This window comes from Mus caroli, unplaced genomic scaffold (assembly GCF_978045245.1).
Source record: "Mus caroli unplaced genomic scaffold, Mus_caroli_1 scaffold_1, whole genome shotgun sequence".
In the NCBI taxonomy this organism is placed as follows: Eukaryota; Metazoa; Chordata; class Mammalia; order Rodentia; family Muridae; genus Mus; species Mus caroli.
The window spans coordinates 189,341,353-189,485,531 of NW_028227256.1; the positions used below are offsets into that span (position 1 = coordinate 189,341,353).

The 144,179-nt window shown below is 43.4% G+C and overlaps 2 protein-coding genes and 1 pseudogene across 5 annotated transcripts; 2 read left to right on the forward strand and 1 right to left on the reverse strand.

The window, feature by feature from the left end:
* Positions 1-25,766: 25,766 nt before the first annotated feature.
* On the reverse strand, positions 25,767-66,364 carry Dtl (denticleless E3 ubiquitin protein ligase adapter). 3 transcript variants are annotated; one of them, XM_021170545.3, is made up of 15 exons: positions 66,197-66,364; positions 61,266-61,391; positions 60,342-60,440; positions 59,181-59,242; positions 58,977-59,097; positions 53,740-53,805; positions 52,027-52,139; positions 48,761-48,834; positions 47,502-47,605; positions 47,156-47,260; positions 44,837-44,949; positions 39,741-39,830; positions 36,563-36,698; positions 29,152-29,984; positions 25,767-27,814 (listed from the first exon to the last, which is right to left on the reverse strand). In XM_021170545.3, the coding sequence occupies exons 1-15, from the start codon at positions 66,246-66,248 to the stop codon at positions 27,716-27,718; spliced, it is 2,193 nt and encodes a 730-aa protein (XP_021026204.1). In that variant the 5' UTR covers positions 66,249-66,364; the 3' UTR covers positions 25,767-27,715. The 3 variants fall into 3 exon arrangements, with proteins under 3 accessions (XP_021026204.1, XP_085700023.1, XP_085700031.1); XM_085843897.1 differs by lacking the exon at positions 66,197-66,364 and adding an exon at positions 65,693-66,074; XM_085843905.1 differs by lacking the exon at positions 66,197-66,364 and adding an exon at positions 65,107-65,205.
* Positions 66,365-66,569: 205 nt separating this feature from the next.
* Positions 66,570-117,931, forward strand: Ints7 (integrator complex subunit 7). 2 transcript variants are annotated; one of them, XM_021161659.3, is made up of 20 exons: positions 66,570-66,798; positions 79,600-79,729; positions 80,368-80,514; positions 83,638-83,775; positions 91,247-91,293; positions 92,964-93,163; positions 93,966-94,088; positions 98,061-98,178; positions 100,395-100,529; positions 101,651-101,748; positions 103,635-103,874; positions 106,192-106,329; positions 107,475-107,681; positions 109,677-109,871; positions 110,301-110,404; positions 111,188-111,256; positions 112,335-112,467; positions 114,299-114,397; positions 115,881-116,066; positions 117,429-117,931. In XM_021161659.3, exons 1-20 carry the CDS (start codon positions 66,705-66,707, stop codon positions 117,729-117,731), a joined length of 2,904 nt encoding a protein of 967 aa, XP_021017318.1. In that variant the 5' UTR covers positions 66,570-66,704; the 3' UTR covers positions 117,732-117,931. The 2 variants fall into 2 exon arrangements, with proteins under 2 accessions (XP_021017318.1, XP_021017321.1); XM_021161662.3 differs by lacking the exons at positions 79,600-79,729; positions 80,368-80,514 and having other exon boundaries at positions 66,638-66,798.
* LOC110310264 (Y-box-binding protein 1 pseudogene) lies at positions 94,200-96,864 on the forward strand (annotated as a pseudogene).
* Positions 117,932-144,179: the final 26,248 nt, after the last annotated feature.

Consider the following 144,179-nt stretch of genomic DNA (forward strand, 5'->3'; position numbering starts at 1 on the left):
AAGAGTGTCCCAGCCTTTGAGCTGCTTAGGGCATATTAAACATAAGGCTCCGTGTGTGTGTGTGTGTGTGTGTGTGTGTGTGTGTGCCTTTCATTCATGAATCCAGAACACTCTAGAAGGTGGCGAGAAGTGTGAGCAGCTGCTGGCGGAGAGTTTAGAGACGATTAGCAATTTACCACATCACTGCTCGAACAAGGCCACACCTCCTAATAGTGCCACTCCTTGGGCCAAGCATATAAAAATCATCATAATATGTGTGTGTGTGTGTATACCAATATATACACATGTCCATATACAAATAAATAATTTCTCTTTTTTAAAAAAAGTCAAGAGACAGTGAGATAAGGCAAGGCTCAGACAGAGAAATTCTAGAACTGGATGCTGACTACCAAGCCTGATACTAATGCGTATAGAAAGAGGAGGAGGAGAAAGAGGAGAAGGAAGTGGAGGGCAGGCTGTGGCGGACCTCCTTCGAGGGTGTCGCACTCGGGTGAGTCCCCTTCTCTTCTCTGATTCGCCGGCTCCTGTGCCCTTGTTTGTGTCTTATGCTTCACTCCGAGTGCCTCTCTTCATTTTACCCTCATGCTGAAGATTTACTAAAATATCCATTCCTAGGCCTTTTCTTCTAAGCCACAGGGACACTAAAGGGCAAAGGTCTCTCTCTGATCTTGACTTCACCCTTTACATATGTAAAGGGAAGGATAATAAAATCTACCCTATGTGACCAAGGAACCACGAAGCTAGCATGAGTCTGGGAGGCGGGAGGACTGAAACCTCCATGGGTTCTAGGTGCCAACTGACTGGGAAGGCTCCCAGCACATGCAAAGTATTTACTTTGAAGACAGGATCCATTCCCTGGGACTCTCTGGGCTCAGTACCACGTTAGGTGGCATGGGACAGCACAGATGAAGACTGGAATCAGGTAACTGTTGGGGCCATTCCTCCCCCAGACGTCTTTAGGGAAGGCTCCTTCCTGCCTCCTGGAGCTACTAGATACTGGGAACTCCATGGGCTGTGGGCTCGACACCCTCAGCTCTGTCCACCTTCCTTTGGACCTGCCTGTTCCTTTAGTAAGACAACAGTCCCCAGGGTTGAGGTCACTCTGTTCCCACATGGCTGTAACTCCATGCCACATGCTACGGTCATGTTTTCAGAGAAATCTATGTTCTGAGGGCATGGGTTTTAAGGGCACAGAGTAGGTTGTGGGGAGCACACTCAGAACACAGAGTATCTGGGAAAACGTGCACCTGTTCTAACTTTAGGATATGCAGTGTTTTCTTGCTTTCCAAGAAGAAATGCTGAGGCAGCAGGGTAGGCAGCAGGGCAGTGTGCTGGAAGGGAAAGCAGATGGTTAATAAATTCAAGAAATCCTTGGCTCATGATGGGTCCTTTGAACTCCATGGCCAGGCCAGTGTGAGAGGTAGCTGCGGATAACACTTGTTCCTGGAGTGTGCTGGTTCCCAAGGAGCCACAGTCCTACCTGTGTGGCTCTGAAGCGGCATTGACCTGATGGGAGCTGGGCTCCACTCTGCCTTCTGTCTGCACATGCTGGATAGGCCCCACTGAAGGAATACCAGTACGATCTTCTCATGCAAGCTTCCACTTTCCTCACAGTGGAACCTTCCAGTTTGCACCCTGACTCAAAGTTAATCACAACTGCAGTCAGTTCTCCAGAGGACTGGGCAGAAGTACACACACCATGCATTCTTCTCAGAGCTTAGAAAAATCCACCCCACACAGGGCCTAGGTCCCTGGAAGCCTATTCTTTGAGGAAGGTGGAGCTGTATCTTCTGTCAGCCCTTGTCACTTCTGCATTTGTGGGTCTTTCTTTGCTTAAAAAAAAAAGTTAAACCAGGTGTGGTGGCACTGGCCTTTAATCTCAACACACTGGAGACAGAGGCAGAGGCAGAGGCAGAGGCAGAGGCAGAGGCAGAGGCAGAGGCGGCAAGGCAGAGGCAGAGGCAGAGGCAGAGGCAGAGGCAGAGGCAGAGGCAGAGAGGCAGAGGCAGAGGCAGAGGCAGAGGCAGAGGCAGAGGCAGAGGCAGAGGCAGAGGCAGAGGCAGAGGCAGAGGCAGAGGCAGAGGCAGAGGCAGAGGCAGAGGCAGAGGCAGAGGCAGAGGCAGAGGCAGAGGCAGAGGCAGGAGGATCTCTGTGAGTTTGAGGCTAGCCTTGTCTACATAGTAAGTTCCAGGATGGCGACATTGAGAAACCCTATCTCAAAAAACCAATAAACCACACACACACACACACACACACACACAAGACTGGGGAGATGACTCACTGGTTAAGAACACTTGCTGCAATCCCACACAGAATAAGCCAAATATGCTCTCACACATTCTTACAACCCAGGGCTTTCAGAATTAGAAACAGGAGACTGACTGTAACTGGCTGCTGGCCTAGCTGAACAACTTCAGCTCCAGGTTCAGGGAGAGACTCTGCTTCAGAGAAGGTGGAGAATGGTAGAAGGCTTCCAACATCCTCTTCTATCATCTGTGAGCTCATGCACGCACATGAATGTTACAATGTTACAAGCTAGGCTCTGTAGAGTGTTCACATAGTCCTAGCTGCCTGGGAGAGGTGAGCCCAGAGTGTGATAAAGGTTTAGGACAGGGTATCAGTAGAACACCTGCTTATTGTGAGTGAAAGACAAGGACTTGATCCACAATACCGCACACACAAAAGCAATGATAATAAGACTTACATAATTGGTGTAAAGGTGAGTATGATTCATGATGACACCACTACTATGTATTCAATTATTGATACATTCTTTTTGTTTTACTCCCCTCCCCTTCCTGACTTGAATAGAAGTTAAAATTAACATCTCTTTTTAATCTCTTTGGGGGAGGAGGCGGAGCTTCCTATACTATCATGGAGGCCGACGAAAGGGTGCAGGGGGGAGGGTTCCACACTATCATGGACCATACCATGTGTGGAAATGTTGGCTCTGGAGAGGAGCCACACTGTTTTAATGCTGTGCCTGTGAGATATTGGAGGAGGGAGGTGAGTGGGTTTGGATCTAGAAGAGATGACTTTAGGGTCAATCCAGTCTGCCCTCATGGGAGTGACTGGCAACCTTTGGAGACTCATAGACATAGGAGTCAGGTTTAAGATGTCATGTTTTCTCTCTCCATAGTTAGAGGCCCTCATTTGTCTTACAGGCCCACTGTCTGTCCAAATAAAAGTGCACGTGTTTGTCAGGGCTCCTGTCCTTCAACTTAAACACCAGGACACCTTGTCATATATGGGGATCAAAAAAAAAAAAAAAATGGAGGCAAGAAGGTTGACCAGTGAGGAAAGTTGAGGGGAGTTCCCTGGCTCCCAACTAAGCAGGGACTCTGGGCCTCGTTTACACCAATACTAATCCTTCTGTCCTGAAGGTCTGGTGGCAATTTTTGTTCTGTGGGGATCATAATTATTGGCAGTTCAGAGAACAAACATTTAGTCTTCCATCTATCCTTGCTCTCATCTGCCTTCTCTTAAGCTAGAAAACTGCTTTGTTTTTAAGAGAGAAAGTGTGTGTGTGTGTGTGTGTGTGTGTGTGTGTGTGTGTGTGTGTGCGTGCGCCATGTGCATATGACTACAGGTTCCAACAGAGGCCAGAAGAGGGTGTCCGATTCCTTGGTACTTGAGTACCAGGAGGTTGTAAACTGCCCAACTCAGGTGCTGGGAACTGAACCTGGAACCTTGTGCAGTACATGCTTTTAGCCCCAGCACCATCTCCAGCTCAAATAGGAAAGTTTTGCCAGTTCTACTGGCTCTAGGGAATATCCTCAGTTATGTTAGACTATCCTCTGGTAGAAGACACGGTCATAGCATCCAGGCTTCCAGATCAATAGACTCAGCCAGCCTTTGATTTAAAAACATTAGAAGGAATGTGTCTGTGCTGAGCATGTGCAAACATGTTCCAGTCAGTATCCTCAGATAGAATCCCACAGCTCTTAACAGAACATCTACCCTGCATCGTCTGTAAGTAGTCTAGAGGTGACTTAGAGCATGTGGCAGGGTGTGCGGACACTGTGTCACACACACTGTATGGGAGGATGCTCTTTGCAGGCACTGCCATGTCATGTACACAGTGAGCACCTGAAGAAGAGTCTAAGGGATCCTACAAGCCGGTTTCTCAAGGATCCCGGTGGACCGCCATGCGTCTTAGACTCTGCATCTCTTACCGTCCTTAGCTGTAGTTTGCGTAAAGCTGTCCTCCTCCAAACTCAAGCGGGAGTTTCATGTCTAAGGCTTTTTGTTAATGGTATTAAGAGGGTGGAAACCAGCCGGGCGTGGTGGCGCACGCCTTTAATCCCAGCACTCGGGAGGCAGAGGCAGGAGGATTTCTGAGTTCGAGGCCAGCCTGGTCTACAAAGTGAGTGCCAGGACAGTCAGGGCTATACAGAGAAACCCTGTCTCAAAAAACCTAAAAAAAAAAAAAAAAAAAAAAGAGGGTGGAAACCTCATATGATTATGGCCTTCAGAAGCTGTAGGGATGTGGTTAGGTCGCTGGGGTGGGGCCCCATAATTGGATCTTGCTGGCTTTATGAGGAAGAATCAGACTAGCAAGACCTCTCTACACTCTTGCCTAGGTGTGGTGAAGCACAAAGGGCTTCGCCAGAGCCTTCAGGATGCTGCTTATGTCTCGTACCTCCAGGACAGTGCACACAAACAAACAAACCTATTTCTTTATTAAGTACCCTGCCTCGGGTATCGAGTTACAGCAATGAAAAGCTGGCTAACACATTTTGGCTCCTATTATTGCTCCATGTGGTTTTAGTGGGAAAGTAGCTATCGACAATCTACAAATAAATGGACATGATCATAGTCCACTAATGCTTGCTTTAAAAAGCAGCAGATGTATACCTGTAACCCAACACCTGGGAGGCTGAGGCAGAAAAATAAGGAATCTCAGGCCAGTCTGGACTATGAGGTAAGATTGTGCCTCAAAACAATAACAAAATGAGGCAGGTAGAAAAACTGATTTGACCTGTGGTAACAGCTTGCCAAACCCAGAGCCACTAACACATCTTTCATTTTCTGATCGCATTCTGTTTGCTTCTCCCAGAACACTCTGGGTGTCTGTTGCACGCTATGTTTTCCTTCTGTTAGACATTATTAGTCCCCTTAACATTAAAGTTCTCCCTTCATTTCTTTAAAATAACGTATTCCATTTTCTTTATTTATGGGGTGGGGCAGAAGCAGAGCTTGGCGACTCTCACTCACAGTGTGGGAGTAAACTAAGGTTGATAGTGTTAGCAGCAGGTGCTCTAACTCTGAGCCGGGTGCTGGCTGACTAGGTGCCTTTAAATGGAGACTAGGGGTTAGTATAGCCCCTAAGGACTGAGCCTCCGGCATTTCACACAGTGATGTGGAGGAGGCATTTTTGTATGTGGGTGAGATGTCCCTGTTTCTGGCAGGCCACACTTGGAATCTGTCTTAGTTAGGGTTTTACTGCTGTGCACAGACACCATGACCAAGGCAACTTTTATAAGGACAACATTTAATTGGGGCTGGTTTACAGACTCAGAGGTTCAGTCCATTATCATCAAGGCAGGAGCATAGCAGCATCCAAGCAGGCATGGTGCAGGCATAGCTGAGGGTTCTACATCATCGTCTGAAGGCTGCTAGCAGAATACTGGCTTCCAGGCAGCTAGGATGAGGCCCACACCCACAGTGACACACCTACTCCAACAAAGCCACACCTCCAAATAGTGTCAATCCCTGGGCCAAGCATATTTAAACTATCACAGAATCCTAGTACTTAAGAGGTTGAGGCACGGGCTGGCGAGATGGCTCAGGTAAGAGCACTGATTGCTCTTCCGAAGGGCCTGAGTTCAAAATTCCAGCAACCACATGGTGGTTCAGAAACACCCAGGAGATCTGACGCCCTCTAGCCAGGCATGGTGGCGCACACCTTTAAATCCCAGCACTCAGGAGGCAGAGGCAGGAGTTCTGAGTTCGAGGCCAGCCTGGTCTACAAAGTGAGTTCCAGGACAGCCAGGGCTATAGAGAAACCTTGTTTAAAAAAAAAAAAAAAAAAAAAAGAGGTTGAGGCACAAGGATCATGGTGAGTTCCAGGCCGTCACAGACTACAGACTGAGGTCCTGTCTCTCTCACACACAAACAAAACACAGAGTCTGTTATCATTTTAGAAAACTCCAAGGCTGACCCTGTGAGAGCCTTACTGTGCTCTTCTTTCTTAGGAAGAATGCCAGTGGCTACATAGCTTAACCCCTTTGGCTGTATCAAATTGCACAAGATGAGGTCTTGGGGGTCCTGTTCTCATTTATCCAAGCTCGCTAGGAAAATCATTGTGTGTGGCATATACATGTGTGTGTATGGATGTTCACGCACCACAGCATGGCTGTGTAGGTCAAAGAGCAACTCTAATGAGCTCTAATGAGTGGAATGAGTTCTCTCCCTCCACATTTACAGTCCAGGGACCACTTTCAGGTCCCCAAGCCTGGGCAGCAATCACCTTTATTAACTGAACCATCTTGTCAGCCCCTCCAGGACAGTTTGTAACCAGCTTTGGTTTTATGTTGTTAACCCACTCATAACTGCTCACTGCTTCTCCACCAGCTGACTGGCTTCCTGATGGCAACCACTACTGAGCTGGCCAAACGCTACAGTGTGTTTGTTAGAGAAGACTGCTGGCTTCTCTGTAGCTTGCTTCTTTGTAGTTGAGCACAGGTTGGTGTCTCTAGGGTTACCTGTGGCCGGTACACCATGTTCAACAGGTGTTGCCAAGAGTGGCAGAACCTATGACAAACCCAGAATACAATGACCACAAGACAAAGCCAATGAGAGATGACAAACGAGGCAGTAAACAGAAGTTCCACTGCTGGTCCCTAAACCCAAGGCCTCACACATGCTTGGCCACACTGCCAGCCAGATGTTGAGTTAACTACAAAGCTGGAGTCTAGCTAAGCCCTTCCCTTCCCGAGTTCCACTAGGCTCTCAGAGCTCCACTCTTGGACACTACAAACTGCCTGATCACCAAACAGGAGCAGGGCATGGAAGAAGAGTAAAATGGACATCTTAGAGATGTAGAGAGGTCCTGTTTAGGCCTCAGAAAACAATTTGAGCCCTGAGTTTGGACTGAGGATTAGGGTGAGGGCAGAGGAGGCCCTTGAAGTCTTAGCAGACCTGTTTGTTGGCACAAGGAGGCAGACTTGGCCCTTGTGGAATAAGGAGACACTCTTTCTAGACTGCTCTCTGCTCACTGTTCTCCGGAAGGACTGACAGGCAGGACAGGGTGTCACGCCTGCTGCTAGGGTGGAGCGTTACCACTCAACCCTGTTTCCCCAAGATTTTGTGATTAAGGGAGGAGATGGGTGGGACGTGGGCTTGGTACTGGGAACGGGCTAGATGGGGGTTTACAGAGGACAGGGTGGAGCTGGGTGGCTCTGGGTAGGACTGCCTGTGGCAGGCAGAGGCAGATCTGGGGAAGGTGTCCCTGCATAAACCAGCCTGTGATCCTGAGGCATGACTAGGCCTCGGAAGATCTAATAATCCATGGAAGATCTCAAACATCCTCAGCTCAGATCTCAGTGTAGCTGTTTGCTCTCTGTGGCTTTGGCAAAATCGGCAAACCAGTTTTGCCCTCTTATAACACAGGTTTAGAAAACTAAGTGAGACATTTGAAATGTAAGTAAAGAAAAATATCTAATTAAAAAAAGAAAAAGGAAAACTAAGTGAGATGACTCCCCCACCTCTTGTTTCTCTGGCTCTTGTCAGTAGTAGCTGGCACCTTAGAGGAGAGCTGTGCCAGGTGGGACCAAGTTGTGGTTGTTCAGGGATGGCTTTCTATGCTATAAAACATCCCTAAAGTGATAGTCCATAGCTGTGCGGCCACACAGATGAGCAGAACCCAACCTGGGTTTGTCATGTATTCATCAATACTCTCCTTATTCCTTTCTCATTCTAAAAAAAATTAAAATATTCCTGCAGGCCCCTGAGCTCGACATCTCTGTACCTCACGGCAGCCTGGGCTCTGGAATCAGGCCACAGTCACTCCAGGCTCAGTTTTCCTTCATCTTCCAGTTTTGAGTCTTGTTGCAAGCCAGATGGACTGAAGTGATGATCTCTCTCTCTCTCTCTCTCTCTCTCTCTCTCACACACACACACACACACACACACATACATACACACACACACACACACCACAGAGGTCTTTGTCTCCCAGGGTGTCCACCTGCCACCTGGGGAGGGGAGGGAGTCTGCAGTGGGCAACTGTGGCTGGTTACACTGTATCTTTTCCAGCCTGTATCAGCTACTTTTCTTATTTCTTTAACAAAAACATCTAACAAAGGTTGCTCACATTCTTCCCTTCCCATACAACCCACAATTCACTCTGGGAATCTATGCGTTTATTAGAATCATTTACAGAGCATGGGTGACTCCATACTAGCCTCTCTGGAAGGTCTGCCCCCAGCATGGACGATGGCTCCTCACCCCCATGAACTTCCTTTCCCTAGGGTTCCCCAGCCCCTCCCTGAGACCCCAAGGCCTCTACAGTTAGGGCAGGACTGGGTACAGTTGGCTGGGGAGAGTTGCTGGATACCCTAAAGAAGGTTCCAGGGTTTTCCCTTGTTCTATGAAGGACTGTTAGCAATGCTAGGATGACCTTTGAAGACTTACGAAGATGATGGGTAATTCACTTGGAGGATGGTACCGAACACCACAAAAGCAATTCAAGGAAGGGTCTGATCTGGCTCACAGGGTGTGGAGACAGTCCATCATGGCATTTGGAAGGCACAGCTCCAGAAGTGTGAGCATGCTGGTCACATTGTATCCATGACCAAGAAGTCGACAAGGAGTTGAGGCTTAGCAAGGTTGCTCCTCTTATTCAGCCCAGGCCCCCAGCACAAAGACTGATGTGTGCTTCCACTACATCTGAGGCTCCAACCTCAATTAACCAGGTCTAGAAACTCCCCACAGATAAGTCCAGATGCATGCCCCCTAAGTGGCTCTAGATCCTGCTGAATTGACAGTTAGATTAACGGTCACAGCACATACAGTATTTCTGTGGTTGTTTTGATGTATTGCAGGATGTAGCTGTCTTCAATGGGGGAGGGGTGGTGTGAACACTTAAATGATAAAATCCCAAAAATTTGTTTGTTACTTTTTTTTTTTTTTTTTTTTTTTTTTTTTTTGGTTTTTTCGAGACAGGGTTTCTCTATAGCCCTGGCTGTCCTGGAACTCACTACAAAGACCAGGCTGGCCTCGAACTCAGAAATCCACCTGCCTCTGCCTCCCGAGTGCTGGGATTTAAAGGCTTGCGCCACCACGCCTGGTTGTTTGTTACTTTTTAAATAAAGTATCTACTAGAGGCCAAGAGCTGTTACGGGAACTGGAGATTACAGCATAATAACTAAAAAGCCAAGGTTCCTGTCCTCAGACAGCTTGCCTTCTGGACGAGGGAGGCAGACAGGGACTGAACCAATTTCCAACTTCTCAGCATTGCCAAAATCCCCTGTGAGCTCTCACCTGGACCACTGTAGCCTTCCTTTCTGTTCTGGACCCGCCCCTTCCCATCTGTTCCTGTCCAATCACATCACCCCTCCAACACACTCCTCTAGTCTGGGGGCTTCTCTTCTGCTGTATTCAGTGTGAAGGAAGAGGCCTTGGAGACACAATAATAAAAAGAGTGGACTTGGTATTTACTGTTCGAGGTTTGGGTCTGAAGAGGTCACCAGAATTTGGTGATAAATAAGGTCATTGAAGATAATATGCTACTCTGTCAGAATACGTAACTTAAAAACAATTTGTGGAGAAGCGAAATTTATTTTGCTCATGGTGAAGCAGGCCTGATGGAGCGGAGCGGATCCCAACTTGGCAGCCAAGAAGCAGAGAGACTGGAGGAAAGATAAGCCTCTCCTCTCCTCAGACTTGTCCTTGGGGCCTCCTTCCTCTAGCTAGGCTCCACCTCTGACAGTTTCCAGAACCTCCCAAAATAGCACCACTGTCTGGGGCCGATCCTTCATCAGTGAGAGTGTGGGACACATTTCATAGTCAAGTCAGAATAGGTGCTCCCAAGGTCTCAGATGGAGGCTGTGGCTAGGACTTTATCTTCCCGTGGAGCAGTCTGTGGATGTGGGCCTCTCCCCAACACCTGGAAGCTCCCTGCAGCTGACTGAACAGTACAGGGAGAGGCCCATCTGCCGGCCTCCTGGGTGTCTTAGTCCCTGGGCGTGGGTCTGAGTGATTTCCACAGTTCTTCACTACAATCGCTGACCATTCCAGGTGTCATTCACAACCAACTGCTTCTGGGACTGGGCTTTGCCCTTCGAAAACTTCCAGAAAGCTAGTGGGATGAACCAGCCAATTTTCTTTCTGTCTCCGTTCCTACATCTAGTTTTGAGATCACATCAGTAATTGTCTCCTTCTTCAAGACCTGTTCGAAGTCCACTCCTCCCTCACTAAAATTTCTACTCTTTCAAGTATCTCATGTGATGGCATGGCACAGACTTTCGTCCCTAAGCTATGAGACACCATGGCCACCTTAGATTGAGCTTCTGTCCTTTCCAATGAGGAGGGGGAGTGTCTGAGATGCCTCAGTGGGTGCCTTGAGTGCCCAAGAATTTTCTGTTGCCCCCACAGTGACACCAGCCTACCACCGACTGACTGATGACTGCAGCTAATTACCTCATCTGAGTGGTGATTCCTTTCCTTAAATCCTGGCCTCTTGGCATGTTGAGCAGACTAGCCCATCGAGCAGACAGCAGCTGCAGTGTGAAGTTTCCTGGCATTAATATACTCCCCCTGATGACAGCATCTTCCTGTCAGAAACCAAGACTTTTAAAGCCCCAGAGACTAAGGTTTTGGGAATGAGAGTACAGATTTCTCCAGCAGGTCATTGGGAAGGGTGGTGCATTGGGCCTCCTTTGGGCTTAGACTGAACCTATTGGGGAGACAATAGCTTACGATGTTTGTTGAGGAATATCTCAACTTTTTCAGGCTATTAACTCCAAGATGGCGCCTCAGTTGCAACTGAAGATGCCCACGTTATCACTCGGAGGCCAGCAGCTCAGGGTGGCATACAGGCTGTGCTGAGCAAGCCACAGCTTCTTGGCTGAAAAGGGAGGGTCCCAGTTTAAGGCAAAGTGTGTTTGGTCTCATGGGAGTGGGGAAAGGCTCTGTAAACCTTTCAGAGTCATGATGCTGGTCATGGTTAAAAAGAAGTAAAAAGAAAGAAAACGCAAATCACAATCCAGATTACCAAGTAAGAATCTGTGTTTTGGTTGGTTGGTTGGTTTTGGCATGTTGAGACAGGGTTTCTCTTTGTATCCCTTGGCTGTCTCGGAACTCACTGTAGATCAGGCTGGCCTTGAACTCAGAGATCCACCTGCATCTGCATCCTGAGTACTGAGATTAAAGGCCTGCATCACCACCGCCTGGCTAAAATCTGTTACTTTAAAGCTAAACAGTTATTTAGGTATCAGCAATGCCTACTATGAAATGTGCAAGGCTTGGTACACATATGTCATGTGGGGACTGGAGAAAGCACTGAATGAGTCAAGTCCTAAGTAAACATGTGTGTTGACAGTGTGTGCAGATAGCCACCGTAGCTTTCTCCCCACAAGACGTTTATGGCCTGAAGACTGCTGCTCCCTAGAGAGGTGTCTCCTACCAAGATTGGATTCAGCTATATACCATAAACCCCGCCTCCTACCTATCTGTACATAATAGTCTCAGCTCCTTGTTCAGCAGTAGGCAAAGCCCTGCCTCTCTGTCCACCTGTATATAATAAACAGTGAGCTTCCTGCACAGTCCAGCTTCTCCATCCGAGAGCCCTGTCCACTCTGTCCCGGTTTCTCCTGAATGGCTGTCCTTTTTTTGTACCCTTGGTGCTCCAGTTTAATGAGTCCCTGGAATCAGGGCGAGGACTCCGCAGCATCATTTAACAGTAGAGTTATCAAATGTTGGACCTCACATAGGCAAAGTACTAAGTGATGCCTCCTCTACAGGAATCACTTAGTAATGGGAAGTTCTGAAAGATGCTTTGTTGCAGGATTTTCCCTGTCCAATTACATTAGTGCAGAGGAGGCCTGTAATTGGATAGGGAAAAGGGAGGCGGAGCTAAAGTTGCAGAGATTGAGAGAGAGAGAGAGAGAGAGAGAGAGAGAGAGACTGGGGGAGAAAGGGAAAGTAAAATGGAGGTCGACGTGATGATATCACAAGGTTTGATTAATTGGGATAAAGCTTTTATCATTATCAATTGGCTCTGAAATTATTGTAGTGGCATCTTGTAAACTGTGAGTTTTATTGATACATAAATTTGATTGGTTAACTACAAGCTTTAAGAGTTTTAATTCTACCGGGTAATTGAGTCATGAGATAGCTGACCATGGGGTGCATGGGTTTTGTGTGGTAGTGAGATGAAAAGGGGGGGTCACCGGTTGCTGGCACTAGAGTGGGAACATGGCCTGGGGGGGTCAGAGAGTTGGCAGGCAGAGAGACCACGCAAGTGAGATCACCTGGCGGGAGCCCTGTGACCCAGTGGTTGTCGGCACTAGCTCGGGAATGTGCCGGTTCGATTTTTTTAATATTTCCCGCAACAATGCTTGTTGGGTAGAGTTGTCGAGTAAATATCACACTGTGCTTTCTCTGTTACAAACCTTGATGGTGAGGTCAACGCAGGTGGAAGGATTGTCTCTTCCCGGCTACACGCTTGTGCTACACTAGAGACTGTAAGAAATAACATTTACATATCTGAACACTGGAAACCCACAAGAACACCAGGCAATAGGGGAGTTTCAGCTCCAGTTTCATTCCACAGGGTCTCTGACTACGCAGCCCCTTGACAATTAGACAGTTATGCCTTGTGTGACATTGTGCAGAGATTCCGTGTGCAGTTTACCCACTTTCCTTCTGTCGCAATGCCTTTTGCAACTAGGGTATATGGCAAGGATGTGTGTACTTGATACAGTACCCTAGCTGCTCAGGTCACCTCTGTTTTATCATGAGAGTGTGTGTGTGTGTGTGTGTGTATACCCACCCAACGTACTCAATAGTTCCACTGCCACACAGTCCCGTTGTTGGCTTGCCCTCCTTTACTCTATAGTCCCTGACAACCACCAATTAATTTCTCATTTTTTAAAATTTTATTGTATTTATTCTATGTATGTGAGTACATTGTAGTTTCCTCAGACACACCAGAGGAGGGCATTGGATCCTATTACAGATGGTTGTGAGCCGCCATGTGGCCCTGTGGTTGCTGGGAATTGAATTCAGGGCCTTTGGAAGAAGAGCCAGTGTTCTTGACTGCTGAGCCATCTCTCCAGTCCCCCAATTTCTCATTTTTAAAATGTCATTTCTCAAACATTTGGTAGATAGTCTGGTGGCATAGCTCAGCCCTTGCACAGCTTGGAAGAGCCCTGGGTTCAAGTCTTAGCACAACAGAGCGACAAACAAGCAGAGAATAGGTTTTTGCTTTTGTTTTGTTTTGTTTTGTTTTGTTTTGTTTTGTTTTGTTTTGTTTTGTTTTGTTTTAACATACAACCCACAACCTCATTGGAATTGCCTTTTCAGGCTGTGTAATTTTTCTGAAAATTCATCCAAATGAAACAGTTGTGTTCATCAACAGCTCATTGGTTAGCGCGAGCTCACTAGTTTGTCTCACATTCACCCACTGAATGACACCTGCCCCGTTTCCAGGTTTGGGGACATTCTGAATCCCTGTGAACATAGGTTTTTTTGGTGTGGGCATTTCTCTGGAACAAATGCCCAAGAGTATATTTGCTGGTACTTAGTAATTGGACATTATATCTATTGAAAAGAATAGGCATATTGTTATTGTGCATTGTGTAAAGATTATCCTTGTGTAATTCAAATGCTGATTTCTCTGTCCCCATCTCTGGTTGCAATCCGGACACGGCACTGTAATGCTTATTCTAAGAATTCCCTTTCAATGTTGTGTAAACATTGCTCCCCATTTATTTCCTGATTTCTCAATAAAAGCTTATCAGCCAATGGCTGAGCAGAAGAGAGAATAGGGCTGGACTTCTGATGGCAGCCAGGAGAGAGAGGGGTGGGAAGAGGGAGGGGGGGGGGAAGAGAGGGGAACACACCTGGAGCAGAGAGAGCCAGATCCACACTAAAATGCAAGGATCTCAGGGATTTTGGCTGGGAGGTAGCCAGATTAGATGATTAAAACAGATTAATAACTGCTCAGCTGTATTGTGTCCTAAATCTTGATTAAATAAACCTTATAGACCCTAGCTCATTTATTTGGGAACTAGTCGGGATTTTTCACATTTAAAATTGCTCTAACAAAAAAGTCCCAAATAGTTCTTCAAAATGGCTGCACGTCAGCGCTCATCCTTGATGTCTGAGTGACTTGCTCTCAAGTCTTCCTGCACGTGTGGCTGCTATGTTATATCATTGTGGCTTCATCTTACATCCCCCACTGCTGATGCTTAACTGCTTCTGTCCTCTTCAACACAACTTCTCCCTGTTTTCTAGCTAGACAGTTTTTAAAGTGTTGGATTTTAAGAGTTCTTTGTATACTTGAGGCAATAATTCTTTGTTAGATACATGCGTTGCCAAGTTGTAGCCTTTCTCTGTGTCTCTCTGTTTCTATCTATCTGTCTCTGTTTCTGTGTGTCTTTGTCTCTCTCTGCCTGTCTCTGTCTCTGTCTCTGTCTCTGTCTCTCTCTCTCTCTCTCTGTCTCTCTCTCTCTCTCTCTGTGGTTTAGTATTCACACACATGAATGTGGAAGCCAGAAACTGATGTCAGGTGTCTTTCTTTATCCCTTTTCTCACTTGGAGACAGGGTTTCTCACTGCACCTGGAACTCACTGAGGGTCTAGAGGCTGGGCAATAAGCTCTGAGATCCTGCTGTCTCTACCTTCCCCAGTGCTGGGATTACAGGTGGATGCCACTACACCTTGCTTTTGAAGAGGGTATTGGGATCTGAACTCAGGTCCTTAAGCTTGCACAGCAAGCACATTACCCCCAAGCCATCTCCTAGCCCTGTAGATTGTCTTTCCACCCTTTATACAGACGAGCCGTCTCAGCTTAACAGTCTACATTCATTGGATTTTCCATTCATGCCTCATCTTTTGGTGTCTTTTCTTTATTCCCAGAACCCAGAGGTTTTTCTCTTTTACTTTTTTTCTGAAAGTTTTATAATTTTGCACTTAACCCATAAGTCCATGAACCATAACAAATGCATGCAAATTAGGCTTTAATTTCAGACCAGGTAAAGTTATTTTTCCAGAGTTGAAAACCCTATTGTACCAGCCGGGCGTGGTGGTGCACGCCTTTAATCCCAGCACTCCGGAGGCAGGCAGGCAGATTTCCAAGTTTGAGGACAGCCTGGTCTACAAAGTGAGTTCCAGGACAGCCAGGGCTATACAGAGAAACCCTGTCTTGAAAAACCAAAAAAAAAAAAAAAAAAAAAGAAAGAAAGAAAGAAAAGAAAACCCTATTGTTAGCAGGGCATAATGGCACTCATGTTTAATCCCAGAACTTGGGAGGCAAAGGCTGGTGGATCTCTGAGTTCAATGTCATCCTGGTCTACAGAGCACAGAGCTAATTCCATGACAGCCTGGGATACACAGGAAAACCATCTCACTTCCCACCCTGCCCCTAAAACAAGCCTAGTGGCTGGCTTTCTTTTGAAAGGGCTGGTGCTATCCTGGGTACTGTTGGTTAAGGGTGTCTGTTTCTGGCTAGGCAGTGGTGACACACACCTTTAACCCCAGCATTTATGAGGCAGAGGCAGGTGGATCTCTGAGTTTGAGGTCAGCCTGGTCTACAGAGCTAACTCCAGGACAGTCAGAGCTACACAAGAAACCCTGTCTAGAAAACGAAAACAAACAAAACACCCCCCACACCCCCTCCCCTGGTTACACACACACACACACACACACACACACACACACACACACACGAGTGTCTGCATCTGGCCGGTTGGACAGCAGAGCTGTGACTGCTGGATGAGTGCTTCTGAATGAGAGCCAGCACCGCAGTGGCCAGTGAGTCAGCCCAGACACCAGCTGCTAATTCATCCTGTCTGCTTAGTGCCATGGCAATGCTTCCTAGTGGATATCACAGAAATGTCTTTACTTCATAACTATGCATTTATGCCCTTCCTGCAGACACCCTGACTTTTGACTTTCTAATTTCTCTGCCAACTCCTTGATCCTATCTGTGAATTTCTCCTTTAAAAATTATTTATGTGTATGTGTGTTTGTCTGTATGAGTTTATGTGTACCACATAAATGTAAGAGCCCACAGAGACCAGAAGAGGACATTGGGTTTACAGGAACTGGAGTTACAGGCAAGTGTGAATCATTGTGTAAGCGCTGGGAATAGAACCTGGATCCTCTGAAAGGAAAGCCACAGTCGGTGCTCTTAACCTCTGAACCATCTCCCTCGCTCCCACTTCTTTAACTCCCTGTGATTTCTCTTTCCTTGTCGATGAATGATAGGCACATGGTGGCTCACATGTCCCTCACCCTGCCTTCCAGGGTCATCTTGAAATGGGTTATAACCAGCATCAGTCCACTTGAGACTTAATCCCATTTGCGGCTGTCTCCTCCTCCTCCTCTCCCAAGGAGCTCTTTCAGGATCCTCAGAGACCATCCACGTTAGCCCCGGTGGCAGGTGAGGGAGAAGCAGTGTAGCTTTGGGTGTCTGGAAGTGTCACTGCTTTTTCCAGTCTAGCCTCAAAGCCGACACTGCATAGCTATGCACTCAGTTGGTGGAAGCCATGATAACTGTGGTTAAAAGAGAATGGAATTCAACTTTGCCTTTAATGTGGGAGAGTAGACTGTGGAAGAGTATGTGAAGTTGGCAGTGCTGAGCCTTCTCTGGAAGAAAGACACCATCTATCACAAGGTCTCTCTATTCTGGCAAGCCAGAACTTTAATGTTTCCAGCCAGAGTTGGGTTCTAAGGGTTTTCAGATTGTTTCCAGTGTTGTTTCTTCGGTGTTTGCTCTCTGGCTGTGTGTGGAGTTTTACCCTGTGTATACACAGCCTGGCACTCAGCCATATGCAATGTGTTACACGGGGCTCTTTCTCCTTTTTGGCATTTTATCTAGAAATTTCCAGATGACCTGGTTTCCCTAAACTCCAGTTTCTTGTTTCTCAAACTCAGCAAGGTTTCCGGTGTGTTTGCATTCTCCATTCTGGGGCTGTTATGTGAGAGTCACCTCCACAGCTGCATGCTCACGCCATCTGGCTCCTCCCCGGGGCTCACTTCTCTGTGCTGCCTCTTGTACAATATTTGAAAATCTCTGCTTGGTCTCCTTGACTCTCTCTCACAGCTGCTTATGAGAGAGTGAGTTCTGTATCTGTTATTCCTTTGTTGATAGAAGCAGAGCTGGACTTGTGGAGGTGGCCCAGAAGAATCTGATTATGAACTGGATTTGGTCTGTGACAAAGAGAAATACATTGGAGACTTGACTAAGTGTTTGGCCTGAAATTTGGAAGGTGGCATTACTATTAACCAAGACTAGATCAGCTTTTTATTAAATTTAATTAATTAAGGTTTTTTTTTGTTTGTTTGTTTGTTTTTGTTTTTTGTTTTTTGAGACAGGGTTTTGAGACAGGCTGTCTTGGAACTCACTTTGTAGACCAGGCTGGCCTCGAACTCAGAAATCCGCCTGCCTCTGCCTCTTGAGTGCTGGGATTAAAGGCATGCACCACCACGCCCAACTAATTAAGTATTTTTTGAGATGGAGTTTTTTTTTGTGTGTGTGTGTAATAGCCTTGGGTGTCCTACAACTAACTTTGTAGACCAGGTTGGTCTTGAACTTACAGAGATCTGCCTGCCTCTGCCTTCCAGTGCTGGGATTAAAGGCACCACCACCACACCTGGCTTTTATTTATTTTTAATTTTTTAGGTTTTTTTGTGGATCAGCTTTATAAAGGTTTAATTTTAAACATGTTAAATTGGAGAGGTCTGCTGAATGCCCAGATGGACATGCTAACATTGATGTTGGATACATAAGCCAGGAGTTCAGTTTAGAAGTCAGATTACAAACACAAAATTCAAAAGTTGTCTGGGCATAGATGGTGCATGGAGCCCAAGGCCTATTTAAGATTACTAAGCAGAAGAGAGATGCTGAAGAAATCTCAAATTGTGTCATTCCCCATCCAACCATTCTATCTGTGTAATCAGCCTACACTGGCACTGATCTCTGCTGGCCTGTCACTTCCCATAGCCATCTGGATCTAGGCTGACTCAGAAATTTCTTTAACCAGCAAACAGCCACAGAATCTTCTGGAATCACTTAAGTTTCACCTGGCTCCAGCAGATGGGCTCTTCTGCCAAAACACAGGACGGGAATAAGACAAATGGCCTATAACTTCTGGAGTGAGCTGTACCTTGGCCAGAACCCCTTGGCAGCCCATGGTGTTGCTCATGCAGGGGACTGAGAAGAGGAAAGACCAAACCTATTGCCCTGGGCCAAATGAGTCATGCTCTTTGATTCTGATACTACCCTTGGCAATGTTACTCTGGTTGCCCCCACATGATTTTTCAAAAGATCAAGTGTACATTCCAGACATCCCTAGTTTCCCTATGGAAATTAGTGATTTGACCATAACTACTAATATTAGCATATTTAAAAATTACATGCATGAGCCAGGCATGGTGGCGTTTGTCTTTAATGCCAGCACTTGGGAGGCATGGGCAGGCAGATCTCTGAGTTCCAGGCCAGCCTGGTCTACAAAGTGAGTTTTAGGATAACCTGGGCTGTTATAGAGACAGTCTTTCTAAAAAACAAAAACAAAATCTCGCTTACATATTTTGTGTGTGTGTGTGTGTTTGCGTTGGGTGTGTGTGTGTGTGTGCAGTAGCTCTTTCCTCACCATATGAACCCTGGGGCTTGAAGTCAGATTTTCAGAGTTGGAGGTAAGCACCCTTACCCTCTGAACTACCTCACCAGCCTTATTAGCATTGTTCAGTTACATGCAAGAACTGTTACACAAATATTCCTCATGAAGCTGTTAATAAAAGTTAAAATATTAAAAGCTACCTACACACCAGTGGTCAGGGTTGACTAGTAGGTTATGGTATATTTATAATGGGTACTCACTAAAATAATTCTGTAGCTTGAGGGAGGCTTTGGGATATCTATTTGATAAATACATGAACATTTTGATGGTCGGTTAAGTACTTAGGGAGCTACAAGTATGGACAGACTTGGGGGCTTCTTGTGGTGAGCTCCAAGAATGACAAAGTGAAGGATAAGCCTGGGCAAGGGTGGCCAGGGGGACAGGATCGAAAGTCACAGAAGACACTGAAGATCTTATCACCAAGAAAGGAATGGCCATTCAGGCATTCAGTAGTGTCAAACGCTGACGACTGAGGACTATTGGATGACTGACCTCACAATCCAGATGACCATTACAAGACCAGTCTCAGGAGAGCACCCACCAGTGCCAGGGTGCTGAGGGCTGAGTGGGTGGGAGAGCATAGCCAGGAAGCTGGGGAACAATTTTGAGTAGTCAGAGTGAACAGAGATCAAGAAAGGCAAACACGTGGAAAAAAATGTATGTTCACAATTTGTGTGTGTGTGTGAAGGTAGTGTCTTTAAAGAACCACTAGGTGAATCCAATAAAGGGGGCGGGGGAGCAAAAGGGACTCTGCAGAGGTGGGCTTGTACAAGATGGGAGGGGATGGTTTGAAAATGGAATTGGTCTCAACTTGACTGTTTCCGCTGCAGTAGGAAGCCAGTATCAAGTGGGCGGGTTTAAGCTTTTGGGAACACAGGGAAAACTCACAAAGGCTGACTCTCTGTGGAGAGTGAGGGGGGTGGAAGGATCAGAGATCTTACAGAGTGGAGGGTGGAGTCTGCTCTAGACAGCTGGTACATGGAGCAGAGATGTGAAAATTTCTGTCACGAAGGATCCCCTCTGGCTAGAGGTGAGGCTTTCTCCAGGCGCCTGGTTGCCTGGGTGCAGGCAGGAAGCAGGTGATTGGCTTCATCTCAGGAGGGGAAGTGTTAAGCCACCAGGAGTGACTGAAGCGTCTCTTCTCTGCTCAAAGGTCTGGGTCAATGAGAATAAACGAGCTGGGTTCTTCTGGGGAGGCAGAGACAGGGAACAGTGGGGAAAGGGGGCTTTTCTGTCTCCACTAAGCAGGCCATTGAGCTTTGTCATGAAGTACATTTCCCATGGGGCCCAGTTCACACACGCCATCCACCCCTGAAGGCTTGTTAGAAGTGGTCCTTTCTAGCCCATGGGAGGTTTTTTTTTTTTTTTTTTTTTTTTTGGTTTTTCGAGACAGGGTTTCTCTGTGTAGCCCTGGCTGTCCTGGCACTCACTTTGTAGACCAGGCTGGCCTCGAACTCAGAAATCCGCCTGCCTCTGCCTCCCGAGTGCTGGGATTAAAGGCGTGCGCCACCATGGGAGGTTTTTACACAGGGATACTTCTTGTTTCATACTCTGCCTATTGCTTAGGAGTACCTAGGAGTAGCAGGGGCTGGGACATGGAGCAAGGTCACGGTTAAGGTCAAGTGAGGACAAAGCCTCCTTCTCTGACAATTCCATCTCACTTGATACTCCAGGGCCAACACTGTCCAGGAAGCAAGTCTCACTTTGCTCTGGCCCTTGGCTTCTGTGAAACTCAAGAGCGTGATATAGATACCCATTTCATTCAGCTCCTAGCTTTTTATCCAAGGAGGACAATCAGGGCCACCAAACTACATCCATGAGTGACATTCCTAAACTGGCAGCTGGCCCCATGCTGGTGCAGGAAGGGGAGCTCCTGCTGCCCAAGGGAGTGAGAGTGGAACTCTAAATAGAAGGCTTTGGGGGATGCACCATTTCCAAAAGCACACATCAGACACACCAGGACCCACAGGAGTAGTGTCTGAACTACTAGTAAGTTATTTTATAGACCTATTTAATTAAATCCTACAATGTTGCTTTTCAGTAATTCTTAGAAGGGTTGGAGGTGTAGTGTGGTGGCATGTGCAAGGCCCTGGATCCTTTAATCCCAAGCAACATGAGGGCAAGGGAGCATGAGAACTTCAAATCATCCTTGGAAAATTATGTATGTGCATTTTGGAGGAGGTGGGAGGTGCCGAATGACCCTCTGTGACATGGTATGTTTGCCAGCTCCATGTCAACAGCAAGGCCAGAGGCTTGAGTCTGTTTCATCAAGGATTACCTGGGATGCACTGCTAGAGGAAAAGGTCTGCTCTGTAGAATTTACCTTTAGACTTTAAAAGTAAGGAACACTGTTGATAGGAGTGGGAAAAGGCTCAGTCTATGACATTTACATCCAAATCCATGTCTTGGTTCAAACCGGGGGAAGGGGCCAGATAGCAAGACTGCTGGACAACAGACAAGAGGATGCCACATTCTGTATGGTCCTGTAAATTGGTAACCGGCACCTGAAGTATCCTGGAGGCATGGGATTGTTGGAACCACAGTGCTACATTTGTCATGGATAGTATTTTGGCACTCATGTGAATGGTAATAAATCTGACTGGCACCAGAAATAACCTGGTGAAAGATGTCATCACCGTGGGAGCAACAGCCTAACCACTGACGTGCAGCTAGCACGTCAGTCTTCTGTATGGGGTAAAGTAGGTGCTCCCATGGCAAGGGGTGCGCTCTACCCTTTACTCTGCTCAAGCTCTCAACAGAACTAGAGAACAGAACTGAACCAGCTCTGCAGGGCTGCTCTTACTTCCTTGAAAAGGTGGTTTCAATAGGGGAGCAGAGCTGGAGGCTGAGTGAGGAAAGGGACAGAGTGTGCTGTGTGAGCAGCTCGGGGCTTGGGGATGTCTTGATATAAATATGTAGTTTACAGCCTTTCCCGACTATGGGCAGCAGATAATTTAGTGACCACCTGCTGTAGATGGCAACCTCATAGAAACATCAGAGGATTACTGCTAAAGCATTATGTCTATCAAATGTGGGCAAGAACTCCTGCCCTTCTTGCCAAATAAGAATAATGGATAAGAGTAACTGTATTCGCTATTGTGCACCAGGCAACATCTTAAAAACACCATGTTTAAGAACCAGATAAACCAACTTTATAGACAGGAAATTGCCCAGAGCCAACAGGGTTTAGAGTCAAAGCTAGGAAGTGATCATTTTTATATAAAACATAAAAACATGTAGAATATAAGCATTTGTTAGCTTTCTGTTGTGACAAAATACTTTGGGTAAGTCAACACTTCACAAGATTTGTGGTTTGACTCAGTTTCAGGTTTCAGCCATGGTCACCTGGCCCACTTTTGTGCCAGTGGTAGCCAGGAAACAGAAGACAGGAAAGATCTGGGTTCGGAATGTCCCCTTCAAGGCCGTATTCCCTATCCATCTAACTTCTTCCCACCAGGCTTGCCCTCTAACGGTTCCATCACCTCAATAGTACCATAGGCTAGCATCTTAGCCTTGACCATCAAGGTCTACCAGGGGAGATTTTGGATCCAAGAACTACAGGCATTGTAAACAGGAGGGGAACTGAATTCTAAACTTTTATAGGGAAGCGACTGGTCCTTGACACAAACAGGTTCACTCAAAGGGTTTGGCAATCTGATCTTTCTCTCGAGTGCTGCCTTCGGGTCATGGAGCATCACCAATAATGTATTTAACTTCGGTAGTAACTGACAGCCCAGTGCCTCACCCAGGACTTGGACCCAGGTAGTGACTACTAGGGGCAGGTGAAATGGAATGTCTACCAATCAAGGGCATTTTGCAGTGCACCACTGCTATTCCCGAGTCTACAGAATGTCAGGACAGAAAAGGACGTGTGGCAGATGGAAGAAAGCAGAGGGAAATGGAGCTCAAGAGGAACAGCCCTGTACCCTTGAACTCCTTCCCTGGCACAGTGGAGAAGGGCAATGAGCTTTGAAACCGTACAAACCTCCTCAGGAAAACAGCACTCCTCGGCTGTGTCGATGCTTGCTGTACGTACACTCATAAAAGTAAAATGTGAGTTTTAACCCGTATGTATAGAGAGAGCATACACGTATACATTTTTTTCCATGTGAGTATGCACATGTGTGTATAGAAGCATAAGGCTGACATCAAGACTCTTCCTCCATCATTCTCTACCATATTCTGAGACAGGGTCTCTCCTTTGAACCTAGGACTTCCTCTTCCTGGACCTGGATTATAGTAGGGCTGCCACATCCAGCAATTTTGTGGGTTCTGAACTCTGGTCCTCATGCTTGAAGCACTTGATCCACTTAACAGAGACCTCTTCACAGCCAGGTAATTTTTTTTTTCCCCCGAGACAGGGTTTCTCTGTATAGCCCTGGCTGTCCTGGAACTCACTTTGTAGACCAGGCTGGCCTCGAACTCAGAAATCCGCCTGCCTCTGCCTCCTGAGTGCTGGGATTAAAGGTGTGCGCCACCACACCCGGCAAAATTCTTTTTCTTTTCTTTCTTTCTTTTTTTTTTTTATGGTTTTTCAAGACAGGGTTTCTGTGTAGACCTGGCTGTCCTCAAACTCTCTTTGCAGTCCAGGCTGTCCTTGAACTCAGAAACCCGCCTGGCTCTGCCTCCCAAGTGCTGGGATTAAAGGCGTACGCCACCATGCCCGGCCAGGTAATTTTTTTTTTAAAGGCAGAGTTTATCCATAACATTCCTTAGTAATAACCCCATACACACTCTAGTTTGTGTTCAAATGTAGGCCCACATAAAAACAATTTTTAGACAACAAAATGGCTATTCTAAAGTCCTAATAAAGCATTCAATTTACTTCAAGTTTAACAAAATGTGTTCAGCTTGCTTGTAACTTTTAACTAATATCTAGAGGGCCAGCAAATGAAGAATTTCCCATTATTTCAGGACTTAACAAGCTAACTGGCTAGTCTGAAATATGGCATGGGTTCCCATGGAGCCCCGTGAGCCAGTGAGATGGCTGCACTGAGCCCTTCTGAGGACTGCCAGAAGTTTAACTCTAGCTTCCTAGGACACTATCCCAGGCTCCCTCTCCACATTCGCTGTGAGACTACTTGGCCTTTCCTTTGAGAGCAGTATTGAAGGAAGTCTCTCTTGGGATTAGGAAAAGCACAAAAACAGCCCTAAGAGCATCAGTGTATTATGATAGGCTTTCAACAGGCACATTGACTAGACATGTGATCTCTAAAAGAACATGGCCATAGGCTGAAATTTTTGTAAAAAAAAAAATTGTGTGGGAAAGGAATATGCATATCAAAGGAGAGCATATGATGGTGGGAGGACAGTTTGTGGGAACCCTCTCATAGGTCCCATCTCACACACACACAAAGTAAATACGCTTCGAATCCATAGTGCTAGTGCAGGGTTTTTTTTTTTCGTTTTGCAGGTTGTTGTTTCTTTGTTTTTGAGGTAGGGTTTCTCTGCGCAGCCTGGCTGTCCTAGAACTTACTTTGTAGATCAGACCGACCTCCAACTCAAAGTTCTGAGGACCCCTGCCTCCTGCACGCTGGGATTAAAGATGTGTGCCACCACCGCCCACTTTAGTGCAGTTTTAATAAGGCAAAGGGAAGAGGTTGTTGGCTGACCCCTTAACACAAAGGCAGCTACAAAGTTTTATGTGCAGCCCACATCGAGAGACATTTTAAGAGAATTATTCAACTCAACAAGGGCTTTGAAATAACCAAAAGAAACATATTTATTTGCATAGCCACACTGCTTGAAACATATCTAAAAAGAAAAGTTTGGGATCAAAGTACTGACACTTTTACCAAGTGTTATAGACACTGTTCTATTGCCATGAAGAGAAACAATGATCAAGTCTTTTTTTTTTTTAATAAAAGAAAGCATTTTATTGGGAGGTGGGAGGCTTGCTTAGTTTCAGAGGTTTAGTCAATTATCATGGAAGGAAGCACTGCAGCATACACTGGCAGATGTCATGCTGGGAAGGCCACGGAAAGCAAACTTCCTAAAGAGGGCCTGCAGTTTTGCACGGCTTCGATGGGTGAATCCTGGACAGGTGCAGCCCCAGATGTCCCATTCTAAAGTGCTACTTGCTGCTGCTGTGTCTTCTTGTGTTTGTCATCACTGTATTCCTCACTTTTCTGACAGGTTGTGACTGTCAAAGACCCTTTCCACATATAGTCTGTTTTGATTGATTACTGGACATTAGCCCACATTTTACAGAGCAGATTCTGTGCAGAATCAATATGAAGATATACTTTCTTGAATTAATGTTTGTTTGGATGAGTTAATGATTTTATAGAATTCTTGATTTGGTTCAAGTAATTGATCTATTGCTTTGAACTTATAGAATGAAACATTGCTTTGAACAATATCCTGCTGTAACTCCCTTGCATATCATTTTGTCTATGAGGTATTTTTTTTTAAATAGATAACTTTTGTCTGAGAAGTTATATAAAGGCAAGAAAAAAATTAAGTGACCGCTGTGGCCCTGCTCCATTTACCAAATGAATGTATGTGCGCATATATATATATATATATATATATATATATATATGTATGTATGTATGTATATGTATATATGTTGTGTGTGTGTACACACTTGTGAAACTAAACTGGTGGTCAGACCCGTTTTGTGTGTGTATTTAGGATTTCCCCTCTTTTCTTTTGTTTCTTGCTGGCTTCCTAAGAGTTAATTAAGAGTTTAAGTTTTTTTTTTTTTCTTCTAATCCCCTGATGCTATCAGCAGGAATTGCCAGAAGCCACCAGCTCTGCCTCCAAAAGAGCAACAGGGCCCAAATTACCGGGAGCTATCAGCTTTTGGTCCATCCATTTTCTTGTTCCACCTCAGTTTACCTGGATGTCAAAGCTAGGCTTTGACAATATATGGAGCTGGAACAGTAGCTGAGAGCTACATCCACAGGCCAAGGGGTAGGGGCTGGAGGGTAGAAAGGAGACTGGGGCTGGTATGGGCTTTTGAATCCTGAAAGCTCACCCCCAGTAACACACTCTTCCACAAAGGCCACACCTATTTTTTTTTTTATTATCCTTTCAAACATTTCCACTTCCTAGTGACCAATCATTCAAATATACGAGACTACGGGCCATTCTTATTCAAAGCAGCACAGCAAGTAACCCAAACCACCTTAAACATTTGAGGTTTGATGAAGTAAGACGTTTATTAGAACCTCTTTCAGTTTGAACTAGATTATACCTTTGGAAACAACACATTTTACTCTACAAGCAAGCAAAAGGGACTCTTAAGATTACTTCCTTTTATGTAGATTGCTTTCAGGTCACTGTAAAAAAAAAAAAAAACGTAGGAAAGGACATCAGACAAGGTAAAAGGCTGATTATTCAGGGTCAGCTCAAGGTCACACGGCAGGGATAATTACTACTCTGTTACACATGACCTTTGACACCCATTTGTGGTACTAAGTTTTCCAAGCAGAGCCTGAAGTTTCTGACAGCCACTCACCCCAGCTTCACTTGGCAGTGCAGCCAGACACAGATCATCTGCTTTACTGACCACCACTGGCTTTCAAAGCAGCAGATATTTAACATTATTGGCAGTTCTACATCATTAAAAATTCCTTCCTACTGCCCACTACTCAAAAAGCTAACATCACTGCAGACTCCCCAGCACTCAGCGAAAGCTGCTGCATATGTGTGTGGTTTGACTGTAATAACTACAGAAACCCAACACTTATTATTTAACCTTCTTAGTTTGGTTTGTTTTATAAGCTTAACTTACAATCTCAAAGGACTTAAAGTTTTTAATAAAATATTTAAAAATCACGAGAATTGAAATAAAGTTTAGCTAGCCCCCAGAGATTTGAATGAGACAAACTCTTTCCTAACTATAAGGGAACGCCTTTCTCAAACATAAAGTTTCTTTCTAAGAGTCTGCAAAGGGAGATATGCTCATTTCATGAGGACCAACATGTAGCATTTAAGGGAAAGAAAAGTTACAGTATTTCAAATACAATTTAGAGTCAACAGACACAACCTCTGCACTAACTGTCTAGATAAAGTGCTGTTTATTTTTTGCTTACCAATATACTAGACAGCTGGTGCCTTTTGTTTAAAAAAAAAAGGCTTATTTTCCAGGTTCTAGATTTTTTTTTAAAGCAATATCAACTTTTATAAGTAAGAAATTACTTTATCTTAAAAATCTAATGACATTTTTTAAAGTCACAGACCCTAGAGAACTGCTCTGGTCTCACTGTATACTGATTTTATAAAACATCTCTCAAGAAAGTGCCTTTCTCCCCATGAGTGATGCTGGTTTGTAATAGAAATCTGGTTAAAAGAAAAGAAAAGATCTCCACAGCTTTCAAAAACCCAGCTTTCTGTTGTTTCCTCCTACATTCTCCAAAGAGTTGACATTTATACCGTAAATGAAGACAATATGAATGTACTAAGTGAATATCACATTTTTATACAGTTTGAGAAACACACACACACACAAAAATATAGTGAACAAATGATATATTTCAAATAAGCTCACGCTTGCTTAAGGCATCTTCTGCAGAGGATATCTTCAGACGGCCTTCACAGATGGGCCCTGTGTTGGACTAGCACTCTCCACTGTCCACAGAAGCACTCCTTGATTTCTGCATCCACGAGCTGGACGTGATGATCACAGACTGCTAGAGTAGACTACAGAGGACAAGCTGCCCCGGGACCTGGAGACAGCACTCACCTCAGGCAGTAGCTGTGTCTATACACAGTGGGGCCTGACTAGGTCTGCTAAAGAGTAGAAGGACTTTTTCCAAAATGAAAAGATGACCATTTTCTTAAAGACCAGAATTTTAAAGCCTTTTTTTTTAAAAAAAATCTTTGTAGACCTAAGTTCAATGAACTTCAGATTAGCATCTATAATTCAGTTGAGTGTTCAGGACTGCAGAAGTCATCTTGAGTCTTTCTACGAAAGTACGTACATATCTTCCTCATGGAGCTGGGAGTAATGGTGACCTAGAAGAAAACGTAGTTAGCGACACCCCAAGTTAAAGTTCCAAGTCCCCACAGCAAGTGTCTAGGTTAAAACTCCTATTTTCTTGAGCGAATCAAAATCAGCCCCTCAACTGATAAGTGCAAAAACAGCACTTTCTTCATTTTCTTCCAAAAAAGGAACATTTTCCTGATAAATATTAGTTGTATAGTGGCACATTCCCACAATCTCAGCACCTGGGAGGCTGAGGCAGCAAGGTCCTGAGTTCAAAGCCAGTCTGGGATACATAGTGAGAGCTTGTAAGTCAACAACACGTAAAAGCACCAAAACCAAAACACAACAACAAAACCCCAAACTCAAAAAACTAGATCAGCACACTGGTCTCAAAGCTTTTTATGATTTATATTATCAGTGAAAAGTAATCATGGGGGTCAGGAAAAGACAGATGGGAGCCCCAGGGACACTGATGACAAATTTTTGGCTAGGAACACAGAACATTCCTACTATTGAGAAAAAGAAACTGTGTCATTTTCTGTACCAAAATTTTGGTTTGGCTTGCAGAGTAAATAGCCTTTATATCTATCTTTTGTTTCCTTTCCCAGAAGCACAGGCCAGGTTAAGGATGTTAAGTGAGGCAGGACACTCACCACATTAGTACTAGTCTAAAGATAGCTTCTGCCCCTAATTGGATTGGGGTCCTTTCCATCTTCCTTTTAAACTCAGAACAAGAACCTTGTGAGCCCCAGGAACTGAATGCCCCTCCCCATAACTTCACACCGAGTAACAGCAGCTCTGCGTTGCTCTGCTGGTGTGCATGGCTTACCCAATGCTCAGCTGTCTTTACCATTCTAAGGCTTTACAAAGCTCACTTACCATAATTAAATGTCCTGTCAGTCATTGAAATGTGAACCTTAGAAATAAGTGTTCAGAATATTGCTATATGTAAGATAATCATAAACTTGAGAAAAAGCCAACAAATAAAAATAAATTAAAAAATCAAGGATTCTGTAATTTAATTGCTTTGAAATATCTAAGTTTCATTTTGCTCAGAAAATGCAATTACAAGCTAAAAAAAAATCTACTTATGGATGTTGGCAAGTTTCCCAAGAATAAAGTTTACCTAAAAAAAAAAAAAAAAAACCATACTGTCTACCAGGAGAGATATTTTTGAATCGACACTCTGGATGGTGAGAGGAAGGCTTTAGTGAGTCAAGCAGTAAGTAATACTGAAGAATGTGAGCAGACAAAAGGATTAATGGAGTAACAGGGCAAAGTTATTAACCTGGTTCCCAGACAATCTTCAGAACTGCATCTAGTCCCCTTCAAATAGGACATGTGTCCTCCCACATTGTAAGCTTACCGGGCCTGGTGACGTCTTCCCACTTTGTCTCCTGGAACTGGGCGTCTGGGATGATGGACTTCTTGGGGATGAATTTTCTGCCTTGCGTTTGGCTGCTATGGCCAACAACCAGTTCTTATTCTCTGGGGAGCTATTCTCTTTGCCCACCATCTCAGATCCTTCTCCACAAGGTCTCAAAGGAAGAGGCAGTGGTCCACAGCCTTCAGAAGCATAAGGACTGACAGGAGAAGGAGGTTCTGAGATGCTTGTGCCAGCACCTTCAGTCTTGCTTGATTTGGTTGGACCCTCGGAGTCTTGGCTAAGGACTTCCTGGGTGCCGGAAAGGCAGCACAGATCCAAATGAAGACTTTCCACTTGGCCGTCAAGCTCAGTGACACAGTTGCAACTCTTCACACACTTTTGTTTCACACTCTCCAGACAGCTTGAGTCGAGACGCCTCTTCACTCTATTTCTAGATTCAGAGCAAGCATCTGCCTGTGATGACTTCTGGCTCACAGGAATAAGAGCTTTTCTTGGAGACGAGATCTTTGTCTCAGAAGCAGGTGGAGTGACAGGTGGTGATGAGGAAGGTGTTCGGGTCACCCAGTTTCTAAGCGACATCTTGAAAGATGAGAGTGGCTTGGGAGACACAGAAGAGACGGAGCCTCTTCTGCTGACTGGAGAACGGGTCGTGGCAGGAGTGGTTTTGACTGAGAATGTGGGGGTACTTGAAGGAAGAGGGAGGTCTCCTGCACAGCTTGGAGTACAAGCTGCTGATGAAGGAGAGGAGATGGATGGACTGCTCTTGGCTCTGGGAGCTTTGGCAGGAGTACTCTGGCTACTTGGTACCGTTACTGAAAATGAAGAAGAGCATGAAAATCAGAAAGAATGATGTAATAAAGTCCTTGATATTTTTCTTGAAATCAAGGGGCATATCTAACATCATCATCTAAGGGTTGGTTTGTCAGTAAATAGATAGCTAAAATCATTCCATTTCTACCATTCCCCCCCTAGCACTTTTCCTCTTCCGTGTCTAACTGCCAGTTTCCTAAGCCCCTGATGTAAAACATATACTTGGCAAAGCCTGGGAAAGATAAAACTTCTAAAGCACAAGTAAACCCCCCACAGTCTCCACGTGCGGATGACACAAAGCACACCACAAACTGGCTATAAAAACGAGATCAAAAGGCACATGGTGTTTCACCATACGGTTGTACTTTTTATCCTATGAATTTGGGGATAAATGTGACATTGTAACATACGCACATATTGTAAAATGATTAAATAGATTTATGATATAATCTATCACCTCATAATAAGATTAATATTTAAAAATTTTCCATGTTCCTACTTGTATGCACACAAAACTTTATAACCTTCAAATAATACCTCCCACTTGTTGATCTGCCCTCCTTTTTTCGAGACAGGGTTTCTCTGTATAGCCCTGGCTGTCCTGGAACTCAGAAATCCTCCTGCCTGCCTCGCAAGTGCTGGGATTAAAGGTGTGCACCACCACACAATCAGTTCTCCTTTTAAAAAAAAAAAAAGAAAAAGAAAAAGAAAAAAAGAGCCATATCTTGCAGCTTACTAGAGCTTGTAACTCCTACACTAGGGAATCTGATACTTCTTGTCTGCACAGGCAACTGCACTCAGGGGACATATACTCACATACATACAATAAAATAATTCTTTAAAACAAAACAAGGGGGCTGGAGAGATGGCTCAGCGGGTAAGAGCACAGACTGCTCTTCCAAAGGTCCTGAGTTCAAATCCCAGCAACCACATGGTGGCTCAAAACCATCCGTAATGAGATCTGACTCTCTCTTCTGGGGTGTCTGAAGACAGTAACAGTGTATTTACATATAATTAGTAAGTAAAAAACTTTTGCCCGGCAGTGGTGGCACACGTCTTTAATCCCAGCACTTGGGAGGCAGAGGCAGATGGATTTCTGAGTTCAAGGCCAGCCTGGTCTACAGAATGAGTTCTAGGACAGCCAGGACTATACAGAGAAACCCTGCTTCAAAACAAAACAAAACAAAACAAAACAAAAAAACAAGACAAGTTTCTCATATCTTTATGGAGGAGGAAGAAAAGGAGGAATAGATGACAACAATGGCTTCTTCCTAACTCCAGTCTGGGTTCTACACAGACGAAATATGCAGTATTATTTCCTTTCTGTGCCTGGCTTTCTTAATAGCTGAACAATCCAGGTATGATGGAATATACCTAGATTCTCAGAACTTACAGGCTGAGGCAGAAGGATCATGAGTTAAAGGCCAGTTAGGGTTACACAGTAAAATCCTGTTTCAAAAAAAAATCTGATCCCTCCCTCCAATCTAAACTTCCTCACTACCATTTATACACAACTGTCTTTATTCTCTTGTGATCACAGTTAATGCTGATTCTGCTCCGTGGATGGTATGCATAACCTGCAGTGACTATGTGAGTGAGTGCAGGGGTCTCTTCCACATACTGAGGATTCCTCTGGATATGTACCCAAAAGTGTGATTGCTGGATCATATGGGAGCTCTATTTTTAATTTTTTTTTTGATTTTTAATATTTTTATTGCATATTTTCCTCAATTACATTTCCAATGCTATCCCTAAAGTCCCCCATAGCGCCCCCCACTTCCCTACCCACCCATTCCCATTCTTTTGGCCCTGGCATTCCCCTATATTGGGGCATATAAAGTTTGCAAGTCCAATGGGCCTCTCTTTCCAATGATGGCCGACTAGGCCATCTTTCGATACATATGCAGCTAGAGACAAGAGCTCCGGGGTTCTGGTTAGTACATCATGTTGTTCCAACAATAGGGTTGCAGATCCCTTTAGCTCCTTGGGTACTTTCTCTAGCTTCTCCATTGGGAGCCCTGTGATACATATTTTTAATTTTTTTAAAAAAGAAATTGCTGTCCCATTTTCCCAAAACAGTAGAAATAATTTATAGGAGTACTGATCGTATGCATCCTCACCCACACCTATTATCCTTTTTGTTAATTTGTTTTGGGACAGGGTTTACCATGTTCTCGACTGACCTTAAATTACATATTTCCTTAACCTTCTGGGACCACAGGGAGTTCAACACCAAGCCTTGTAACAGCTGAGGTGACTTGTGTCATTGTGGTCTGAATTTATATCTTCCTGTTGGCTAGTAGCATTTAACATTTTTTAACATGCTTTTTAAAAGGCCTTCTGACAAATGTTTACTATTATCATTTTGCTCATTTAAAATTTTCTAGCCTAAAACATTTTTAACATGAGATTCTATCTTTTACTTTTATCACCAACACGTCTCACGTGAATGCTGGTTCCACTGATAATTCTGGCAGTACACTAAGGAACAGATGCAATATAACCTTTAACATGCATCATAGCGCACTTTAACAGGAATGCAGGTTATTAGTGGTACCTTAGTCCTAATGAAGTGACACTGCTGCTCTTGTAAACCTTTGAAGGCCTCAGGTTCTCCAACGCAAATGCATAGACCCAGAACTTGGCACAATCACTCAGTACTTGCCTTGGGCTCAACCATTCACACGACTTACCTTGTCACATCTGTGAAGTGAAACATCTTATCCTTACAGAAGTGATCCCACTGAGGTTTATCAGCCTTCCTGCTTAGTTTACAAATGGCTACTAATTTTCACAAGTCGAAGAATGCCAAAGAACATTCAGAATTAAGTGCCTGCTCTTTGGAAAGCAAATCAAGCTTGTGGACGGGTCTGTGTCCTTACCCCACACATGACAAATATTTCCTGGGAATTCTTACAAAGCTTATGCTTCTGCCCTCATAAACTCCAACAGCCAATACTGAATTTTTCACTATTTTTTGAGCTTTCCAAATTAAATAACAAGAAAAAAAAATCACTGATTCATTCTCAGTCAGTCTTTTTGATAATTATTAAATTTCATTTACTTAAAAAGTAAATTTAATGGACTGATAGAAAATGTAATCTGAGAAGAAAAGATGGCTGGGGTAGGGAGTTAGGAGTACTGGCTGGTTTTCTAGGGTACCTAGATTCAGCTTCAAGTATCCACATCTGTTAACTTCAGTCCCAGAGGCTCCAACTCCCCTCTTCTGGCCTCTTCATATATACACGCAGGTAAAGTACTCATTAAAAAAAAAAAAACACAAAAAACAAAACGACCCCCCCCAAAAACCCCTATTTTTAAAAAAGACATGTAATAGATCTCTCTCAGCAAAAATAAAGTTTTACAGAGCCAATCTTAGTGTATTATTCTGTCCTCACTATTTCATCAGTCTTGTCTTGAATCAAAGTTCTTAGTGCTTAGACTTGTCTAAAGTGAGTTTGTTCTTCCAGTAAAGTCACAGCTGGCAACGTCACTGTCCTAAGCTGCTATGAAAAGGACGTTAGTCACGGGCATCACACATCTCCTCTGGCTTTGATTACGGTAACTGGCTATAGCAGGAATGAAGAAGGGGTCATTGGATGTACTGCTCAGTTCAGGTCGATAATCACGTCCTCCATTTAAACAACCCATATGTGTATTTGCACAGAAGTCCTGAAATACTACATGTCTAGCAACATACCAAGTTCCAATAAGGCTTTTGGGTAAAGAATAAATGGGATAAAGAATAGTTGTTATCAAGTTTTTGATACTCAAAAGCCACATGCTGCAAGTATCTAATAAAGGTTAACAGAAACACGATACTGGAGAGCAGAGGAGAGACTGGAAGATGGTTAAGAAATTGGGTAATTTCGGGGCTGGTGAGATGGCTCAGTGGGTAAGAGCACCCGACTGCTCTTCCGAAGGTCCAGAGTTCAAATCCCAGCAACCACATGGTGGCTCACAACCATCCGTAACGAGATCTGGCGCCCTCTTCTGGAGTGTCTGAAGACAGCTACAGTGTACTTACATATAATAAATAAATAAATAAATAAATCAAAAAAAAAAAAAAAAAAAAAGAAACAGGTTACTTTGTTAAAAAAAAAGAAATTGGGTAATTTCTTCTTTAGGATGTTATGATATGGGGTCAAAGAGAAGAGTTTGTGAACACTAAAGGTTAGCAAAACTTTGGTAAAATTAAAATTTTGTCTTTAAGTACTAACCTAGTTATAAAACCATGAAATCCTACAGCATAGAGTCCCAGCAGCACAAAGGAAGAGTCTTCTTCAATAACACCCCCATTTCATGTGTATGCTGTGCATGTCATCATTTACCATGATTAGTTATTAGCACATGCAAATATATGCAAATAGTTAAAAACCCAACCAAGCACTAAGGATCATGTTGTCCACACATACATATTGTGTCCTTGCTCTTCCTTTTCAATATAACTGGTTTTTAGGACCCAGCTGCTATGCCCCCTCTAACTGTGTCACGTCATTGCCTATTCACTTAAAGACCCACTATTTTCTATTTCACTTGAGAATGTCAGTCTTACAAACCATTTGTGACGTCTGATTACATGTGGCCAACTAAGCTACTGTTCTAAAGCCCTTTTCCTTTCTTTCTCTCTCTGGTGGTAGAGATCAAACACAGGGCTTTATGTAAACTGGACAAAGTAGACAAAAAGCTCTAGCACACATGGAGCTATATGCTTGTCCTGCAAACAAACCCCCACTCTAGAGTGCACTACTATTCAACCTGCAGCTTCTTTATATTCAAAGGATAGCCGCCATTTGGCCCCAACCCTTCAGCATACTACTTTAGGATCCTGCAACAGGACACTACTCACTGCTTCTCTCAACAGGCTGCACATTATCATACCCGTCTCAGTTTATGTGTATTTTTGGCCCCTTCCTTGCAAGGCAAAAATCGCTATGTTTCAATGATCCGGTAACACTAACCTCGTATTCATAGACTTTTTCCAAAACAGCTCCCCTTTCACAGAAGACATGGTTTCTCAAGCCCTTCACTAATATAGCCAGAACAAAGATTTGTAGTACAGTTATCATATAATTTTTGCACCTGCTTCCTAAGCTTGATAGTGAGACCAGAGGAAGGAGATGAGGACTTTGTGTTTAGTAAGAATTATTGAACAATGTGAAACTTCATGGCTGTTAATGGTAAGGTGCCCTAAGAAACGGACAGTAATTATCCTGCTGTCTAATCAAATGACAACAAACACTTGAGCTTCAACAAGTCAGAGTTCTGTATCTTCGAAATTAGAATAATCAGCCTGTCATTTAATGCCCAGACCAGAGCATCTCAATCTTGGCTGTACAACAGACTTACCTAGAACTTTATCAAACTACAACAGTTGACCTCCACTCAAGACTTACAAACTCCTTGAGTGGCAAAGTATAATTAATAGAGCAGGTGCTGGCTGGAAAAGCAGGTCAAAGGAAGAGGGTTATACCTTGCAGTTAGTGTTAAGAAAGCCAGAAAACAGCATGCCTTTAATCCCATCACTTGGGAGGCAGAGACAGGCAGGCAGATCTCTGAGTTTGAGGCCAGCCTGGTCTACAGAGTGAGTTCCAGGACAGCCAGGGCTACACAGAGAAATCCTGTCTTGAAAACACCAAAAAAAAAAAAAAAAAAAGAAAGGCAGTATAGTTAATAGCAGACAATCTGTTATGGAAGTTGGCTTATAGTGTGCAAAGGCTGATGTGCTAGAGAGAAGGTCAGGCTAGCCTCAAACTCACTCTTCCTGAGTACTGGGATTAAAGGGATGTGTGTGCTGCCACACAGAGGCTTTGAAGATTTCGGTTATACACAAACTTCGTTTTCTGCTACTACTGCTTTCCTGCTGTCCCTCACTGCTTTAGTGCTAAGGACACTGAGGCAGAGGAGACATGCCAGTGCTCCCCTGCTGCAGCACCTTACCCTTGCCATGCTGTATCTGGAATAGTCTTCCAAATAGCCACACGGCTCACCAAGTACTTCACTTACTCAAGTCAATGAGGCCCCTCTATCATAGAAACATTTGACAGCAATTTCCATTCTTTTCTCTCACTTATGCTACTAAGCAGTTCCTGTTATTTCATGTGTTTATATCTGAGATTTGAGTCTTCTGGTCATTGCCAATCAAAACTAAGAGTACCTAGTACATGACAGTCCATAAATATGTGTTGGCTAAATATATTACTGTGCTTTCCATAGATAAACAGAGTTGTGATCTGGATAATTCTCTTCTAAGAAATGCCGAGGGCTAGAGAGATGGCTCAGCAGCTAAAAACACTGACTGCTTTCTCAGAGGTCCTGAGTTCAATTCCCAGCAACCACATGTTGACTCAAAACCATCTGTAACGGGATCCGGTGTGTCTGAAGACAGCAACAGTGTACTCACATACATAAAATAAATAAATCTTGAAGGGAAAAAAAAGCCAAAATGATGCTTTTCTTTAAAAATATTACAAAACAAGAGCAAACCTAGGCTCCCATAGTACACAGTAGGACTCAACTAACGAGAGAAAGAAACCACCACCACCACCAAAAATCCTTGGAGAATGCATGCTATCCTTACCGGGGCAGGCTTTCACTTCTTTTTTCTTCTGAGAGGTCCAACCCACTATGGAATGTTTATCACCTCCTGGTTTCTCCTCTAGGCCTCTATTCAAGCGCCAGATTTTTAGTGTATTATCATCAGAGCAGGTTGCAATCTAAGAACCAGGAAGAGAATGTGAATGAAGTCTCAAATAAAGTTTCATAACAAACAAACAAACAAACAAACAAAAGATGTTAGCTAAGGGCTCATGAGTAGCGACTAGTTTTCTCTGCTGTAACATAAAACAGATGACATCTGAAAGATCACCTACTTCTCTACCCCTTGTGTTTCAGAATCATTCTAGATTTCCAATGATACAAACGTTGGTTTCTTGCATGCACACGTATAGCAACGGAGAACAGAAAAGTGCATCAGACTCAATGGGAATGAAGTTAGAGTCGTCATGTGGGTGCTGGGAACTAAGTCTGGGTCCTCTGCAACAAGAGCAGAGGGCTCTCTCTCCAGCACGCCATTCTCTCCTCAGCCATTTATACTTACAGACTCATTTCTTTTTGCTCTCCAAAGAAGATGGGCAACTCACATCTCTAACTTTTTATGTAATGTTATGTATCTATGGTTTCCTTTTATGAAATGATCAATCAACACATATCAATTCTCTAAGTTTCTTCTAAATTCTGTATGCTTAATCTTATGGCTAAAGCAACGAGAACATTTCCCAGATGAGACATAGCTTGTGCCTCCAGCAGTCCACAACAAGTGCAAAAGAGCTGCTCTTCGAAGACTCAGAGATGCTCTTTCAGATAGGTAAAGGAGCAATCTGGAAAAACAAAAGTTCACTATTCTCAAAGAAGTTAAAAATAACCTTTGCCCCTTTAAAAATATCCGACCATTCCTGATCTTGGTCCCAAGCCTTTTATGGCAGAGAAAGCCCAGCCTGAAGAGCTAGAGGCAAATGGCCACTAATGCCAGAGCTGTTCCCCAGCATTTGTTTATACAATTTCTCTATTTCAGTCACTAAACAGAAAGGAAAAAAGAACACACGTTCTTTTAACTTGTGGCCCCCAAGAGACTGGCAACATTTTCCTTCCCTTACTGGGAGGCCAAAAGACACATATTTACTCAACAAAAAATGTTTGGAACTCCACAATTGCTCTATAGTGACAATAATTATATTTACGGACACCTGCTTCTTTACATTCTTTTATCTTATTTAAAAACCCTTTAAAGCGGGGCACAGTGGTGTATACCTGTAATCCAAGCACCTGTAAGGCTAGGGCAGGAAGACAGTGAGTTTGGAGCTCTGAGCTAGACAGCAGCAAAATATTCTCTCTCAAAACCAAAATTCTACAAAACATTTTTTTTTTTGGGTCCAAAGTATCATGATGAAATGGAAAAGCTGGAATTCAAACTACGGCTTCTATTCTAGAATTTAAGGCTTAAAAGACAAACTCAACTTCCCCAATTCTAAGCTTTTGAAAAAAATTACTTTAAGGAAGTTTTAAAAGGAGTGGTCACTCGATGAGTGTAGTTAATCTTGCTTGACATTTCTGAAGTTTTTTTTCCCATAGGAAATACAATAGTTGGAAATAGTTGGTATAATGAAATAAATAATTAAAAGTGGTTTAACTTAGTAAGTTCACAATGGGCTGACAACCCAAAAGCAAGGCATTTTATTAGGTATTACATAGTCTTAGAGAGGAAACGCCACGAGAATGGCTACTACAGTAACGAGTTTAAGAAAGGTCTGTCTGAACAAGGAACTGCTGTAAGTACATCAAAGCGTCATAATGAAGCCTGTTCTTGTGCATACTTGTAACAGCAAGACAAACAAACCCTAGGAAAAATCCACAGCAGTTCTGAAACTGCTAACAGGCTGCCAGTGCCATGGGTCTGCAAGATTAGAAAACTGAAGTCAAAACCAAGACAAGCAATAAAGCTTCCTGTATGTAAACACAGCTTTTACTTCTGGTCTTTTTACATTTTAAGCTGTGTGGCTACTAGTCTTCTGACCTGCTTTGTGTAGTTTAGCACAGGCCCTGTTAAAACTTGACAGTAACCACTTTGTCAGTTATGTGTGAAAAGTCACATCACTTTGTAGCAAATAGCCAGCTGTTACTGTTAATGTATGCTAGTAATATGTAAAAAGGGCAAAAACTAACTTTCAACTTATTGACTCTCTTCACATCTTCATTTACTGCTCTGAGCTGTGGAGAGGGTTTTATGTCTGTGTGAGTACTATGCATGGGCACACTGAGGCCAGAGGGAGGGTGGGTATGTCTCTCCTATAGCTCCTGAGACAGGACAGGGCTTCCCACTAAATCAGAAGTTCATGACCACTCCAGCTACGCAGACTAGCTGTCCATCAAGCTCCCGGAATGTTCTAATTCCCAATGACAAAATATAGGCACGTGCAACTACCCAGCTTTTAAAATTGATGGAGATTTGAACTCAGGTCCTTATGATTACACAGCAAGTGTTTTTACCCATGGAGCCATCCTCCAGCCACTTACTAGTTTTTCATCTTAGATTTGGTTTAAATATATTTTTTATTTTTATTTATTTATTTTTTTTGGTTTTGAGAGACAGGGTTTCTCTGTGTAGTCCTGGCTGTCCTGGCACTCACTTTGTAGACCAGGCTGGCCTCGAACTCAGAAATCCGCCTGCCTCTGCCTCCCGAGTGCTGGGATTAAAGGCGTGCGCCACCACGCCCGGCTTAAATATATTTTTTAAAATCTATATATTTTTAATTGCATGTGTCTCAAAGTTTAGCAGGTACACAACATGGAGGCCAGATGTGCTGGATCCCCCTGGAGCTGGAGTTATGGGCAGCTGGCTATGAGGCTCCTGATGTTGATGCTAGGAACCAAACTCAGGTCGACCTCTTAAAGAACAGTGTTTGCTCTTAACACCTCTCTAGACCTTCACTTCAGATTTTAAGATTTATCTTCAGTTCAAAATTTCATCTCCTATTTAAGAAAAGGAAGAGCTCAGTGGATTAGAAACGAAGCACATAGTGATTTTCCTATTGGTAAGAAAGGCCAGGAGAAAGTGTGTGCTGTGACTCACACAGGAAATCGCTCTGGATGCGTTTACATGTCTAAACATCAAAGTCTGGATCATTTGAAATAATCTGTGGGAAAACATGCAAATCTGGGATCTACTTTTTAAAATCAGTTATGAAGACTCATCTACAAACCTTGGTGAAGTCTGATGGACACCAGCACACAGACGTGACCTCTTGAGAATGACCCAGGAGCACAGTAGGAGGATGCCATGGCATGGAAACCTAGGCAAACCAGAGAGAGCAGTCAGAATGGTGCTTGCTCCTGCATAGAGGCCAGAGCCTCCCTCCCCGCCTCCGTCCTAGGCTTTAGGGTTGTTAGTAAAGCCCAACAGTCAGAGGTAAGACTCTGAGTTCAAACAGCAGCAGCTCTTATTTAAATTAAAATGCAGTTTTGGCACTGTCCCTCAGCCACTGAGCGCTGAAGTTCAGTTCCAGGTACTGCTCTTCAACCCAGTCCTGCTTTACACAGTAGTCACATCCAGATCCTCTATAGTCAGCCACCTCCAGGACCATGGGAATCCTGAAGGACCTGTAATGGGCAACGAGCCCTTTTAGGATACGAAAAAAGGTTTAATTTTTCTGTTTAAAGCAAGACACACTGACTATGACTAAAACCCCAAGCATCATCCTTTCATTTGGATAAACCTCCAATCTGAAGGAAGGGACATGAGCTACAATTTATATTTTTTCATTCAAACTTTTTCTTATTATTGGATACTTTCAGTGATAGGTAGTACTTGATAGCATTGTACAGTCAATTCTTTCCAAAGTTATCAATGTATTTTAAAGCACACAGGAACCCCAGCATATAGAGTACAAGCTTACTCTGTTACTAGTAGATGTGTTTGAAAAGCAAGGTGCATGGTGAACACATTCTCTATTTTCCTGAGGCTCTGAATCATGGATCATTTGCATGAAGGAGGCAACTTTGGAAAGAATACCTGTGACAATGACTAAGTCAGCTGAACAGAGTCTTCAGATTGTAGCTAAGATAACCGACACTGGTCTATAAGGTTATTCAACTCAATCATTACCACTCTTGTCTCTGCTATGAGACAAATGCACAATGATTAAAACCACACAAACAAAGAATATACTCTAATTTGCCTTGTTAAATTAAAAGTTAAATGTATTAACAGATACATAGATCATTCCTACAATGCTATAGACTATAAGTCATTCTTTCACAGAAAAAATACTCCTTATAAAGGACATTAAAGGATGGTTTCAGCCAGGAATTCTTCCTCTCTATTTGTGATGATCCTAGTCCATTAGGTTTCTCTTTACCCAAGACTCAAAAGCAGGGGAAATCTTCACACCTGTGCAAGCATCTCTGGTAAAACACTTCATATCATTCTAGGACCCTGTTCAGTCCTTAGTGTCTAAGTTAAGGTTTACCTAGGAGAACCTAACTACAGACACAAAATAGTAAACGTTTAAGAAAAACCAAGTGCCTGCCAACAGAAAGTACCCAGTTCTGAACTTTTCTACAGGCTTAAAGAAAAAAAGACCCCTATAAAAACTCATAGAGCGGGCTGGCAGGATGGCTCAGTGGGTAAGAGCACTGACTGCTCTTCCAAAGGTTCTGAGTTCAAATCCCAACAACCACATGGTGGCTCACAACCACCCATAATGAGATCTGACTCCCTCTTCTGGTTTGTCTGAAGCCAGCTACAGTGTACTTATATATAATAATATATAAATCTTTAAAAAATAAAAATAAACCATCATGTAAACATTTAAAAAAAAAAACTCATAGAGCAAGGAACCAGCATTAATAGCAGTAAAGTTAGCATTTATTCACTGAATTCATAAACCAGGTACTTTATATAGGATCAAGAAATAGGTAGAAGGTACTTTAAAAAAATGTGTAATTAAGTATCACATGACCTATCTTTTTTTTTTTTTTTTTTGGTTTTTCGAGACAGGGTTTCTCTGTGCAGTCCTGGCTGTCCTGGAACTCACTCTGTAGACCAGGCTGGCCTCGAACTCAGAAATCCACCTGCCTCTGACAGGCATGCACCACCACTGCCTGGCCTCACACGACCTATTCTTAAATGTACTAGGAGCAATAAAAATACGTTCCAGCAAAAACATACAAATGGTGACAGCAGAATTTTAATAACAGAGTAAAACAATCAAGTGGTAAGCAGATAAAAAGTATGTTTTGCCTATAAAATAGAACATTCTTTACCTTAGAAGTACTGAAGTAATGTGAAACTTGCCCAAACCCGGAGAACATAGTAAATGAAAGTCAGACACAAAATGCCATATTTTATGTGATATTATTTATATAAAATATCTCAAATAGGCAAACATCCATGGGGAAATCCGCCTGCCTCTGCCTCCCGAGTGCTGGGATTAAAGGCGTGTGCCACCACGCCTGGCTTGCTCAGGTCTATCTTACAGCACTTTAAGAGTACTTTAAACAGGATTAATTTTTCTCATGAATCTCAAATGGCTTTGAATTGATTTTTCCAATTAAGTTTAACATAAATTTATTATAAAAACCATTACTATAATTATTTGATTTCATGTCTTCCCTTTTGAGTAGGAAGGAAACTAATTTAAAGTTAGAACAAAACAAAACAGAAAACCATCTAAATACCATGGGGTAGTCAACAGAGAAACAGTCCTCTCACACACACTATTTTCTATAGAATGTTAAAAACACAAGGAATCACAGAGCTAAAATTCTGAGGGACCTCTTAAAGTAAATGACTCTCACCTTTAGACCTCAGACAGCACTTTGAGAACTTAAGCATACAGGGAAAAAAATCCATCAGCACTTTTCCTCAAAAAAAATCTCCTTACTATGGCCAATTGGAAACCAAGTCTGATCTTTATTTTGCCATGAGATCATTGACACATCCTAAAGTGTCAGCTCAGTGTCCTGCCAGTCAGCGGGAGAACGGCCATGCCAAATGCGTTTATTTATAGCCACTTCAATACTATTCAGTGGCTGTATCAGAAACAGGTGTGGGGGAAGAGAGTGGGACAAGGAGTAGGAAATTAAAAAGTGGAATGTTCAATGTTTGTCTTATTAGAATGTTGGGCCTTAGTATCAGAGTCCACAGATTTAGTCCATTTCCATTTAGGCCATTCTCTTTTGCCTGAAGATATAAACTCTTTTCTTTTGTTCTTTCATTATGCAAGAGCTTTAGTATAGATCCCCAGTGGTGGGGACACTCAGCATTCAAGGAATCCTGTTTAAACTCCTCCTTCCTTTAATAATGGAAAAGAGAAAATGAGCCATCTCACTGGGCAAATTCAAGTTTAGGAGCAGCAAGCTTGCCAAGATCTCAAATATCAGGGCCTGCACACTGAGCTATGTGAAGACAGGCAGAACATCCTGTCTGAACCATGCCATTCATTGGTGATGTGGAACCAAACCTGGGAATTTAGTAAGGGTCACCCATATATGTGGTGGTCACAAGATTTCTAATGGGCTAGAAACTCCAACAAATACTTAGTGCGCACCACCTCAATTCTCACTAACCAAATACAACATTTAAAAAGGGATCCCGTGGTAGAGAAATTTAAAGAATCAGCAAGAAAATGTTTATGTATATGTTTACATATATAATTATAATTAAATAATTTACCTAAATGGCTTAAAACAATGGTTGGCATATGTGTATTTTTGCTTGAATATTTTAATCTAGTATTTATGTATGGAATTGGCCATTTTATTATGTTATATGATACATCTAAATTTTCAGTTCCTGGTTTTCTTACAAGAAAGAAACCTCAAATGACAGACGTGTAGAATGAATGAAATTCTGTAACTAACTTGGGAGGTTAGAAAAATAAATTCAGTAAGACAGTGAGGGAAGAAACAAAATACAAAGAGCAAAACTTTGAAACTCAAAATTTGAAATGTAAGAGAAGCATTTGTATTAGTAATATAAGTAGACAGTATAAAACTCCAGGAAGAGTAAAGAAAGCAGGTAAGAGGCCTTCTGTAAGATGGGAGTCTCAGATATACACTAATTCATTGCAACTCCAATAGCAAAGATTCATGTTAAGGAACACAACCAACACAACTGCTTGGCCAGACTGGCATCCCTATCTGGTGACTACTGGGAGACTGTCACTAGACGATGTCCGTGGGGACCATGTCATTCTTGCAACTCCTTCTGCACTTCCCCCAGGACTTTTTTCTGTGGCAGAATCTTCCCTAATGAATAGAGATTTCAGGGGACCAATCACTGGGTGAGGAATAGGCAGGACTTGTAGAGTGGAAGAGGGGAAGCAGGAGAGGAAAGTTGGCCAGTAAGCTGGAGATGATGAGGCCAAACTGTAGCTGGGCTGGGCTGTGGGGTTGCCTCCCGTTTATCTGATGGGATCTGCTACTTGAGGATGTAACTTAGAATGGCTCACTAATTAGGAGTCTAGATGCTGAGTTACCTGTTGATTCTGAACTAAGTTTGTGTGGTGTTTTCCTTCATGTGGCAACTCAACTGGGTTCCAGAGAGAAAGGTACAGTGGCAAAGCGTGGATTTGCAAGAAGCACACCTCAAAAGGCTGTGGGAATTTGGAAGCGTGGGGCTGTCATGGTAGCGACCCACAAGTGGGAACTTGGCGAGCTGGGTGGAGCGATTTCAGAACTCTGAGTCAGAGAACCATGAGATGGTACTTTTTTTTAATATCTTTCCACTAACATCATTTAAGTTTCTTGGCTTATGGCAGTTGCTTTAGAATATGGGTATGTAAAAATATGGATTTTAAGAAGCATATATTCACTTACTAAACAGTAATGGAGAATCTATAAAATAAGGAAATATTAAACAATGCTATTAATTGTATTAAAATACCTGTTAATACCCTGAAGGCTAGATATTGCTATAAGAAAAAAATAAGGAAAAATTATAGCAACAGTTGTGAGCAACTGTTTACATGAAACTGACAGATACCTAAGGAAGAGTCTGATAATATGGAACAGAAGGGGCAGTGTACGTAATTTCCAAGAAGCAACAGCATCGGAGGTTCTGACCACTTTAAGAATTCTCCATCTCCTGACAACTTGTCCAGCAGGACTCCTACAGAATGCCCCACCCCTGGCAACTTTTCTTTTTGGTCCATGGCATTCATTATTTATAAAAGGAAGTGCCCAGCAAAGTGACCTTGTAAACATTTGATGTAAAAAGTAAGTAGTGTGTGCTTGTGCTATACAAACCTCACACTAGATCACAGCTTTCTATTTGTGTAGGGATGTAACAACTCACCTTCCAAATGTAGGCAGCTTCATCACTTGAACCACTGATTAAAAACTGGTCATCCGGACTAAGACTTGATTTTACATAAAAGGTAGAGTTCTGGTGTCCATTGAAGACAGCCACTGCCAGGGAGAAAAACCGAATTACTTGGCTACTATCATTTCCAGTATTCCAATGAATGCACACACAAAACATACAAGTGTTATTACTGTCTCAACTTATGTTACCAAGTGCCAAGACAGAACAAAATAAAACATAGATTAAAAATAAGGTTTGTATTCGTAACTGAACATAACATAAACTTGCTATGGAATTGACCAAATGTCATATGACAATGTCATGAAAAAGAATGCAGGATGCCTAATCCTATCTTATCCTATAGGACTTTCTCCACTGATCTTACCACCGAGACTGTGAGCTTCGAGGGTATGTCTCACTTTTTCTAGACTGTAGTACTTTAAACAGAATAAAGCCTCAAATATTTGTTGCATGAAAAAGGTAGAAATAAGTGGAAAGAATCATTTGAATTCTGGCTGACATGCCGAAATTTATTATTTTTATTTTTATTATTATTACTATTGGCATTTTAAGACAGGATTTCTCTGTGTAGCCCTGGATGTCCTGGAACTCAGAGATACACCTGGATTTTTTTTTTTTTTAAATCTAACTCTTTAACAGGCTGAGTGATAGATGGACCCAGAGGGGCATAATATATGCTCATCTGTAAACTGCTTCATCAGGGTTAGGTTTCTTACTAGATAATCCATACTATTTAAAAAACACACTGGGAGAAAAAAATACTTTGTATTTATACCTTTCAAATAAAAATAAGACCAAAAATTGGTTCTAGAGTTAAGAGCATTGACTGTTTTTCTAGAGGCCCCGGGTTCAATTCCCAGCACCTACACTATGGCTCAATAATAGCCTTTAACTGTACACACAGATACAACACTCAACAACAACAAAACCCCTCCCTCACTATGATAAAGACCTGCAAAATAGAAGTTCCTTCATTCTGAGCACTGCTTCAAAGCTATTTATCTTTTGCATTGAACTATGAACAGAAAATTATAAATTGAATTTCCTACTAACCATATTTTGTTTTGTTTTGTTTTTCAAGACAGAGTTTCTCTGTGTAGTCTTGGCTGTCCTGCACTCTGTAGACCAGACTGGCCTTGAACTCAAAAGATTTGCCTGCCTCTGCTTATCAAGGGCTGGGATTAAAGGTGTGGGCAACCTTCACCTGAGACTAATCTGTTTTTATTGCTTTTTGCTGGTCTAGGAAAAGCTGGTATAAAGCACATTGCAAATGTTTCAGATATGGCAAAAAGTCTAAACCCAATGGCGGCTTTCATTATAATTAACTCTGATTTGCTGTTGTTCTGAGGCAGCTTTAGATGGCCTTGAACTCCTGACCCTCCTGCCTCAGTCTCCCAAACACTGAGATTTTAAGCATGTGGTATTATGCATGGCTTCAACTTAATTTTTCTATGCTAAACTGAGCATGGGATGTAATTATTAGTACATTACAATACCGTGAATTGAAAACAAAAATCACAAGCATGAAGTCCTTGTCCTTTCCAGAGTCGTGGAAAGGCAAGTCATCACCAGGCAGCGTTTACACACACATTTAACTCTCATTTGTTTTGACACGACACAAGGTCTCTTTATCATGTAGTCCTGGCTGTCCTTAAACTCAGAGATCCACCTATCTCTGTACCTGAGTGCTAGGACTAAGCATGTATCAACACACCTAGCTAGCATTCTAAAAAACAAACCCATCCACAAGAACTATTTTAAAATTGCAGAAAAGCAAACTAAACTCAAGACTCTTTGGTACTACATTATAGGGAAGTATACATAAAATAGTATACTCTTAATAATGAACCAGGATTAGATTACATCTTGTATGTGTGTCCTGTGAGCCATATATACACCATGTGGAGGCCAGAGGTCAAAGATACCAGGTGTCTTTTCCATCACCAACCTCTTTCACTGAACCTGAAGCTCACCAATTCTACAAGACTAGCTCTGGTCATAAGCCCCAGGAGTCTCCCAGAGCTTCCCCAGCAGAGATTACACATGGGTGCTAGTGATCTAAATTAAACTCAGGTCCTCATGTCTGTGTGGCAAGTACTTTACCAACTAAGCCATCTTCCCAGGCCATAAAGTATTCTTCTTCTTTCCTTTCTTTTTATGGTTTTACTGGGGATTGAACCTACATCACCAGACAGGTACAAGAGCTAGATTTCCCAGCTGATTTTGTCTTTTGAAGAGAGATTTGAACAGTCATATCATTAACAAAAGAGAATTTGAATAACAACTTACCCGGAGAAGTCTTTAAGCCAGTCATATTGAACATATAGATGTTGTCATCTGTGCAGTTAGCAAATAAAGTAGAGCCAGTAGAGTCTAAAACCAAACTCGAGTATCCTGAGAGAAGTTAATAATAGACTGTCAGTGAGGTTAAAGTGTGGGGCCAAAAGCAGTCCATGCCATAAGATAATTGTTTCAAAAATATAAAGAAATCAAAACTATATTAAGATTTTTATCTTGACATCCATATCCTTAACTGTTTCTCAAGTTTTTGCTGAAATTAGCCTTATATTAACACTTTAATACTTTTTGGTTTCTAAGGAAAATTCATTGCATCCCAAATTCTACAAAGGCTTACCTAGTTTTCGAGTGCTGGTACCTGGGTACAGGAAAGACTTGGATGCTATGGGTTCTTGTCGATAAGCAGTGTAATTCTTGCGTAAATCCCATACTTTGATTATTCTAAAAATCAAAACAAATACTTCATAAGCCATCTAGACCAGTGGTTCTCAACCTTCTTAATGCTATGGCCCTTTAATACAATTCCACATGTTGTGGTGACCCCAACCATAGAATTATTTCCATGGCTACTTCACAGCTGTACTCTTGCTACTGTTACAAATCATAAACACCTGACACGCAGGCGGTTTTATGCGACCCTGGGAAAGGGGTGGTCTGACTCTAGTCTACACCTATCCTAACAATGTTACTTACATGCGTATGAAGTGACTTTTAATCGATGTCCTCCGGCACACTGCCAGGTACACTGAGGACAACTCCCTGGAATCCAATCAATTTAACTATTTCATATAATTGTTTCCAGTGTCAAGCTTATAGCTCGTGCAAAGGGAAACAGATGTGACGTGACCCAGTGATGAGTCACTGACACTCATCCCAGGGCAGCGGGAAAAGGAAGCTGGAGGTCACATGTCGACAGTCACTGCTCCATTGTTCTTCTAGAAAAAAACCCTTCCTAACCTCTAAGACCGCATATATCCCCAGAAACACAGGGTGTACACCCCATGCTTTATTTCTATACATAACTCCTTAACTAAACACATTTTCCTGTGAAAGAGGAAAACCGCTTTCATTTTTCCTATTGGGGTAATTGTCTTGCTCTTTACTTTTACTTTGTGGGTTTTCTAGAACTACACATTTACCATAAAATAAGTACCTTTAGTAAGACATTTTTAAAATTAAAAACTTGAATACAGAATTGTATTTCTAATTGGAAATAGGCAAAGATGTACATGTAAAGAGTCCCTGCGTATAAACAATCTATGTTTACAGCGCTCTGTAGAGAAAAGGACAAATGAACAGCACTGCAGACTCATTTGGCCATCAGTATTTAGATCAATTGTAGATAACATGTACATAGAAGTACGTTGGCCTTAACTTTACCGTTTATATCCCAAGCAAGCTACCCACCCTGCAGTAGGGTACTGCTATGTGCCAGAGGCAATGTGCACATGTATTATCTCAATTTTTATGATCCAGTGTGACCTGTAAACTTCTTCCCAGCTCCAGGCACATACATAATAACCTCTTCAATGGGATTAGGTACTACCATAGCTCACAAAGGCAGTGGGGTAAAAAGCAGAAGAAATAGTCTTTTACCCATCCACGGCTCCTGCTGAGACTAATGTATTCTCATCCTGAAAGAGGACCACAGTAACACTCTGCTGGGAATCCTAATAGCACAAGAAAGAAAAAAGGAAATTCTGTTTTGGGCATCGGAGCTTCACCAGGGTATTTCACAAAGTACTTAAAACGAGCTTTTCTGAAGCTGCTGTGAGACTGTCTCCTAAAAGTGTCAAGAAGCTCCTAATAATATCCTAACAATATGGCTGCCTAGACAAGACCCAAAGCAGTACACTAACAGACAAGCTAACGTGGAAGAGGGAACCTCCCAGGGTCCCACATACAGACAAACAACTACAAGCAATGAAGGAATGCTGACAGCAGGAGACACAGTATTCTCCAGCTATTCCATACCATGGGCTCAGCCCTGAAGTCATAGATTCTAAATAATAAATAACCACAACATGTTATATTTATATATTTAGGCATGTGTGTATGCAATAATAACAGAGAAGCCATGATTTTGAGATCAGGGAGAGGTAGAAGGCAAGAGTAAAGGGAAAGGGGAAAAGAATATATGTTATATTTTTTAAATTTATTAAAACAAAGGCAGGGCATGGTGGTGCATTCCTTTAGACTTAGCTAGTGGGAGGAGAGGCAGGTAAATCTCTCGTGAGTTCAAGCCCAGCCTGGTTTACATAGTAAGTTCCAGGTCAACTAGGCTATTTAGAGATCCTGTCTCAAACCAAACCAAACCAACAAAACCACATTTAAAAATTCCCCTAGTTGGATAGTATGACACCTGTTGCCAAGCCTGAAGAATAATCCACATGGTAGGAGAGAACTGGGTTCCTATAAGTTGTCTTTGATCTCTCCATGCATGCCATGTGTGTAACATGGGCACACATGTGGCGGTCAGAGGACAACCTGCCCGAGTAAAAATTCTTTCCTTCCATTGTGTGGGTTCCAGGAATCAACTTCAGGGTATCAGGAATGATAGAAAAAGCTCCTTTACTCACTGAGCCATGTTGCTGGTCCCTTAATCTTTTCCCAGTAATTCTAGATGTTACTAAGAAAACAGCCTAAACATTACTATCATGTACGTTAACATGAACTTAGTCAGCAGGACAGTTAGGAAGATAAAAATGCACTTGCTGTGCAAGCTTGGCAGCCTGAGTTTGATCACAAGAGACCATGGTGGAGAAAAATGACTTCTAAAGGTTGTCCTCTGATTTTCACACCATGCACACCAACACGAGCACACCGCACATAATAGGAATAAACCGGTCACTGAAGGATGACTTGTCCACCAAGTCTGCTCAAAGCTCCCTATAACATAGGAAATCAATTTTCCCTGTGTCTCATTCACCAGAAAATGCTGCTGTATGCTCGTTACACGTGCAGAAAAGAACTTTATCTCCTAAATGCTTCTCCCTCAGAAGTTCTCTTGGAATTCAATGAAATTTGACATTTTAATGTCATCTGGTCCCCACACACAGAGTATGGATTGAAGAATGCACTGTTCAGTCACAATAGTTTAGCAGTTACACTGCCCCCTAAATATTTATTCAGACCTCACATATAGGAATATCAGAAAACTGCATTAATGAGATTAATGGAAAGAGGATGTACTATGGTCACGTTTGGAGCTTTTGTCTACTACACATATGACTACAGCAGCACAACCACACACATGGGTGGTAAACTGCAGCAGGGTCAGGGCTGCTGATGGGCTGGGGGTCTTATAAGCTGAACTTGACTTCCCACATGCCCGATGATGCCTTCAATGATGTAAGTTGCATCTACTCACTTTCCACAGCATAACAATTCCCCACCCCAACGCCACCAGCTACCGAGTGACTCACTGGGCTATATCCAGGAAAGGAGGAAGGAACACCCCCAGAGCTGCTGGCCATCCTCAAAAGGTTGGGAAAGAGATCAGACTGATACTCTAGAGGGAGCAAGAAGCCAGGAGAGACTAAAACAAGGCATCATGCATACCCGAGGATGGGTTCTGGGGTGTGTGGCTTAAACAATCTTAGGAAGTAGCCTACTTTTTATTTCTGAATGCTCCCATCTTTCTACAAGATCAAAGGGAACAGTTATTCTCTTCTGCTGAGATAAAACTTTTTGCAAGTGTGAATTTATTCACTTTCGTTTGCTTAAGAATGTGAACCCACATTCTTGAAGACTGAAAAAAGATTTTGCAGTTAAGATGCTTGTTTAAAGTAGCTAGCGATGATGACTCAGTTGTTTTGTTTTCTTTAACTATTGTTTTAAAGCAGTGGCTCTCAACCTTGCTAATGTTGCAACCCTTTAATACCGTTCTCCTCATGTCATGGAAACCTTTACCCTTTAAAGTTGTCATTGTTAACTTTATAACTGTAGTTTTGCTGTTATGAATTGTAAATATCTGATACACAGGCTATCTGATGTGACCCTCAAGGGAGTTGGGACCCACAGGTTGAGAACTACCTTAAAAGGTTTAAAGGCTGGATCTGTGTTTATTCTACATCAAATTACTGTGCCCCAAACACCAGGGTGCCCTTAATCTTCTGAATATATTTCTATCACTCAAAGTGACTTGTTTCTTTTCTCCATATGACTCTGAGATCTTGGTGCTTATCTGTAGCATGTAGGACTAGCAGCAGGCCTGCCAGTCAGTGTAGTCCCTGTTTAACAGTCTTTGCTTAAGCATTTGATGACTGAGAGTGCTTTGATGTTTCTCTAAAAAAATTTACAAGTCATAAATACAGAAGAGCAACGTACCAGATCTAGCAAGCACCCCCCAAAATTTAATACTAAAGGTGTATGAATTTTGTCACTATGTTTACAGTAAGGTGACTAAAACATCTGGAAGAAAGTAACTAAAACTCCATTCATCTTTATATTTCCTATTTTCATTAAGAAATAACACAAACTACATTTGCACCTTTTATAACAAATGCATATATGCCAGAAAGCTGAATCTTTACCATGTTCCCTATTCCCACTGGAGTTTGAGAACCATCGCAGCGGTGCTAAGTAAACTATAAACAGTTAATAACAAAGAAATTAAGAGTTAAATCCATCTTTTTGCCTAACAAATTCCTTAAAGAGAGATTTGATTCTCCCTACTGTTAAGAGCCACTCATGTCATGAATGGTGGCTCATGAATAGTCTATAGTCCTAACACTTGGTAGGCCAAGGTAGGAAGATCATGTATTCCAGGCCAGCCTAAGCACACACAGAGATCTTGCCTTAAAAGCAAGCAATTACAATAACAACTGCTTATTCACACATATACTTCTCTAAAACCTTACCACAGAAGGAGCAAGTCCTTTTGAATTTTGTTTCTTCTTGGGCTTTGAAGGGGTTTGCTTGTCTGCAGTATTGTGAGCTCCACTGATTTGATTCACTTGTCTATAAAATCCATCTGAAAGGTTCCAAAGATTTTAATGTTTTCTGATTTCAAGCTGAAAGCAATATTTAATCATTTCTATAGAACCTCAAATTTTGTGATTTTTGACTAACTAGTATAAAAACAAAACCGAAAAATCCCGAAGAGACTCAGTAGAGGTAAAGACACGTGTCACCAAGCCTGATGACCTGAATTTGATTCCCTGATCACATTTCAAAAGGGAAAATGGATCCACATGCGCTGTGGTTGTGCATACACACAATAAATGAAAAAGCAAACAAAATGTAACAAAACAAAAAGCCAAAATCCCAAAGAGCCCATGGTGAGTTTAATTACACAAAGAAACAAACACACAGATATAATTATACAGTTTTATTCGTAATGGCTAAAACACAAACAATCAAGGTATCCTTCAATGGATGAGTGGATACAATGTGGCATGCCTGCACAAAGAGTAATTCTGTGCAAAAAGAAAAGAGATACTACATGACTCCAATTATGAAAATCTGGAGAACCATGGACAGTTAAAAAAGCAAATCATTAGTGGTAGCAAGGCTTCGTGAGGAAGTAGAAACACCAGAGCAGACATATTTTAGGGCAATGAAAGTACTCTGTATATTACAATGGCGGATACATGCCATATATTTGTCAATATCCACAGTATGTGTAACATGAAAAATAAACCCTGATACAAATTATGAATTTGGGGTAATTATGTATGAGCCAATGCTTACCAGCTGAAAAATGTACCAACTGAATGACTGGAAAGGCTGCGTCTGTGTAGGTGTTCAGTATATATGAAATTCTCTGCACTTTAATGCAGATATAAAATTAAAACTGCTCCACTGCCGGGCAGTGGTGGCTCACGCCTTTAATCCCAGCACTTGGGAGGCAGAGGCAGGCAGATTTCTGGGTTCGAGGCTAGCCTGGTCTACAAAGTGAGTTCCAGGACAGCCAGGGCTACACAGAGAAACCCTGTCTCGAAAAACAACAACAAAAAACCCAAAAAACCAACCAACCAAACAAAAAAACACCAAAAACTTGCTCCACAAAAATAGCTTAACATTTTAAAATCAATACATAAATTAATAATAAACACACCAATGACCATCTCCTTTAATACCACCCTGCACAATACAAGCTTATATTCAATTTAATCTGATTTTTTTAAAGGCATTTTTTTTTAATGTGAGGGGAGAGTGTGGAGGTCAGAGGACAACTTAAGGAGCTCTCTCCTTCTACATTACATGTAAGAACTGAACGCGGGTAGCTGAGGTTTGATGGATAGCACCTGTATCTGATGAGCCATCTTGTCAGGATAAAAACAGGAAAATTAAAAGCAAACAAAAACATCTCAACCAAACCTTTATTCAGTGAATTATGCATCAGTAGTTTTAATTCTATCAATAATTTAGATAGATGGAATTATAATTCAGAGACAATATGAAACTAAGAACATCTATTAATAGCTTTGCAATAATCATTACCTTGAGAATTGAGCAGGATTGGGAACACAAGTGCCCCCTGCTGGTATCAGATGAAATCACTAGCATTTCATTTTATTTTGAGCATCTTTTATTAAGCACTTATTAAAATTAAGACAGAACTAGCTTACCTTTTTTGTTACACCTGGTGTCCCAGATCATAATGTTGCCATCTCTCCCCCCTGTAGAGAACACAGCTGTGGGAAGAGGCCATCAAGATGTTGGAAACGAATCAAAGGCACATTCCATTCCCCTTCCCCAGAGAACACATTCTCCAAAAGCACTGAATTTGCCACCAGAGATCATAGTAAGAAAACAACAGCGCAGCAACTGTTAGCACAGAGGAGAGCTTACTGTCTTAAGATAGCTTAAATTCGCCGGGCGTGGTGGCATACGCCTTTAATCCCAGCACTTGGGAGGCAGAGGCAGGTGGATCTGAGTTTGAGGTCAGCCTGGTCTACAGTGAGTTCCAGGACAACCAAGGCTACACAGAGAAACCCTGTCTTGAAAAAAAAAAAAAAGGTAGCTTAAATTCTACACGGTTTTCACACATTACCTCAATGCTGCCTGTCAATCTAGTAGGTAGGCACTAATCTTCCTATTTTAAGATAAGTAACATCTAAAAGTCCTCTTTCTTAGCAGATCAAAGTACCCTCTGGGTATGGAAGAGGCAGCGGCATTGAATAGAACACAGAACTTCCATTTATTTGTACTGTTCTATTTTTTAGGTAACAGTGGAAGCTAGGTATACAGCTTCAGTGGCACAGCATTTGCCTAGTATTCACAAGAGCACTGCAAAATAGGCACATGTACAAAATAATTAAAAAGGAATTCTGCTCCCTATATGGAAGGGCGAGCAATTAACAAACTGATTCAACTATTAATAATAGCTATAAATTGAACAAAGTACCAAAACAACTACTTGTGAGCTTTGTGGACACTGAATAAAAACACCTAATTTTGTAGGAGTTAACAACTAAATCAGGCGATTAGATGGAGCAATCGAGGCAAAGGTAACCAAATGCCAACAGAAAAACCTGCCAGCTTCCTTTTAAGATAGAGGAAGCAGGAAAGAGGTGGAGAGGGGCTCTATCACAACAAGAGCTGCCCAAGCAGCAGGTGAGCTAGACACAGAGAGAACCTTTACTTATGTCTTCAAACTCAGCCTCTCTGGATGATATGGTGGAGTTAACAACTTGACTGATAGATCCATTGCTCTCCCATATTATACTACACAACTCTGAGTAAACTAAAAACTGTTTAAACACAGTTTAAAAACAAAATTTTATGGTATAGAATATGGTTTGAACAGTTTGCCCTCTTATCCTCCAGCAAGGTAAAAGTAGGGCTCTACCTTCATCAAAGCAGCTTCTTTTGGCAGCAGATGGAAAATGTTTAGAGACCCACACTGCTCAAGATTCAAATAAGTCATTGTCGGATACCCACCCTCAATTGGTACATCTGTAACATAACTCCTACACCCAAGACCCAGTGAACACTGCAGGAGCCAGAAGAGCAGAATACCTGCTGTGAGATAGTGGCTTCTAGACAGCCACTGTGCCTCTGAAATCTCAACTGTAATGGCTGCCTAATCAAAACCTACATATTGACTATACCAGTTGACATGCTAGCATGGGTAGAGGGAATTTCATAAAGCTTCATCCTTAGATGAAGAACTACAGGAAAATCAATTTCCTCTATGGACCAGCCTCCCAATAAATTTCTAATCCCCAGGGGTCAGCCTTAAATACATGCACAAAAAAAAGCAACATTAAATGGACTCAGTAGGTTGTACATAGTATTAGGTCCAAAGGAAACTATTTTCCCAAATTCCAAAAGGCAGATGAGGCAAAAGGCTATCTGTGGTGCTTATTAGCATTCCAAAGCACACTTTGTCCTTCAGGTTCCCTCGGCATCACAAGTACCTGTTACAATTTTCTAAGTCCTAGCTCTTCTCACCATCACTACTCTAAACTTCCCCAGTTCATGCCCCCCCCCCCCCAGTTACTCACTGTCCTTATAATCCTGCTTTTCCAGCTATGTTCCCTCTGTCTAAACCCCTCCCACTTTGTCCCTCATGCTTTGCTCATGGCTGGGTCCAGTCTGCTGGCTGGCCATGTTTAGTCTACTTTTTCTCTCAATTCTATTCTTCTCGATGCCATTGGATTTTCTCTCTCTCATACCTACAATAAAAGCTTTCTAATACCATGGACGGGTCATATTGTCAGTTTTTACATATATACTTGCTAGTGTGGCCCACTTTCCCTGAGCCAACCAAAAATTCAAATTAACTTTCAGGTTTTATCTCTTTTTTAAACAGGTGTGAGCTTTATTATACTTCTGCTTAATAATGAAAAATTAGGAAAAAAAATTGTCAGAAGGTCTGCCCATGATCAAGCAGGAAGTACCTAAAAGAACAGCAATATCCCCACAGTTACAGACGTCTGACACATACATACATATTTGAGAATGTGGAGTTACACAGGATGAGCTGGAGGGGAGAGGTAGAAATACTATGAATATAATATTCACTTAGGAAATTCTCAAAGTTAAGTTTAAATTTAAAAAATATTCCTCAACGGTATCAATACACTGGAATCCGTAGATGAAGTAAAACAGACAGACAGGCACACATAACCTGGCTCAACTACTAGAGATTACCATTGAATTAACATGTTAAAAAAAAAAAATCAGATAAACCGGGCGTGGTAGCTCACGCCTTTAATCCCAGCATTTGGGAGGCAGAGGCAGGCGGATTTCTGAGTTCAAGGCCAGCCTGGTCTACAAAGTGAGTTCCAGGACAGCCAGGGCTACACAGAGAAACCCTGTCTCGAAAAACAAAACAAAACAAAACAAAAAAAAAAAAATCAGATAACCAAAGATCAAAGATCCTAACTAGGGTTGAGAACCACCAGTTTAGGATGAAGGACTGACTGGCTTTAAACAAGGTGAAGAATTAGAAAGGTTCAAATATATGTAAGTTTTCAGGAGACAAGAAAATACATTCACAGTTAATTTAAATTATCTACCAGAAAATCTAATGCTATTCCTCCTCATTCTGGCCAAAGTGCCTAACTTATCAGTCTTTAGAAGACAGCCATTCAGGGGAGCCAAATTTCACTAGCACCAACTAGTATCCAATTAGAATTCACTACTATTCAATTAGGATCATTAGTATCTTGTTCATATAGGGTTGAATAAACTGGACCAATCAATTTTTCTACTATGTTAGCATAAAACAAACAAACAAACAAAAATCCACATAAAACCCCCACTAACATTTATAATCTCCAGGTTTTTTTAAAAAATGAGTATATACCTCATGTTTGTTTGTTTGTTTGTAAAGGCTCTCTTCAGACACACCATATTACATTACAGATGGTTGTGAGCCACTGTGTTGCTGGGAATTGAAGTCAGAACCTCTGGAAGAGCAGTCAATGCTCTTAATCGCTGAGCCATCTCTCTAGCCCCCTCCCCGCCCCCCAACCTCATTATTATGCTCATAATTATTTTCCTGACTTAAATGGTGTTGGGCACTAACCTAATTAAAGTAACAAATGCAAAGTCATTTTAAAAGTCTAAAATAAAAGTTGTTTCTAAGTTATTCTATGCATAGCTAAGGGCAGGCTGAACCTAATCTGTCTCACTGACCAACCTCCGGGACATTGTAGGCAGTTTCCAACTCAGCAACTGTGTAACACTAGAAGCCAGGATAAAAGCCACTGGCTCCACATCCAACCCAATGCATTTTCTTTTACATGACATTGGCATAAACTTATCCACAGTTTTAAAACTTAGACAAAGGCACTAACAGACATGGTGTTTCCCTTTCCAAAACTGTTAAATTAGGTAAAATTTCATGATCATAAATTATTCCCATATATTTTACATAAACTTAAATTTAAATCTAAGAGTTCAACAAATGAGAAAACAGACATTCTTAACTTCACACAATACATTGTTAATGAACAGTGATGTGGAATCAAAACTCATGACATATATTAACTTTTCAGAATTCCAGCTTAAGAGCAACTACAACAGAATAAACTTAACTTTGTGACCTAGAAATGGTGGCACGTGTCTGTAATCCCAACATGGGAGGCTGAGGTGGGAGCATGTCTCAGAAATACAATTTAACTTTGCCAAAAGTCTAACCCACTCCGTAGCTTAGTTCAGTATTCCAGAGCATTTGTACGAATAAACAAAAACAGGGTGCTTTGCTAAGTGATGCGGCACATGCCTTTAATCCCAGCACGGGGAGGAAGAAGCAGAGGAATCTCACTGATTCACTGCCTTACAGTGAGACCCTGATCCAAAATTTAAAAAAACTGTCGGGGGATGGGGGTGGGGAGGGGGCGGGGCAGGGGTGGTTTAGTTGGGTGCTATGTATAGTTTATTCAAATGCTAAATACCTGCTCCAAAGATCTAGTCCTCCCCCTGCCCCAGCAGATCCACACACACCAAGTGATGCTATGTAAACCTTGCTCCACAATGTAAAATTATTGGTTGAATAAAGATGGCTACAGCCAATTACTGGGGAGAATAAAGAGACGTGGAGTTTGAGCTACTGGGCTGGGTGTGGGTGGCAGGTAGGGACCATGAAGGATAAGGAGAAAGGAGAGAGAAAGAGCACAGAAGAGAAGATGGAGAGAACAGACCTCCATTAGTCATGATGGACCAGCAGCATGGGCGAGAGTGAAATGCTTCCTTACAACAGCACACTGCTGAAGTAGAAATACCCAGGAGGATTCAAATAGCAACTATTTGGGGAAGCAGCCAGTGTTAGAGAATTAGTTTAAGGGTAATACCCAAGTAATTGCACAGAGACTAATAAAAAAAAAATCAGTTTGTGTCTCATCCCATTGAAATGAGACTAGACAGAGATAAGAATAAAACTATCTTACAGCTAACAATAGCACTATCTTACCCACCTGCAAAGTGGGTCACAGAGAAAGTAAAATTGCCCTAAGTCTTATTACCTTTCCAGGAAAAGCTGACAACAATAACCAAAGATAGACACAAGGGGCTGGAGAGGGAGGGCTCAGAGGTTAAGATTACTGATTTTCCACAGGATCTGGTTGGATTCCCAAACCCCTCACCATGGCTCACAACCTCCTTAATTCTAGTCACAAAGGATCTAGTGCCCTCTCCTGGTCTTGGCAGTGCACAGACATATATATGCAGGTGAAAGACCCATACACATTAAAATACAATAATAAAAAGATTTAAATGGGTCTAACCAACTAACTCCATTAAGATTTTCAGTTAAAATAAAATCTCTACCACCTAGTTAGGTAAAGTGACAACTTTGAGAGAGCAAAGACAAATATCTCCCCACCATTAAGGAAAATGACAAATACCAACCTACCTTTTTGAAACTTGGAAAAAGCTACAGACTTGAGGCTGCACTGGTGGCCTTTGCATGTTCCCATTAGCTCACCAGCTCTTACATCCCAAAATTTGGCTGTTTGATCACCAGCTGCTGTAACCTTCCAAAAGTAATATAGTAAAATTTAAGAAAGAAACCCTTTATCAGTATCTACTCAGACATAATAAAATGGAAGTCACTCACAAGTTTAAGTTCACCAGGGACCCAGGCCAAGTCAAAGACAGCATTCCAGTGAGCCATCCACTCTAAACAAAGAAAACATAAGTGGGACAGATCCAGAGTGTAGCCAATGACAGTCATACCAGTACAAGTTTAAACATCTTTTATGATAGCTTAAATAGGAATGTGTGTGAGTACTTGGCCCACAGGGAGTGGCACTAGTAAGAGTTGTGGTCTTATTAAAGTAGGTGTGGCCTTGCTGGAAGAAGCATGTCACTGTGAGGGCAGACTTTGAGGTCTTATACTCATGCCCAGTGGAGCAGTCTCCTGCTGACTGTGGATCAAGATGTAGAACTCTCAGCTCGTCCAGTACCTGCACCTGCTGTCTGCCTGCAAACTGCCATGCATCCCCCCATGATGATAATGGACTGAACCTCTAAACAGTAAGCCAGCCCCCAATGAAATGTTTTTCTTTGTAAGAGTTGCTGTGTCCATAGTGTCTGTTGACAGCAATGAATCCATAACTAAGACACTTTGGAAGTTTTCATTATAAGATGATAGCTAGTACTCTACTATCAACAGGCCAAAGAGCATTATGGAGTCACAGATGTCACACAGCCTCTCCAGGACACATGCAAGAGCCACTATCTAACATCAAATGGGAGAGAGATGACTCAGTGGATAAAGTACTTGCTGCACCAGCAAGAGGACCTGAGTTCACATGCCCAACACCCAAATAAATACCAGGCGCAAGTATAATAAACGAATGAGCCCCACGACCAGTGTGAGATCTTGTCTCAAAAAGTAAAGTAGAGCATGATTCAGGAGGACATCTAACAGCAACTCATGTACATGCACTATATTCTTTCCCAAAGAAATACAATTATTTTCTGAGTATTAGAAGTATTCTCTAAAATAGGATCAGCTCAAAACATTCTCTATGTCAAAAGCCTTCACAAAGTCCTAACAAGGAAATAACGTTAGTCTGACTTTAGTTTGGCATCTTAGGTTCTGTTTGCTTTGACCCTGCATGCTAGTTCTGTGTAGGCACTTATCTCTCACAGTTCGTATCATGTGCTTGGTTATCTACCTTATTCCACCCAAGCTGTCCATCATCCTTGTATTAAAACAGTAATTTACACCAAAGATTTTATGAATTAAAAATGTTAAAAATTATAGACTTACCCTTGAAGCATGTCTTTTTGCTAGTTTGTGATTCTGTATTATATAATCTGACAAAGCCTTCTTCATTAGCAACTGCTAATATATGCTCCATACTGGGAGCTGAAGAAAAACAAAGAATATGTAAGAACTTTCAAAATGAGTACAAAAGTATCAAGTGACTCAAAACAGGGCTGAGAGATGGCTCAGGGCAAGAGTATTTATTGTTCTTTTAGAAAACTAGGGTTTGCCAGGCAGTGGTGGCGCAAGCCTTTAATCCCAGCACTTGGGAGGCAGAGGCAGGCAGATTTCTGAGTTCAAGGCCAGCCTGGTCTACAAAGTGAGTTCCAGGACAGCCAGGGCTACACAGAGAAACCCTGTCTCAACAACAAAACAAAACAAAACAAAAAAAGAAAACTGGGGTTTGATTCTCAGCACCCACATGGCAGCTCACAATTGTCTGCAACTGTAGTTCCCAGGGACCTAAGGCCCTCTTCTGGCCTCTGTGGTACATAAACATAGACACAAGCAAAACACTCATACACATAATATAAAAATAAAATTTAAAAACCCTACTTTAACCATCAAAATAGTCTTCAGATCCTTCAGATACTCTGACTTGACTAAATCACGAGTGGTACTGGCCAATGGCAAATAAAACCAGGATACAAACCACCAGCAGATGGAAACTGTTGGGTTTAAAATTCCTTCTTATGATCTTTCCTCAATTAAACTATGAAACTAGAGACAAGAACTTCTATTCACATTTTTAAAATGATTGCTAGGAAAAAAAACCTTCATCTTAAAAACATCTCTGTACCTTATAAATCATCAGTTATGAGAACAATTTTAACATCTACCTACGTTACTTTTCTTTCAAAGTCTATTTTCCCGCTAAGTAGGAAGCAATGTTCTGTTCAAGCTTAGTGTATTTAGTTCTTTTCTCACCGGTACAGAAGGTGCATCCAAAAGGAGGAACTGGGACTCCCGTTTCTCCATAAGATGTGTGTTCATCGTTACAGTTGCACTGATAACCACTCAGAAGGGATTGTAGAGGGTAATGTGAAGACCACCCTAAAACAAAACAGTTCCTTTAAGAATTAAATGTAACATTATGTTCTAGCATTTCCCACAAATCTAAAGATAAATATCTTTAGTCTTGTTTGTCTCTCTGAGGCATGGAAGCAACAATCCTGCTTCTGCCTCCCAAGAGATGGGGATGAAAGGTATGAGCCACCATACCTGGCTAAGTATTTGTTCATATAGAACTTTACATATGTAACTCAGATCTACTCACTATCTATGGTGCTCCAGAACACCACTTCTGCTATTTTCTTTTCCTTCCTTTCTACACAGGGTTTCTCAGTTTCCAGCCCTGTCCTGGAACTCACTCTGTTAACCGGGCTGGCCTTGAACTTAGAGATCAACCAGATTTACGCTATTTTTCTTAAGCCATCTGAGGACATTTGGGTTACACTATATATAGGTTTGTTTGTTTGTCTTTTTAGACAGTCTCATTATGTAGAGCTCTGGCTGGCCTTGAATTTACTATGGCATAGATCAGACTAGCCTTGAATTCAAGATTGTCTGCCTCTGACTCCCAAGTGCTGGGATTAAAGGCATGTCCTACCACATCCAGTACAGTTTTACCAGCTTAAATGTAGAAAATTAGTGTATGATGATCAGTACCAATGCAAAGAGATCTGACTTCTAGCAAAGACGCAGCCAGTAAAGCATCACTGATTAAACTGTTACTCCCTTCCATGAAAAGTTCCTTTTGGGAGTGCATGAATGAGGAAATCAAGCAAACAGCAACCATAACACAATCAGCACTCAAACGGCTACTGTACTGACTAGCAATTTAACTCCTTTTTCCTAAAGTGCTGAAATTCTAGGATCCTAAAATTCTAACAGGAACCCAGTATCTTATGTGAGATACGACTCAAAAGTGGTCTGTCTCTGCCCCTAAGGAATGCAGCTTTAGAGAACTCAAAGTAAATTTTCATTTCATTCAGAAAGAAAGCCAACTTTCTAATGTACAAGTCATCACCTAAAATCTGATTAGTATCAACATGTAGGTTGGCTCATTTAAATATAGGAAGGTTCAATGTGCTTATTCAAAACATGTTTGAGACCAAGAATGTTTCCGATTTGCTTACATTTTACTGGTTGGGCATCCTGAGGCTTTTGAACATATCAGTACCCAACACCTTTAGATTTTTTAGATTAACATGCTCGGCCTCAGTAAGAAAAACATTTTTTCAAGAAGTAATTGCTGATCAAGGATCAGATGAAATAAGTTCTAAGTGCTGCAAATGTTAAATTCACGTCTTAGGGCACTACCAATTCTCAGTTTTGTTTATTTAAAATTCTGTACCGGACATCCAGCAGTTTGTCTATCCTGAGACAATGCAAGGTATACAATGGGGACAAGAGAATGCCTTCCTTTTGTAAAATAGAAGGAAGGGATAAAGATGATGAGAAAGCGACCCCTCTCAAACAGAGAAAACATTTCAGCCTAACAGAAATACCACTTAATCTAGTTTGAGAAGGAATGAGAAGAAAGGAGAAAAGGAACTTAGTCTAGATTTTAAAATTGCTTGTGGGGGCATGGCTCCTAACTTTTGATATTAAGTAACTTAATATGTACTCTCTGAAAGACCACTAAAATATGTTATGTTCACAAATACTCATCTTAAAAAGTAAATTTGAAAACAAAAGGCTGCATTGTAAAGAAATGTAAACGCAGGTGTATGATGTGAAATTTTAAGTCTATTCAAAGAGGAATCACATGAGTAAAACTGAAGATACAAGCCGGGCATGGTGGCGCACTCCTTTAATCCCAGCACTTAGGAGGCAGAGGCAGGCAGATTTCTGAGTTCGAGGCCAGCCTGGTCTACAAAGTGAGTTCCAGGACAGCCAGGGCTATAAAGAGAAACCCTGTCTCAAAAAAACAAACAAAAACAAAAACAAAAAAACTGAAGATACAATTTGCTTTGGATATTTTCACAATGAAGCTAATTCCTTTACTCTGCCTCTTTACCTCAACTAGTATTCAGACTGATAAACAGTATTTAAAGTAACTCACTGAGCAAGCTCTACTTAGTTCATTATTTCTGCATCTCCCCATAATATACTTTTGGATCTTTATTGTGCTATGAATATGAACCTGTAGTGTTTCCCAGACACCCATACTCATCTGGAAAGGTCCATTCTTTCTTCAATACACAGCTAAAGGCCCACACTCAAAAGAAATATACAAGGCTTTGCATTTTCAGAGGATCAACCCCTTGACAATTCAGCAGCTCCCACACATTATTTCTAAAGCTACTCTGTCTGAACAGGTGGAGGAGTTTCCTTTCTACTTCCACAAAAGGAAGGTATTCTACACTCCCTTCCTCATCTTACACCTTGCATTGTTGAAAGATGTGTCCATTACAAGTTTTTAAATATGGGCTCAGCAGTTAAGTACACTGACTGCTCTTCCAGAGGTCCTGAGTTCAATTCCCGGCAACCACATGGTGGCTCACAACCATCTGTAATGGGATCTGATGCCCTCTTCTGGTGTGTATATGAGTACAATGTACTCATATAAATAAAAATAAATAAATCTTTTTTTTTTCTTTTGGTTTTTCGGGACAGGGTTTCTCTGTGTAGCTCTGGCTGTCCTGGAACTCAGAAATCCACCTGCCTCTGCCTCCCCAGTGCTGGGATTAAAGTCGTGGGCCACCATGCCCGGCTAAATAAATAAACACACACACACACACACACACACACACACACAAAACCCCAAATAGAAAACTAGTGAGGTCCTAACTATGAGACAATTTGAGACCACAAGGCACCAGATGCCTAAATCCATTTCTTTAAAAGATGCACTTTCAATAAAAATTTTTCTTTTTGCTTAAAACATTTTAAGAAGTTACGTAGTTTCTAACAATTGCCCACTATTAATTAACTGTGGTGATAATTCATCCTGAGGGAAACCTTTGTGACTATTGGGTACTAAAACCACAGAAAACAGCACTTTATATGCTTTTTGATGGGGCATGACAGGGTGACAAGAACTTTTGTATTACAATAGGATAAATTTGGGGGAGAAATAAGATAGAAATATTCAGAAGAAAAAGCAACCATATAAAACATCGAACAGTAAGCATTTGCTCGCCTTTTCAAAAACAGAGACCATGACTTCCACGTTGGTATAGTTGTTTATAGTGTCAGATGTATTTAAAAGGCTAAAATAGTATTTATCTCAAGATGTTAACTCACAATAAGGCTAAAAATTATAATTTTGCATGTTTAAAGCTTATAGTAAAAACTTTTAGATATGGATTTAAAAATTCACAAAAGTAATTACATTTCCATTTTACAAATATCGGTAGAGAAAGGAAACTAAAGGCACATTTTAGAGGCCTGTTATGATCCAGGGAGTAAAGTATCAGGGCCCAGTGTGGGGATGGAATAGAGAAAACGGAAGACTCAGTTTGAGGTAAAGAGGCTGAATCAGTGGGCATGAAAAAGAGATTCAAGCAGACTTAAGGGATTTTTTTTTTTTTGAAAATGTCATAATGAGGAATATGGAGTCTGAGTTTTAGCTGGGGACACCAGTTTAAAATAATGTCACTCCCAAAAATTGGGAAGAAGCCAACTCAGTTTGGGGTATTAGAATAGAAGATGCTTGTATGCCTAACTGTCTAGATTAAGATCAACACATACAGCTTTTACAGAAATTAATGCAAAACATAGGGAATGGAAGAGTGTAGGCAGCAGTAGAATCCTTACTTACGGCTATAGGCCCAGCAACACCGGAGGGGAAAAGAGATGCAGACTTCAGGAGGTAACAATCAATGAATCCCAGTGCCTATCATTGAACGTCTGGCTATCTGTAAGCCGGAACGACAGACTGAAAAGTGGGTAGACAGAAAATGTAGCTCATAGGAAAAGAGGTGAAGTTGAAATTCAGACGCTCCGAAGACGGCTCACAACCATTGTGCAGGGCGGCCATTCCTAACACAGGGGAAGTTACTTTTGTAAAGTTCTAGCAGAGAAAGAGGCAGAATGTAACTACAAGAAAGAGGAAGTACGACTACAAAGTTTTAGTTTGGGGCAGGACCTCAAGGAGCTTTTCCTCTTCTCAACATTCTTAGGCCCACTCTTCAAAGTCTTAGTTTAACGACACACCAACCTAATCGCATCTCAGATTGCCAATGTTTTTAAGAGTACTGTAGGAGATGAGCTGGCTTTCTATATGCTAACAGAACATGGCTGAATTCCACCGTGAAGAGAAAAACGAGTTTAATCCCATTTCTGGAAGTACCTCGGCATCAAGACACATTTGGAACAATACCCTTCCATCCATTACCCTTGGTCACCTCGTGGGTGTGGCTATGGGCATCTTTTAGTCTGTATTTTAGGACTTTTCAGAGCCTGCAGAGATGGGGGAGGGGGCTTTGGCGCCGTAAGATTGAGTTCCTTAACTGCGGGCCATGCGCGGTGGTGCACAACAACGAACTTGCAGGGAACGCTAAGGTTCTGCAGAGACGGCAGGCACATCGCTGGTGCCAAAGCGTCTCCCACCCCCGACTCTCACAAGCGTGCACTCTCTAGTTAACGCGCGATATTGACGTAAGCAGCCAGGGGCCCGGGACGCCACTGAGCGTCCTAACTTCGGCCTCCGTTTCGATCTAAAAAGCTCGATGACGGTGAAAAGCGTCCGGAAGGAACCCAAGCACGATGTTCTTCGGCGGTCCTCGCTCGCCCGGATACGCTCCGGCCGCGGGAGACCTGGAGGCCCACAGTCGGCAGCGATCCAAGGTGGAGCGCCTGGGGGGAGGTGGTTCCCGCCACGACCAGCGGCCGTTGGGACCGTTACTCACCGTTCCTCAGGACGCCGAGCTGCGGCTGGCGGAGCACCGAGTTGAAGAGCATCTGGGCCCGAGGAGAAGGCTCAGCTGAGGGGAACGCCGAGAAGATCGCCCCCAAGTTCCACAGGAGCCGCCGTTTGCACCCTCCACAGCGCGGCGCGGTTTCGCCTCCAACTCCCGCCACTAAGAGCCCCGGCCGCCAAACTCCGCGCCAAACTGACGTCACGCTTTCTGATTGGCTCTCGTCGCAGCGTCCTGGCGCCTCGGAGGCTCGTCCCCATCCTAAGCTCCGCCTCCCTCTCGCTCAGCCGCGGGAACCCAAGGTTCACAAGCTCCCTGAGCGCCTGCGCGGGGGGCCCAGAGAGGCACGGGCGAACCGCGGGGCGACCGAAGCGCATGCGTATTCTGCCTGACAGCGCGCGGAGGGAAAAATCCGCGAGACCGCGGCGGGAGAAGATGGCGGTACCGGGGAAGAGTTTGCAATCTTTGTGACTGGGCGAGTCGGGTAACTGTTCGGGTCATGGCGTCAAACTCAACCAAGTCTTTCCTGGCCGATGCCGGCTATGGCGAACAGGAGCTGGACGCTAACTCCGCTCTTATGGAACTGGACAAAGGTACTGGAGGAGGGACGCGGGCGAAGCGTCTGGGGGGGGTGGCGCCACCTAGTGGCGGCAGCTACAGGGGCTAGAAAGGCGCATGCGCCGATGTATGGGGCGGGAAGCACCGCTGCTAGTCTTGGAGCCAGCGCTTAGGCGCATGCTGGGTTGCTGGAGTAGCCCTGCACAGTTGGAGCAGAGGCCCGTGCTTGCGAGGATGCCTTTGACCACTTGGTGGCACAGTCTCCGGTTTCCTAGACAGCAAATGAGATAAATCCTAAAAGTGCTGAATTTTGAGATTATTTTTTAAAACGTTCAGTGCAGGTGAAGCCTTCATCAAGAGAGCCAAATGATTTCCTGAGCGTTTTACAGCGATTTGTCTTGCGAGACTGTCAATTGCGCGTTCTAAAGCAGGTTCCACGTGGATGAGAACATCTGAAAAGCTTGTCTGAACGCGCTCATTCTCTCTGCACACAGGTTCCACGAGTTAGTTCCCCTTATACAGGTAGCTAAGAGAAAAAATTTTAGGGTTAGGAGTTTAATTTCAGTTCTACTAAAGTGATTATGGAAAGCGACATTATCATCTAGCCTCGATATGTCAGCAAAGTGGGCACAGTATGTCAGCTGTGTTGTAAATGTTAAATGGCAGTGGTATGCGAAAAGATGCCTTTATTAAAGGCTGAAGAGGGACTTTGACAGATAGCTATCCATAAAGAAGTCCTGTGTAAATGTGAGACCTTTGCTTCAGTTTCCTGCCAAGGTTTTTACACGATAGACAATTCTTGGTTAACTGTAGCCAGTGTGTAACCTGTAGAGAACTGGACTGGAAACCAAGGATCTGTAAGTTCAAGGCTGGGGGGCAGGGTGTGCCAAGTAGGGACACTGAGAGAACCTGGAGGTCAATTAGACTTTGTTAAGTATGCACCTCAGTTCCTTGTCCCAGTTCGAAACCAGTTATAGGTAAGAGTTTTTTACGTTTTACTAAAGTCTGTGACATCCAGGTTGGCCTGGACTCCCTAAAGCCAAGCCTCCCAAGTCCTAGACCTGATGTGGCCCACTACACTGTTTTATTCAGTGCCAAATACTTTACTATTTGAGACACAGCCTGTGCAGTGTTGGATTCTTAAAGAAAGCCTTTACTCTCTCTCATAAACCTAAAATGATACAGCATCTGAATCGAGTGAACTTTCTCATCACACAACAACTGATGGCCATCTGTTCTATTAGTTTTTATTCTTTAACAAGTTATAGGTCTTTTTGCCTCTGAAATATAAAGTCATAATAGGAACTTTATTCTTTAATATTGTATAATAACTCCCTTCCCACCGAAATGTGTATGGCTCTAGCGTAGCTAATCTTGTCCCAGGCTAAGAGTAGATCGTGTTGTAGAGCAGGGGTAAGGATATGGAGTAAGGATATGGAGTAAGGATATGGGTAAGGATATGGAGCATGGAAAGGAAGGACATCCAGAGTTACCTTCTAAACGTGTGTTGTGAGCCAGTGTGATGGTTTACCGTGTGAAATGCTTCCTGTGCAAGCCTGACAGTCACACACATGTGCACACATACATACAATAACAATGAAATAAGGTTTACATTTGAAACAAACAAACAAACAAAAAAAGATGCTGCAGCTGTAGGGATGACTTAGCCTTTAAGAGGCCACACTGCTGTTTTGTGGGACCAGAGTTCAGTTCTCAGCACTCACACCCCAAACCTCACAACTGCCTGTAACTCTAGAGGGTCTATTATACACACATCTCTCCCTCCCCCTACATACACATAATTAAAAATGAAGCTCTTGGAAAGAAAAGGTTACAGATGTAATGAAAGTATTAATACAACCTTTTTAATAAGAAGAGTTGAAATTAAAACACATATGTGTAAGAAATAAGTGGGGGCTGTTGAGTGTTTTACAGATAAGCCCCAAGCTCAACAAGACACATTGTATTAGCTGGGGACAGTAGTGTGACACAGATGGGCCCAGGAGACATTGCTAAAGGCTGAGTCTCACATATTACTCTAATAAGTGTAGCTTTTCCTAATGTAGATTATTATCATCAGACCAAGTATTTGCCCCTCCGGTGATTGGAAGTTGTCCAGATGAAAACAGGCAAGATCCCCTTCCTGCAGAGAGAAAGGTTTAGTGACATCACTCAACCTGATGGCTCTGTGCACACCTGGCTTTGAGAGGATGAGTGGGAGTGAGGAAGGTGACTCATCCCCTTTCTTGCTGCACATGAGTGGAAGCTGGTGAACCTAATGCTGTACGAAAAGCCTGATCGTGGAGTGCTGATTCAACTCTTGAGAACTGGGTGAGAGTCAGGACAGAATCCACACACGAGGATTTCCCAGCGTTGTTACTATCCACCCAGTTCCACCATCTCAATTCTCCCTGTGAAGAAGACCACGTGTGTAGGAATCTAACTGGTGTTAGGGAGTGAGGACTTGCTGCACAGCCCCTCTGAGAGAACGAATGGCCTTAGCCCCTGGGTTGGGTGTGCACTAGGCGGCTAACGCCATGTCATTATTGGGTTGGGTGTGCACTAGGTGGCTGACGTCATGACTGGGTTGGGTGTGCACGAGGCAGCTTACTTCATGACTGGTGGTTTTAAGAGTAGTAGAAACATGGCCGTGTGGATTCAGACTCTTTTTTTCCTGAGGATATTTATTACCAGACTACATTTAGTCTGCCAGCATTGGTAAGTGAACCTTTAAGGTTATATAGAATCTAGATTCAACAACTAGTTTACCACATTGAAGCTGAATTAGGGAGCATGGACTCCGTAGTTTGTCTGGTGACCCTGATGGACAAGGTCAGATAAACTAAACAGAAATCCACTTATTGAAACCATGGCCTTACTTTTTATGTATGACTGTGAGCTGTTGTCTTATGATTTACAATGGGAATTTTTTTCTTTTTTTTTTAATTTTTAATATTTTTATTACATATTTTCCTCAATTACATTTCCAATGTTATCCCAAAAGTCCCCCATAGCGCCCCCCACTTCCCTACCCACCCATTCCCATTCTTTTGGCCCTGGCATTCCCCTATATTGGGACATATAAAGTTTGCAAGTCCAATGGGCCTCTCTTTCCATTGATGGCCGACTAGACCATCTTTCGATACATATGTAGCTAGAGACAAGAGCTCCGGGGTTCTGGTTAGTACATCATGTTGTTCCAACAATAGGGTTGCAGATCCCTTTAGCTCCTTGGGTACTTTCTCTAGCTTCTCCATTGGGAGCCCTGTGATACATCCAATAGCTGACTGTGAACATCCACTCCTGTGTTTGCTAGGCCCCGGCATCGTCTCACAAGAGACAGCTATATTTGGGTCCTTTCAGCAAAATCTTGCTAGTGTATGCAATGGTGTCAGCGTTTAGAAGCTGCTTATGGGATGGATCCCTGGATACGGCAGTCTCTAAATGGTCCATCCTTTCATCACAGCTACGAACTATGTCTCTGTAACTCCTTTCCTGGGAGTTTTGTTCCCAATTCTAAGAAGGGGCACAGTGTCCACACTTTGGTCTTCATTCTTCTTGAGTTTCATGCGTTTAGCAAATTGTATCTCATATCTTGGGTATCCTAAGTTTTGGGCTAATATCCACTTATCAGTGAATACATATTGTGTGAGTTCTTTTGTGATTGTGTTACTTCACTCAAGATGATGCCCTCCAGGTCCATCCATTTGGCTAGGAATTTCATAAATTCATTCTTTTTAATAGCTGAGTAGTAGTACTCCATTGTGTAAATGTACCATAATTTCTGTATCCATTCCTCTGTTGAGGGACATCTGGGTTCTTTCCAGCTTCTGGCTATTATAAATAGGGCTGCTATGAACATAGTGGAGCATGTGTCCTTCTTACCGGTTGGGACATCTTCTGGATATATGCCCAGGAGAGGTATTGCTGGATCCTCCGGTAGTACTATGTCCAATTTTCTGAGGAACCGCCAAACTGATTTCCAGAGTGGTTGTACAAGCTTGCAATCCCACCAACAATGGAGGAGTGTTCCTCTTTCTCCACATCCTCGCCAGCATCTGCTGTCACCTGAATTTTTGATCTTAGCCATTCTGACTGGTGTGAGGTGGAATCTCAGGGTTGTTTTGATTTGCATTTCCCTGATGATTAAGGATGTTGAACATTTTTTCAGGTGCTTCTCTGCCATTCGGTATTCCTCAGGTGAGAATTCTTTGTTCAGTTCTGAGCCCCATTTTTTAATGGGGTTATTTGACTTTCTGGAGTCCACCTTCTTGAGTTCTTTATATATATTGGATATTAGTCCCTTATCTGATTTAGGATAGGTGAAGATCCTTTCCCAATCTGTTGGTGGTTTTTTTGTCTTATTGATGGTGTCTTTAGCCTTGCAGAAGCTTTGCAGTTTCATGAGGTCCCACTTGTCAATTCTCGATCTTACAGCACAAGCCATTACTGTTCTATTCAGGAATTTTTCCCCTGTGCCCATATCTTCAAGGCTTTTCCCCACTTTCTCCTCTATAAGTTTCAGTGTCTCTGGTTTTATGTGAAGTTCCTTGATCCACTTAGACTTGACCTTAGTACAAGGAGATAGGAATGGATCGATTCGCATTCTTCTACATGTTAACAACCAGTTGTGCCAGCACCATTTGTTGAAAATGCTGTCTTTCTTCCACTGGATGTTTTTAGCTCCCTTGTCGAAGATCAAGTGACCGTAGGTGTGTGGGTTCATTTCTGGGTCTTCAGTTCTATTCCATTGGTCTATTTGTCTGTCACTATACCAGTACCATGCAGTTTTTATCACAATTGCTCTGTAGTAAAGCTTTAGGTCAGGCATGGTGATTCCACCAGAGGTTCTTTATCCTTGAGAAGAGTTTTTGCTATCCTAGGTTTTTTGTTATTCCAGATGAATTTGCAGATTGCACTTTCTAATTCGTTGAAGAATTGAGTTGGAATTTTGATGGGGATTGCATTGAATCTGTAGATTGCTTTTGGCAAGATAGCCATTTTTACAATGTTGATCCTGCCAATCCATGAGCATGGGAGATCTTTCCATCTTCTGAGATCTTCTATAATTTCTTTCTTCAGAGACTTGAAGTTTTTATTATACAGATCTTTCACTTCCTTAGTTAGAGTCACACCAAGATATTTTATATTATTTGTGACTATTGAGAAGGGTGTTGTTTCCCTAATTTCTTTCTCAGCCTGTTTATTCTTTGTGTAGAGAAAGGCCATTGATTTGTTTGAGTTAATTTTATATCCAGCTACTTCACCGAAGCTGTTTATCAGGCTTAGGAGTTCTCTGGTGGAATTTTTAGGGTCACTTATATATACTATCATATCATCTGCAAAAAGTGATATTTTGACTTCATCTTTTCCAATTTGTATCCCTTTGATCTCCTTTTGTTGTCGAATTGCTCTGGCTAGGACTTCAAGTACAATGTTGAATAGGTATGGAGAAAGTGGACAGCCTTGTCTAGTCCCTGATTTTAGAGGGATTGCTTCAAGCTTCTCACCATTTACTTTGATGTTGGCTACTGGTTTGCTGTAGATTGCTTTTATCATGTTTAGGTATGGGCCTTGAATTCCTGATCTTTCCAAGACTTTTATCATGAATGGGTGTTGGATCTTGTCAAATGCTTTTTCCGCATCTAACGAGATGACCATGTGGTTTTTGTCTTTGAGTTTGTTTATATACTGGATTACGTTGATGGATTTCCGTATATTGAACCATCCCTGCATCCCTGGGATGAAACCTACTTGGTCAGGATGGATGATTGTTTTGATGTGTTCTTGGATTCGGTTAGCAAGAACTTTATTGAGGATTTTTGCATCAATATTCATAAGGGATATTGGTCTGAAGTTTTCTATCTTTGTTGGGTCTTTTTGTGGTTTAGGTATCAGAGTAATTGTGGCTTCATAGAATGAGTTGGGTAGAGTACCTTCTGTTTCTATTTTGTGGAATAGTTTGTGAAGAACTGGGATTAGATCTTCTTTGAAGGTCTGATAGAACTCTGCACTAAACCCATCTGGTCCTGGGCTTTTTTTAGTTGGGAGACTATTAATGACTGCTTCTATTTCTTTGGGGGATATAGGGCTGTTTAGATCATTAACCTGATCTTGATTCAACTTTGGTACCTGGTATCTGTCTAGGAACTTCTCCATTTCATCCAGGTTCTCCAGTTTTGTTGAGTATAGCCTTTGGTAGAAGGATCTGATGGTGTTTTGGATGTCTTCAGGATCTGTTGTTATGTCTCCTTTTTCATTTCTGATTTTGTTAATTAGGATGCTTTCCCTGTGCCCTCTAGTGAGTCTGGCTAAGGGTTTATCTATCTTGTTGATTTTCTCAAAGAACCAGCTCCTTGATTGGTTGATTCTTTGAATAGTTCTTCTTGTTTCCACTTGGTTGATTTCGCCCCTGAGTTTGATTATTTCCTGCCGTCTACTCCTCTTGGGTGAATTTGCTTCCTTTTGTTCTAGTGCTTTTAGGTATGTTGTCAAGCTGCTAATGTGTGCTCTCTCTAGTTTCCTTTTGGAGGCACTCAGAGCTATGAGTTTTCCTCTTAGAGATGCTTTCATTGCGTCCCATAAGTTTGGGTATGTTGTGGCTTCATTTTCATTGAACTCTAAAAAGTCCTTAATTTCTTTCTTTATTCCTTCCTTGACCAAGGTATCATTGAGAAGAGTGTTGTTCAGTTTCCACGTGAAGGTTGGCTTTCTATTATTTATTTTGTTATTGAAGATCAGCCTTAGTCCATGGTGATCTGATAGGATGCATGGGACAATTTCAATATTTTTGTATCTGTTGAGGCCTGTTTTGTGACCAATTATGTGGTCAATTTTGGAGAAAGTACCATGAGGTGCTGAGAAGAAGGTATATCCTTTTGTTTTAGGATAGAATGTTCTGTAGATATCTGCCAGATCCATTTGATTCATAACTTCTGTTAGTTTCACTGTGTCCCTGTTTAGTTTCTGTTTCCATGATCTGTCCATTGGTGAAAGTGGTGTGTTGAAGTCTCCCACTATTATTGTATGAGGTGCAATGTGTGCTTTGAGATTTACTAAAGTTTCTTTAATGAATGTGGCTGCCTTTGTATTTGGAGCATAGATATTCAGGATTGATAGTTCCTCTTGGAGGATTTTACCTTTGATGAGTATGAAGTGTCCCTCCCTGTCTTTTTTAATGACTTTGGGTTGGAAGTCAATCTTATCAGATATTAGAATGGCTACTCCAGCTTGTTTCTTCATACCATTTGCTTGGAAAATTGTTTTCCAGCCTTTCATTCTGAGGTAGTGTCTATCTTTTTCTCTGAAATGAGTTTCCTGTAAGCAGCAAAATGTTGGGTCTTGTTTGTGTAGCCAGTTTGTTAGTCTATGTCTTTTTATCGGGGAGTTGAGTCCATTGATATTAAGAGATATTAAGGAAAAGTAATTGTTGTTTCCTGTTATTTTTGTTGTTAAAGTTGGCATTCTGTTCTTGTGGCTGTCTTCTTTTAGGTTTGTTGAGGGATTACCTTCTTGTAGTTTCTAGGGCGTGGTTCCTGTCCTTGTATTGGTTTTTGTCTGTTATTATCCTTTGAAGGGCTGGATTCGTGGAGAGATAATGTGTGAATTTGGTTTTGTCGTGGAATACTTTGGTTTCTCCATCTATGTTAATTGAGAGTTTGGCTGGGTATAGTAGCCTGGGCTGGAATTTGTGTTCTTTTAGTGTCTGTATAACATCCGTCCAGGATCTTCTGGCTTTCATAGTCTCTGGTGAAAAATCTGGTGTAATTCTGATAGGCTTGCCTTTATATGTTACTTGGCCTTTTTCTCTTACTGCTTTTAGTATTCTATCTTTATTTAGAGCATTTGTTGTTCTGATTATTATGTGTCGGGAGGTATTTCTTTTCTGGTCCAGTCTATTTGGAGTTCTGTAGGCTTCTTGTATGTTCATGGGCATCTCTTTCTTTAGATTTGGGAAGTTTTCTTCTATAATTTTGTTGAAGATGTTTGCTGGTCCTTTGAGTTGAAAATCTTCATTCTCATCCACTCCTATTATCCGTAGGTTTGGTCTTCTCATTGTGTCCTGTATTTCTTGGATGTTTTGAGTTAGGATCTTTTTGCATTTTACATTTTCCTTGATTGTTGTGCCGATGTTCTCTATGGAATCTTCTGCACCTGAGATTCTCTCTTCCATCTCTTGTATTCTGTTGCTGATGCTGGTATCTATGGTTCCAGATTTCTTTCCTAGGGTTTCTATCTCCAGTGTTGCCTCATTTTGGGTTTTCTTTATTGTGTCTACTTCCCTTTTTAGGTCTAGTATGGTTTTGTTCATTTCCCTCATCTGTTTGGATGTGTTTTCCTGTTTTTCATTAAGGACTTCTACCTGTTTGATTAGGTTATCCTGTTTTTCTTTAAGGATTTGTAACTCTTTAGCAGTGTTCTCCTGCAATTCTTTAAGGGATTTTTTGTGCTTCCTCTTTAATGTCTTCTACCTGTTTAGCAGTGTTCTCCTGTATTTCTTTAAGTGTGTTATTAAAGTCCTTCTTGAAGTCCTCTACCATCATCAGGAGATATGCTTTTAGATCCGTGTCTAGCTTTTCCGGTGTGTTGGGGTGCCCTGGACTGGGCGAAGTGGGGGTGCTGGGTTCTGATGATGGTGAGTGGTCTTGGTTTCTGTTAGTAAGATTATTACGTTTACCTTTTGCCATCTGGTAATCTCTGGGGTTAGTTGCTGTTGTTGTCACTGTTTGAAGATTGGAGCAGAAGCTGTGTTCCACTCACCAGCAGTCTCAAAATCCTGTGGCGGGGGTCGTGGGTAGCTGGCGGGTGTCAGCCGACCCTGCGCTCTAGCTACCCCGGTGCTGTTCCAGCCGGATGAGGCCTGTGGCCCTACTCAGGCCGGTTTCTGCTTCCCTAACTAATGCAGTCTCAGGTCCCTCGCGCAATTCTACAATGGGAATTATTAAATAGTCTCAGTTCTTATTTGTTTTAAACCAGTATTTTCTCATGTGCAGTCTGCATTATATGTCAGCATGTTTATTTGCAGTGGTTTCTGAAGTTTTGGGGGAGGATATTTAGTAATTATGTCAGAAGTTGTCATCTCTGCCTTCTAAATGTGAAGTGACCTTGTTAACTGTTTATTAAACTGTGGGTTGTGGGTTGTCTTCTGTCTTAGTCAGGGTTTATTCCTGCACAGACATCATGACCAAGCAGCAAGTTGGGGAGGAAAGGGTTTATTCAGCTTACAGTTCCATACTGCTGTTCATCACCAAAGAAGTCAAGACTGGAACTCAAGCAGGTCAGGAAGCAGGAGCTGAGCAGAGGCAACGGAGGAATGTTCTTTACTGGCTTGCTTCCCCTGGCTTGCTCAGCCTACTCTCTTATAGAACCAAGACTACCAGCCCAGGGATGGTCCCACCCACAAGGGGCCTTTCCCCCTTGATCACTAATTGAGAAAATGCCTTACAGTTGGATCTCATGGAGGCACTTCCCCAACTGAAGCTCCTTTCTCTGTGATAACTCCAGCTGTGTCAAGTTGACACAAAACTAGCCAGTACACCTTCTATTGTGTAGTTATACTTGCTCTATTTCTTTGTGGTGCCGAGGCTTGAACAGAGGGTCTCATTCCTGGTGTTCTGTTGCTTTGCAATTGAGCTGTACTCTAACCCTGTGTGGTGATACTTGGAAATTTTTTTAGTCCCTGTTACAACCCAAGCACCTTTAAAAAATGAATATATGAGATGTATACATGTTAGAGATTCAATTTTGAGCCGTGTTCACCTCAGGTAAAGAAAATATGCAGCCATTGTCGAAGACGCTCTTTCCTGGTAATGCTCTGTCAGTGGTGCTTTAGTGGATATTGATAGCATTTGTGGTTACTTAGTGTCTCGAATGTTTACCTGAGGAGTAGCCCTTAGGAGCCCCTTCTCATGAAGGTGGAGGCAAAAAAATTCCCTAGCTTGTCTTTCGAGAGCAGCTCTGACTTACCAGATCCTGCCAGTAAGACACATGCTTTGATTAGCAGCTGGAGATGAAGAGCTCAGGGGTGCTCACAGGTCCTGTGGCAGCACAGTGTCATCTGCATAGGCCCTAAATGACAGAGCTCACTGTAGCATCTCGTTTCTTAGCAACAGTAGTTGCTCTCATCTAATTAGTTTGGCAGTGTGGTGTTAGGTATTCTTAGAAGTTTAGCAGGTTTAAATGCCAGGTGTGGTGACACATCCTGTAACCACAGAGCCTGGGAGAAAGACATGTAGTCACTCCCAGTTTGAGATCATTCATAGTGAGTTTCAAAGCAGCCAGGTCTGCATAGTGAGTGCCAGGATAGGCTGTGTTGAAAAGCAAGACTGAATCTCAGCAATTAAGCAAAACCCAAGAAGTCTAGTCTTAAAAATGTTTAAGAGATTAACTACATAATTAACTAGGTAGTTTTTGCTGATTTCAGATGAGACATTCCAACACATGTGCCTGAGATTTATATTGTTTGAAAACAGTTTATGGGGTTGGAGAGATGGCTCAGCAGTTAAGGACACTGGCTGCTCTTTCAGGGGACCCTGGTTCTGTTCTCAGCACCCACATGGCAGCTAGTATTCTTTGGTGTGAGGTGATCCAATGCCTTCTTGAGGCATCTGCAGGCCTTGCAAGCACATGGTACACATACATAGAAGCAAAATGTGTGTGTGTGTGTGTGTGTGTGTGTGTGTGTGTGTGTGTTATAGCAAATAAAGTCTCAAAAAATTTAAAATTATAGCTCTTAACATCTATATATAATGCAGACTAAGGGTTGAGGGTCATCTTTTAGTTAGGTGTTTTTAGTCTTTCCAAAATCAATGTTAAAAATTTGATTTTCACATTGAGCTTGGTCACTATTCTATTATTGTGAAGAGACCTCATGAGCAAGGCAACTCTTATAAAAAAAAAAGCATTTAATTGGAGGCTTGCTTGCAGTTTTAGAGCGTTAGTCCATCACCATCAGGTGTGGCACTAGAGCAGTAGCTGAGAGGTTTACATCCTGATCCACAGCAGCAGGCAGAGGGAGAGATTGGACTGGACATGGGAAAGCCCACCCTCATGGCACACTTCCTCCACCAAGGCCACGCCCATTCCAACAAGGCCACGCCTCCTAATCCTTCTCAAACAGCTCTACTAACTGCCGACCATATGAGGGTCACTCTTATTCAGACCACCACAGCTATGTTGGTACATTTGTTAGGTTATAGATTATTGATTGGAAGCTCTTCTTTTCCTATCATGAGTATTGATATTACAACTATTCCTTGAAATACTGTGTTAGTCATCGCCTACAAACTGTATTGTCGTTTTCATTCCATTGAAAATATATTTTTTATTTTCCTTCTTTCCCCTATGGGTTACTTAACAGAATATTGATTACCAAATACTTGGAAGGTTTCTAGATGTTCTTCTAATTCAGTTCCGTTGTGATAGAAAGCATACGTTGTGTGTGTTGTTTTGCTTGCTTGCTTGTTTTTTATAGGGCTAAGGATTGCTTTTGAGAGTTCCAGACAAGTGCTCAACCCCTGAACTGTGGTTCCAGTCTCTCTTCACGCCCCTCCCCTCACCTTTGAGACAGAGTTTTACTAGGTTGCTCAGGCTAGCCTTGCACATGCTCTGGAGCCAGGGTTAGCCCTGAAGTGTGATCCTTTTACCTCAGCCAGGCTATACCCAGGGCTATAAGCTTATACTACCAACCCTAACTGACCTCAATCCTTTTATATTTCTGAGTAGTCTTAATCAACTTTCAACATTTAAAACATCATTTCTTTTTCATTGCTTTGTGTCTAAGAGAATCAGTTTAGGGCCTAGAGCGATGGCTCAGCAGTTAAAAGCACTTGCTACCCTTCCAGAGGACCCAAGTTAGGTTGCTAGCACCCACGTTAGGAGACTCACCGCCAGGTGCAGCGCCATCTGCAGGACTCTTCCAGAGGACCCAAGTTAGGTTGTTAGCACCCACGTTGGGAGACTCACCACCAGGTGTAGCGCCATCGCCAGGGTCTAACACCTTCCGGCCTATGCAGCCACTCACATGTATGCATGAAATAAAAACTTTAAAATGAATGTTTATGAAATTTCTACGGCATTTACTTATTTGTTTGGTGGCCATTGTGGTTTGCTTTTGAGGTAGTTTTATATTACGGTATTTTGTTTAGTGACCTTAAGTGACCCAGGCTGGCCTCAAGCTTGGTATGTGGCTGAGGATGGCCTTGAACTGATCTCTGCCTCTTCCCATGTGGTGCAGTCGCAGGTGTGTGCCACCATCCATGCCCTGCCTCCAAGTAACTAATGGACATGCCATTTTCATTTGTTTTTGTCAGCTGTCTTTTGTTTTTGTTTTTGTTTTTGTTTTTGTTTTTGTTTTTTTCAAAACAGGGTTTCTCTGTATAGCTCTGGCTGTCCTGGAACTCACTTTGTAGACCAGGCTGGCCTCGAACTCAGAAATCCGCCTGCCTCTGCCTCCCGAGTGCTGGGATTAAAGGCGTGCGCCACCACGCCCGGCCTTTTTTTTTTTTTAAGATTTATTTATTTATTATATGTAAGTACACAGTAGCTATCTTCAGACACTCCAGAAGAGGGCATCAGATCTCATTACAGATGGTTGTTAGCCACCATGTGGTTGCTGGGACTTGGAACTTAGGACCTTTGGAAGAGCAGTCAGTGCTCTTACCCGCTAAGCCAGCTCTCCAGCTCCTTGAATCTCTCCAGCTCCTTGAACAGTGCTTCCTTTACTTGTTGGAAACCTGCTGTCCTCCTGTATAAGTTAGTATTTGACATTTCTGTAAGTTAGATTCTGTCAGTATTTGACACATCTGTAATTAGTTCCTCCTGTGCTTTTTCAATAGGACTGAGGTCTGGCAAACTCGGGGAGCAGTGTGAGGCAGTCGTGCGCTTTCCCAGGCTTTTCCAGAAGTACCCGTTCCCTATCCTCATCAACTCAGCATTCCTAAAGTTAGCTGATGTTTTCAGAGTTGGGTAAGTGTACTCAATGCCTCAGCATCCTAAAGGACAGGCTGCTTGTAGTTCTGTTTTATACTGTGTCTTTTCTTCTGGCCCATTAGGACTTCTTGCCACTCAGTTACCCTCGGTGAATGCATAATGCTTTGTACCATACTTTAATATGAGATTTAATGACACTTTTAGAAAAAAATGAAAAGGTTCAGAGCGAAATTGTTTCTTCAGGGAACAAGATAAATTAAGTCAGAACAGCCTTATTCTGCCACTGTATATGTATTTTGTAAAACTGTAGGCTTTCTTACACATGTTTTTAGAAATTCCTGATTTCCTTTAGTGACTTGTAGGTACAGTCTTGGATATGTGTATGCTCCTTACCCTTATCTCTTCTAAGCTGTGTGGAGGAAGATCGCCTGACTCACTGGCTGTCGCCTTTGAGTGACTGCAGAGGTTAATTCTGTCCTGGGGCTGTTTCTTGGGTCAGGCCCTTAGGCTTCTTTCAGCAGGGCTACAGGCTTTACGCTGCTTTTGCTCAGGAGCCACCGCATACAGAGTTGAGTGGTTCTTAGTGGGGAGCAGGAAAAGCACTGCTCTGACCCAACCCAAGTTATAGGCACTGTTCCTAGAGTGAGACATTCCTTTGCCCGTTTCTTTTCTAGAAACAACTTCCTGCGGCTGTGTGTTCTCAAAGTGACGCAGCAAAGTGAGAAGCACCTGGAGAAGATTCTAAATGTGGATGAGTTTGTGAAGAGGGTGTTCTCAGTGATCCACAGTAACGACCCTGTGGCCAGAGCCATCACTCTCCGGTACTGTGTCCCTGCGCGAGTCAGCACAAGGCTGGTTACGCTCTCATTATGTTCCTAAAAGGACTTGCTTTTGACTAAGACTGCAAGAATATGGTAACCATCCTCATTTGTAAATTAGGTTAACATCTGTAATGCTGTTTTGGTTGTTAATTTCTTTGCTTGTGTTTTAAGCATCCCACCTTGTAAGAACGAGGTGGATTTCAGTACAGTGTATCCTTGGCTCCTTTTCAAGTTTCCTAGATTGGCAGTGAACTTGGGGAATCTTTCTATGTTGGCCTCCCAAGAAACTGGGATTCCATGTCCATGCCACCGTGCCTGGCTGCACTCTTCTTTGTCTTCTGTTTGTGTAATTACATGTATTATTGAAGGGACATTTTTGAAACTCAGATAATTAAATTATTAGTCTCTGTTCTGGATTTTCCTGCTCGTATAGTCCTCTTTTAAGCTAGAAGGATTCAGGAAATCGACTTCCCTGAGTGTATTTTTCTGGGTCGAGCATAGGTTCAGAATTAGTTTCCTTGTCACCCTTCTGCCTTTTGATTAAGTTGAACATCACTTGATATTTTAAAGTCAGTTCTTGGGGCTAGGGATGTAGGTAAAAGGGCTATCCTAGCACTGCTGATGTTCTGGGTTTAGTTCCCAGCACTGCGTGATACTGGGTGTGATGGTGCACATCTGTAATCCTAGCACGTGGGAAGCTGGGCCAGGGGACCAGAGGTTCCAGGTCATTTTGGCTACACAGTAACTTTAAAACCAGCCTGAAGTGAGACACCAAGATGGCATTGTTACTTTTAGAACCATCTAGCCAGGCAGTGGTGACACACGGATTTAATCCCAGCACTCTGGAGGCAGAGGCCAGCCAGATCTACAGAGTGAGTTCCAGGACATCCAGGGCTACACAGAGAAGTCTTGTCTAGGAAAAAATAAAACAAAACAAAACAAGACTGTCCGACCTTGCTTACTTGAGGCAATAACCTCAACACTACAAAACCAGAGAAGGACTGGGAGGGTGAAGACAATAACCAACTGGGACTTCAAGCTCAGACACATGGTCTCAGCACTGCGGAGGCAGAGGCAGAAGGATCTCTGAGTTTGAGGACAGCCTGAGCTACAGTAAACTCCAAGAGACCCTGTCTTTCCAAAAAAGAAAAAGAAAAGTTGGAGATTGCGTCTCAGTAGTTAATTGATAGACTATTGTGTAAAAGAAAGATACGCTTATATTAGCACAGAAAGTGATAGTGCCAAAAAAGATTTGGGGTTTTATGTGTATGTGTGAGTGCTTGTATGTATGTATATACACCACTTGCATGCCTGGTACCCTTGCAGGCCAGAAGAGGGCGTCCAGTCCTCACAGGAATTGTGAGCTGCTAGGTGGACGATAGGAACTGAGCCCAGGATCTTTGCAAGAGCAGCAAAAAATGGCATCTACATTAGCCTATTCCTGTCAGTGAGTACAGTATCAGAGGTTCAGAAAAGGTCTCAAGAAACATCATCAACAGAGGGGTCACTGAGTTAGGGGCTCTGTCTGAACTGTTTTCACAAGCATGTATTACTTGAGTTGTTATCAGAAGCAACTAAGAGAATAATAGAATTTTTAAAAATATATTTTTCACATCATTTGGAGGTAGTTTGAATATTTCGACAAGGTACAGTTCATACTTAAGTGTTTCATTCCATGTATAGCCTGTATTACTGAGTTCCAGCAGTTGAACCTTAAGAACTGTTGCTGCCAATAAAACTGGTAATTTCTAGTAAGTTTTAAAAGAGATATATTTTAAGGACAAACTATTGCCTTGTAATCTTTAACAGTACTACTTAAAATAAGAAGCACTAAGGAATTGTTTATAAACAATTAGAGCAATAGTAAAAAACTGCTGACCAGGATGTATTGCAGTTGGCCTACTCTGATCCTTTCTGGTAGAGTATTAGATTAATAATAAGTTATTATTTGTTTTGAGAAGTAATTAGTTTCAAGTTTTTCTTATGAAACTTAATATAAATTGAAAGAGTCCATATTATGATGTTTCTTTGGTTTTTTGAGATAGGGTCTCATTGTATAGACTGAATTCAACTCTTAGAGATACTGCCTCTGCCTCAGCTGTGCTGGGATTGAAGGCATGAACTACCATGCATGGCCATCTGTCTTGTTTATGAGGAAGTCCACTGCCCTGTGTAGTGAAGTTTATCTTTGTAAAGTAACAACGTGAGGTGTGTGAGGTTAGAGGTTACTACCTAGGCTACTACGGGAACATGGCGGTGCTAGTTTCAATGTCCATGGCTTTCTGCAGAAAGGATTTCTCAAGCTCTCTGTGGTTTCTATTTAAACATTTATTTTTACTTTCTAAATATACTTTTGTGTGTGTATGTGTGCGCATGCGTGCGTGAGCTCTCTCACAGAAGACCCATTTGGGGATTCAGTCCTTTTCTTTGGCTGTATGGATCCCAGAGACTGAACTCGGGCTGGCAGAGTTGGTGGCAGGATCCCACTGAGCCGAGTTTGGCCCTGTGTTTTCTAGGCTTTACTTCCCTTACTGTTGCAGATGCTGATGAGCTGCAGGGGGTAGATTAAAAAAGCATTATGCCAGTGGTCATTGCTGCATGCAGGGAGGGGAAGGGTGCCTTGTGATCCTGCTTACTGGCAGGGAGGCTGTATTCCTGGTACTTTGTAAGGTAGACTCCTTTATGCAACCTTGATACTGGGATGCTTTCATAATTCAAAAGTTCTTTCCTGGGCTCTGATTCCTGACCTGTACTTCATGATGATTTTTTATAAATATACCCGTATGTGTCAGAGGCAGGGTAAAGAGAGAATAGGATGTTGCTCACTTGACTGACATGTATAAAGGCACTGAGTTAAGCCCCCAGGGCCAGGAAGGAAAAGAGAGGCAGGTAGGAGAGAAGGGAACTTAGCTTTTCCTATGTATTTCAGTATCTCTGATCTACTTAAGCATACGGATATGCTTAGATTTGAGTCACTGCTAGAGTCCTAAAGTTAAGCATTCTTAACCTGAAATTTTTAGAGTGACCTAAACTTTTTGGGTTGATAATCTAGCTTGCCTTCCTTTTCCTGTCCTGATTTTGAGTTAAGTATTTTTCTGTGCTTGTGTTTCTCTGTTCCTGCAGGATGTTGGGAAGTCTGGCGTCCATCATCCCTGAGAGGAAGAATGCCCATCACAGTATCCGCCAGAGTCTGGATTCCCATGATAATGTAGAAGTTGAAGCTGCTGTTTTTGCAGCCGCAAACTTCTCTGCACAGTCAAAGTAAGCATAGTCCTTTCGTAATTTGGCTCCTGAGGAAATTTTTTGAAAAAGACAACTTAGTATCTATAGTCACTTAATTATATAGAAAGGTGTAAATAATGACTTGTATTTTCTAAGAAGTTGTACAAAATGTTGGGGAAGAATATTCAAATTTGATTCCCAAAAGACAAGGACCTCATAACCTGGTTTGGGGAAGCTGCCTTTGGTAGCTTTGGTGTCTACTGAATAGCCTTCCATAAACATCCATGATCTGATTGTCTTTGGCACAGCTGGCAAAGATAGTAACTTAAAATAAAAACTGACATGCTACTCTTGGGAGGAACACAAAACACATTCCAAGAGCAAGCATTCAGAATTCCCCTCACATAAGTCCATTCTTGGACTGTGCTTGGACACCCTGCATTGGCACTGCAGGCATACCATAACTGGCTCTTTTTAAGTGTGTGTTTTGGGAATTGAACTCAGGTCCTCAACCAGACAGTTACCAATTGAGCTATCTCACCAGTTCGATAATATTTATTTATTATTTCTATTTCTGTATGTGTATATGATATGCATGTAATTCCCTGTGGAGGCAGGAAGAGGGCAGCAGATGCCCTGGAGCTGAACTTACAGGCAGTTATAAACCTTGTGATATGGATGGCAAGAACTGAACTAGATTCTTCCGTAAGAGCAGTAAGTGCTCTGAACCATTGAGTCATCTCTCGTTATAGCCCTATAATTTTATGTTGCTTTCTGAGACAGGGTCTCACTGTGCTCTGGCTGTCCTGAAACTCACTATGTAGACCAGGCTGGCAGAGATCCTCCTGTCTCTGCCTTCCAGGTGCTGGGATTAAAGCTGCCAGTCACTATACCCAGCCCAGGCCCATAAATTTTAAAATAGAATGTTGACCATAGTAGTATTATCATGTTGGGCTTATTTGTAATAAAAAAAAATGTCATCCCCAGACTGATAACCCAAACTGACTTTGATTTCTGGAGACCATTTTTGGTAATATATACAGATGGCCATGAACATGTGCTTCCCTTTGACCAGTGAGAGTCCTTCCTGAGAACTGAACTGCGGATGGACGAGGTGCACTGATACAGCCAGGGGTGCTGATCGTGCTGTTGTTTACGTGGTGAATGTTAGCTTTTATGGAATTGGCAACTCCTGAGAATACCAAAGTTTTCTTTCAACTGTCTGTACTTTAAAAAAAAAAAAATTCTTGGCTAGCTTCATAAATGTATGTAGTGCATCTGATCATGCCTAGCTCAAGTCTTCCCACTTCCCAGGCCCTCAGGAAGTTTCTCTCTTTCCCATCTGTACTCCCTCTTTTAGTGTTTTAGTCACTTGACTAGAGTTCCTGAGTATGAGCACCCTCCATTAACTCCTCAGTGAGGGGATGGCTCTTGAGCCCCTCCCCTGTCCACAGTAGAATACTGAGGGCGTGACATGTAGGTCTGTGCAGGTGTCCTCGGCTGCCTGAGCTCTGGAGTGAGGTGCTCATGCCATGTCCAGACAGCACTCCACACCACTTCCTGTCCTCTGCCTCTTACATTCTTCTTGTCTCTTCCTCCTCATCCAAGCCTTGTGGGGTTTGATATAAATGTCCCATACAGTACTGAGCATATGACCTGCTGGGAGAGTTTTAATTTAATAATCAGAATAATGAATAATTAATAATTTGCTTAAACACCTGTGCAAAATTTGATAAAATTTGAAATCCCCAATTTTATTCCAACCTTAATTATATATAATTCTCTTTATATATTCCTATTATAACTTCAAAATTCTGGGACTATTCATTGGAAAAGTTGAGAGTAGTAAGCATGCAGTTTTAAACTTTACTGCTCAAAATTGTAAATGTGGCAGTAATCGAAAATATTTTGTCCGTGCGTGCGTGCGTGCGTGCGTGCGTGCGTGTGTGTGTGTGTGTGTGTGTGTGTGTGTGTGTTTGCAGAGGGCAAAAGAAGGGTCGACCCACCTTGAGTTGGGAGTTCAGGTCATAAAGCTGTTCTATGCGGGTACTGGGACCCACACTCAGTGCTTTCAGAAGAGCAACATACACTTGACTACTGAACCATCCCCATTCCCAGCTTTTGTGGCTGTTGTTTTGTTGTTGTTGCTGTTGTTACTGAGTGTGAGGTAATCATACACAGAGAACTTGTATTGTATAGGGACTATGCTGTGAACAGTTATCATCTGATTAACACTGTCAGGATGACTGTACATCCAATGGTTCCAAAAGCAGTTTTCTACATTCAGTTTCTCAATTTGTATAAGTAGATAATTTAGTGATTAAATTTATGTATGAGGATCATCTTTAGTCTCTGAAGCTGATTTTATTTTAGCTGTGGAATTTCTGTTCCATCTGGGAAATGATGGTGCATATCACAGAAACTGCTTGTTCATTTTTGGAACTGATGACAAGTAACATGCCCATTAATAGTGTGACACTGGAGATGTAGCTCAGTTGTACGGTCCTTGTTTAGCATCTACAAGGTCCTGAATTTGATTCCCAGCAACACAGACAGAGAGTTCATGTAGGAACCGTGTTAATATATTACCTGTTGTGTAACTTTGCCTGTGGAGACTTGAACAAACATTTATTCACCCCAGATTGGACACTGCTGACAGATAAGAAATATTTCACTGAGTAGTTTATTGGAGTTGCCTGCAGGAGGATGAGTGAGGGATTGCTTATAAGAACGTAGGTGACTCACAGCTAGCTGTATCAACCGGAATGCCCACCGCGGCATGGGTGATGACTTAGGAAAGCTGCATCCCTGGAGCATCCTGTACTGGAGCCAGTAGGAGATCCTACAGGTTCTGTTTATCTAACTGTGATGTAAAGGGGTAGCTTGTGAGTTTCAGGAACTTCCTGATACTTGTCAGTTATGTACCTCCTGAGCTTTATAAGTCTGCTTTACTTTATGAGTCTTTTTTAAAAAGATTTATTTGTTTTATGTATGTGAGTAATAGTACCAGATTAATAGGAAAGCCTGAAGCACTTATTTACCAAAGTATATACATAATTTTTATCTTTTCTTGGCTTGAGATCATGAGTCTCCTCCAACATTAGTGGGTTTCTGTTATTTCTTTCAGTTCTACATCTTGCTTAAATCAAAGTAACTGGTCAAATGCAATTTAAAATTGTATGTAGTCAGGCATACTGGTCCATCCATTTAATCTCAGCCACTAACTAAAAAGAATTCTACTTCATTAGAAAGGGGCAGCTGTCCAGTGGCACTAACCCATGGCTGCTTTGCAGGAATGTCTGCTCTGGGCTGTCAGGCTTGGTATGACACAGATGAAGGCTGGGGTTGCACAACTAGAACATCAGATGACTTTCTTTAGTCTCAGCAGTTTCAGTAATGACACCAAGAATTTATTATTAGACCAAAAATTAAAAAAAAAAATCAGAAGATGCCTACTCTGCATTTTTAGGCCCAAAGAGTGGAAACTAGAGTCTTAGACTTTGGAGTTGTTCTCCAAGGCTTTGATGGGGTTGCTGAATATCCACTGCCATTGCCTTTGAGGCAGTGGGTGCTGAGAGAATGGAGCTGGTAAAGGAGGACTAGAGTCTTATGCACTAGCCAGCTCTACTCAGAGCATCAAACCGTTTATACTTAACCCGAGGGCTGAGAAAGGTCACCTGAGTAAAGTTCTTACGAGTTCAAGCCATACGTGGCAAAAGCATATTTTTCTATAGAGGCATATAAAGGATAGTTAGACATTTAATTGCATAACATCGACAAGCCATAGTGAGTAACTTAAAGTAAACTCAGCTACTCCCGAGTGCAACATGAAAGCACTCCAAGAAAAACGTCACAAGACACTTGTATTGTTGTCTTGGAGTGTTCCTATAGGCACTCAGAATTCTCCTCATAGGACTCCATTCTTGGACCATGTTCCAACAATCCACCATGTCTAGATATTATTCTAAATACTAGTGACAACAACAAAGTCAAAGCTTTGTTAGCACAAACACCATTAACTGTGCTGTTGAAGGGGCCACAGTGGGTGGGCGAAGACTCTCCAGAGAGATGGCTCTCTGTGTAGCTCAGGCTGGTCTCAAACTTTGAGATCCTCCTGCCTTAGTTCCCAATGACTGGGACTGCAGGTGCATGCTGCCACATTTGGCCTGCCTTTACACCCTTAAATAAAAAATGTGTTGGTAGATACTTATTTTTGTGTAAAATAGCTTTATAAAAGTGTTTATTTTCCAAAACCAAATTATTTTGTGAGAAAAATAGCCTTAACCATTTTTTTCAAAGATCTTCAAGGCCTGGCTAAATTCTCATTCGTCTACTTCCTCACTAACATTTTGACTAAAGTGTGTAAAGAAAATCCAATCTCCCACAAGTAGTGGTGGAAAGAAGGGAGGCTTGTGAAGCTGTCTTAGGTTCATGAACGCTTTAATACCTTGTCATTTGGTCTGTTAGGAAGCACTGACGTACTTGTATTACTCAGATCTTGTAAATGTATCACCTGCATGTGAGAGCACCACTAGTTTAGTCAGAAAGACTTGTAAGTGTAAAACTTTCATGCTCATGGTAAAAAGTTCGTTTGCTGTAATTGTAATTTTTGCTGACAGCTAGAGTACTGTACTTGTCATAAAAGACTCTCAGTAATTTGCCTAATGTTATCAGCTGACTTTAACTCCTCTTCCAAGAAAACTCTTTGGCAAGTAGGGAAGCCTGAGTATCTGAGTCCCAGGAAAGCCATTTATATCTTAACCCAAACATCTGGACTGGTACTGTGTGTATCTGAAGTGTACCACTCTGTGTTTTTTAAATTTAATACAATGAATAGTTTTAGTTTTGCTAAGAATATTGCATACAACTAGCTTGTGTTCTCTCTTTAATATGAGTTTACAGTAATGAAGAACATGTGACCTGGGACAGTTGCTGGCATTGCCTTGATTCTTGCTACCTCATCCAGATTGTTACTCTGTCCTTTCGCCAAACATGGTGGATGGATTGGGTGGATGGATGGGTGGGTGGATGATGCCAATGTCATTGTACCTGGATAAGCCATGAGACCGAAGCAAATGTTACTTAACACAAAATGTGTTTGTTGTCAAGAGTTCATGTAAAAGAAAACATTCTGTAATTAGGTGGAACTGGTTCTGAAGGTTGCAAACCCCTCACCGCAGTCGGACACGGGCAGTGCTCGATCTCCTCACTGACTGCAGTCGGTGCGGGCGGCATGAGCTGACAGCCCCTCAGTTCAAGTGTGTTCTACTTGGCTGGGGCACTGTGCCAATTAACCGTGACTGATTCTATGTGCACATATGTGCCTGGATCCCACAGAGGCCAGAAGAGATCATTGGATCTCCTGCAACTGGAAACATAGGTGGTTGTAAGCTGCTGGACGGGTCCTGGGAACCAACCCTGGGTCTTGTGCAGTAGGAGCCAGTGCTTTCAGCCACTGAGCTGTTTTTAAGGAGCACAGCTGTCTGCTGCTAAAATACTCAGCCCTACTCTTTGAATTCTGGTTCATAGTCTCAAAATAGTCGTTGAAATGTCATTGGCATCTTAGTTCTTTGTGAAAGAGTTTTGTTGAGTAAGAGGGGAAGTTAGTGTCTTTACAAGGAAAACAGTACATTAGCGTCTGCACAGCGAGGAATTGTGTGCTCACAGTCTTGGTTTTGCCTCCTTGCAGCTTTGTAATTCTTTAGACTGAGTCAGGAATTCCATCTTTTTAGCATCTTACATAACCACAGGCTGAGGAAACCAGTCTTTCACTTTCAAAGCAATGACCTTCCCTGAAGGATAACGAAAATGCATTTTCTTACTTCTTTTTATAAGAAGGTATTGCACAAATAAAAGTTTGAGAAAATTTTCAGTTTTACTGCAAAGCAAGGCAAGGTGTGCTCACGCTGTGAGAAGTTCTCCCTGGAGGGCTAGGCAGTGCCTGCTGGTCCTGGAGGGGCACGGGAGAGCTGCCAGCTAAAGTATTGTAATTTTGAGGAGCCCTTGAGCTCACTGCACTTCCTCGCAGAGCCTGGGTGAGCAAGGGCTTGTTGACAGGAGTGTGTAGCACCTTTGGGGCCACACTGAAAAGTCTTCATCCAGCGTGTATAATGGCTTCCCCATACCTTCAGATGGAGTCCCCTTCCTCTAGTCTTCTCCCCACATGTACTGTAGCCCCTCCAAGGCCACATGCAATTAGGACAGACTTGCATATGACTGATTGGGAGTGGTGGCTGGATACTCAGGTAAGCGTGCCATGACCCTCCGTGTCCCTCCTTTCTATGAGGGGACAGAGTCAGTAAGTCCAGGTGTGGTCTTTGGAAGCAAGCACAGCTAAATTCATGAAGATGGCAGCTCTTTCTTTAGCTTGATCGATAGTGCTGTACAACTTCTTATGTTCTGCATCACACAGGGAACTTTGTGATATCAAAGTCTGGCTGATTGGGAGGGTATGCAGATTAGGATAGGTGGTCTAAGATAATGCAAGTATACTAGAGGAATTCAGCCCACTGGGTCAATCATACTCATATTTATATGTCAAACTCGTTACCTAGGACCTTTCTAGGACCAGGATATAGCTTATTAGTATAAGGCTTGCTCAGTGTGAGCAGAGTCCTAGATTTGACTCCCAGTACTACAAAAAACCACAAAGAAAATCTAGAAAACGGAAGAAAGCACATTGCGTTAGCTGTCAAGAGGTGAAGTCTTCATTGTCTGGTGTGTAGAGAACTCTCATTGACTTGAGATGGACAGAATATATCTTAGCAGCCGGGAATACTTTATTTAGACTTGTAATGAACTGCAAATTGTACTTTATGTCCTGCACATCACTTAGTTTTGCTGTGTAAAGCACGTTATGTAACATTTTTTTCTAGATGTTCGTGTTATTAAGTTTTTTTGGTATTGAGTGATGTTTCTGTTAGGATCAAAGCTGTGTCTTGAAACAGCTTCTCTAGGCAGTTTGGGAAATGAAGAGTCAGTCTGTATTTGCTTGCATCTCAGATCCTTCCATGCTAGGGCCTATCTGTTGTCCATATGGTCAGAGCTTGTGTTACGGGGCATCCGCAGGCATGTGTGGAGTGGGGGCCTTGGTTCTTGCTAAGTCTCAGGCTGAAGCAGCAGGCACGCTGGTCAGCATCTTTCCCTCAGGCAAGCCTGGAAAAGTACTGCCAGAGCCTGCAAAGTCTTGGTTGTAATTTGGAGTATTGATGCTGCTATAATTGTGTTCTTTTCACTTATAAAACTTAATCACAGCCTGGCAGTGGTGGCACACACCTTTAATCCCATTACTTGGGAAGCAGAGGCAGGTGGATCTCTGTGAGTTTGAAGCCGGGCTGGTCTATAGAGTTAGTTCCAGGACAGTGAAGGCTATACAAAGAAACCCTGTCTCAAAAAACCAAGAACTAAAACAAAAACCAAACAAACAAAAAACTCAAGCCTACCTTAATCATATTTAATTCTGTAATTTTTCAATGTTTTTGCCAATTGTTTTAATTTTCTCTTTCTAAAGGGATTTTGCTGTGGGGATCTGTAACAAAATCAGTGAAATGATTCAAGGTATGTATATTTTATTTGATAATGTGAAGAGGCTTACTAGGAGTCTTGTTAATAATGTTTGCTCCTGATTATTAGGTATATACTGTGTGCTAGTCATTATTTAAAACAATACTAAGTATGTTCTGTATGCCAAAAATGCCCGAGGTGCTTAGGGTATAGAAATAAAGCAAGACCCTTACTGTCATGTAACCTAAGTTCTAGTCTAGTGAGCTGTAGACAGATGCAGACAGGATGTAGCAAGTGCTGCAGAGAGATTGGCAGGGAGAGTCCCAAGCATGGGCGACATGGTGGAGGGCAGGAGGACTTGTGCTTTACCCGAGTTGATGACAGAGCCCTAATGAAGTGACGTCAAGGAAGGAAAAGATGTGGCCTGCAGAGAGGGGAGCAGTACCAGTACAAGCTTTTCAGGTCTATCTGATACCATCCATCCAGGACTTTCCCCTTGCAACTAAGATCAGGCCCCAATTGTGTACCATGACCCCATGTTATTCTCATAGTGTCTCTTAACAGGCAGCTCTGGCTTTAGCCTTGTGCAGTTTGCAGGAACACTGCTCCCTCTGCCCTCTGAGAAGGCCTTGCTGTGCTATGCAGCTGGGTGATGGACAAATGAGATGGAGTGAGGCAGTGGACTCAAGCCATTTGGTCTTGAGACTACAGCTTTTAGGCCCTGTGCTGTTTGCCTCTCTAGATAGGATATTTTTTTATGTAATTTAAATGTAAAGAGAATTTGCTCACTCAGAGAACAAGAGACAAATGCAATTTTAGCCTGCTCTCTTTTATTACTTTTTCTTTTTCTTTTTTGTCCCCCTTGTACCAAAATTGGTGTTCCAGTGAGGCTAGCTTTGTGACATTATGAAGAAAATTACCCATTCACTGAGCAGGTTTTTGTTGGTGTTGTTGGTTTTTAATTTTATTTTGTGCGTAAGCGTGTTTTGCCTGCATATGTGTCTATGTACCATGTGAAGCCTGATGCCCAGGAATGTCAGAGAGGGCGTGAGATCCTGTGGAGCTGGAAGTAGAGAAGGTTGTGAGCCATGATGTGGATAGTGGGCAGCAAACCTATGTCATCTAGAAGAGCAACCACTGCTCGTAACAGTTGAGCCATCTTTCCAGCCCACTGAGCAGGTATTTATTAAATGCCTGCTGCGTTACATATGATCCCATCTTTTGTTAAGTTAATCTAAGGGGCATTTTATAAAGGAACCATTTGAAAAGGATAGGTAACACATGCTACGGGCTGATGTATCCCAAGCTCCCAAGAGCTTTTCTAGCCCTCAGGAAGGAACCGTCTTGCTGGCCCCTACTGTGCCTTTAAAAGCAGTGTGCTGGACATGGTGGTGCACGCCTTTGATCCCAGTGCTTGGGAGGCAGAGGCTGGCAGAGCTCTATGATTTCAAGACCAACTTGGTCTATAGCAAGTTCCACGTCTGCCAGGGCTATGTAGAGAGACCCAAGCAGTTTTTACTACCATACTTTCTGATAAATCTACTGAATTTGTTGGTTAGTTTTGGTATAATTATCTTTAATGTTAAAACCATTATGGTATATAATACAAATTGTTTGTAAGTGAAACTTTGCTAATCAATTATACCTTTCTTATTTTTTAATTAAAAACAATCTGAGCTCTCATTAAGTAGTGGTGAGACACCTGACACACTTGTTGCACTCAGGCTTAGCTACGCCAGTGGACCTGAAGCTGAAGCTGATCCCGATCCTGCAGCACATGCACCATGATGCCCTCCTGGCCTGCAGCGCCCGCCAGCTCCTGCAGCAGCTGGTCACGTCCTACCCCTCCACCAAGATGGTCATCGTGTCTCTGCACACGTTCACTCTGCTGGCAGCCTCCTCTTTGGTTGACACACCCAAGCAGGTAATTTCCATTTTCTTTAACGGCTTATTCTTTATAAATGTACATACCTAGTTTGTGATAAAAATAAGAAGCAACCCTAAGTCTTAATAATGTCAAGGAGTCTTTGACAAGGGTCAGTTAGCTTTCTCTTTTACACACACACTCTCTCTCTCTCTCTCTCTCACACACACACACACACACACACACACACACACACTTTCTCTCTCACATACACTCTCTCACACACACACACTCTCTGTCTCTGTCTCTCTCTGTCTCTCTCACACAAACACACACACACACTTTCTCTCTCACACACACACACTCTCACACACTCTCTCTTTCTCTCTCTGTCTCTGTGTGTGTGTGTCTCTCTTTCACAAATACACACACACACTTTCTCTCTCACACACACACTTTCTCTTTCTTTCTCTGTCTCTCTGTGTGTGTGTGTGTGTCTCTCTCTCTCTCTTTCACAAATACACACACACTTTCTCTTTCTCTCTCTCTCTCTGTCTCTCTCTCATAAAGGCATTAGGAAATGTGTTGAAGGATGTGTTGTTGGTAGGTAGGAAAGAAATGATAGATTATCATAACTGCCAGGAACTGCCAGGTCCTCTGCTGGAGTCTGACAAATTACACAGTACCGTTTGTGTATAAGGAGTAAGAGGTCCAAGCCTGAGTCTGTAGCTGTTAGTGAGAGCTCTGAGCTACAGGGAGTCCATTCTGTATTCTAAGAGTCTCCCTAAGTATCGGAGCACTGGCCTCTATTGACAGTTTCAGGCACGATACTATTCACAGAATGACTTTGCTGTCTCTGTAGATTCAGCTTCTGCTGCAGTATTTGAAGAATGACCCCAGGAAAGCCGTGAAGAGACTTGCTGTTCAGGATCTGAAGCTGCTTGCTAGTAAGACACCACACACGTGGAGTAAGGAGAATATTCAGGTACATGGTACTTAAGAAAAAGAAATGCTAAATTCCCTAAGCCAGGGTGGCTTGGTACAGATGACATTTCTGCCTTTAATACTTCACAGTGAGGCAACGGAACCCCCCGAGATGAACTCAAACCAGAGTGACATCCCTGTAAAGCTTGGTCTCGCCATGTAGAGTTTAGTTCCTCTGTCATCAGACGGTTGTCTTGCTTATCTGATATCTGAATGTGATGTGTTCCCACGAGTTCAGATGACATTCAAGGCCAGGAGGCACCAGATCCTTCTAGAGCTGGACTTAAAGGAAGTTGTGAGCCACCCAGTGTGCAGAACCAAACACAGGTCCTCTGCAGGTTACTCTCGACTACTGAGCCATCACTGTAGCCCCTACCTCCTCCCACCCCATGATACATGTGTTTTTAAAAAAGAAAAAAATAATGGTAGCTCTAAGACAGTAGTTCTCAACCTGTGGGTCATGACTCCTCTGGAGGTCAAACACCTTTTCATAGGGTTCACCTACGACCATTGGAAAATATAGATTTCTACAGTACGATTCATACATAGCAATAGCAAAAATACAGTTATCAAGAACAATAAAAATAATCGTATGCTTGGAGGTCACTATAACATGAGGAAATGTATTCAAAGGGTCGCAATGTTAGGAAGGTTGAGAACCACTGGTCTGAAATTTTTTGCCATTAGAATTCATAGTGGAGTTGCCATTAGGAATTCATAATCTGGCTGGGCGTGGTGGCTCACACCTTTAATCCCAGCACTCGGGAGGCAGAGGCAGGTGGATTTCTGAGTTCGAGGCCAGCCTGGTCTACAGAATGAGTTCCAGGACAGCCAGGGCTACACAGAGAAACCCTGTCTCGAAAAAGAAGAACTCATAATCTGGAGTCTCGTTTCCTGCAGGGAAGAAGAGGAGTTTGGTCTATTCTGGATAGAACGTGGCCAGTGTGACCATGAACGCAACAGCCTTGGTTCCTTGAACAAGAGTTGCACAAATAATAGGATGTGAAAGTGGGAAGGGGACAGGTTAGAGAAGGGGTTGGAAGGGATAGGTGGGCATACAAGAGGGTGACAGGTGAGTGTGTTCATACAGTACTGTGTACATGAGGGGGTGACGGGTGACCATCCTCATACTGCATTGTGTACATGAGAGAGTAACGGGTGTGCATGTTCACACTGTATTGTGTATATTAGAGGGTAATGGCTGCGTATGTTCATAATATTTTGTGTGTACATATGAAATTATCAAACATTAAAAGAAAAGAAAAAACTCAAGGAGAATGCCCAGATGTGGTATATGCCTACAATTCCAGATAGGAGGCAGGTGGATTAGCATTGGCTACACAGTTTGCAACCAGGCTGGGCTGTATGGGAGAAAAGGCATCCACTTGGAGAAATTAAGGTCATCTATGTCTGGAGACCAGAGGGCTGACGTTACAGATTTTAGAATCACCAGTGTGTACAGGTGTGTAAAGCCTCAGGCCTGGATGAGTGCTGGGGATAGGACATGACAGAACGGTAGAGTGAGGGACACCAGCTGAAGAGCAGATAGGAGCAGCTCTGGACACTTGAGTGGTGAGAGATTGCCAGTTTTGGGAACAGTCAAATGGTTCAATGTAAGGAACGGATACGGTTTCATCAACAGGAATGACACCAAGGAAGGCAAATTTTTACACCAGACTGCCATAAAGAAAATTAACCCCAGGAAGTACCTTCGCAGTGTAGGTGATGGACAGACTGTGGTGTTTGATGTTGTTGAAGGAGAAAAGGGTGCGGAGGCAGCAAATGTTACAGGCCCTGGTGGAGTTCCAGTTCAAGGCAGTAAATACGCAGCAGACCGTAACCATTATAGACGCTATCCACGTCGTAGGGGTCCTCCACACAATTACCAGCAAAATTACCAGAATAATGAGAGTGGGGAAAAGACCGAGGGATCAGAAAGCGCTCCTGAAGGCCAGGCCCAACAAAGCTGGCCCTATCGCAGGGGAAGGTTCCCACCTTACTACATGCGGAGACCCTATGCGCATGGACCACGGTATTCCAACCCCCCTGTGCAAGGAGAAGTGATGGAGGGTGCTGACAACCAGGGTGCAGGAGAGCAAGGTAGACCAGTGAGACAGAATATGTATCGGGGTTACAGACCATGATTCCGAAGGGGCCCTCCTCGCCAAAGACAGCCTAGAGAGGATGGCAATGAAGGGGACAAAGAAAACCAAGGAGATGAGACCCAAGGTCAGCAGCCACCTCAACGTCGGTATCGCCGCAACTTCAATTACCGACGCAGACGCCCAGAGAACCCTAAACCACAAGATGGCAAAGAGACAAAAGCAGCCGATCCACCAGCTGAGAATTCGTCCGCTCCTGAGGTTGAGCAGGGCGGGGCTGAGTAAATGCTGGCTTACCATCTCTACCATCATCCGGTTTGGTCATCCAACAAGAAGAAATGAATAGGAAATTCCAGCAATAAGAAATGAACGAAGATTGGAGCTGAAGACCTTAAGTGCTTGCTTTTTGCCCGCTGACCAGATAACATTAGAACTATCTGCATTATCTATGCAGCATGGGGTTTTTATTATTTTTACCTAAAGATGTCTCTTTTTGGTAATGACAAACGTGCTTTTTAAGAAAAAAAAAAAAAAAGGCCTGGTTTTTCTCAATACACCTTTCACGGTTTTTAAATTGTTTCATATCTGGTCAAGTTGAGATTTTTAAGAACTTCATTTTTAATTTGTAATAAAGTTTACAACTTGATTTTTTCAAAAAAGTCAACAAACTGCAAGCACCTGCTAATAAAGGTCTTAAATAATTTAAAAAAAAAAAGAAATGTCATTAGCATTTTAAAAGCCTCGTACATATTTGCATCTCATCCATTTCTTGCCTGAACTTTTCTGAACTAAAAAAAAAAAAGATCCATGGGTGTGGTGGCCCATGTCTTTAATCCCAGAACTCAGGATGCAGAAGCAGGCAGATCTCTGTGAGTTCAAAGCTACCCTGTTCTACCTAGTGAGATCTATAATAGCCAGGACTATATAGAACAACCCTGTATCCAAAAAATAATATAATATTTGTAATTAGATGTTCTAAATCACATCTCTCCCTAAATCCTGTTAATGGTTTTATTGGGATCTGACTATATTTATGATTTCCCAAATTTTAATTTTAGTTTTATTTTAATTTTTTCTTTTAGTAAGTTTAATTCAGCAAGACAGTTGTCCTGTCCCAGAATGAAGTAGAGTCATTGTGCTCTGAGCACATGTTCCAAGTTCACTGCAGTGAAAAACAAGACTTGTATCTTGTTTAGTCCCTCCGGCAGCTGCTGTCAGTGGTACAGTGACCCAACAGCCAGAGGCCAGCAAGTTTTCCATGTACTGAATTATTGAGAGATAGCACTTATACCCAGCCCCCCTTTATTGGTAGTTCACATTAGTTCACCACATTTGTTATAAGGGGCCAGGATGGGGTAGGAGTCAGAACTCAGTACACTTAAGATATGCTGAGAGCTGGAGAGATGGCTCAGTGCTGACTGCTCTTCTAGAGATCCTGAGTTCAACTCCCAGCAACCACATGGTGCCTCACAACCATCTGTAATGAGATCTGATGCCCTCTTCTTGTGTGTCTGAAGACAACTACAGTATACTCATATAAATAAAATAAATCTTAAAAAAAAAAAAAAAAAGACACTGGAAAAATGTAGTAAGAAAGCCTTTGCTGCCACACTGTGTGTTTCCTCTGGGTTGCTTTGGTTTTTACCCATGCCCTTTTTTTCTGTTCTAAGACACCACATTATATCTGGCTATGTCTTTATAGGCTCCTTTAAGAACTCTGATAATGTGACCTGTTTTGTTTTTTATCGTTGAAAAAGTATCTTAAAGTTTTAGTTTAGTTTTGTTTTTTTAAAGCTAATAAACAGATAAATTGGATAGTATAGAAGTGTATATGTTTTGATGTGTTCTATGTCTATGTCTCTGCATTTCAGGCACTCTGTGAGTGTGCACTGCACACTCCTTATGACAGCTTGAAACTTGGGATGTTGTCTGTCCTCTCCACACTGTCAGGAACCATTGCCATTAAACATTACTTCAGTGTAGTTCCAGGTAAGGCAAAGACACGTCACTCCTGGGGACGACCTGCTTCTCCAGTAGACTTAAGGCTAAAGGGTTTTTTGTTTGTTTGTTTTTAATGAAAGTTTTGTTGCATTTCTGTTACTTCCTTTTCCTATCACTTAATTTGAATTAAATAACTCTTTGTACTTTGTTCTTCTCATGACCACATGGCTTGAGTTTATTGGGTGAATTCCCTGCCACATATCTTGATAGGAACTAGAAAGCATGATGTCTCTGTTGCCCTCTTGATATTCTACATCTCTCTTGCTGTGAGTGTCCATACGTGGTCTGGAGTAATGGTTGCCATGACAGACTGAATTGGGAGCCACAAATATGGAGAAGTGGGAGATGATGCATTGTGGCAATAGAACAGTGACTGTGAGACATTCAATCTCAGGAAAGCACTGCCATGGAGACTGTGTGTCACAGCTGGTCACTGTGGTGTGTGTGCACTGTGACCTAGAACCAGTAATGAGGCCACAGTGTGTTTAGTAGATGGGTTTGGGGGCTTTGATCTTAGCTGTTCTGTGGCCTCTCCTTCCATATTTAGTGTTGCAGTCTTTCTAGTAATCCTGTGAGCCACTTACTATTTTATATAATGAGGTGTGCAACATTTTGTGTCTTAAACTTAGTGTTTTCTTTGCTCTTGCTCATCATTCAGCATTTGCATTGCATTCTGATGATAGTTCTGGTGTCTCCAGAGGTTGCTCATGACTGTAGTTCTGTGGAGCCTTGGCCAGAACTGGATAGTCAGAGGTCACCCTTTTCAGAGAGTAGAACAGTGTGGTTCTCAACCTCTGGGTCACAACCTAGTTAGGGGGTCACATATGAGAACTTAAATTACAATTCATAGCAGTAACAAAGTTACAGTTCTGAAGTAGCAACACAATAATAGTGTGGTTGGGGTCACCTAAGCTATATATATATATGTAATATAGTCTAAGGAGCTGGATTAGTGGGTAAAAGCATGACATCGGCCAGTATCTACATATACTGATGGTGTATAAAATTTCAGATTATATTAGTGTACATAAATGGAGATAAAGTTACACAAAGAATATTTCAAAAAGTCAGCAATAAATTTATGCTGGTTTGTGAGATTTGAAGAAATTTCTGTTTCCTTTGGGCTTTTCTGCTCCTTCCCCAACAAGTTTTCTAATAGTAAATCTTAATAGGGAAAAAATATCAAGTTATAAAACATCATGGGAAGAAGAAAAAGAATGGTTACACCCTAGGAGTTCATTTTCCACAATTCTGAAAGAAGAACTGGCTATGTAGTTTCAGCTTTGTAATATATTATCCATCTTAAAACAAGAATTTTACCTAACTGGTATTGTCACATCTTACCAGGAATCAGTAAATGGTTATATAGATTACACTGCCTAAAACTGTCTTGGCTCATGACTGATGTAATTTTCAACCATGTTGACTTCATGCTCAAGAGTTAAGGTCCTCCAGTAGGAGAGACAGGTCAGACTGGATAGCAGTCATAAGAGGAATAAAAAAGGCCAAGCTCTGATTCTTCATGAGGCTCACATATTTACAACCAGGAGCTGCTCTCCTATAAACTAAAATATCCACAGAATAGGACCTAGGGCACAGCCTTGGAAATCTGAGTTTTAAGAGATACTACAGAAGAGTGCTGTGTAGTTAACGAGTCTGTGGCCGAGATGGTGGGCTACTGAATGCCTTTGTACTGTTTATTAGAGTGCAGTCACTGAGTCGCAGTATCCTTGACAGCTGTGTGGTCGTGGATTCTTATGCGAACCTTCTGAGGTATAACATCAACAGTTTGGGGCGGGAAGAAACAAGCAAAGTGTTCTTCCTTGACCTTGCTTTATGTGACAAGAAGATGACATTGGGTCACCCATTTGGCTGGAAATCCATCCGCTCCTCAGATGCAGCCTGTAGTTATTTTGGTTTCTATACTCTTTCTCAGTCAATTGTCATTAATGTTTTTATGGGGAAAGTCCTATATTGATTTTAAAATGCAGTCATTGAAAAATGGATGGCATACTCCTATTTTACCCCAACCAAGGAAGGGTAAATGGTGGTGGTACATTACTAATGGAGTCAAGGTAGAAAATACTTTTAATATCTTAGAAATTTCCTCATAATACTGAGAAAACTCAACCTCCAAGCTGAATTGCTTTCTTGAACCGTATGAATGAATTGTAATCTTGAGTTACTCTTCTCTGCTTCTTTAGGAAATGTAGGCTCTTCCCCCAGATCTTCTGATTTAGTCAAATTAGCTCAAGAATGCTGTTACCATAGCAACAGGGGCATCGCAGCTCATGGAGTAAGAGTGCTAACTAATATAACCGTGTCTTGTCAAGAAAAAGGTAAGTGCGCTCGGGACAGGCTTGTGTGCTGCTCTGCAGCTTGGACAGAGCTCTGTGGGTTGGGCCCTTCAGTCATTAGCTTATGTGCACTGGTCTGCATGCTTTTGCATCTATCTACAGTGTTCTGATGCAGTGTCTTAGGTCTGTCTAATTTGTGTGGAGCCCTTAGGTCTGCAATTATGGAGTCGACATGTCTTGTAGGACATTGCCTGTTTTCATCCCTCTGTTCACTGTGCTGTGTGTGGTGCTGGAGACAGGGACAGCCTACATAAGATTCAGCTGTACAACAACTGGAAAATTACTCGGGTTTTCTAGGTACTTAAGTATTAAATAGCAAGTGCCTTCACTGAGTGGCAGTTGAGCTGACTTACACAAACAAGGAGGATATATTTTATTATCTTCCTGATATCTTGTAAGTGTAAGGCTGGAAATGTTTCATGCCTCCACTCAAGATTAGGAAGTCCATTTTGGACGGTATCTGCCTCGGTGATCACGGTGGCCTTTATGGGGGCTACAAGCTCAGCAGTCCTCCTACCCACAGCATAGTGTGCTTTCTGTCCCAGTATTTCTTCACACTGTTTGCCAAGGCCCTACAGTAATTTGGGAAACATTCTCCCAGTGGACATTAGATTGATTTGACTATTTGAGTAAAAAGCATTTCTTGCATGTGATATAAGAAACAGCTGCATGGTCTCAGTGACCTAAGTTCCCTGTGACATCACAGCCTCGGGACCCCAAGGCGTTCGGCAGTACAGTGGTATAGCTGCAGGACATACCCAGAGCTTTCTTCTTAGGGCCAGTACTTTGCAAGAGAGGCTGACTTTCATGAGAATCTAAAGGGTATTGGACTCACTGAAAATATACCTGCATGGTTTATGTCTGATGGGGCACAGTTTTCTTAGCTGTCCTGGTAGTGATAATTTCAGTTTCTCTTTATAGCTTCATGACCTTATTGATTTAATATGAATACTTTATATCTTTAATAATGTGGTAGTGTTAAGGAAGGTATCTGAACATAGCCTTTATATTTCAGAAACAATTTTTAGATGTGATGTGTTTTTCTGTCTGTGCCTTTGTGTGCTGTCTGTCGTCTGACCACCCAACCTAATGTTTTTTTCCAGATCTCTTGTCACTGGAGCAAGATGCTGTCTTCGGCCTGGAATCCCTTCTGGTGCTTTGTAGTCAAGATGACAGTCCAGGTGCTCAATCCACTGTGAAGGTGAAGATGACATCACTCAATACACTGCCTCTTTCCATAGCCTAAATTGTAGAGTAATCCCTAGGGTGCAGGCCATCTACTCTGTCATAGCTCCTCAGTTATACCATTTTAAGGCGAAAGCAGCCATGTATGAAGTGTGGCAGTTAGAGGGGAGGGCATGACTTCACTAGCTCTGGGTAGTCAGCTAGATTTCCAGTGCTAGGCATGCTTTTTCTCGTGTTGACAAAGTCTCACGTCCAAGTCGAGAGCTGTTGGTTACTGAAAGGGGGTGTGCACCACCACTGCACCTCTAGGTTTATTGTACCATGTTGTCCATAGGTGTTAAGTAGGACTCTTGATTACTTCTGTCCTTTGGAAGCTTGCCTGGTACCTCTGGTACAATGTGAAGGCTAGTCCTCAGGAGGAGGCTCTCAGGTCAGTTCCAGAACAGGAGCCTCTGTGCCCTGTTTCTGAAGATGCCAACAATTACAGATTTTAATAAGATATTGGACTTAGTATAGTGGGCTGTACATAGATGATCAGGAAGGTTCCAGGGTTAGAGGCTTCTCCATGTGTAGTAGGATGTTATGTTGCTATTTCAATAAGGAACGTAGCACCAAGCCAAAGGCAGTAAATTCTTTACTGTAAAAATAGGTGCAGTACTAAAGTGAACACAGAGCTGTCAGCTCTTAACTTTCAGTTGAGAGTTATTGCTTTGAGTTAGGCCTTGAAAAATGAGTTTTAGTAATTAAGAGGGATTATTTGAGCCTAAGCAAGCAATATTTAATAAGCAACATAAATGTGCCATTCATATTGAAAGGATTGCATCGAGTAACTAGTGAGAGGGAAAGTATGGAGGCCATCAGATGTGCTAAAGAATCCGGACTTGACTTTATAGGGAGTGAGGAGACATTAGAATTTTAGGATATGGAAGACAGTCTTGCCTTTGTTGTAGTTATGTTTGTGTAGTGTGTACCCCACTGTTGAAGACGTGTGTGTCTGTGTGTGTGTGTGTATTTCTTGAAATGTGTTCCCTTAATACTTATCAAAAAATTAAGGCTCAGAGGGAGAGACTTGTTGAAAGCCACCTAGCTGATATGGGCTCCAGCTAAGGTCCACTTTGTGTTCGTCGCGTGTGCCTCTCAGCACACTGGCAGCTTATGTGGTTGTAGTACGAAGGAAAGACAGATGGGCCCATCTCTACCTGAGATGAGAACTAGGGGGACATTTGTGGTATTGTAGAAGAATGGGAGGGAGAATTTTAGAAGCATAAATCAGCTGTGGAAAGCGAGAGGCATCCATGTTTTTCGTTTTGTTAGCTAGGATAACACATAGGTCATAAAGAAGGCCCAACAGAGAAAAGCTGCAGCTGTCAGCTCTTAACTTTCAGTTGAGCAATAAATAAGAGAAAATTAGAAGCATCTCTCCATACTGATGCTCACAAAGTCATTGAGGGCGTCTGAAACCAAGTCATCAGTAAACCGAACATGCATGTGCTATGCGGAGCAGTGACCTTATAAACATTCTAGCGTCCGTCACCATCCTGAGTTCTGCTGTGGGTGGTTCCCGAGCACTCTGCAGAAGCAGGTCCTGGGAAGTGCTGTAGCTCTACCTACTTGGGATTAGCCTCATGATTTTCATCTGCCTACTGAAATTCTGGACATGTTTTAAGCATAGCACACTTCACTTGTGTGGGATTCAGAATCCTGTGTTGCTTATGGAGAAAAATGGTGAGCCTACAAAGAACGTGCCCTTGAGTCCCCGTAACTTAAACAAGGTGTTCTTTAAAGTATAGCAGTGCACTCTCCCTCTTGCCCCTTTGCAGTACTGAGGACTGAAGCGAGAGCCTCAGTGCAGGCTTGGCAGTCCTCCACTCAGGGCATAACCAGGCTGTTCTCTCTGTGCAGAGTGCTCTCAGCTGTATGGTGAAGCTGGCCAAGGGCCGGCCCCATCTGAGCAGGTCAGTGGTTGACACTCTGCTAACTCAGCTGCACAGCTCTCAGGATGCTGCCCGGATCCTCATGTGCCACTGCCTGGCAGCCATCGCCATGCAGCTCCCGGTACTGGGTGATGGAATGCTTGGGGACCTCGTGGAGCTCTACAAGGTGATTGGACGATCAGCCACAGACAAGCAACAGGAACTTCTGGTAAGGAACTACTTTTTAAGCCTGCTGTAAATGAGTAGGAACTAGTCTGTTGGCAGATACCTAAGAATGCCAGCACTAATGTTGGACTTTAGTTGAAAAGTAAACAGGTTAATGTAATTCTGCAGGACTGGGGATATAGTGCAATGTACAGTGTTTGCCCAACATGTAGAACACCCTAGCTTTCATCACAGTACTACAAAAAAATATTTAAAATTAAGGCAGTACCAGTAACTTTCGTTTTTGTTTTTTTTTTTTTTTTTTGAGACAGAGTGTGACTGTGTAGCACAGGTGTGCCTTGAACTCAGGGCAGTACTCTTGCCTTGAACTCACAAGTGCTGGCTGGGATTATAGTCGTGAGTCTTTGTACCCGGCTACCAGGAGCTTTTTCTACAAGTTAAACCTCTTAGGAATCTGATAAAAATGCTGAACTAGAAGCCATAACACACACACAAAGAATCTGGTGCTAAGCCAGAGTCGTGCACACCCTTGCGAGCTGCCTCTGACCCTGAATTCATGTGTGCTTTGATCATGTTGGTCTAGACGACCTGTTTTCCTTGCTGTCCTCCATCCCTCTGGCTCTTACATTCTTTCTGTCTCCTCTTCTGAGGGTTCTCTGAGACATAAAGGGAGGGATTTGATGGAGACACTCCGTTTAGAGCTGAATATTTCAAAGTCTTTGGCTCGCTGTATAGTGTCTCAGTCAGGTTTGTTTTTTATTGAAGTGGCATTTGAACTAGTGATCTCTGTCCTTTTTTATTAGCACTACTAAAGCCAATTTTAAAAAGAAAACATGAGGGTTTTTTTTTTTGTTGTTGTTGTTTTTAATCTAAGAAAGAATACAGTAAAATGTTTGCATCTGACTTTGCTGAAGGAAACAATGCTAGCCCGGGCATTGTGATGCATGCCTTTCATCCAGCACTAGGGATGCAGAGCGAAGGCATCCTGGTCAACATGGTGAGTTGTAGTGTTAGGTATAGAGTTAAATCTACCCCAGCTCTGCTCCACCCTGTCTGCTGTACTCAAATAGTAAGCAGCTTCAGGAAGGAGTGGTGTTGAGCTCACAGTCTGAGAGGGCTCTGTCCAGCATGGCGGGGAGGGCGTGGCCACCAGAGCCTCACAGGGTGGCCATAGCACATGACACCAGGAAGCAGAGAATGATGAGCACCCCACGTGTAAGGTTTCAGCCATGGCATGTGCTGTCCCTGCTGAGGATAAGTCATCCCACCTGAGTGAAGCTCTGGAGAACCCTGAGGTGTGAGCCCATGATGTCCTAATTAGGGTGTTAGTTACCGGAATGAAGTGTCATGACCAGAAAGCCAGTTGGCGAGGAAAGGGTTGGTTTGCCTTACACTTCCACATTGCTGTTCATCATTGAAGGAAATCAGGGTGGGGACACAAGCCAGGTAGGAATCTGGAGACAGGAGCTGGTGCAGAGACCATGGAGAGGTGCTGCTTACTGGCTTGTTCCTCATGGCTTGCTCAGCCTGCTTTCTTATAGAATGCAGGACCACCATCCCAGGGATGGCATTACCACAATGGGCTGGGCCCTCCCTCATTAATCACTAATTAAGAAAAAAATTACCCTACAGGTATGTCTACAACCTGATCTTACAGAGGTTCCCTCCTCTCAAATGACTTTAGCCTAACACAGCTATCCAGCATACATGGTAATTTTAAGTCCAGTCAAATTGACAGTGAAGGTGAACCATCACACTCCCTATGTTAACTCCTCTTGTCTTTTCTCTGTGCACTGCACTTGCACTTGGATGACTTCAGTATGTATCAGAACCCTCAGTATATGCATTGCTTTGCATGTCTTAGCTTTGTGCAAAGGTTATGCTGCCGGTCAACTTTCACCGTTTGCCTTCCTTGCTAGTAATTTATATTGATCTCTGGGTTTATTTCACTGATGTATTTCACTGGGTGACTATATCATAATTCATTTTTCCTTAATTGTGAGCCTTTTTCTCCTAGTTACTTTATAAGCAGTGCTCTGAGTAAAAGGAATACATTGCTTAATGACTTAAACATGATAAATGAAATATCAACAGAAAGTAAGTCCACTTTGTTCCTTTGTATCATACTTAGCTATTTTGTGTCGATGTGCATGCATAAGCGCATGAGGAGGTCTGGGGACAACTTCCCTTTCACCGTGTAAGGCTGAGGTATTGAACTGAGGTCGTCAGGCTTGGCAGCAGCCATGTTTACCTGATGAGCCATCTCAGTGGCCCTAAATTCTCTTCTGTTTTGGTGATCTTTAATTTTTGTCTTTGTCTTTGAATAACATTACGTGTCTTTTTTACTTGTTTTCTGTTAGGTAAGTTTGGCTACTGTGATTTTTGTAGCCAGCCAGAAAGCATTGTCTGCAGAAGTGAAGGCGGTAATCAAGCAGCAGCTTGAAAGCGTCTCCAGTGGGTGGACCGTGTACCGGATTGCCAGGCAGGCTTCCAGAATGGTATGGGCTTCCCCATTGAGTGGAGGTGCTTGGTGGAATGTTAGAACATGCACTATAAGTGATGTGGTCCTTATTACAGTCAGAACTCAAAGTATATATGGAAGTTGTCTTAGTCAGCGTTCTCTTGCTGTAAAGAGGCATCATGGCCAAGGCTGCTCTTGTAAGAGAAAAGCATTTAGTTGGGGCTGGCTTACAGTTTCAGAGGGTTAGTCTGTTATCATGATGGGAGGTATAGTTATAGACCAGAAGGTGCTGGAGAAGTACCTGCGAGTGTGATCCTGATCCATAGGTGTCAGACAGAGACGCTGAGCCTAGCTTGACTTTTGAAACCTCATATCCCAAGCCCAGTTACACATCTACTGCAGCAAAGCCACACCTCCTAATCCCTGTAACCTCTTCAAACAGCTCCACTCCCTGAGGACCAAGCATTCAAACATGCCCCATGGGGCCATTCTCAAGAATTGCTTGTTACTTACAGTCTCTGAGGATGGCAATGGAGCTGTCCTAACTTAACTTTCCTCATAAGCCGTAGTAAGTGTAATAAGTAGGTGACGGTGCACACTGTGTCTGTACGTTGTTAGCAACACTTATACTTTGCTAGAGGTTGTGGTATCAGGGCCTCTTCCCACCTGCTGTTTCTGTCATTATTTATCAGCACATATTTTCTTCTCATTCTTTCTCCAACCTGATCATTGAATTTCTTTAAGAAATACAAAGCATAATTAGTCCAGAGACCAGAGTGTGGGGCACGGCTCTGGTGGTCGGAGCAGGAGCATAGACTGCGCTGCTATCTGTAAGGGCATGCCGGGATCTTGGGCATCTGTGCCTCTAAGGTCCTGAGTGCCATTCACCTTCTACCTCCTAAACAGCTCCTGAAAAATGACACACAGGTACTTTTGGTATTTTACACTAAAATTCTAGACTTGAGTTACAATCACTCCAATTATTTTCCCATTGGGGCTGTTTTAGTAAAGAACTTAAGGCATTGTGTTATATAAAAAGCAGCTCAGCATATTTTTTTTCTGAAGAAATAGTTAGACTGTCTTAAGGAGTTATGTAATATGAGATGTGATTTTTGAGCTTATTCTGGGTTTGTCTTTTACTTGCTGAATGTAGAGCCTCACCCTGGCCTCTTTCTTTGTTAGGGCAACCATGACATGGCGCGAGAGCTTTACCAGAGTTTGCTGACACAGGTCGCATCAGAACACTTCTACTTCTGGCTGAACAGTCTGAAGGAGTTCTCACATGCAGAGCAGTGTCTGACTGGGCTGCAGGAGGATAGCTTCAGCTCAGCACTTTCCTGCATTGCTGAGTCTTTGAAGTTCTACCACAAAGGGATCGCCTCCCTAACGGTGAGTCCTCTTCCCCAGTCGGTCATGGTGACTGGTGTAGGATGGTCTCCTCTCTGCCTTGGCTTATCTATCCTCTTTTGACAACCTGTGAAACCTGGTGGCAATATCAGAAACTACATATACACAGAAATAAAACGCTTGTTAGTATTCTTAGTTGGTGAAAACTTTTTTTATACCACATGTACAGAAAATTGCTGACTTGAGGCAGAATGGTAAGTGCTGTGGAGAGAGGCTCCTTCCTCCACATTCTTAATCAGTAAGACTCTAGCCTGCTGCCATCCCATCACCAAGCACGCCCCGTCCTCCTCTCTTCTGTCTGACTGCTCACCAAGTAGAGGGTTTTGTAGGGTGTTTGTAATGTTAAGGCTTGAACCTGGAGCCATGTGCATACTAGGTAGATGCTCTGTCATAACATCCCCAGTGAGCCTTTTACTGTATAACTTCCTAATTCTGCAACCCTTTAATAACAGTTCCTTGTGTTGCAGTGAACACCAATCATAAAATTACATTCATTGCCACTTCATAACTGTAATTTTATAATTATGGCTTCATAACTGCTATAAATCGTAACGTAAATATCTATTTTCCTTTGGTCTTAAGTGACCCCTGTGAAAGACCCAAATAAACTTTTAAGATTTACAAGTACCAGCTAAAGAGGCAGATGGAATAAAGCACTTCCTTCCATCTTCCACAAGAACAGTCAAACCTGACAGTAAGACCGACTGAAATAGTCTTTTTAGTATCTTAATACAAGCTATTTTGTAGCTAAAACAGAATATTGAAAGATTTAAAAAGTCAACACAGTCAAATATTGAGGAAAGTTATTTCTCATCATGCACAGTGCTTCAAGGGTCTCCACAGTTGGAGAAGGAAGCAGACAAATGTGTACTTGTGTACAGGATGCAGGAACCATTACAAGCTCTGTCTTGTTACTTACAAGTAGAGGCCTCCACTGAGGACAGTGTGCGCTACTGGATGGGAATGCTGGGACTTAGTCCTGGAACCTAAGCAACATTCCCACTCCAGGGCTGGAGGTGTGGCTCAGGGCTCAAGAGCACTAGTTGTTTTTCCAGAGGATACGAGTTCAATTCCCAGCAACCACATGGCAGTTCACAACTGTTTGTAAGTAACTCCAAGATCTGATACCATACATGTATGTAGACATACATGCTGACAAAAACACCAATGCATAGAAAATAAAAAGTAAATTTTAAAAAAATTAACAAGCACACCAGTATATTTGAGGCAGTTGTCTTGTAGAGGAATGTTCATTTTCCATGCTCCCATTTACTGTTAAGTTAGCACACTTTTCGTGTGTGCCTTTTATTGAAAACTTGTTGCTAGCTTCTCCACTAGGATGGCTGCTAAACAGTTGGAGGTTCTGTGTCTGTGCTGCTGGGACTTAGCCCACTACCCACTCTGCATGGCTACTACTCTGCTCTTGGAGACTTACCTCTTGGAACATTTGTGTGTGGTAATCCATTCTCTGGTGCCCTCCCCCACCCCTCTCTCTGCAGTGATAATAGCTAAAGCCTCCTGTGCAGTCTTAAGAATGACTGAGCAAGTAAGATGCTAAGTTTAGGCAGTAATGAGCCTCTGAATGTCAGTGAGATGTTCAGGTGTCAGGCGATGCTACCCGTAGTGAGTTTCTCTGATGTTGTTATATCTGCCACTTGGGTAGCTTAGGTATTTACCTATCAGTGTTGTTATGACTTGTGCATAAACTGACACATGCAGTCCTCCCATGGCTTCAGGAAGGTGGATTCCAACACATTCACGTAGGCACGGATATCCAAATCCTTGTATGTTCAAGACCCCCATTAAAAAGAAAGGCACCTTGTAAATGCTGTGTTGTGCTAAAGCATCCTCCTGTGCTCTGTGAGGAAGAGATAGGAAACTTTAGTCTGCGCATGTGTGTTCCATCCAAGTGTGTTTTTTCCCTGAGCATTGGGAACAAGGTGGTGACGCTGCATGAAGCTCCTCTCTCTATCCCAGGCTGCCAGCACACCGCTGAATCCTTTGAGCTTTCAGTGTGAGTTTGTAAAGCTCCGGATCGATCTCCTCCAAGCCTTCTCGCAGCTCATTTGCACGTGTAACAGCCTGAAGACAAGCCCTCCCCCTGCCATCGCCACCACCATCGCCATGACCTTAGGAAACGATCTTCAGAGGTGCGGCCGGATCTCCAATCAGGCATGTCTTCTTTTCTCTCCATTTTACATGATATTTATACTTCAGAGATTCTTGAAGATGAAAGGTTGTACAAATTAAAGTCAATGGTATGTGTCAAGTACTCACTCTCAATGTTTGGCCGGATAGGATGGTGTGTTCTTTAAACAATCCCAGTGCTGTGTGTTGTACAGGAAGAGTGGAATTAGGTTAAAGAGTTGGGAATATCTACAAAAGTACTAGTTATCCTAGTGAAGCTCGAAGAAAGGAAAATGCAAGTGTCTTGTCTCTAGATGTCATAAGTAAATATACCCTGTGAACAGTTAGAACTTCATTAGCCGTCTTTGTCGATTTTGTGTAATAAAGTTATGGAAATGACAACTCAATTTGTATTTGAACTGTTTTCAAGGATGAATTTTCTGTGCTTTAATTTGTTTTTCCCCTTCTTTGTAGATGAAGCAGTCCATGGAAGAATTCCGAAGCCTTGCTTCCCGGTACAGAGATCTCTATCAAGCATCCTTTGATGCAGATTCGGCCACTCTGAGGAATGTAGAACTGTATCCTGTATTTCTTAGGATTCCTTGTTCTTGGGAAGTATTCTCTGAAATGTAGAGTAAATTTGCTCAACTAAAAATGGATTAGATAATCCTAATATTTATTACAATTAGCTAGTAATTTCTTCCTTTGAAATTGAGTAGGAGCAAAATAACTTTACTCTTGGACTTTTTTTTGTTGTTGTATTTTTTTTTTAAGTTTTTAAGGATTTCTCTGTGCAGCCCTGGCTGGCCTTGAACTCAGAGATCTGCTTGTACTCTGCCTCCCGAGTGCTGGGATCAAAGGTGTGTACTGCCACTGCTTGGCTAAGTTTACTCTTAAACTTAAGCCAATCTTTTTTAAAGGGATGACTTCCTGGTGGTCTTGTCTACCTTAGAGAAGAACTGCCACAGCCCCTAGTTGTACCCAGGACAATGATACAAACCTGTCATCCCCAGTACCAAGGAGACTGACACATGAGGCAGGAGATGGGAGCCAGCTGGAAACACAGCAAGGTTCCCTTAAACAGCCACAGAACAGCACACTGGTTCCATCTCCTTTGTTGTGGTCACTGCTACATCTGTTCCCTCAACTCCCGAAGCCAGCCATATTTTATTAGCAATTTCTGATCTCATTGGAAAGAAGGGAAAAAAACTGTTGTGAAGTTGTCAGGCTTATGAGTTAGTTCTTAGAGTTTTCATTGATTGATTGATTGATTGATTGATTGATTGAAACGTAATGAATGCTCTGTAACAAAAGTGTGTAGTGGTCTTTCTGTTCTCGTGTGTGACTTAACACTGTTGTAGCCAGCAGCAGAGCTGCTTACTGATATCTCATGCCATAGAAGCCCTGGTTTTGGATCCTGAATCAGCAAGGTAAGTTGGATGATGCCGCCTTATAAAATGTCAGGTGCATTGTTACCGGATCATCGATCGCACCAGGGTTTTACGAAGAGGGGAAAGGAAAGCTGCCGGGGAGATCTGAGATTGCATTGCATGCAAGCCTTGCCGTACCACTTTGTCAGTTCAGTGTTTGAGAGCTCAGCCATGCACGGTAGAAAGTCAGTCTCAGCCAAACAGATATTTTTCTTCCACATACTATGTCCATTGTAATAGTTTTATTTCTTGTCTTAATGACATTTAAAGTGTTTTACCGAGCCCTGGAGTCAGGCAGATATGACCACAGATGTCTTTTCACTGCTAGCTCAGGGAGTGTATTTGTTCTCACTAAGGCATGGGTGCATAAGCTGTAGGCACAACTCCTTCTGCCCAGGCAGTGGAGATAGAATGAGCAGATGACACGTAGTGCCTCACTGAAGTGCCTTCACTGAAAGGTTTAAAGGACTGTTAGCACGTATGTGCCTGGTGTGGATTGCCTGCACTGCACACACTTCCAGACATACTTGAAGCTTATTTAGGATTCCAGAGTTTTGTCTTATCTCTGTTAGAAATGTTTTCAGAGAAGGTGACAGGAAGGAATCTAGGCTAAGCTTTCCTAGCTCCATCCCAGCAGCTCCCGCTCCGTCCAGTGCTTTTTTCACTTCCAGGCTCTCCGCTCATAGCATTTCCTCAGCCATCCCCAGGTCTAACGGCATGCTGACCAAGTGATTTGCTAACTTGCTCCCTGTGTTCCATCTGTTACTTATATGATGTCATATCAGTATGTTACCTGCTGGCCCTTTCTCAAGTGTCTTTCCTGTATGGTGACAATTAGCCTTCATGTAAGTAGCTAAGAATTATGTCATTTGTAGTCAGATTTGGGTTTGAGTTTCAACTTGTGACTTAATAGTTACACAAGTGTAGTCAGATTAACCTTACCAAGCCTCAGTTTCCTTATCTGTAATTGGAAATAACTTCATTTTTTAAAAGATGAGGTGAGAATGTGAGCCATGGTTAGCAAATGCATGTAGGTGCTGAAGGTGCTAAGATGGATGAACTGCTGGTCTCTGCTCAGCTTCCAGGAGTATGGGTCCACAGGTGCTGCCCACGCCGACAGTGAGTATGAGAGAAGAATGATGTCCGTGTACAGTCGCGTCCTAGAGGAGGTGGAGTCGCTTAACCGGAAGTATGCCCCAGTTTCCTACATGGCAAGTGGCATTTGTTTGCTAAGTTTCTATAATTTATTATTAGGACTTCATTGTAAAGAACATACAAATTAGAAATATCACACAAGTGTAGCCAGCCTCTCTCAGCCTGCCAGCACCCAAATAATGACACAGGGACCTCTTCTTATTCCTGAAAGCTTAGGCCTATAGCTTAGGCTTGTCCTCTGCTAGTTTGTATAAGTTAATTAACTCCACATTTGCCACGTGGCCGGTTACCTCGAATTCACTCTTGGAACTTGCGACTTCCTCGGGTCTGGCTGCGAGTCTCACCCCTCTCAAGTCTTCCCACAGTTCCCATCTCTGCCTGGGTCTCCTGAATTCCTCTCCTGCCTCAGCTACAGACTGCCAGCTCTTTCTTAAACCAATCAGAAAGTGAAGGAGAAGAATGTTTACAAAAGATGATGCCCTTGCTGAGCAATTAGAGTAACAATACCAAAGTCGGGTAGTACTCTACTCTCTGAAAGCCCAGAAATCAACATTTGTTTAATACAGGGACAGCCCTCCTCTACCCGAAGGCCTGTATACCTGTCAGTCAGTAGACTTCCGCACAACTAAGGTAACCAGCCTCTCGGTTTTACCTTTTCACTATGCTTTTATCCACCAGAATACCCATGAAAGGATTAAACAACCCCGTCCATGGCAGCACTTAGCCCATCCTGATGGCATGGCCTCTCTAACATATCAAATCTCATTTCCCCAGATACAGGCAACTTTTATCAGGTCCGCCTTGTGTAGGTGCAGAACCAACTTCTTTATTTTATGCTTCTTAAACAATCAAACTGAAGCTGCAGTAATTCCTTACTCTAACTCCAAACTAGAGTCACTTTGGGAGATTTTTAAAAGCCACATCACTATCAAGTCATCCCTCCCAGCTGCCCCAAAGACAGTTGTCTCTAAGTCTGGAACAGTCCTGGCCCCCACAGTGATACCAGGAGTAAGAGTAGAAGTCGGGCACTCATACACTGGATCCAGTGGAGTGTCTAGGGCACTTTTAAGGCAGTGTTCAGTATACTTAAACATGTTGAATGCAGTATGGGCTTACAATATGTGTGATGGGTTTAATCACAGCATAATCCTGCCATTAGACAAGGACAGCATGGTTTTTGTTTTGGGGTTTTTTTTTTGTTGTTGTTGTTTTGCTTTTTTTAGAAGCATTCATGTGATTCTATCATGCTGCCAAGGTTAAAAACACAGAATATAAATTTAGGAAATAAATCTAATTTTTTAAAAACCAAAAAATTAAGAAAATAAAATAAGGCAGAGGCAGGCGGATCTCTGAGTTCGAGGCCAGCCTGGTCTACAGAGTGAGTCCCGGGACAGCCAGGGCTACACAGAGAAACCCTGTCTCCAAAAAAAAACCAAAAAAATAAAATAAAGTAGAAATCTGATTGCAATTTTTAGGTGGGGGTGTGTGATTTGAGATAGGGTTTCTCAGTATAGCCTTGATAATCCTGGCATTTGCTCTGTAAACCAGGCTAGGCTCAAACTCAGAGATCTGTCTGTCTCCTGAGTGTTGAGATTAAAGGTGCCACTGCCAGACAAATTTGTTTTTTAATTAATTATTTAATTTTGTATGTATGAGTGCTCTGTTGCATGTACATCCATCTGCATGCCAGAAGAGGGCATAAGATCCCTTTATGGATGGTTGTGAGTCACCACGTGGGTGCTGGGAATTGAACCTGGGTCCTCTCGAAGAGCAGCCCCACTGGGATGACTGTTCTGTGCACGTGTGGATGTTGTGCCTTCTGCCAAGTTCATGGGCTCTTGGAAGCATTTGTTGTCGGTTTTCTCAGCTGACTTCTCTCTCCCACAGCACACAGCATGCCTCTGCAATGCCATCATCGCTCTGCTGAAAGTTCCTCTTTCATTTCAGAGATACTTTTTCCAGAAACTACAGTCTACCAGCATCAAGGTAAGGTAGAAAAACCACTTATAAGATTAAGATATAAAAACCAGCTAAGTGGGGCTGGAGAGATTGAATAATAACACCTGACACGAGTTCAATCCCAAAATCCGTATGGTAGAAGAGATGATTCCTACAAGTTGTCATCTATCCTACATGTGCCATAGCGCGTGCATACCCACGCACACACAAACACACACTCTCTCAAATGTAATAAAAACCAGCTAGCTATCATCTGAAGATTTAATGAGACATAGCTACGATTTAGTATCTTTCCTTTAGCATAGATAAAAACTTAGTCCTAAATTTTGTCTGATGATTTGAGGAAGTCGTGGGGTTTGAAAGTTACTGTGCTAAGACCTGCATTTGAGTAATGGCAGCCTATCTACCTCTTACCTCCAGGGAGGAGTGCTTGTAAGCTTATTGGCAGGGTCGAGTCTTTGTCTGAGCAGGCCCAGCTTTGATGGAATGGCCTGCTTCAGTACCACGGGTCCTGCCTCCCAAGTCCTGTTGCCACTGAGGGCAAGCATGGGGAACTAACTCACAGGGAGAGTTAGTATATTGAAGTGCTTAAGCCACTCAAAACTAAAGGCTATTTTTAATTCCCACAGTAGAATGTGAAAGGAGACTGTTACCTGAGAGAGACGGCTTGAATTCTGCCTGTCAGAATGTGTCTAGTGAACTTTGCATCCATTTAATGCTTTTGGTTGCAACTAACGTTCCAAAAAGACCTTAATAACCAGGAAAGGTGATTGATGGATAAGTGAGCAGGCCTCAGGCAGGCTGTCTGCACATTACAGCGGGAGCTTTCTGCAGTTGAGATACAGCTGAGATGTGCAGTGCTTTTTTTTTTTTTTTCCTTTAAGAAAAACTAAGTTTAAAAGCAACCTGGAGGCCCTAGGATCAATCCTAACACCCCAATTTGTTTTGTGTTCATTGTGAAAACTGACTTTTTAAAATACCACAATAATTCCATTAATGTGAGTTATCTTAGAATTTTAAGTTTGTTTGCATTTTAATTGAGTCTATTTTAAATTACTTAAGAGAATTAAACAAGCCGGGTGGTGATGGCGCACACACCTTTAACCCCAGCACTCGGGAGGCAGAGGCAGGCGGATTTCTGAGTTTGAGGCCAGTCTGGTCTACAAAGTGAGTTCCAGGACAGCCAGGGCTACACAGAGAAACCCTGTCTCGAAAAACCAAAAATAAAAAAAAATTTAAAAATTTCCTAGAAGCAAAGCAAGACCCAGTGGACATAAGCATCACGCGTAGCATTTCACCTGAGGAAGTGGTTTGTTAAAGCCTCCCTACAAGAGCCTGCTGGCAGCCAGCACCTTTGTTTGCTACCCTCAAACAGAACAGGTGTGAGCGAGAGCCCAGAGGTGTTACAAGGAAGCTTGACATGGAGGTCCTTCTGCGGGGTGGTGGGGACAGTCAAGAGTGTGTTCATCTGTGACCAGTGACGAGTGCTTGCCTTACTCTTCTGTTCCAGCTCGCTCTGTCACCTTCTCCCCGGAGCCCTGCAGAGCCCATTGCTGTGCAGAATAACCAGCAGCTGGCACTAAAGGTAGAAGGCGTTGTTCAGCACGGATCTAAACCAGGCCTCTTCCGCAGAGTTCAATCTGTGTGCCTGAACGTTTCCTCCACACTGCAGAGTAAATCTGGCCAAGACTACAAGGTAAATATCAGGGGAGTCATAACTACACAGCTGGGGCTTGGGAGACTTAATCGCTTTCTTTTTCCTTTGCTTGAATCAGTTGGTGGACACAGCATCCCAGCAGAGATCAAAACATGAATTCTGTGTCTCAGTGCAGTATGGAACCTATCTGAGGTCCACATGGCAAGAACTATCTGATCTTGTGCTTCTGATCAGGTTTCCTACCCTACCTAGTCCCATGCAACTAAAGAGCCTGGCCCTGTGCTCCAAAGGGAAGAAAGCAAGGGCACTCACCTCCTCCTGCCTGCTTCTTGCTCTGAAACCTTGCTCCTAAGACTCTTACTCCTCTGGAGCCATCTTGGGCTCCGCCTCCTGGAGGAGAGCTGCCTGCTGTGGTGCCTAAATATACTATGCAGGTCACCCTGCCCCAGGGGAACCTTGGGAATTTGCTTCCTCTAGATGTCCTGAGGTTGGAGGTTAAGTTAACTAGCATCAATGAGGTTGATATTGCCATTCACAGTCAGCATCTTGCATATGTGCCTATGAGATGCCCGTGTCTTTGTTTAGACATTTCTTTCCAATTTTTTTGTGATGATCAAATCCACAGGATGTCCCCAGGCTAGTCAGGTGCATTTGAACTAAATCTGTGTAACAAGATGGAGTGAAGGTTTAAAGGGGCATTTCGGGACTGGTAAAATGCCTTCTTGCAAATGTGAGGACCTGGGTTTGGAGCCCCATAACTCGAATACAAAGCTAACCCTAGGGGTTGGGGTGAAGACAGTGAGTTCCTGACTCTCACTGACAGCCACCCTGGCCAAATAAATCCACCCATGAGAACCAAGTTCACTGATTCACTGTCTCAAAAATAAAGGTGGAAAGTGGTTGAGGAAAAACACCCAGCTTTGACCTCTGGCCTCCTACTCATGTCCTCACACATACACACTTGCATGTCCACATGCGAATACCCACACTAGCAAGCATATAATGTGCACACCCACGTGCACACACGAACACACACAATCATTTCATCATCACAGTTTTAGGTAGGAAGCTGAAGGAGGACTGGTGTGGCCTCTGTCTCTCTTTCTTCAGTGTTGTCCTCTCAGCCTGCAATCTGCTCACTGTTAAGGCTTGGTCTCCATTCTCTTCCCTTCTTTTCTTTGATTAATGGAGCCCTTAGCCACTCTATAAATATTTGTTGAGTGATAAACGATGGGCTGTGTTTAGAACACCCCCGATATGGCTGGGTGATCTCAGATGTTGCTAGGAATTGTGATGAGAATTCATGTGGCTTGTCTCAGTTTGCAGGTGTCTCCCAGGGCCTGGCTCCTGGAGAATACTGAATAAGCAACTCATGCTGGTTTAACAATTCTTGTGTTCTAGATTCCCATTGACAGCATGACCAATGAGATGGAGCAGAGGGTTGAGCCACATAATGATTACTTCAGCACCCAGTTCCTGTTGAACTTTGCTGTCCTTGGAACGCATAGCATCACAGTGGAGTCATCGGTGAGAGATGCCAATGGCATCGTCTGGAAGACTGGCCCCAGAACTACTATGTTTGTCAAATCCCTGGAAGACCCCTACTCCCAGCAGATTCGCCTACAGCAGCAGCAGGCCCAGCAGCCTTTGCAGCCACAACCACAGCCACAGCCACAGCCTCGCAGTGCCTACACCCGGTTTTAGCTGTGCTACAAGCATACTACTGCCACACTGCACAGCCATCACACTACTAGAAGAGTCATGTGCGTTAAGTGTCAATGTTACAGTGTGAAATCCAGTATTCACTGATTGCTGTAATGTAACATTCTGGTGAATTTGTTGTTGTTGTTGTTTTCTTAAAAATTTAGTGTAAGAAATAACCTGGCTCTCAGCCCAAAAAAAAGTGCTCTTTTTTTTTTTTTTTTTTTTTTTTTTTTTTTTTTTTTTGAGACAGGGTTTCTCTGTGTAGCCCTGGCTGTCCTGGAACTCACTTTGTAGACCAGGCTGGCCTCAAACTCAGAAATTCATCTGCCTCTGCCTCTGCCTCTGCCTCTGCCTCTGCCTCTCTGCCTCTGCCTCTGCCTCTGCCTCTGCCTCTGCCTCTGCCTCTGCCTCTGCCTCTGCCTCTGCCTCTGCCTCTGCCTCTGCCTCTGCCTCTGCCTCTGCCTCTGCCTCTGCCTCTGCCTCCCAAGTGCTGGGATTAAAGGCGTGCGCCCAAATTTATTAAACCCAGTCTTCTGTCTCACACTTAGCATTTTTGTTGTATTATTCTTTGTGGTTGATGAGCTTTTCTTCTTCCAAGAATAGTCACAGATAATTGGTAAATTTGACTGTGTTTCTGTCTACCAGAATTATTGTGCTGACTGGCCCGACCTAGGGTTTTGAAGCAGGCAGGGAGTATTGTTGAGTCGTGCAGTGCTTGTCCTGGACTGGAGAATGAGGCCTTCACAGAGGGGCTGGAGAGTCGGCAGCACCTGCCTTCTGGTCTGTGGGAGCCTGTGGGCCACAGGCTCAGCAGCCTGCTGCACTGGCACCTCTTACCCACCTTCTGTCCTGAAGCAATGTTAGTTTATTGTTTTGGTCTTTGATTGACCCAAAAGATAGCTCCAGCTAGAAAAGTTGGAAATGAATGTGTTGTTTTTTCTGGTATGTGACTAGTGTGGACTTCTGATATTTTTTTCTACAAATGGAATGTGGTTCACATATGTCTTCCTGTCTGATGTAAAGGGAACAGATCCTTCCCTCCCTCTGGTTTCTACTAGATGACGTATTACTCTACACCTGATGTCTAGACAGCTGTCTCCGAGACCTAACCTCAGCTGGGATGCTCAGGGAACAGACTCTGGCTAGCCAGAAAAGCCCTTTTTCTACTTGAGTCATGGTCGGAAACTACATGACAACACACTGATTCTAGGTTTGATTTAACAGTTGACTATGGCTGCTCAGTGCTTGTGGACCACAGTTAATATGATGAGCTGAGCCTGCCGATAGATACCCCCTGTGGTCATTGGTGTTGGGTGCAGTGGGCTGCTAAGGGCATGAGCCCTGGATTTCCCTGTGTAAATAAATCTAATTTCTTTGCTTGTGTTTTACCTTTTTTCTCTTCAAAGTCATACTGATTCATAAGAGGACTTGACTTTTTTTAAATGGAGTTTGGTTTTTGTTTTTCCTGTGGCATCACCCCAGGGGCTGAGAAGTGACCGACAATTTGGGTTCCCCTGAGGTCACTTTGCTTTGTGAGATGTTACCTCTGCATAGCCAATTCTGCTTGTCACAGTCTGTGCAAGTCTACTGTATCCCCTGTAAGTGACCTCCCCCACAGCCACCTCAGTGCACACAGTGCACAGTCTGCACTTGGTCAGCGTCTGGGGACTGATGCCAGAGTGCGAGGGAAGACCCGTGTGGAGCCCGTGTCCTTTGCTGGATCTGGAAAGAGCTGAGTCAATGTTCCACTTTGGGCTCAGCAGTGAGTCGTGTGTCTCTGTAGAGTCAGCCTCTTAGCAAATGACTGAATTAGGCTAGGTCTCTGCACTCTTAACTCAGCTTTATCAGGCAACTGGGAAAAAAAAACAGTGATGAAAAAAATTGGGGAAAATGTCTCTAATGCCAGAGATTGAACTTGGTTGAGGACCCAAGTCCCACTTACTCCTTACTCTGTCACCAGCCTGACTTAGCACCCAGAGGAAGACCCTTTTTTTTTCTTTCTTTCTTCTGTTTTTTTTTTTTTTTTTGGAAAACAGGATCTCTCTGTGTAGCCCTGGCTGTCCTACCACTCAATTATAGACCAGACTAACCTCTAACTCAGACTACCTCTGCCTCCTAAGTGCTGGGATTAAAGATGTGTGCCACCACACCCAGCCTGTCCTTTTTCACTCTTAAGTAGCTGATACTGTAGAGTGAGTTGCAGGTCTCTAGCACTGTTGCACAGTAGAGTTCCAGAAAGAATGTAAATCTAGTAAGACACTAATTTCTTGTGGCCCTCACATTTTATGTTATTAAAATGTTTTAATAGTTGTGGTTATAAACTCTTGGATTGCATGTACTGTGGTGACCCCCAGACCCCAACAGACTTAGAAAACAAAAGCAGGTCCTGAGCGAGCGTTGAGTATGAAAGTAACTGAAGCAAACTGGACTCAGTGTCCAGAAGACCCAGGCGTGACGTTGCTGTATGCTCAGTGGAGTGGGTTGGTTTTTTTAATCAGCCTTTAAGTAGTTAGGAAGAAGATTGTGTTTATAAATTTGACATTAAAGGATAATCCCCCCAAAAAAGATAAGCAGGCTGGGTAGGAAATCAGTGTGTTTCCCTGTTTGGTAACTGCCTGCTTTCTTTGGTGAGTACTGTGGTGTAAGTGGGTGAGAACAGTCTTTGCACCTGCACTGCCCACGTTCAAACTACCTACGTTTGTGACCTTAGAAAAGCTCCGTACTGTGTGTCACAGGGCTCTTCATGCTGTGCTGAAACACCAGGATCAAAAACAACTGGAGAGGAAAGGGTTTGTTTGGCTCACTTATCCTGAAGCCACAGTAGTTAAGTCCAACAGAGCAGGAACCTGGAGGCAGGAGCTGACCATAGAGGGCTCCTGCTTACTGGCTTGCTCTCTATGGCTTGCTCAGTCCGCTTTCTTATAGAACCCAGGACCACCAGCCCAGGGATGACACCACCACAATGGGCTGGGCCTCCCCTATCAATCACTAGTCAGGAAATGCTCTACAGCTGCATCTTAGGAAGGCATTTTCTCAGTTGAGGCTCCTTCCCCTCTGATGACTATAGCTTGTGTCAAGTTGCCATAAAACTAGCCAGCGTACCATGCATGCCTCCCTCTCTTCATCCGTAACATAAAGACTTGTGCTTTATGAGTGGATGGGAGGATTGAGTTGCTACAGTAAAGCACAGGGGCACGCCTGCCGCACAGCCAGTGCATTGCTCACACAGCACTATTGCTGGTGTTAGCGCTTTCTTCCCCAGTGTTTTCAGTGTAGGCTATGGTGTGTTCATTTCCAAGAAGGTCTCCAGAAGCCCAGACTCTCCTTAAACTTTCTCTGTGGCTGGGGCAGGCCGTGAACCACTAACCCACCTTACCTATAAATGTTGGCATTGCATCCATGAACCTTGCCAGCTGGGTCAGTTCTTTTAAGTTTCCTACCAACACACTTCAGGCTACCCTGAGTAATAAGATATGTTTACTGCCGGGCGTGGTGGCGCACGCCTTTAATCCCAGCACTTGGGAGGCAGAGGCAGGCGGATTTCTGAGTTCGAGGCCAGCCTGGTCTACAGAGTGAGTTCCAGGACAGCCAGGACTACACAGAGAAACCCTGTCTCGAAAAACCAAAAAAAAAAAAAAAAAAGATATGTTTACCTAGCCAAGCTGGGATTTCTTAGCACTGAACATTTTAAATCATTAAAGTATTTAAAAGCAATACACAGAAAATTATACAGCCTGCTTCCATTGTGACATCCACTGACTATATTCTAGTGTAAATGAGTTCTCCCTCTGAGACCTGTGGAGCTTAGAATAACCTAGGTGGCAGGTAATTTACACCTGGAAGTCACATCCCTCTTTACAGAAACATGGCTCCCTGGATTCCATCCTCAGTACAGAATTACAAAGAAGAGGTGGAGTGGGACGGTCATGCAGGGAGGGTCCCAGACCTGTCCATTCCAGTTCTGCTCCTGACTCACTTGCCCAGGCCCTCCAGCAAGGCTCTTCATCTTTCTGTGCCGGAACTTGCCGGATACCCTGTCAGTATCAAGAATGGAAACAGCCCTGGATTGTGATGGGAATGTAGATGTGCCACAGCTGCCATTGGCCACACTAGCCACTCACTCCTTAAGTAGCTCCCTTGAGAGGAACTCAAGCTTTCCTTTTCTTGCATTCCAGTTAAATTTAAACAGCCTGCTGTCGCTGTAGCCCTGGGCAATAAGGACATGAGTGAGACAAGGACTCACTCTAGATGAGAGTCCATATAGGTGATGGGAGAATTCAGCAGCTATGTGCCTTGTCTGGTAGCTCAACACCATAACCCCACTCTCCACGGTGCTGCAGGTGGAGCCTCTGTCCGCCACACCAACATTAATGTGTGTGAGGATGTTGTGAGAAGTCTAACAGTGACTTAATAATAAGTATTGTGAATATACTTCTTTAAATCTTCATTACAGCTAGGCTGGAGAGATGGCTCGGGTTAAGAGCACTGGCTGCTCTAGAGGTCATGGGTTTAGTTCCCGGAAGGTGTATAGCCCCAGCTCAGGGGGATCTGACCTCTGCAGGCATCATGTGGTGGGTGGTTCACATGTATCTGTGCAGGCAAAACACGCAGGCAAGGCAGAAAATAAATCTTTGCAAGACTTTGCTACGAAACGGTTTGCATTCCCTTTCGTCCCTCTGTACCTGTGCTTGAAACATACGTCCCTCCACTTAACCAAAGACAGCTGGGACCTGCTCTCCTGATGCAAGACCCGACAGGCTGTTTGGTGACTTGAGTTCTTCAATGTTGCACTGCAAGAGACTAATCATAGGACCATGTGGGCATCATAAGGTCTGTCAGTGTTTATTGTGCCCCTGGGGTGCTCAGGAGTGTATTTAGCCCTGGTTAGGATTGCACTGTCTGGGGGAACTCATCTGGGCTGACGTTGAGGGCGGATGGCATGGAAGTCTGCCGTCAGCCCCACCTCCACATCTAGGTAACTGATGGAGAACACCTTTGCTCCCCCTAAGCAGGGACAATATTTCAGTGAGATAACTCAGCTGCTTAGGCGGCAGCTTTTGTCCAAGCCAACTTGTGAACTCTGCTAGTTCCCGTACTGTGCCCAAGGCTTGGCCGGCACTGGTGCGGCAGGTACAGCAGTGGGCAAGTTCCTTGTGTTCAGGACCACGCCACTTCCTGTTTCTGACTCAGGGTGTGAACCAAGTGTGAATGAGAAGCCACCCCCTGAACCCCTCCCCCACTCGGGGGGCCTTGACAGCTGGATAAACCAATCACCTCAAAACCTGATTTCTCCTCAGATGAGGGTATAGGTGGGCCTCTCCAAGTAGCTGCTGTACCCTGCTGTGAAGCTTAGCACACTGCCTCAGTGTTACCCAGTCTCACAATGCAGGTTTCCTTTCTGTCCAGTCTTAATGTGCCTTGAGTGGAGGGTGGGGGTGGGGAAATGGGAGATTCCTACAAAACCTGTGGTCTCTCCTGACTACTGCTGTCCCATAGTGAAAATCCCATTGGCTCTCAAGACCTCCAGAAATAACCCCAGCTAAGTTCTCCAGACAAGTTCCTGCCCAGAAGTGTGTGTAGTTAGCTGCTCGTGAGCATTGTCTTGAACATGGAGTTTTGGCTACATGATGGCTCATGTCACCAACACCCTCTGATGTCCTGTGCCCCGAAGCAGCCCCTGTCATGTCTCAGAGTCCCCCTTCTTGTCACATTCCTCTGACTCTTGGTGCCATCTGGGGAGTACAGCTAGTAACGCCCTGCTCTGTGGCATTGAGAAGAGTCACATGACAGGTGTCATCAGCAGACTCTTCACCTTGAGTCAGCTTCCTCAGACAAAGATGGTGTGGGCCATGTGGGCTGGTGGCCCAGGAGGCATTCTGGAAAGGCACCTCAGCTGCAGGTCAGCTCTGCCTCTGAGAAGAATGTGCGGGGCCATGTGAGGACCCAAGGTTTAAGAGGAATTTGTTCTCTCCATCCCTCAGGCTTTCCTGTGGGCACAGCCCTGGGCGGGGCCAGAGATAATAGGTGCCTTCCCAGCATAGCCAGCAGTTAGCCACCTAACTCAGGCAGAGGGATAAACTAGATGACCTTGGCCCCATACCTTCAGCAGGTTCAGCTGACAGCTTATGGCCCAGGGCCGCCTGGGAAATTGTGGTCTCCCCACCAAGCACCTGCGTTCCAGAGGGCTCTGGCCTCCAGACAGATATAAATAACCCAAGAGACTGACTTGGAGCAAGTGGTGAGGGCTGTGGCCAAGAACGGAAAAAAAGGACAGAGAGGAGATGCACAGTGAAAACGCCCTAGGGGTGCGGGGAGTAGGGGTAGGGAGGGCTCCTGGCAGCTGAGAGTGGGGGCAGAGAGGCTGGTCCTCACACAGTGAGAGGTGTCCTACCAGGGACTGCCCACAGCATTCCCTCCCTCCCTCCCTGTTCCAGCACCCTACTTCACAGCTTCACGCCTTCCTGGAGTGCTGGTTTCTGCTTGTTTCAGTCTCTTCTAAGCAAAGTCCTATTCCAAGTTCATCCCAATTTGGGAGGAGGGGCATTCTGCCAGTTAGGTTTCTGATGCCACCCAAAGACCCTGCACACTTAGACACTAGCTGGCTTGGCAGCCACATTCAGCTGTTGACACCCCCTGTGTATAACCTAGATTGCAGAAAAGTAGCATCCTGGACATTCCGTGTTCCAGCTCAGAAAACCGAGGCTGTCTATCCACTCCACGTCATTTTCCCATGCTCCTCCATGACCTCCTTCATTCACTCTTGTTGGAACTAGTCAGGCTACCTGGCTCATGAGGTTGGCCTTGCTGGACAAAGTGATATCTACCGTTCCTATTTCCTGTTAGTAGGAACAGACTCCTCTGGCTCTCCATTCCCCTCTCATGCTGTCTGTTCTGTCCTGTGTGAGCTGCCTGCCACTCCCCTCAGAGACACAGTGTAAAGATGAGTGCATGGCCCACAAACGTCAGAGAGGCCCGCATGGTCCTAGTGTACCGAGACTCTGGTCTGAGTCTGCAGGGGGAAGCCATGCCCCAGTTGTGAAGCTAATGCTTACTTTAAGCCAGATGTGATTGGACACACCTGTACCCAGCACTCCACAGAAGCAGGATTGTGAAACCAACCTAGATTCCAGAATGAGGCTTTGTTGGAAGGAAGGAAGGAAGGAAGGAAGGAAGGAAGGAAGGAAGGAAGGAAGGAAGGAAGGAAGGAAGGAAGGAGCAAAAGAGGTGGAAAGGGGAGCTGGGGAAATGGCTCCATCAATAAAGAGCTTGCCACACGAGCATTAAGAGCCTGAATTCAGATCCCCAGCACCCACAAAACAACAAACAAACAAGTAAAAAAAAACAAAACAAATAAACAACAACAACAAAATAGGTCTACAGCAAATGCCTGAGATCCCAGTACATGGAGATAGAGATGGGAGGAGCCCCAGGGCTTGCTGGGCAGCCAGTCCAGCCAATGGCTAAATTCCAGTTTCATTGAGAGGCCCTGTGGGGTTTTTTTGTTTTGTTTTGTTTCATTTTTTTAATTTATTTATTCTGTATATGTGAGTACACTGTCACTGTTTTCAGACACACCAGAAGAAGGCATTAGGTGCCAAGTAGTTCTGTAGTCCTAGAGTGTACACGCTTTTCATTCAAAAACTGATAGTTCAGCTAAAATAAGTACTGACGAGTTCTCAAAACAAATGAGCCACTGTAATTCACACAAAACCATATTGTAGAGGTTTGTATCTAGTGCTTATTTTTGCATGTTGATGTTGATTAGCTAATGAACTGTAAATGTAAAGTGTGTTAATAAAATAGCTTTCTATTTCTCGAAAGAAAGAAAGAAAGAAAGAAAGAAAGAAAGAAAGAAAGAAAGAAAGAAATGGTGAGAGTGAAGACATTGGCCTTTGACCTGCATAACCACACACACGCATAGACACACACAGACACACAGACACAGACACACATAGACACAAACAGACACACACACACACACATAGATACACACAGACACACAAACAGACACACATAGACACACAGACACACAAACAGACACACACACACACAGACACACAAACAGACACACACAGACACACAAACAGACACACACACACACACATAGATACACACAGACACACAAACAGACACACATAGACACACAGACACACAAACAGACACAGACACACACACATAGACACACAGATACACAAACAGACACAGACACACACACGCATAGACACACACACACACATAGACACACACAGACACACACAGACACACAAACAGACACAGACACACACACATAGACACACAGATACACAAACAGACACAGACACACACACACATAGACACACACATATAGACACACAGACACACAAACAGACACACACACACATAGACACACACAGACACACAAACAGACACACAGACACACACATATAGACACACAGACACACAAACAGACACACACACACATAGACACACACAGACACACAAACAGACACACAGACACACACACACACAGACACACAGATACACAAACAGACACAGACACTCACACACATAGACACACACAGACACACAAACATAGACACACACACATAGACACACAGGCATACAAACAGACAGACACACAAACAGACACACACACATAGACACACAGAGACACACAAACAGACACACACATACACACTCACAAAACCACACCCAAGAGAAGCAGCAAGTGCTGATGCTTGTTGATCCATGTCTTTAACCCTCACTGCCCTCCAGCAACAGCATCCTCTTGGTCATTGGGTAGAGCATCGTCTTTGTAAGTCCAGCTATGTTCTCATGAGTTGACTGAGGCCATGTTCCACGCAAGGACCTTGTGTGAGCAGCTGTCACATGCAGAGTCTCCAAGGAAACACCTGACACCAGGGTTCCTGTTGCCCATGGTGCTCCAGTCTGCGGAAGCGTGAGGATAGCATCAACCAAGAAGATAAGTCAGTTGTCACTCAGAAGATCTTGTAGAAAAAAGAAAACAGTTGGGACAAGAAAGACAAGAAAGGAGAGTAGGTCATGTCGTGACTTTGACTCATCACCGTAAGCCTGGCCCCTGAGACCTAATGCGAGCCATCAGATCCCTAAAGCTCAAATCTGTCACTTACCCAATCGCTGCCCTCCTCCTCACACCCCTGACCCACCTACTTTCACCTGAAGCTCTACAAAGAAGGTTGGCTCTCAGGACCTCTCTCTGAGTAGCTAGCCCAGTGGCAGGGAACCAGTGCCCAAGCTCTGTTCTTTGCTCTGGAGACAGAAGGCTGCCCGGCACAGTTCCTGCCCAAGGCTTCCTGAATAGCCTGGGTCTCTTGTACTGAAGAGAAACTTCCATGCCTTGGGCAGATAGGAAGCACTCTCCAACAGCAGATCTTCCCCAGTTGGAGAGCTACATGGAAGAAGTGTGTGTGTGTGTGTTTGTGTGTGTGTGTGTGGCGGGTGTTTAAAGCTAAAAGGCCAAGAAGGAAAAACAGCCGTCAGCACTTTAGCATCCCCAACACTGAGAAATGCCAGGGATAGATGTGGTATATTCAGCAGAACAGTGGTGCGCTGACCGTGGCCACCAGTGACATGTTGACTCATAGCTCATTCCCAGAATTCCAGGACGGTACACGGCACTGACCCTTGTGTCATTTGGGTCTTGGTGTGCAGGAACATTTCCCTCCAGCTCTTCCCAGCATGATGCAGCAATCTCATCTCTTTACCAGTCCAAAATCCTTTCCAGAAGCCATTCCCAAAAGGCCTGCCCCACCCTCTACCCACCCCTCCCCGAGCTGGTGTGGCCCAGCCTCCACCCTCCCTTCTCAAAACACTGTCCTTTCCTAGGCTGTCCCTCAAAGAAGTGTTGGGTGTACATATTTGCACTTTCAGTGTCCAATATGGTGTGTGGCACAGAGCCAGAGCTGTTGATGATATTTCATGACTTAGAAGTCAGATTTAAACAGCCTTGGTGTCATATTTGGTCCTCCATGCTAGGCTTGACAACCGGACTATCAATGTGAGAGCTATTATTACCCAACTGTTTTCTGGTTATTGCCCCACTCAGTCCAAGCCAATAGCAATTGATCCTAAGCCGTACATCAGAGCACAACGTCCTCTGCTGTGGACCTGGTGGTCTGCGAGGAGAGGCTCCTCTCTGTTGTGACCCAGGAGCTTCTCTGTCCTGCCTCTAGGCTTCACTCTCTCCTCTGACCTGAGGATGTGGGTCCTAATTAGAAAGCGCTCAGAGACCCCTGAAAAGACTGACTTTGTGCTGTGGGACAAAGGGCAGTCTGTCACAGGGGTGGAAGAGCGAGGCAATTGATGTAAACTAGGAAACAAGAGGGCTGATTCCCAGAAGCACATTGATCTAAACCACAAAAGCTCCTTGGAACACAGCTTGAGGATCATAAAAGTCTGAGCAATCAACAACCCCAAGGGAGGGAGCCTTCCCAGGCCTAAGTTTGCTCTGCTCTTAGAGGCTGTGTGGTCCCTCAGGGTCTCAGTGGTAAGGCTTAGTGCTGCAGAGCTCACAAAGGACACCTGTGATGTCCACCCCTTTCTATTTTTTACAGAATAGAGAAGATTTGACTGTCCCACAGCTCAGTTCACGTTCCATTCTTTGCAGGATAAAAACATCTTTGGGAAGAGGGAACTCTGCCACCATGTTTGTCTCTGAAACCTGCAAAGCAGGCATGAGTTTCCATGGTGCCCAGTGACTGGAAGCCACTCGGGTGCAGTCACATCACCCTGGACTGCATCTACATTTTCAAGCCTGGCTCCAAGGCAAAAGAATAAAGCTGTAAATAGCAAAAATCACCACAATCAACGTATAAAATAGGGGAAGTACATTTATAGTGTCTGAATCAAGCTGGACGTGGTAGCGCACACTTGTAATCCCAGCACTTGGAGGCTAAGACAAGACACTCAAGAGGTCAAATTCAGCCTTAACCATAGTGTTTTCCAGACTAGCATGGGTGTGTGTGTGTGTGTGTGTGTGTGTGTGCGTATGTGTGCGCGCATGTGCGAGCGTGTGCGTGTGCACGTGCATGCGCATGTGTGTGTATGTGTACATAATAAAAGTGCAAATTTAGACATTTAATTTTTACTCAATTATAATTACAAATGCAAATTTTCTTTTACAGCAAGTCAGACAAAAACATGTAAGGATAGTTCTCCTTTTATGAAGAAAAACAGAAAAGGCAGCGTCTTGGTCAGACATTGTTAGATGTGTCCGAAGAAAAGAGGTGTGAAGGGGGGTCCAGAGCAGGCAGGGGGTTCTGAGAAGGGAGGTGGAGAAAGAGAAGCCACAGGGCCTTTCTGTCTCAAAAGCAATCAAAACAACTAAATAAATAATATATTTTTAAAAATAATGTGACTCTTAGTAATATATTACTTAAGTAAAGAAAATATTCAAAAGATTTACTTTTTTTAATAGTAAGAAACAAACTCACTTCAACTGCTTACTTCTCAGGATATGTCAAGGGATAGAAAAAGCATGCGTGTGTATTTTCTTATCACCAATACTCTGAAACATAAATGGAGGCTCAGAGTGTGCCGGGGCCCTTTACAAGTAGATGGGAATTTAGCAGAGTAAACAGGCCAAAACAGGCTTGCAGGATGTCCAGCCTTTTTCTGGGATGGTCAGCGGGAAGGCATGGGAAGCCCACAGTGCTCAGCCACAGCTCTGTCAACACCACCCAGCCATCTTCTGAGTCAGGCAGCTGAGAGGATGGACGGACAGGAGGGCTTTGCTGGAGACACTGATGTGGAGGACACTGCCTGGCCACTCTGAGCATGAGACTCTAGTCTTCATGAAGCCCTCCCTTCTGTCCAAAACCATCGTGCAGACCTGCATGAGTGTTGTTAGGAACAAGCAGAGAGCTCCACAGATTTCCCAAGAAAAGATTCATGGATAGAAGCTGCTTAGAGCCAAACAGTCACCAAAGGAAAGCCTGTGGGTTATGCGTCATCTGTGAGCTCACTATTGTGTGTTGGGTTATATGGCCCCCGATGGTTCCTGTCTCCTCTTCCTGATCTTCTGGACTCTCCATATACCCCGGTGGTCCTTTGTAGTGCTCAGCATAGCTGTCAGGCCCTGATGGATGTTACTTCATGATGAGACGTCTAAAGCCTTGGGCTCCCCTCAGTGCCCTCTCCAAATGGTGTCAGCTTAAAGTGCCCAGTGGCAGGGAGTCCTGGAGAGGCCACTGCTCAAGGTGGGCACATGAGGCATGAAGAGGGGCCAGGCAGAGAAAAGGCACTGAAGTCAAACATGGGAAAGAGGCGACAATGGGGAAATGCCCTGGGGGAATCACTTCTCCATCTTCCTATCCCCACCCCTTTTCCCCTTGACCTAGTGTGGGGAGTGGGGGTGGAAGGTGGGGGGTGGGGGTGGGGGAGGACAGAACACAGGGCCTCACACAACTAAGCTCTGGCACTACCCCTGAGCTATACCCTGTTCTTTCTTCACTAAAATAAATTAAGCTGGAGAGGTGGCTCAGGAGTCAAGAGCACTTGTGTTCTTCTAGAGAACTTGAATTTGGTTCCCAGTATCCAGGCATCTCACAACCAGCTATAACTCCAGCTCCAAGGGATCCAACTCCCTCTTCTGGCTCATACACACACACACACACACACACACACACGGTCTAAGGATAGAGTTTAGCACACACAAAGGTCTGTGTTTGATCCCCAGCACTGTGTAAACTGTGTGTGAAGTGACTGAGGAGATGGAGACAGGAAGTATCCAGAGTCATTCTTACTGAGTGTGAGGCCACTGTGGGCTGCAAGAGACATTACTCTGAAGCAAGGCTAGTCAGCTAGCTAACTATCTAGCTAAATAAATAACTAGCTAACTAACCAGCTAAATAACTAACAAGCAGGGCCTTTCTTTACGTAATGCCTGTTTTCTAAATCATAGCAGTGTGTGGGTGTGAAGACGGATGAGCCAGACTGGAGTACCCTCTAACGCCGTTTACTCCAGCAAGCTAACATTTGTCCGTATAGCTACACCAACCCCAGCTCAAGCAGTGCCTGATCAGTCAGTCATGAGCAGGGAGAGCCAGATATGAGTGAGGCCTCCGGCAAATTCAGTAGTGAGGGAGACACTGGTCAGTGACAAATGGTCTTGATGTCCCCACTAAATGATGGGGCAAATGGAGCCGGAAAGGTGACATGGAGACAAACCAGGTTCAGTGTCCCCACAGGCAAAATCTATTAGGTGGTGTCTAAGCTGAGAGTGCTATGATTTTACACTCTCTGTACTGAGTTCTCATGAGGGTAAAGATTTCCTTCCCTCATAGTATTTCCTTCTTTCCTTCCTTCCTTCCTTCCTTCCTTCCTTCCTTCCTTCCTTCCTTCCTTCCAGTTTTTTGTTTGTTTGTTTGTTTTTGTTTTGTTTTGTTTTTCAAGATAGTGTTTCTCTGAGTAATCCTAGCTGTCTTGGAACTCACTCTGTAGACCAGGTTGGCCTTGATCCACCTGCAGATCTGCCTGCCTCCTGAGTGCTGGGATTAAAAGTGTGCATCACCACTGCCTGGGGCCCTGATCAAGTTTTCTAATTAGAAATCATGAACAGGAAACTATTCCTAACACGAGCCCTAACTGGGTGCCAGCCCACGTCATATCTTCAGACCACCTGCCAGACATAGAACGGGAAACAGTCTGAAAGTGAAGCAGGCAGAGGTCAGAGGAAGGAGGGACACGGACTGTGCACCTTTCCATCAGCACACACAGAGGGGAGGCAGCTGGTGAGGAGGCACAATGAATACAGAAGGCCTGGTACAGGACCCACCTAATTCTATGAGCATTAGTCAGCTCGGAACTGTGGGAACAGAACCTGTGCTCCAGCCAATCAGGTGTTAGGAATTAAGGGATTTAGTGCAAGAATGAGATAGTACACACCGAGTGAAGCCAGGGATGCAAAGTTCTGAAAAGGGTGGCAAACAGTTGCAAATATCTTGTGTCATCATGCCCAGCCTGGCTTGGGTCAACATTTCCCAACAGCAAGGCAGGGCAGGCTGCTCTCGTGGGCCTTCTTGGGAGGGATGAGATCTGCTGCCTTTTAAGAAGCTCCCAGGGGTGGCTGTGGGGTCACTGTTGATGAGCAGGGTGACAGTTGAGATGAAAATGTGCAGAAGCTTATGTGTGTCTCTTACCACCTCCCTCCCAGTAACCAAGGCATGCTATCAATGCCTGGCTTCCTACCCACATCACGTGCTCCTTCGTCGCCTGCGGGCTGTAACCCACGGTCTCACATTTCAGGCAGTTTCATAAAATGGAGGCCAGCACAATGAAGGGGACAAGAACAACCTGATGCTCATCAAGAAGACAGGCCATCTGAGTTGGCAGAACTCTGGGTTGGTAGAAATTCTAGTAGGGAGAAAGAGAGGCAGATGGACAGACAGACTTGACTTCTAGGAAGTTCTAGGAGCTCAGAGAATGAAGGGTTGGTGGGAAAAAAATCACAGGACAGTCAGGACATGGAAGCTGGCATGACAAAAGATCTCCCCTTGCGCCCACATTTGCCTTTTTCTAAAGTTTTGTTTCTTTTTCTCTTCTATTTCCTTTCCGGTTAAGACAGTGTCTCACTGCAGGCTGACCTCCGGTTGACAGCAGTTCTCCCAGCTCAGCCTGCTGAGTACTGGGATTTACAGAAGCGATCGAGCCACCACACCCAGCTCACCAGCTTACTCCTTCTTTTCTCTGAGTACTGAGTGCCTTTTCCTTCCAGAGTCTCGAGCATCGGTTCTCTGTGGCCAAATTCATACAGCTACTTGACAGAAAAGTGTTTTCCCACAAGCTTTACCAAGAAAAAAAATCCTTGACTTTTCTTTCCTTTGGCTCACCTGACCCTTGGCTGAATTCTCACTCTGTCAGGTGAGTGAGATGCCCCTCATTGTTGTCATGGATGCCCCCGCTACACACCTCGGAAGGAAGAGACCAGGGAACTCTGATCAGCAGCCTCTTCAGAACAATTTGGAAGAGAAAGGAATTTTTCCCAAGGAAGAAAGTGTTGTCCCCAAAGTGGTCACAGCAATCTTTAGGTACCACCCAACAGCCAGTCCATAGAACTGTTGTGAAAGAAAGAAAACTCCTTACGAGAGGTGATATGAGAGACCTGGAGAGACTGCGATTCATTTGGCCACTGAGTTCTTAACAAGGAAGCCCAGGACTCTCCAAGATTATCCCCACTGAATAAATTAATAGTCTGGCTCATAGAGCACTCAGGAGATTTGAGCTATTATGAATGTGTCTTCCAGCACACAGCCAAACTTTGTTTTCCTGGACAGAAAGAACACACTGGGGCTGGAGAGATTTCTTAGAGGCTAAGTGATATAAGGCATGACTTGGAATCTAACAAAACCTCAGCGTGAGGTCTGTGTGTCTGTGTGTGTTTAGACAGCTATGAAAGAGAAACAACAGGAAGTAACGTGCCTCTGAGGGTTGGTTTGACATTCGACTAGTGGTGTTTGAGGTACCTTGGATGGGTAGGCGATTTGATTTGTCTCAATCCTTTGTCTTTTTCTGGATGGTCTGAAGATGTCTCTCTCAGGTTTCCCACCAAGTCCAGAGTCCATGGCCACTGGTTCCTAAGTGAATGACTAATGTCACACTGCCATTGGCCTCACCAGCCTGGCTACAGAATTTGGAGGCTGAGCACTGAGTGCACTCAGAGACCCAAGCTCATAAGAACAAGTTAGAAAAAATCCATGTTGCACAGAGGCGGCCCTTCAAAAACACATCCAGGGCAAAATAAGCCCATTGGCTCATGTTTAGACCTGGAAGATGCACCAGTCCACAGTTGGGGAACAGCATCCTGTGAACAAGACCCAGATGGAGATCATTCAGCTTTTCAGCTGCAAAGGCCACGCCCTCTTCCCACTAAAGGCCACGCCCTCTTCCCACTAAAGGCCACGCCTTCTTCCTACTATTGGAGGCACAGCACGCCTCTGAATACTCAGGCTGAGGTCAGCTAGGTGCACAGAGTGAATCCCAAAAATTGTTCATTAAGTCAGAGGATGGAGACACTTCTCTTTAAGCTCAAGATGGTGGGAAAGATCCCAAGAGGCTGGGATCAATTCAACTCAATTCAATCCAATCCAAATCAAAGGCCTTTAAGGTCATTTCCCTAGAAACCACTCATGGAAATTGAGTATGGGAAGTGTTAGGCATGTTCTTGGGATGCACACAAAGGAGCAGAGGGACATGGGAAGGGATTGGCTTCAGTCAGAGCCAACAAGAGTCTCAGGCGAGTCTCACAGAACAGCTCTTTAGAAGTGTCTCACCTGAGACCAGGGGGTTGAGTCTGGATAAATTCTCATCAGTCAAAGACTGAACACGTTTTACCTTCTGGAAATGACATAAAGGTATTTCACCCATGACTGTGAGCAGTCAATACCGCCAATCAAGTGCAGGAAGGAAGGAGTCAGTGTTGAAGAAGGGGCCATGTCAGTATACCCTGCACCAGACATCCACGGGAAGACGAATGAGTCTTCTTACTGAATACATAGAATTGGCCCCAAGATAAAACTGTAAGCTTGCTAAATGCCAGGGATTCCCAAATGTCTACCAAAGGATTGTATAGCCTCAGCATATCTGGAAATTGGTCCAGGATCTGTCAATATGCATTAAGGGAAATAGAAGTTAGATTCTGTGTACCCCAGCTTATCATCAGAGCCACATAGAAGACAGAAGACAGATTCTGGGGCTCTGGTTCAGGGATTTACTCCTTGAGATTCTGAGGCAAAACCCTGAAAATCTGCTTTGGTACCAAGATTTAAGTTATTCCATATGTAAGCAGTCTCCAGCCTATGACATAAAGTAACGAAGATGGTGGACTCCTTTGCAGACTGTTTGACAATCGAATTAAAGAGTGTTGCCAGCAGGCATGTAGGTCTCAAATGTAATCACAGAACTTAGGATGCTGAAGCAGGAGGATCCTGAGTTTGATGTTCACTCCTAAGTTACTATTCGAACTTTCATCAATAACTGGACACCATTAATACATGTTATACATTAACATGTATATACATAATAATTTATATATAATTATTATATATAATAAATAAATTCCCTAAAAGTAATTCCCACAGTGAAAGGAGTGCTGCTACCTGGGATGTTCAAATCATGGTTTCCAGGGACGATTTCAGCGTCCTTGGTGCTATAGAAAGGGCATGTTGTCCAGGCTGGCCTCAGTGTTGAAATCCACCTACATAGCTCACAGAGTGCTATGATTATAGGAATGCACCATTATGCCTGGCTAGCTTGATATTTATTGACAATGAAAGTAGTTTATAGTTTTGAAATTATCTTTTAGAAAATTATTTTATGTCTATGGATATTTTGCCTTCATGTATGTCTGAGTACCATCTATATCCAGTGCCCACAGATGCCAGAAGAGAGCATTGCATCTCCTAGAACTGGAATCACAGCGGCTTGTGAGCTGCCACATGAGTGTTGGAACTGAACCTGGGGACCCCTGTCAGAGCAGCCGATGCTCTTAACTGCTGAGCCATCTCTCCAGCCTGTTTATGGTTCCCTAAAAGAGAAATCAGCAGAGAGTCATTGGGGTACTGTGGTTTAGAACACAGACTCTAGATTAACCACCCAAGTTAAAATCCTAGCCCATCACTTACCACACAATCCAGGAAAATTACTCACTTCCCTACATCTCAGTTTCCTCCTCTGTAAACTGAGGGTGCTGGTATACAATCAAGGTCAAGTGTAGGAGTTACTCAAGTTAAAACATACTTTCAAAGTTATAACCATGCCAAACGCATACTAAGCCCTGTATCCATTCTGTGGGTTGATTTGTGATGGCTGTGAACTTAACAGCCTAAAAAGTGATGCTCTCTTGGTCCTCATATTGTTCTACATCACTTTCCAAAGGGTCCTCATGTGCAAGGGTGATCCTTGCGTACGGTCATCATGTGTACACTCAGCTGAGTGTCCATCTAGCTGAGTCCTCCGTGTGGAACCCCCCATGTGGCTGCAGGCTTCCTCGTGTGGTGATTGGACTTCATTGAGAGTCTCCGAAGACTGTATATGGTTCATCCTTACAAGTTACCTAGGGACACTTCCATTATCTTCTATTGAGGCAAACAAGCTTCAAACCCAGCCCAGATAAAACTGGGGTAGAAGTAGGCCCCACATTCTATTGACAGAGGTGGTAGAGCCTATCTATTTGTCTATCTGCAACTATAACAACTTAATATTACTTTTGTAAAAGTGTACATTGGGGGTGGGTCTACATAAAAAATGTTTGATAGAACCTATACTATTAACTGAATAAATAGTGCATCTATAACAAGACAAATAAGTAAATTTTCCTTCCTTTCTTCTCTTGCCTTTTGTTTGTCTTTTTATTTTGTAGGTGAAGTACCCTGAATAGCCCTGGATATCATAGAACTCACTACATAGACCAGACTGGTCTTGAACTTGCAATGATCTTCCTGTCTCTGTCTCCTGAGAGTCCATGCTCAGTCTAGTAATTCTCTTATTTTGAAAGATTACATGAAGATTCAAAAAATTAATACATGTCAATACTGTGATAGCTCTATCAAAAAATAAAAGGAAGGAAGGAAGGAAGGAAGGAAGGAAGGAAGGAAGGAAGGAAGGAAGGACCGAACTTGGTCAAATTACATACATTAACAAAGTTGTGGGTCTGGAGAGATGGCTTAGTGGTCAAGAACACTTCCTGTTCTTACAGAAGATCCAGGTTTGGTTCCCAGTACAGCAATGTGAGGAGCCACCCTCACATTCGCCATTACAAGATGGCGCTGACATCCTGTGTTCTAAGTAGTAAACAAATAATCTGCGCATGTGCCGGGGTAGTTTTCCACTCCATGTGCTCTGCCTTCCCCGTGACAACAACTTGGCCAATGGGCTGTAGCCAATCAGGGAGCGACACGTCCGAGGTGGAGGACAATTCTCCATAAAAGGGACGGGGTTTTGCCTTTCACTCTCTGCCTCCTGAAGAAGTAAGCAATAAAGCTTTTGCCGCAGAAGATTCCGGTTGTCCTGAGCGTGTTCCTGCCGGCGACAAAATCTCGGGATACAGCAGTATGTAACTCTGGCTCTGGGGGCTCTGATGCCCTCTTCTGGGCTCCAGGGGCTCCTGTATGCATGTGGTGCACATAAACTCATGCAGGTGTGCACACACATGCATGCAAGTGTGTGTACATGTAAATATAATAAAGAAATGAACCTAAGGAGAAAAGATGCTGTTGTCTAGATCAAGAAGGAAGAAGAGAACAATGATAGTCCTACATGTGCATGCTCACTTCATACCACACCACATGCCATGCTGGATTCGGAATGCTGAGAAGCACAAAGGCTGACAGGATGTATCAAGGCACAAGTCAGGCCAAAAGGGTCTGCAAACTATTTCCCATGGAGAAGGTTCCAAGGACAACTGAGACAAAGAGGTTTGATACAACACCTATGCTCTTTGCTCCATCTAAAGAAGGGCTACCATTGGAGAGAGGCATAGCTTCCAGTCCTAATGATTCAGGAACACTGACTGACAGTGACGTGGCAGAGGAGGGTGTTGGAGATTCTTCAATCAAAGAAATTATAAGCTATAATCTAAACTATAAATCAAAGCATTCTTCCCTGATAGGCCGCAGCTTGCAGGTTACCTGGAGATCCGGGTCTCAGAGATCTGGAAGAGCAGGACCCCACCCTGAGGATGTCACTGACCCAGATGACATACCAAGATACTTCCAAAGCCCCAAATGTATCACACAGGCTTATGTGGGAGTAAAAACCAAACACGTGGTCATTGGCTCGAAGAGCCTTTGCTTTCACCTGGTTGGAGGCAATGACCTGAGCTAAATGAGTTCTTCATATGCCTCGATGATTCTATAGTGGCTCTTGCCCTTCCTGTCAAGACCTAATGAGTTACAAATATCCTCAGGCGAACTCTAGCTATCCAGCGATATCCTGGGTGTTCACAGCCTCACAGTTTGACAGCAAAGATATGTATCCTCACCATATGGATGTGTCCTAGTTAACGGTGCCAACTTGCCATAGTCTACAGTCATCTGACAGGAGAGTGTTGGTTGAGGAACTGCTAAAATCAGATTGGTCTGTGGGCACATGTGTGTGTAGGGGGATTATATCAATTATTAATTTACGCAGAGGGCCCAGCCCATTATGGGCAGCACCATCCATAGGCAGGTGGTCTTAAGCTGAATTAGAAAGCCAGTTGAGCATGAGCTTGTGACCAAGTCAGAGAGCAATTCAGTAAATAACATTCCTTCATGACTCCTGACCTGGCGTCCCTCAGTGACAGACGACTGCCTGGAAATTTAAGCAGACAAACTCTTCCCTCTTTAAGTTCCTTTTATTCAGGGTGTTTTATCACAACAACAGGAAGAAAACTAAAACAAGGCATAATAACCCTCCTAGATCTAGGCATTACCATAGATGGTTACCCATGGGTGTGGCGAGGCCCCAAAGAATAAACGGTAGATTCTTGACAGCAAAGAATAGCTTAAGAAGAAAGTGGGAGTATGAGTTTTAGATTTTAAGTGATGAGAAATGGAATCTGTCAGTAAGACATAAGAGGAAGAGGTTGCCCTGAACCTCTGTGTTACTGTGCACAGCTTGGCTGGGGGAAGAGAGCTACAGGCCAGTCTTATGAGTTGAGCTTTCCTAAAAATAAATCATATTGTATCTTTATTGATGATGATAATAATTGTAATCACCTCTGCACACCAAGAAGTTCCTGACATATGCATTTACCTATCAGTGTAATACCAATGCAGCAGTGATTTCTCTCCAGGGATCATGGTCCAATGATAGGAGCAGTTGCTCCTGCCATCTTCTGTGCTTTCTCCACTGCACCTTGCCCACAGTAGTAGTTCCCAGCAGCCATCTGCTCAGCATGAGCCCTGTTCTCTTACCCTCAACTGGGTCAGAGATCACATGTAAAATTGTGTTCAAAGGGAGACCCAGGCTTTCCGTGAGACAGAAGCTGTAATGTGGAAACAGTGAGTGGGTGTAGCCTGCTGTTCTGTAACAGAGGTGGGGAAACAGGAGGAAAGGAAGCAGATGCCCAGAGAGGAGCTGAGATTGGGACAGGCAACTCTTGGCTGGGACTGGGGAGCTGCCCACTTCTCTGGTTTTTACTGTTTCTGGAATCTGAAACTTTCCTATCCTCTGGCGGTAAGGAACAGTGTGAATCTGTACCTTCATGGATCTTTGACTTTCTGAAGCCTGGGCAATGGTATGGGAACCAAATTTTTTTTTTTTTCACTAACAGGCTTTGACCTTTGTTGAGTAAGAAGACAGGCTCTAATATGTTTGCCTGGAAAGACCAACCTCAGGGCCCTTCAGCTCCTTCCTGTCTGTCCTATGGCAGCTTTGGCGACATTTCCCCAAAGGAGGTGTGGCGGAAGTGCTCTTTGTCTTGTCAGTGTGGCTTCAGGCCCAGCGCTACCCTGAGCATACACTGGCTTTTACGTGTGATGTTCAACAGACCATTTTCTCTTGAAGGAGGTGGGTGCCCCAAGCTGTTTTCACAGGTAGTGACATACAACAGAAGCAGTTCCTTGGACAGCTGGGGCTTAGTCTCTGGCAGTGACCCCAGTACTGCCTTTCTCCACCTTTAGTCCCCCTTTCTGCTGGGCACAGGCCTAGCAGTCAGAGAGGTCACCTCTCTGTCCCTTTCTACGCCTCTTCTTGACCTTTGCCCACAGACTCTACACCTGGCCAGCATCACCAGGAACCTTGTACCGACCTCTGGGAGGTTTCTCATGCTGCAATCTACTCTCATGTGCTCAAGCACCTGCCTTCCTGTCTATCTGGGAGCCTGGAGGCCTGTGTCCTGCTTGGTTTTGTGTCTCTGGCCTCTAGTATGTGTGAGAGCTTAGCAGTGTCTATAAACATCTGTGGGGTAAATGACTAAGTGAACAAACAAATGATTAAACCAGCTCAAGTCCGTTCCCTTCACCGCCCTTCCATCCTGACATTGTGAATCTGCTGTTTTTTTTCCAGACATGTTTGTGGGGAAGGAATGTATACGTGTGTGTGTGTGCACGCGTGGACGCAGGTGCACTCAGTTGTGCACACGCATGTGGAAACCAGAGGTTGCTGTCTTTCTCTACTGCTTCTGAGTTTGTGAAACAGAGTCTCTTACTACACCTGGAGCCCACTTGGTCAGACTGTCCGTCCAGTCAGTCAGCCTATGGGGTTCACCTGCCTGTCCCTCGCTCACACCAGGTTACAGATGTGAGCTGCCAAGCTCAGCGTTTACCCCAGTGCCAGAGATCTGAACTCAGGTTCTCAAATCTGTGCAGCAAGCACTCTGCCCACTGAGCCATCTCTCTAGCCCCTGGTGTTTCTTTCTGCTTGGTTCAAATTTTAAATGCGTTTCTTATGTGTTTGGTGATGCGAGCGTTGGGTATACAGCACACGGCTTGCTGCTGGAAGTCAGAAGACAACTTTCCTGTCACTCTCACTCTGTCTTTATGTGTGCCCAAGGGTCCCACTCATCTGGCTTTCATGGCAAGTGTGCTTGTCTGTTAATCCATCTCCCTGACCACTGATGTTTCTGTGATAGTACTTCTATCTTTTTTCTTCCCTATATGAAAGACTATGAAACAAAGAAAGGCCTTTCTTTTCAAACCTACTAGCACTATTTTTAGAAATGTGTGTGTGTGTGTTTGAGAGAGAAAGAGAGACAGACAGCAATAGACAGACAGACAGAGAGACAGAGAGTGAGCGAGAGAGAGAGAGACAGACAGGCAGAGAGAGAGAGAGAGACAGAGACAGAGACAGAGACAGAGACAGAGAGAAAGAGAGATTTGTTTTAGTTGTTTTGGTTTTACAAAGATGTCAACAGCAACCCTCTTTGCACTCCTTCTCTGTTGGGGAGTTTCCGTAAACCATAATTACTGTCCTGCCCTGTCCTTGCCCCTTCCCTCCTGTGGCCTATGGTCACCACTTCAACTCAAATGACCTTTGGCATGAACAATCAAGAAAAGGTTTTGCTCAAACATCAGAGAGAGGGGCAGTCAATTAGTTGTCCTGGCTGCACACTGGGAAGTCCTCCAGGACACATTCCTGCCCTTTGTCACTTGCTGAGAGGAGCAAACAAAGCTGCTGGTAGCTCACCAGTGTCCTGGACAGTCAGGCAACAGATGTGCCTGGTGCTGCAGTGACCTCCCTGGGGGACACACACCCCTGCCTGCCCGTTGCTATGTCTCTGAGGCCACAGGCTGCTTTTCCTTCCCACTACAAGGCAGGGAGAGGGGCAGCAGAGTGGCTGGCTCCATCCTAAGGCTGTGGAGGATAGAGGGTGAGGAGAAGAGAGAGAGCCAAACAGGAGAAGCTCTCTGCAGAGCTGGACCACCTCTCACAGTACTCTTCTTTCTCCCGAGGGACCCCACCCATCGCGTTGCCAGGCGACCCACACTGCATTGCTTCCAGGCCCCTGGGTTCTCCGGGCAGCAACAGCTCTGCTGTCATCCTGGTCTGCAACACCTTCTTCAGGCGGCAGGATGGTTCCTGGAGGGATGAGTCTGTACAGAGGGGATTCACAGGGAGGGGCGCTAACAAACATGCAAGTGCCTGTGCTATGTCAAGAGCCCGACTTCCCTCCCATGCCAGCTCTTCTCTTCTTCCTGTCCATTAACGAGACTATTAAGTTGTAAATGTTCTGAATTAGTAATAATCTTCTCTAAACAGCCTCTTTTTCACATGTCTGATTTGCTAAGGATTCGGTTTTTTTTAAGGATTTATTTATTTATTATATGTAAGTACACTGTGGCTGTCTTCACACACACCAGAAGAGAGCATCAGATCTCATTATGAATGGTTGTGAGGCACCATGTGGTTGCTGGGATTTGAACTCAGGACCTTTGGAAGAGCAGTCAGTGCTCTTAACTGCTGAGCCATCTCTCCAGTCCCGACTAAGGATTGTTTAATCTCTCAATTTCCCACCCATTAGGCAAGACATGATATTGATGGCATATTGTTCAGACTTCAAGAAGAAGGAAATTGGCAGGGTGTGCTGATTCACATCTTTAGTCCCAGCACTTGGGAGGGAGAGGCAGGTGGATTTCTGTGAGTTTGAGATCAGACTGGTCTACATAGTAAATTCCAGGGCAGCCAGGGCTACAAAGAGAGACCCTGTCTCAAAAACAAACAAACAAAGTAAAATAAAATTATAATTAAAAATTAAGGGCTGGAAACATGGCTCAGAGGTTAAGAGCACCAGCTGCTATTGCAGAGGTCCCTGGTTCAATTCCCAGCAGCCACACGATAGCTCACAACCAACTATAACTCCAGTTCCAGAGGATCTGACATCCTCACACAGACACGCATACAGGCAAAGCACCAACACACATAACAATAAATAAATAAATAAATAGGAATAATTTTAAAAGAACAATAAGTAAAAAGGTGAAAATCCTGTCAATAGGAACAATGCTTAAGTGAAGCATGCCAGGTGCTGGAAGACAAACCCTCTGCATGGCTTCTCTTACATGTAGAATCTAAAACTGTGAAAAGCAGAACTCCCAGAAAGAGTGGATGCTGGTGACAGGAGTGGGGGAGGGGAGGGCGAAAGGACACTGATGATTACAAGGTGAGTAAGTTGTAGCTGTGAGGTATCGCATGTGATGACAGGGGATGTCAGTCATATGTGAAATTCTCAGAGGAAGAAGTCCAGTGTTGTTAACACAGAGACTGAGATAAAGGGATAAAGATGGCCAGAGAGATGGGGAGGGGGAAGAGAGCTCTGTGTGAGGAGATGGTTGTGTTAAGGATCTGGCTGTGATATAAACATGTCATCTCATACACACACATGGAAAGCCTGCTTCTGCCCATTGGGCTACACTGCAGCCTGCCTCCACAGGCCCCTGTGGCCAGACCAACCTGCTCCCTGTGTTCCCTGCTTCACAGACTGTGCCTTCTAAACCACAATGCCAGATGAAACTCCCCTCCTGTAAAGCAGACGTTTAAAATATATCTGATTCTTATTTGTCAGTCACACCTCTAGAAGGCCTTAAAAAACAACAATTATGATAGCGTATACCAGTCATCCCAGCACTCGAGAAGCTGGGGCAGGAGGAAGAAGGATTTAAGATCAGCCTCATCTACACAATGAGCCCAGTCAACCTGAGCTGCATGAGACCCTACCAAAAAGTATAAAATAAAGTAAAACAAAAGAACAATAAGAACTGCTCCTGACTTTTACATTGACTCGGTGTAAAATAAGCACATGCTGAATACAGAAAATACTAAAATAAAAATAATTGCTCTAATCATTAAAAACATATATGAAGTTGCTTGTCTTTTTATAGCTACATGACAGAAATTCTTCTGTTATATTTCTGGCTGTCTATCTCTAACTTCCTCACAAGAGACTGAGTCTCAACCCTGTTCTCAGAGCTACAAAGTAACTGAAACATAGGTCTGAAAAACTGATTCTAAAGGAAGCTGTTACCTAAAAACCACTCTGTTAACGTGTGCTAGCTGCTTCTTCCAACATTTGGGGTGGGGGGTGGGGCAAGGTATCACAGAAAGAGTGCAGGTTAAAACTACATTGTCCATAGACAATGCATTCAGAAGGCAGGTCTCTACAGTTAGAAAAGCTTGTATACCCTAAACAAAAAGCCAACCAGAGTTGCTCAGGACACTTCTCAAAGGCCACTGAAGCTTTCCAGCCAAACTAAGAGCCAAGCTCCAGGGAAAGTGAGAATAAGATCTAAGTGTTTCCACAGAAGTCTGAGTTCTGGACGAACGACCCGCTCTTACGCTGGGTTGCTTCAGAGAGGCGAGCAGCATAAAAACCCTGTCTTAGAAAGACCTGAGGAGCTGACTGGCTCATGGAGCCTGACTGAAGAGTCTCAAGGGAATTATATTGTCAGGGTAATTATAAGGCTCGTCAGTTTGAAGAAGTGTGTACATGTTTAAGCCTTCAAGCACCTAGGGAGCCTTCACATCTGTATTATCAGAAAACACGGTGTGAAATTGTCACAGCTCCCTAGGGGATTGGCCCAAAGCTGACATTAAACAGTGGCATGGACCCTTCCAGAAGGCAAAGGATTGGCCATGAAGGACAACAGCCACACCTCTTCCGTAGTCCCCACACTCACAGTTCCATGCCCACTTCAGCTGACTCTGCTGTTCCGTGCCATTGCTGCTCATTCATGAAATTCACTGAAAGAAATGTCCCAGCACCCTGGCTACGGCTGGATGGACATTTGCTTGCGTGTTCTGCCGGGTACGGCGATGAGTCCCGGGGTACTTCACTCAGAACATCAGCCTTACTGTATGTCCCAGCGCCTCTTCTCACCCTGCATCTGTGAGCCTTTGTTTCGGTTTTGTCCATGTTTATCTCTGGACAGTCTGTGGCTGTCTCCTGGTACCCAGCTGGAAATGAATTCACATCACATTGGCAATTGGGCCAAATATCTTTTTCATATTTTTTTT

Bases quoted from the DNA above. Each gene is read 5' to 3' on its own strand.
- Dtl (XM_021170545.3), bottom strand. From the start codon at position 66,248: ATGCTCTTCAACTCGGTGCTCCGCCAGCCGCAGCTCGGCGTCCTGAGG. The intron at 61,392-66,196 runs GTGAGTAACGGT...GTTTTGTTTTAG, and splicing joins GCTCGGCGTCCTGAGGAACG to GGTGGTCTTCACATTACCCT. The intron at 47,606-48,760 runs GTAAAAGACTAT...TTTGATTTTTAG, and splicing joins TCAGCAGGAGCCGTGGATGG to AATAATCAAAGTATGGGATT.
- Ints7 (XM_021161659.3), top strand. From the start codon at position 66,705: ATGGCGTCAAACTCAACCAAGTCTTTCCTGGCCGATGCCGGCTATGGC. The intron at 80,515-83,637 runs GTACTGTGTCCC...CTGTTCCTGCAG, and splicing joins GCCAGAGCCATCACTCTCCG to GATGTTGGGAAGTCTGGCGT. The intron at 94,089-98,060 runs GTACATGGTACT...TCTGCATTTCAG, and splicing joins GGAGTAAGGAGAATATTCAG to GCACTCTGTGAGTGTGCACT.